The 144,179-nt window shown below is 35.2% G+C and overlaps 1 protein-coding gene, 1 long non-coding RNA gene and 1 other non-coding gene across 4 annotated transcripts; 2 read left to right on the forward strand and 1 right to left on the reverse strand.

The window, feature by feature from the left end:
- Positions 1–266: 266 nt before the first annotated feature.
- USP47 (ubiquitin specific peptidase 47) lies at positions 267–113,690 on the reverse strand. Of its 2 annotated transcripts, XM_032489013.1 has the most exons (29): positions 113,464–113,690; positions 72,210–72,269; positions 64,557–64,760; positions 61,217–61,330; positions 59,663–59,801; positions 54,957–55,053; positions 50,690–50,835; positions 50,065–50,144; positions 47,859–48,008; positions 31,355–31,450; positions 31,120–31,272; positions 28,861–29,028; positions 26,889–27,020; positions 26,372–26,448; positions 25,743–25,798; positions 23,437–23,549; positions 22,639–22,743; positions 20,018–20,225; positions 18,104–18,219; positions 15,992–16,111; positions 13,416–14,193; positions 8,642–8,817; positions 8,209–8,289; positions 6,647–6,762; positions 6,172–6,290; positions 4,173–4,303; positions 2,842–2,889; positions 2,621–2,751; positions 267–1,796 (listed from the first exon to the last, which is right to left on the reverse strand). In XM_032489013.1, the coding sequence occupies exons 1-29, from the start codon at positions 113,500–113,502 to the stop codon at positions 1,622–1,624; spliced, it is 4,128 nt and encodes a 1,375-aa protein (XP_032344904.1). In that variant the 5' UTR covers positions 113,503–113,690; the 3' UTR covers positions 267–1,621. The 2 variants fall into 2 exon arrangements, with proteins under 2 accessions (XP_032344904.1, XP_032344905.1); XM_032489014.1 differs by lacking the exon at positions 72,210–72,269 and having other exon boundaries at positions 113,464–113,688.
- LOC116666441 lies at positions 8,266–22,335 on the forward strand. The gene is made up of 3 exons (XR_004323291.1): positions 8,266–8,276; positions 12,703–12,706; positions 22,242–22,335. It is a non-coding gene; the product is annotated as an uncharacterized LOC116666441 (long non-coding RNA).
- Positions 107,011–107,082, forward strand: TRNAG-ACC. The gene has a single exon. It is a non-coding gene; the product is annotated as a tRNA-Gly (tRNA).
- Positions 113,691–144,179: the final 30,489 nt, after the last annotated feature.

Here is a 144,179-nt window from a genome sequence, read left to right on the forward strand (position 1 = left end):
AGACTTTTAAGATACTATGAAATCTCAGTCATTACATTCACACTGCAGCCACATTTGCTAATGATATTTTCTAATTCTTTCTTAAAAGGAAAAATGGGTCAAAACTTGATTTTGAAATACTGACAGGATCCTCCAATGGTTAAGTATTAACATCTTTTCATCTCTCTTATGAGAATTTTACTGTAAACATAATCATAGAAATGAGATATTCAACACATGTTGCAAAATGTTGTATTAAAGAAAACAGATCTCTTCTGAACCCAGGCTCTTCATCCACAAAAGTTTAATGACTAAAATAACACAACAGAATGAACAAATGTTTTATTGGCATGTTCATTGTTGTAAACAGCATCTGGCATGAAAAAGTTTTACCAAAACCTTTTTATTTTTATAAATTAGATGGTATTTTCAAAATTTACGTAGAATTGTGTTCATTGAATAGGTGTATTTAGCAAAGCAAAAACTTGCCGATCCTAACAGACTCTGCAATGAGATCATGTTGACTGCGTTAGCCTGTGCCATGAACTGACATACTAGCAAGTTTATTCAACACGATGTTAAGACGCTTCCCCAAAGTTAAACTACATGTAACTACATATCAACTCCAAAAATTAAGGTGAGACTTATAAGGGTTCTAGAAGATTCAAACTTGAAGTAAATCTTCAAAAATAAATGTACAAAAGGAAAAAACTCAAAGCCGCTGAAAAGAAAAACCTCATTAACAAGGGCAAATCCAATCGTGTGGGACTCAGCACTGAGGAACCTCACTGAGGATTACATTTACACGGACTGCTATACTTTTCAGTGTACACAGATGTACGTCATGAATGATCTGTGAAAGGAATATCCATGGGAAATAGCTGGACTGCAATTATGATAACTCAATAGGATCAATTTTATTTACATGCTGAACGAACGAGTAAAACGTATTCTCTACATCCATAACTTACGTACAGTTATAATTACAATACTGCAGCAATTTGAGCTGCCACCTGCTAGGAGCAGTCTAGGGAAACGTTTTGATGTTCCAGAATCATGTTTTTAATACTCCGCGAAAAATGAAACTAAATAAAAACACAACTTCACAATTCTTTACTGGGTTACAGCTGGTTCTAAGAATTTCTTTCTTCAGCTCCTGTTTTTGCTGCTTTCCAAGAGTCAACACACGTTGCATTTACTTTTGAATTGTCAATGAGGTAATGTGTGTATCAGTGAAATAAACAGAAAATTCATTCATTTATGGCCTTTGCACAGCTTTTATTATTAAGCTATGAGCATCCTGTTTGAGGCTGGTTTTACTAGCGGCTATGTGCACATCTGTCCGCAAGAAAAGTTTACTCATTCCCCTTCCCCCTTTTCTAGTAGCAGGTTTTGCTTTTTGTTTTTATTTCTTTGCACATCCCTTTTCACTTTACAGTACATTTGACTATAGTGCACAACATGATTCCAAGTCAAAACAGTGGCCCATTGGGCACTGAGCTTCTGATTGGTGAAGGGCAGTCCAATCAGTGCTGGTGTCACTGGGTTACCCCTAACCACGTCCGGCCGTAATGGCACTACACAGTAGCAGTGACCCATTTAAAACCAAAAATCCCCCAGCGAAAATGCTACACTAGCAGAGTCAGTCTTGAGTCAGATCTTTATTTGGTGCTCCATCCAGATATATTTTTAGTGCTTTCTCTTTCCGAGGTGAGTATGTTACACGATGACCCGTCTTCTGGAGTCGACTGCTTTCTTTTTTCATCAGTTCATTTCTTTGCTCATCTGTCAACTCCATTAATTCTTCTGTTTTATCCCTACATTTAAAATATTAATACATATTAGACCAGTCTAGTCATCTGCCTCCTTTAATTTATGCTTAAATGCCGTAATGCTTCTCAGTGAGAAAATGAAATCTAATTGTCACCACTGAAGTTAAATAACCTCATCTATTTCTAATGTGCTTGTTGTATTAACATAGTACACACTTCTAAAAATGGCACAGAATAATTTCCATGTTACTATTAGTATAATAACGGCTATCATTAATGAACATCTATTTTTAGCAGGTACTATACCAGTTTTTTTAAAATGCAATAGCCTAACTCTCATAAAATCCTGCGAAGTTGACATCATTGTCATTTTACAGATGAGGACCTAGGTAAATAACAAAGCTAAATCTGAACCCATATTTGTCAGGCTCCAATGACTATCCTTTTTCCTCTGTATCTGTAATGTCCAGTACGGTAGCCACTAGGCACACTTGCCTACTGAATGCCTGAGACATGTCTGATCCAAATTGAGATGGGCTGCAACTGTAATATACACACAATATTTCTAACTTACAAGAAAAAGAATGTAAAATATCTTAACAATGATTTTTATATTGATTACATGTTGTAATGATATTTTAGATGTACTAGGTTAGAGATATTTTATTAAAATTACCTTCACCTTTTTATTTTTTAAAATGTGGCTCCTAGAAATTTCAAAATGTAACATGTGGCTCTCACTATATTTCTACTACACATATGGGCTGCTGTATATCATAACAATAATAAAGCTATTTATGAAAAAAAGAAATATAGGAACAACAAAAATGCTACATCACTAGGAATAACCAAAACACTGTGAATGTTACCTATAAAATATGACTGCACCATCATCACAGATATAAAGGGGCCAGACATTCAGGGTAGAAACTTTAGGATTCCAGTCCAAATCCTGATGAATATCAAGGACAGAAATATCGCAGGGAAAAGTTCCTCTACCCTAAGGAGAAATGAATGAATGAATAAATCATACCATTAGCCGTGTTTACTGAGCCCTAGCACCCAGACGCAAACGTTCTCAGGGCCTTACCTTGGCAAATTCAATATCTTCCAAAGGAATTCCACTGATTTCACAAAGCTGTAAAAGGAAACAATCTACATGAGTTCATTAAAAAAATAAATTTGCTTAGACAAGTTATTTTCCTTTTGCCATATAAACACAAAAACAGCTTTATTTTTTCAAAGAAATAATATGTTTGATATAAAATGTTTTTAAAAAGCAGGAAGGGAACACTCTCTTCTGTCCACCTGCAAATGCTATGTCTCAGAGATATCAATTTAGTATATTCCTTCCAGACCTTTTCCCTATGCATATATAAACTATATGAATTGAAATCATATATTCAAAACTACTGAATTCTTAGATGTGGAACTGCACATCTGAAATGCTGATAAACAAAGCCAAACTACCCCTGAAAATATTATATCAATTTAACCACTTATCAAAGGTGCATGATATTGCCTGTTCTACCCAAACCTTGATGACTCTAGGTATTTTCTGATTTTCTAAATTTTTACCAATTTAAGAGTTTAAAAATGCTATTGTTTTAACTTGTATTTCTTCTTCTATTAACGGCCTATTCATGTTCTTTATTTTAAAATTAGACTGTCTAGCTTATTAATTTGTAGCTCCTTTTAAATTATGGACATCATGTTTCACATATTTTCAAATAATTTTTCCTTCTTTTTTTAGTTTGGTTCATAGGTTGCTTAAAAAAATTTTTTTTTCTGGCTGTGCACTAGTTTAAACTTTTATGTTGTCCATCTTTTTTGTTTTTGGCTTTTGGTATTATAAATATCCTTCCCTCTCTGGGATTATAAAAATATTTTCAATATTTCTAAAAGCCTAAAACATTTATCATTTTATTGTATTTTTAGATATAAATTTAATACATTTAGAATTTATTTTTGTGTTTGGTGTGAAATATGCAAATAGATTTTTTTGCCAAAATGCCAATTGTCCTAGTACCACTTATAAATAATTCACCTTTTCCCCAGAGATCCTCAGAATTCCCACATTTAAAATGCAAAAAAGACCTTCATCTGGATTCCCTACTCAATTCTACCTCATTTGTTTTTTAAAATACATACAGCAATTTACTCTAGTAAGTCTAACTAATCCTAACTACTTAGGACAAAGTTGATGCAAGTCACAGAAAGTGAGGGTCCACTTCTGGATGGCCAGAAGCCAGTGTCATTTTTCAAAGCATCAGCAGCAGAAGCAATAGTGCGGCACAAGGTATGACAGAGACAAAGAGAGAGAGGTTGCTGCTTCAGTGTTTGGCAATCGCTGCCTAGAGTATCTCTTACGCAACATGGCGAAAAACTTGTATTAGTTCATTTTGTTTAAAATGAGCTTACCTTCTCTCGCAACTCATCAACACTACTGCTTTCCAACACAATCTCCTGGAAGGGATCCAGCTTCATCTGTGAAGGCCTCCACCGTCTGGACAAAACTGCAAGTTGTGACATGGATTTCATCTTCTCCACCCCTGAGAATACGCAAGATTAGGCTGTCATTCTATTTACTCCACAAGTTCATAATTTGCCTCTTCTTGTACTGCCTGACTAAACAAAAAGATTTACTTTAAGCATTATTCTTATCACTCCCTTCTGATTCCTGTGTGAAAATCATTATCAAATCATCTTCACTTTATCTCCTTTATTTCACTCAAGCTATCATTAATTCTTCTCTTTTCATTTACTCCCAAATTTACTGATTATTCAAAACCCAGCTTAACTGTCACCTTTCTCTTTAATGTACACAGGAGCCAACCGTACTGATTTGGTCCTCAGTACCTATCATTTTGGAATTACAGGTTTGCAGCTCTGGTTCTCCCACTGACTGTGCACCTGGGGGGCAATCGCTGGTCTATATTCATTTCTGGAGCACCAGGGATCAGCAATGTCTGGCAAGTTACAGGTCCATAAATGTTTCTTGGATTTAATCCAATGACTTACTTCTTATTCAAGTATTTTGATGCTAAAATATATACTGAAATGATACTGATGCAGGCACCAACCAACAAGTGACATGTTCTGGCTAATCCATCTCTGCTAATATACTCAATCCTTCCTAATAAGGGTGACTCCTTCATCTCTCACTGGCCTACCCAGAACAGTGATTATTCTCTAAGGCCCCAGGCGTCAGAGAAGGAATTACAATCTGGAGCACTTGCCTACAAATCATCTAGACGGTGTCCTGTTTGTTCCTTGTCTCCCCAGTTAACGTGTCAATTAATCAGAATTTCAAACACTGAAAATTTAAAGCAAATTAGACCTGAAATAGCCTGAAATAAGTGAGGTATTAGTATTATTGAGCCCTCTGAAAACTATCATCATCTTACATAAAAACATCCAGAACTTAAGATATTTTAATTTTTATAGAAAAAGGAAAATAAAAATCTTTCTAAGCAACAGCACTATGACACAAAAGAATATAGAACCAGTTGTTTCCCTTGATATCTCCCCCAAAGCCAACTTCTCCCCTAACTCCTCCAAAAAACATTACATCAAATGTGCCACTGTTGATAAAAACCAGGAGGTGTGACAAACACAACTGCTCTTCTAGGTCACTGTTACACTGGTACGGGTTGAGTGGTGTCCCCCTGCAAAAGAGCTGTTGAAGTCCTGACCCCTAGTACCTCAGAAGGTGGCCTTATTTGGAAATAGGGTTGTTACAGTGGTATTCAAGTTAAAATGAAGTCATTAAGGTGGGTACTAATCCAACATGACTAGTGTCCTTATATCATAATACGGGAAATTGGGACACAGATAGGAAAACCCACAGGGAGAACAGCATGTGAAGATGAAGGCAGAGATCAGGAGGATGCATCTACAAGTCGACGAACACCGGAGCCTGACGACAAACCGCCAGGAGCCAGGAGAGAGGCATGGGACAGGTTCTCTGTCTCAACCCACAGAAGGAACCAACCCTGACAGCACTCTGATCTCAGACTTCTACACTCTGAAACTGTGAGACAGTAAATTTCTGTTGTTTAAGCCACTCAGTTTGTAGTACTTTGTGGCAGCCTAGAAAACTAATATAATTATTGTTATAAAAATCTCTGAAATTATTTATAGCACAAAACAAAGTAAGTCATAATGAAAAAAGAGACTAATAAACATGGCTAAGAAACTTTTACTTTCTTTAAGAAGTACTAAAAACACAACTTTGAAATTGCAACTTCCCTGTAAGAAGGAATTCATATTCTCAAAATTATAGAAAAGAAGAAATATTTAAAAGGCAAATGGGATCCAGAGGAAAGAAAGAAGAAACTCATTATTTGATAAAAACTACAGGCTTCTATTATTCTGAGAATTTCTAACTGATATTTCCCCACAAAAATATAGATAATACCATCAAGAACTTCAAGGAAAACCTCCCAGTTGCTGGAAATATTAATATCTTCTTCATAAATATGATAATCCAAGAAGACAGTGCCAGGATTCTTCCATGTTTTTTTCCTTAGACGAAACCTACAAATGTGATAAGACATTTTAAACTACTAACTTTGAAATTCTTCACTTAAAAAAAATGACATTAATCTGGCATCAAGGAAAAATTAACTACATTCAAATATAAAAGTCAAGTGGTTACTCATCAAAATTTTGGGAAAATATAATGAAATGCTCTTAAGACATCAAATCTGGTATCCTGCAGAGGAAGTCCAAATTCTAATACTTCTGCTTAGTTCTATTATATTAATCTACAGTACTATTTTTGAATAGTACAGGAATTTTTAATTCTTCTCATTTTAGAAAATTACACCAGTTCATACCAACTGACCATACAGTCTTTCTTCAAAGTGCTGATGACACTAGTTTTACTTTACCTGTCAATACTGAGCTCTAAACCACACTGCTCCCTGAGCTGAGGAATTAACTCCTCTTTTGATTGCCGTACAGTCATTCCTTTAGCAAACACAGCATCTAGCAGGAACTTGCATGGCTAAGAATATAAACAAAAATAATTAGAGCTTGAATCACACATTCAAATAAGGATTAACAAGATGTTTTATTTATACTCTATAGAGTGACAATTATTGCACTAGGTTTAAGAGTCTATCTCCCTAGGTTTAAATCTTGGCTCCACTACTTACTAACCCTGCTACCTTGAGCAAGTCTACTTACAACATTTCTGTGCCTCAGTTTTCTCATCTGTAAACTGGGGACAGTGTCTTCCTAACAGAAATTTTGTGAAGGTTAAAAGAGATAATATATTCCTATTTCCCTTCTTTTAATACAATGATCATAATTTTGAAGTAAAAAGAATGACCCTTATGGACTAAAGTGAAGGAAATGCATACTAATTCTCCAAATACATTCACTAATTATCTCAAAAGAGACATGGTGTCCACCAACTCCAAACTCAGAGGATTTAAGTCAAAACGAGTGTAACAGATTACATAAGAGATATGATTAAAGCCTAATAAAATATTGGTTAAGCAAATAAAGGCCTTCTCTGAAAACTGCAAACTTTATCTCCTCATTTGCTATTTGTTTTTCATGTGTCTAGGTCCTGAATAAGATGTTATAAATATCTTAAAAATAGTCTTTACCTTATTCTTGGGTATTTGCTACAACCCTATATATCACAGGAACTAAGATATTTTATTACTCTCCAAAATGCACAGCCTGTTTAGATCCTTAATCTACCATTTATAAGTTATATGACCTTGGGCAAGTTACTTCTCTGTGCCTCAGTTTCTTAATCTATAAAGTGGGAATAACAGTACTTATATGACAGGGTTAACTGATGAGGATTAAAGGAGTTACTACTTGCAAGCACTTAGAGCACAAAGAAACACTAATGGGGGAGGGTATAGCTCAGTGGTAGATTGTGTGCCAACCATGTATGAGGTCCTGGGTTCAACCCCCAGTACCTCCATTAAAAATAAATAAATAAATAAGCCTAATTACCTTCCTCCTCAAAAAAAAAAAAGATGAAAAAAGGAACACATGATAAATACTCGTTAAATACTAAAAATGGCTCTGTGAACAAAAAAATACCATATACTCTACAGGTCAACTCCTATCCTTCTATAGCATATATGATCGTTCCCAGAAAACAAGCACAAACAAATCCCCTTGTAAAAGCAGGAAAAGGCTGTCACTCCAGCATCTGTAGCAATACTTTAGACCAGCAAGATGACAAAATGGCCTGAGGGTCACATTCATCTGGTGCCTGTTTTTGTAAATGAGACTTTTAGTGGCAGGAGTGAGTACGTGCAACAGAGATAGTATGGCTTGCACAACTAAAACATTTCCTTAAAAAAGCCTGCCAACCCCTGCTTTAGAGAGAGAAAGACAAGTGACTAGTAATAAAATCTGTGCACTGTATGGTTTTAACAACTACCCAAAGTGACCTTACAGTTCTCTTCAGTACATTGCTTACCTCTTGTTCATTGACTAGAAGCTGGTACACTTTAACTCTGTATTCTCCTTTTTTAAGCGCTCTTCCCAGTCTAATGGTAATCTATAAATTAAAAACACTTTTTTTAGATGTCCCAACAGAATAAACTACCCATTCTCACCCCAATTGTTTAGTTTTTCCCTCACATTCTCTATAATTATGGGCTCTTTGAGAAGGGGTGTATCTTTTACCTCTGATTCCCCAGCACCTAGAACATAACTGACACAGCTAACTTTTAACAGATGTTTCCTAGGTAAGTGGAGAAAACAGTAACAGAAAAGCTAATAACCACTAACCATCACAATTCAATTTACCCTTTTAGGGTGTCTATTTCACCTTACTTGAAGTAGTGCAAGATGTTCTCAAATTTATGATTTAAAGCAGATTCTAATTATTCAGAATTATTTTAATCAACCTTATTGTCATCTGAAAATGACGAAAGTGTCTCATTCAGCCGGACGCTCTCAAACTCTTGATTGCTGGCGTACACGCGAAAGACCTTGAAGTGAGAGGACAAAACTCCAACAAAGGGCTCTAAATGTTGTTTGAAAGCAGCCAGAGTAATTCTTTTATCAACATGCACCATCAACCCTAAGCACAAAAACAAAACGAACAGAAACAAAAATGTAAAAGAAACCTCCTGGACTGTAGCTAAAACAGATCATGTACTTTTTATTATTCTGTAAGCTGGAAAAGGGTACCCCTTTTTAGTTATATGAGTTTTAGCTAATATACTACATTGAATGGACAAAAAACACGAATGCTGAATATATGCTAGCTTTAAATGTTCTGAGATATTCAAGTGCTTATCTGCTTATTTATTTTGGCTGCTGAATTCAAAACCAAACTTCTAGGAATTCTTTTCAAATACATACCTTTCTAGTTCTATACAGCAACCAGTGTGGGCTCTGGTTACCTGCCTCTTCTTCCTCACTAGCTATGAGACACAGAGCAAGCCACCAGCCCTGTACCTCCATTTCTTCATTTGAAAAATGGAGATAACAGCACCTACCTCATGGCATCTCACTGAATTCAATGAGGTAATATGTTTAACATGCTTTAGAATAGTGCCATGTAATATATGTAGTAACTGCCTCAAAAACTGTTAGTAAATCCAGTTCTGGGATTTCTACTAGACAAAAATGTCAAGACTAGCATATGAAGACGTCTGTTTTATCATGTGGTTGGACTGTAACAGGAATAGTATCTAAATGGATCAGAAACTCCCACCTCTTCCAGGCTTCAATTTACACTCTCTTGGCATTTTAATCAGACTTTCTTCAAGGAGCTTTATTTTTCCCTAATGCTTACTATTTTAATCTTTTGTCCTTTATTATATAAGCCACTAATGAGGTTAATTCTGGAATATTTCTGTTTACTCTGGTCTTCATCTTCTAGTAAAGAGCAAAAACCTCACTCTCTCTCTCTCTCATAATAAGGCAGTGCAGAATACAAGAGATGCCATGCTGCCTCAGGCCCACGGTCTCTATGCAGCTCTAAGGCTCCCTCGAGGGCAGACTGGTTTTCTGTGAAATTTATATCAAAGGTCCAGGATGAAACCCTAAAACACTCCTAGCTTACATTCTCAGGTTATCTCAATTCTTAGGTAGATCAATTTTTCTAAATTGATTTTTCAAATAAGGCCCATTTACTGTTTTTCTGGTTATAAAATACACGTTCACTATAGAAAATGTGACAAGTATGCATTAGCAGAAAACATAAATGGTGATAGACTTTATTTACCATATATACCATTTGAGGCATTTCTTTTGTTTAAAACGTTCATTTCTAAGCTTTAATGTATGCCTCTAAATGTTAACAATCTAGCTCTTGGTAAACAAGCCTCTATTTATGCAATCCAGTGAGGTACTAAATTTCTTGAAAGAATGGCGTAATGAGGAAATTACTTGGTTAGAAATGAGAAGCCTATGTCTGGATTTCAGTTTTGCCACTTGAGTCTGATAAATGGCTGTCAGTCAGTCAGTCATCCAACCTCTCTGAGCCCTAGTTTTCTCATGGGATCATTACACCAGTCTCATTGATTACTGTTATGACATATGCAGTAAATTCTAAAGTATTGTCAAATATAAGCGATCACTGCCATTTTAGTTTCTCTCATAACTTCTAGTAGTGATGTAGCATAGGAAGACATAAATGTTTACTGGTTACTGATATAATCCAATATGGTGATTAGGACCCAGTGGTTCTGGAGTCAGGTGGCCTGGCCTGAATGAAGTCCTGGTACCTCCTCACATGTTAGATTTGTGACTTTGACTTCTTAACATCTCTGTACTTCAATTATATCTATTCTAAAATGACGATAACAGTGTTTATACCTCAGTATGTTTTTGGGTCAATATATGTAAAATGCTTAGCAGAGTACTGGCAAAGTGTTAGCTGAATTGATGAGCTGTAATTATTTTGTAGTTTTAGAGAATACCATCATAGAATTTTTCCTATCTACCGCTTCAAACTGAAGAGTTCAGTCTCTTCACAGTGCAACCTCAAAATAGCCTCAAAGGCTTTTCTTTTTTTTTTCCTTTCTTTTATGTATTTCTTGAAAGAGGTGGTAACCAAAATTGTACAAAGAAAGTACAAATACAGTACCATTTTTATTACCATGGCCTTCCTCTTTATACCCCAGTGCCTACAGACTACAACAAGGTCACACTGGGACAGCATTTTCAGAGAAAGGTCTATAATTAACTCCCTGAAACAATTCCTGGAATATAATGAATTGCTTAAAGACCACCATTTAAAGTGTTGTTTGGTTACTACCTAAATGAGTTGCCTGCACTGTACAGATTGTACCACTCTTCAGATATCAAAGTCTTTGTTTACCTGTGATACTTTGCCACTTCAGCACTATGAAGAACCTGTATTATTACTTATCATCCATGTTTCCCAGGCACCTATCTCAGATTCCTGTGGAACTGTGATGAAGCAGTTTTAGTAGAGACTCCTGAAACTGGTGGCTGCTGGCTATCATCCCCACCCCGTACCCGTAAGCCAGTTTTATAAACATGAAAAGGTATTTTCAGGGTTTTCACCTTTTATTTTCAAACAAACCTTCTCTATGTCTTTTAAAAGCCCAATAAATTGTAGTAAATGATTTCTCTGCATCTCATGTTTACTACTTCAATGGAATGCTAGTAAAGTAGCCCACGATGAATTTCCAAAAAGGTTAAAATAGCCAGCAATTTCCTTTGTAAAGATTTCACTGGCCATTCTAAGATGGAAATGAGACCCTTCAGACTATAATTCTAAGTATTTCCACTGAACCCTTCTTAAGGTTGAGACTATCATGTAGTCAAGTTTTCAGCACATCATTTTAAACAAACCCCTTAAAATAAATTTCTAACCTTTTCCTAAAGAGAAGCTATCTTTAATTTCTCCAATGCCAATGTCCTTGAAGGGTTAAGTATGGTAAGAAAGCACAGTAGCTACTAGCTATCTTTCCATTACTCTCATGTGAGGAAAGTAAGTTAACAGTGGTAGCAGCTATAGCAGGGTGAAGAATGAGTACTAAGCTTACAATCAGAATTCCTGAATCTGATCCCAGCAGTGTGACCTATTAACTGTGTGACCTCAGGAAAATTATTTAACCTGTTTGAGCCAGTTTCTTCATCAGTGAAAAATGTCTAACAATATCAATTTTACACAACTGTTGAGAACTAAAATGAGATAACGTAAGTTAATGAGTTATAAGAAAAAACTCCATAGCAATTTAAAGCATTACTATAAGAGACTTTCTCTATCTCCATTTTAGCCCACCAATCCACATTTTCCCACTTCAGTTTCTGCAAGATGTAGGTATGGATGTCAAATAATTACATTGTTATTTGGACCTAATTAATTAAAAACACAGATTTATGTATTTTTACAACTGATTTCATAATTTCTACCACTTCTTTTTAAAAGACCCAATTTTGAGACTCCAGGCATCACAGCATTTAACTCTTACAGTGGCTGTATATGCACCTTCTCCCCATGGGACGCAGCGTAAGGCTGTACTCAGCCGTCTCCACATCTAACAAACACACAGGCCTGGCGAATACTATGGAGTCAGGAAATAATAATTGTGTGGGTGGGTAAATGGACTCATCTGAAGAGTGGGACCCTCTTCCAGAAGTAATGGAGGCAAGTGCACTCAATCAGAAGCCTCAATTTGTAGGAATGGTTATACAACTTACTAGCTATGTATGTATTTTGGGGCAAGTCATTCATTCTTTATGAGTTTCAGTTTTCTTATCGATCGAATGAGGATATCAATGTTTGCTTTCTTAATTTCAGAGAAGCTTCAAGTGAGAACAAAAAAAGTGAAAACTAAAATATAAAAATATTAAGGGGTAATATTAATATTTGTCTTGTTAAAGACTAATGCAAAGTATTTAGGTTTTCAGCTATTTCCCTTCTGTACTTGAAGATTTTGTATCTTCAACCTGGTTGTCCTGCTAACTCTCTGGCTGGTTCTAGTCTGGTATTTTATGAATTCTTTTATTTTAAATTTCACACAATGTTGGTAAGTTTTTCTTGTTGCTTGTCCCAAATGCCCAAACTGAGAGATCTCTCATCTTTCTGAGATAATATAATTTGGAATTTCTAGTTCATCTCTTGTCTAGAGCTTCCTTCAAAGAAACTTGGGGGGAAGAAAAGACCCTTTCCTTTCTCTGACATTCCCAGTTAGTTACAGACTTTTTAGGGGGTGTAGGAAGGGCACTATTTACATTAGGTGATGGAAGAAAGGAGGGGATGCAAAAATAAAAATTTTTCTGGGCACTGAATATAAAATTTTACAAAGTGTCTGGCCTTTTTTTTTTTTTGCTATATTAGTTAATTTTTAAACTATTTCTCTCTCTCTCTCTCTTTTTTTACTTAGTACTGTTATAATCCTTTCCTTTAAAAAAATTCTTAATTCTTTTCTTTCTTTTTTTAAAAAAAAATTATCTCACCAGAGTTCTGACATCATTATTGTCATAGGTCTAATGCATAGGTCTAAGAACACCACTCACAACAGCATCAAAAAGGAAAGCAGAGGTGACACAGAATAATCTTGTAATTCAGGAAGTTACAAGTAGTCTTAGAACAAAGTACCTAACTTTTAGCTGATTTTCTTAACTAAAAATGTAAATAAACTGATAAAAAAATTGAGGATGTTTCAAGGGGCCTTTTTCTTTTCGAGTACATACATTTGTGTCCTTCCCCAGAACCTTCATCTGCAGCATAGGGTTCTGCTTTGAAATACATGTACTGCAGTTCTCCCCTACTCTTGCCACTCTCATCATATTCACTATCAGTTCCGGAGTCTTCTTCAGCTGTATCCCAAGTCTCCTTTTTCCCTTCATTTGCTTTAGTTCTTCTGCTACTTGTGATGCTGTGAGAGTCAAGTCCATTAGCCAAAGGGATCTGAGCATTATCTGCATTGCACAAAGTGTCACTACTATGACTGGAGCTAAGAATATCACTGTCCACTGAACTTGTACTCCTGTCATTATTCACATCTGAGTCTGATCGTTCCTCAGACTGAAAATTTTCAGGATCAGAAGTATGAATATGCTGCTCAAGTTCTCTATTATCCACCGATGCTGAAGAGTCCCTCTCGTTGAGAGGTGATTCAATGTTCTCAAAGTCACTTGTTTCAGTACTTTTGCTGCTGTCCCCATTATCTCCCTCCTGCTGCTGCTGTAGCGACAAGCTTTTGAGTTTTTCAGTGCTTTCTTCTAGAATAGCTTCCACAGACTTAAGGCTCCCTGCAGGTCCTTTGACTCTTTCACAGTCATCATCCACATTACCAGAATCACCCCCAGCTTTCTGGTATGCTGTCCTTTTGGAATAAGATCCTGGGGATTGTTCAGGTAACAAAACAAATAATCTGATTGTATTTGCATGCCGATCCAGGAGTTTCCATAAATGAGAGTCTGTAAAGGCCATCTGGTAATCCAAAGTCTCAGAACTTTCAACAAACACCTAAAGAGTAAGTCAAAGAATTTTATTACATCATTAATTTTGGTGACATTCTCATTCATCACAAGATTAATATCACATCAATATAAGATAGTGCACAATAAGTTATGAAATCTGAAATGATAGTGTTTCTAAGGGACACATGCATTGCTTTTGGAGACTAAATAAAATAAACATTATGTTTATGTCTTTGCAATTAGCCATAAAAAAAATTGTGCTGAGACAGATCACACACACACAGACACACACGTACACAGATATTCAGTTTGTTGGAATACGTATAAAAACATGTTGGGAATGCAACACCAAAATCCAGATTAAATAAAAAATCTAATGGACAAATAACTTGATTCTATAGGAAATAAACTGTAAGGAAACAAAAAACACGTAGGGGAATCTTTAGATTAAAACAAACTAGAGATATTATGAACTTTATTTGGATCCTGACTTGAACAAACAAATCTTATTGGAAAAAAATTTTTTTAAAAACAAATCTTATTGAAAAAAAATTTTTAAGATAATCAGGGAAATTTGAACATTGACTAGACACTGTTTGACATTAAGGCATTTCTGTTAATTTTTAAAGGTGTAATAATGTAACTGTGGTTATGTTTTTAAAAAGAGTTCTCATCTTTTAGAAATATACATTCAGAGTTTTTTATAGATGAAATGATATGATGCTGGGAATGTTTTCCAAAAAATCTGGAGGAAGTAGTTGGTTAAATATACATGAAACAAGACTTGATAATTATACAAGTTGGGTGATAAGTACATAAGGCTTCATTACAACATTCTCTGTACTTCTTTATGTTTGAAATTTCCTCTTAATAGTTTTTTTTTTTTAATGAAATGCATATACATAAATCTGGCTATTAGGAGTAGCATTTTGAATTTTGCATGAAAAGATTACATACATGTTGTAAATCAGGACTATCAGTTAACCATTTAAAAAAAAAGTTCCCTCCCACTCCTTACCCTAAAATAGGGTAGATTCGAGATTTTAATGTTACAAATATCACACACAAGTATTAGAAGAAACTAGAAGTAAATAAAAATTACACATTAGAATTAATAAAACAATACCAAAAAAGGTTAAATGAGATAAAAGACCAGACTGCACTAAGATGAATGAGACTGGAAATAGTGATAAATAAAAGATGGTAAACAAGGAAAATTTTGGATGCAATTTATTCAGAATGAACCCATGGCATTAGGAACAAAAACACAGGAAAATAATAAATGACAAAACACATAATGAAACCAAGAGATGAAACAAAAAGATCAACATGAACTTTCTCTTTTCTTACATAGATAAAAGAGTAGGCAAAGGAGATAATGTTGGGTGAATCCAAGATAATTTTCTCTATACTAGGCATGCTTCAGACTTTCACCACGAATACTGCTTTATGGGAGAAGCTCAAGAATGAACAAAATCCAGAGGACATAATCATTGTGACCAGAACTAGTCAAAAAGGCTCCACCAAAGAGGCAGGACGGATCTGGGGCTTGAAAAAAAAAAAAATGCAGGGAGAGGGAGAACAATACTGCAGGTGAGGGCAGCACATAAACAAGGCAAAGAGGAGAATCAGCAAGACCGATTCAGAGGACAGAAAGCAGCTCGATTTGACCTGACTACAAAGGAAGGTACTGGGAGGATGTGAGGATTTAAAAAGTAAATTTCAGACTGGTGAATATTATTCAGGTGGTGAATAGTTCTAGAGGCCAGGCTTATAATATTAAATTTAATTTCATTTACTATTTGTAGCATAGAAAACTAGTAATGAAAAAATAAAAAACATACCTTGTTACTTCTAAAAAAACCTTCAGCTTTCAGGGTTTTATTGGGCACAGTGAGAAGACGCAAATCATTGTAGCAGCGTTCCAGCACAATTCTCATTGTTTCAGCAGGTAAATGGATGGCCTACAATTAAAGTAATCTGATTAAAAAGTACTCTTTCAAGAATAATTCTGCTTGACTTGGAAATATGGGAAAATAAGACACTGCTGAGTTCTTAAAAACAGCAGAAAGAAAATTAAGAGAAAAATAATCTTAGTAGAGGTTAACAAATTTTTAAAGAATCTATGGGAAAACTTATTAGTCCCATCCATTAATTATGCTGTACATCAGGAGAACAGAGTATCACTTACAAATGTATGCTCTGAAACTATTCTTTTACTAAATCAATTTTCTTCTGTGTACAATGAGATTAAATTAATAGGTAAACTTTAAACTTATTCTAGCATTTAATGTCCTTAATTTTGGTGTCATTTTAGAAATTTCTCATGAAATGAGCAGGTAAAAACAATTTAAATTTTACAAAATATGATTTGTTTTGCCATAATAACTAGTCCTTAGGAAACCTAGGAATACTTTAAACACTACAGTTCTTGGCATCCTGTTTTCTGACTGTCTTTATTCTCTACAGACATATTCTGCCCGCCCTACCCAAAATAATCAGCTTCTTTTTTCTTTCTTTCTTTCTTTTTTTTTAATTGAGTTATAGTCATTTTACGATGTTGTGTCAATTTCCAGTGCAGAGCACAATTTTTCAGTTATAATGATCAGCTTCTTCAGGTGATGAAATGCATGTGGTTTCTTGGGTTTTTTTTTTGTATTCAACCTCAGTGCTCATATTCTAGATTAAGCTGTAATACAAAGTGATTACACTAATGTAGTCTTTGAGTGATTTAATCATAAACGATGCCTTCACAATATTACTTGTTTCCTCCAATTATTACTTTGGCAAAAGTGTTAGAAGTCACTGCTTTTTTTAAACATAATAATTAAAAATCAACTTCTACATAATAGTTCATAATTTTTTTTCACAGAAAGAGCATTTATTTGTTTTACTCATGTTCACAACAACCCTGTTAAGATAGGCATTAAAAAACCCCAGATGAAGTAAAAGACAAGACTACCATAAAATGAATGACTGGAAATTACTGGAAACTGGACTCAACTTCTTGACCTGCGATCACTGAACAATTTCTACCACAAGGGATCTTAATGTGAGGTTTAAGAACCCTGGAAAATTTTGCCTATGTTCCATAGAGTACAGGAGCCCTGAAAGGATAATAACCATTTCTCTGGAGTGGATTAGTTTTTTTGTCCAAGGAAATCTGAATGTTTTCATCATATTTTTCCAGCTCAAAAATTCTGAATGAGCCTATGCTCTTTACCACCAACTCACACAATATGGTCAACATTTAATGCATCACCCTCCCTGTCAAATCTGCTCCCCAACCTTATTCTTCTATTCACATAGAATATCACTACCTTTCTGGTCACTCCAGTGCGAAACTCCTCAGGTCCTCTGTGTTCTGGCCGTGCTCCAGTGTTCACCAATCACAAGTGCCGCCAATTCTATTTATACATTCATTCCTGCAATCTCCACTTCTCTTAATTCTGGTTATATGCCTTCACCTGCATTATTTCAACAGCCTCCTCATCTATGTTTTTGACTCCTCCCTCAGTCCACTGGGAACACAGTCTAGTGCTGCCAGAATGACCACCCTATAGCAGAGCTCTCATCCTACCACTGCTGTACTTAGAAAAACAACCTACTTCTTATTGCCTACATTAAACAGAGTCCAAACTTTTGTGTGTACATTTTAAAACCCTCCATGAGATAGAGTGAAGCTGTATTTCCAGGTACGTAAACAATGATTCAGCCAAACACACACGTCACTGCTACATGTACTAGCTTCACACTTTCTTACCTCCACACTTAGGTCAGCGTGTTTCTTCCATTTGAGGCATCCTTCTCTCCTAACCGCAGCTGTCTCCGAGCTATAAATATTGGCTCCTTGAGGTAAATATTGGCCAATTCCTGTATTTTACTCATAACTATCACACAGTGCTTTGTACACAGTAGGCACTCAATAATATTCACTGACAAGTTTGAAAACTTACCTTTGAAATAAGCTGTTTGAACTCTGTAACTGTTTGATTTAAGTAAGCGCGAACAGTGATAGGAGCAGCTACAGATTCTGCCTTTAGATCAACAATGTGAACTTTCACCATCACTTCTGTCACATTTGAAAAACATAAAAACACAATTGGAGGTTATTAAAAAAATGTCTTTCATAATGTATCATGCATATTAAAACTTCTCTTTCACAGTCTATCACATTACAAACATAAAGAAGCAAAAATGAAGCTAATAAAGCTCTCTTAGATCTCTTTAAAAAACGACAAAAGGCAAAATGTGATTCTTAAATATACACGCTTTGTTTCCTTATAAAACATAACAAACACCGCTGTCAAATTTATCAAACATAAAAATACATATCCGAAGTTCCAAAATACAAACTAAAGCTACAACAGTAAATAAACATAAATAACTAGAGAATGCAAGACAAGTACTACAGGGGACACAGCAGCCCTACTTGCTTTTGACAAACTTCACTGGACAATTCAAGACTTTGTTCATAATCAAAGACCTCCTCTCCTCAAAATAATATTCTCTATATCCTATGGAAAATTCGACAAAAGAGCTTTTGGTTTACATGTTTGTTTTCTGATTTAATTCTTCATGTTACAATTTAATGCCATCTTCTCTCCTGTTTTCAGGAGATCATGCATAATTAAACTTTCAGTCACCAGAAAAATAAATGATCTTCAAAAACCACATTCAGTAGATAGTTGTTCTCTAGCTTAACTGTTCTAATCTCTTATGTGTGTAGTATACATCAATCCTCTGTTTTTTCCCCTATGTTACTAATCTAGTCTTGATTATTAATGAATAAAGGAGATTACTTCGTAAGTTTTACAGTTCACAGTAACAGAGTTCTCTTTTTAAAAAGTGGCTTTATTGCTGACTCATGTTATACTTTCATCATAATTTTTGCAATCTAATTCAAAAATAATCTGCAAGAAAATCCTCCAAAGAGACTCTTTACAGATAGAGCAGCATCTGACTGAAGGAACCCTTGAAAGAATACCACACTTACTCTCCTTTGGAAAGAGGAACCCTCATTAAAAAAAGGAGGTGTATAGGATCCACAGAGGAACAGAATTTGAAAGGGTAGAAGTGTTTTGTAAATTCAATTTTGAGGAATAAAAGTGGAGAACTTAAATCTGGACTCTGATTAATAACCAATGTAAGGGAGCTAGGTTCAAGACAACAACAGCTAAAATTCTGTAAAGTTATTCAAACATTTTAAGTTTCCCCATTTGCTATAGTTTACATATAGTGATTACGATAAAACTTCAGACATAAGAAAGACCAACTAACTGTCTTTAGGGACTACTTTGGGCAAAGCTAGGGGCATAGTATTTGGCTTTCTATAAAGTCTCAAACAAAGAAAAACCCAAGATACTGAGGAATGTGGTAGGTTCAATGAAAATAGAAAAAGCTGAAGTCCCTAGGATCTATAGAAATGGAAAGGATGGAGAAAAATTTTAAATGTTGGCAGTGATGGGGTTATGAAATTGTGTCTTCAACGAGACGCTGAAGAAGACTCTACTTCTGAGACTTGATGGGAATATACTTTTTGGACCAGAGTCTTTATAAAAAGAGAGAAGCAGGCGCAGAGGAAGAGGGAGGGAGGGAAGGAGGATGATTCAGTATTAGAGAAGAGAAATCCCACTGAAGCCTGTAAGCTAGAAGTCTTGTTGCCTGCTTCTTAAATTGTGTGTGTAGGTTTTTTTTTTAAAGTAATCTAGAACTTAATTCCAAGTTTGTTGCTAACTATATCCCAACCTATCAAAATTATTCTACATTTTAAGAACAGGTTAAAAAAATTTAAATTAATTTCTATAAACAACAGACTTTCTTAAGAAAATAAAGTCCATTACAACCCAAAATACCATAAAATTTCTTACCTCCAGGTTTATAAGATTGGAAAACCTGGTCAGGTCTTCTTGTTTCCAACAGCAGGTCAAACATGTATGTTGACTTGACGCCACCTAGCAAAAGTCCCATTGGAGTATCTTCTTCTCCTTCATATGATCGTTCAAGATAATCATGAAACTCATCATATTTAACAAGGCGACAGCAATCCATGGGTATTACCTCTTCTAAATCCATCATCTAAAAGAATATGATACCCGAGAAAAAAGAAACAAACATATAACATTTTAGTCTGATGTGTAACTGTACTATCTAACAAACAATAAAATCCATATATTTATGATTTGCATCAAAGCTCAAAGACACAACTTAAGTGGTATTTTGAAATACCCATACTTCATTATCCCTCAGATTATACACCCTATGCACAGCATGTTTTAAAGACATTTTTGGTTTTTAAAAAAGTTAACATTCTAAACTTTGGATGTACTCAAATTAATGCATTATAAGCTATTGCTCCATCACCGCTAAGCTGGAAACGTAAGGGGAAAACAGCCAACTAGACATGTATCTTTTGTTATCTTAATCCAATTTGGAGAAAAACTGGTAATTCATGTATCTAGTAACTATCTTCCTAAGCACAGGAGGACAGCATACCTTGTAGAGCCACCACAAAGGCCAAAGCTTCTATGTGTCCCAAATGCTAACCCACTCCTCTCTGAACCGTCCCCTTCAATCTTAGCCTCCAGAATACCAACAGCTCAGGGTACACAAATTTCTATCAAACATTTTCCCTCTTAGTCATGTCACTGGTACATGGCATACCCTGGACACAACATCCCTCAAGTGGGAACTGAACCTCCTAGAAATCATAGTCAGACTGCTTAGAAGTATTCAATACTCATCTAAGGTTTGTGATTATGAGTTTAAAGAAAAAAGTATAAGCCTTGGTATGTCCCTGTTGACCTCTACTCATCCCCCACTCTTGTCCCCAGAAATGGAGCTGTATTTTTGTTACATAAGATTGACTTTCTTCTCTCTTCTATTTGACTCTTTACATTTGTGAACTTACACTTCCTATTTTTAAGGCAATATTTTTTTCTTCCTACATTAAAAACTGATGGAAAATACTGCCATCACTGATTGACCTTACTGTGTAAAACTGTTTAGTTAAGACATTGTCTCCATTTTTGTCTTACTTGGTTTCACTATTGCTTTGGAAAGATGATGCTTGCAGCCCACTATTATGTTTAAAGGGTTTTTACTTTAATCAGGTGAACCCAGAGCCATTCATCCATTTTATTGTTTGTTCATTCATTTACTCATTCATATACCCATCCAATTTTGACTCTTTCTTCACCAGGCAAAAGTGGTAGAAAGGCAATTGTGAGCAAAATCGGAATACTCTTTACTCTTGTAAGTGCTTACAGTTTAGCGATGGACAGTAACGTTAATTAAAGTCACAAAATTAAACGTAAGTTTTCAATACTGATAAAGTGTTATGAAAGACCAGGTACATAATACAAGTTCTCAAACTCTGTAGTCTAAAAACCACTTAAGATACTTGCTTAAAATTCATAATCCCATGTGCCAACACATAAATTCAGATTAATTTGTGGGAATTCGTTTTTTAATAGGAATGTGATTCTGGTGCAAGTTGTGCTGGCTCACACTTTGGGAAACAATGCTGGCTATCTTGGGTATTATTTTTACTTCTTTCATTGGTTCTATACATAATTACAAATGAAATAATGTAGTATATAATTTTTTCTTTAGGTAATTCCTGTTCAATTTCAGACAAATGATGCTAATGTTTACATGGAAAAGGCAAAAAGTTTTAATTTCTCAAGTATAATAGATGACATTTAGAATAATCTGGTTAAGGAATGTTTCCTTTTCTATTTACCTTTCAAAACCCACTTATAAAATTGCATTATTCTTAGGATAAAATGCAAACTTCTATTCTTACAAAGCCCCTAATTTCATTTTATGCTACTCTTTTCTCATTCAGGATGATCTAAACACAATGCCCCCCTTTCAGTCTCTTCATCATGCCCTTCCTCATCTCAGGTTTTACATATGCTGTTATGTCTATTTAAACTATTCTTCCTCAACTTTTTGCACACCTGTCTCCTTCTCATGGTTAAAGTCTCAAAATAAATAATCTTAATACACCACTGATTTACTTTATAGCATCTAAACAATAAGATGCTTGCAAGTTGTGACGTTTAAATATTGTCTGCTTTTCTCCCCCAGTGGATTGTAAGCTTCACAAAGGCTTGTTCACTCTGGTATCTCTAACACCTCATGTTGGTTGTCTTGTTCACTCTAGCATCTCTAATGCCTCACATAGTAGACACTCAATAAATAGCTGCTAAATAAATGTAAAGAATAAATATTTTTGTTTCTAATTCTGAGTTCTAGAAAGCTTAACTGGCTTTCAGAGTGAGAAAGTTCTCAAAAGAAATGGAGTACATTTCAAAGAAGAGGTATAAACTACACTCTTTAAAGAGATACGTGACTTAAGTGGGCTATCAGAGCTACTGCCAAGTGCTTATATTACTATTGACTATAATAAAAACTTTGGAAACTATGTTAATACTGCTATGTAAGATTATCAATAATTAAATGCCAACAATGCAATTAAACATACCTTATAAGCCATTTCTACTGCTTCCTTTAAGGTCTTATCCTTATGAACTTCCAATTTATTTTCCATCATTACTTGTTTCACAGGATGCAAACAGAATAATTTTATCTAGAAAATGTAAATGTAAAATATCATCATCAACTCAATAGGTCATGAGTCAAAGCTTAATTCTTTTATAGACAATATTTTTTCCTAATAGTCAAAATAATTATAATTTTCAAAAAACGTAATTGGAATCATTCTCTCTCATGTCTATTCTTCTCACTTAATAATCAATTCTATGTCTCATGGTATAAAAAATACAAAATCATTAATTTTAACAATTGCATGTTTCTTGATAAGCATGTATCACAATTTATGTAATCATTCGCCTACTGATATACATTCAAGTTGTTTCCAATTTTTCTCTAGTTGTGCGTGGAGAATGTACTTGTGGTCCAAATTTTTACATCTGTAATTATCTTATTAGGTAATATTTTCTTAAGAGAATTATATAAAAGACTGCTTAAGACTCTTGATAAATTCTACTCAAATTTCTATGCAGAAAGCTTTATCAATTTTTGTAGCAGAATGTGACAATGTTCATCTCACTGTCACCTCACCAGCACTTAGTATCACCACATTAGTTTTTTATGCATGAAATAAAATCACCTTACCTCAGTAGTATAGCTGGTTACGCTGTTTAGTGATCATGACAGCGTAACTGTCTACAGCATCAACCCAATGAGTTAGTTATGAGAATTGCAGTTAAGCAAAGTTCAATAGCACTTTTTAATTAAAAGTAAAATTATGAAATCAAACCTTGCACGTATTACGCTCAATTTCTCGTTGCCTCTTTTCTTGTTCTTCCAATTCTCTCTCTCTCTGCACCAAGTTTTTAATATGTTCTGGATATTCATCTACTTCTAGAAATTCTATTAATAGTAAAAACAGGGTAAGACAGTACCACTGAGATTGAGCTTCTTTAATTTTGCTCTACCATATTCCCACAGTATATACTTCTACTATAGCTGTTATCAAAATACATCTCAATTACATCACTCTCTCAGCTTGGAACAGGAGCTTCTTCCAGACAAGAGTGAAGAGGTAGTTGATAATGACACATGGTTAGGTCTCAAAAAAGCCATATATTTGTCTGTATAGCTCTTGGCTCCAGACAACTGTAGTATGGAAATTAGTAAGATGTTTAGAATGAAAAAGTCTCCCTTACACTTGAAAATAAAGGCACTTCTGATTTCAAATAGTGCTATCACCATCAAATTGTGTGACCTTTGGCAAGTTTTTCTCCAGACCTTGGTTTCTTCAGTTTATTAACAGCACCTACCACATAGAATTACCACCTGGGATATAATGAAATGTAATAATACGTGTTGATGCTGCTACTACTACAAATGCTATTTATTTGTTTATTATTATTATTCACTAATACGATTTTTCCTTTGTTCTCAAAGCAGTCTTTTAGCTGTCTTCTAATCAAAGAACTTCAGATGTAACTCAAAGTACTAAAAGTGACAATATGAGATTATGACACTGTTTAATAAAGCCAATGATCGTTAGGCGTTAAATGGTGAGAACAACTTATATTAAAAAAAAATCATGCCTCTGTGAAAGTTAAAAATTCACTATTTTTTGAAATGAGCTCTAATTTTAAAAACATTCCATATCATACATACAGTATCATACATACAGTGCCCCCTGGTGCTTGATCACAAAACTAGAGTGATGGTGGGGTGGGCAGAGGATAAAGGAATGCTGTTATTGCACTACTGGAAATATCTGAAATGCTGGGTGTCACAGAGTACATATAAACTACAGTCCTGGCTCTGCCTCCAGGTAGCTCTGACCTTGGACAAGTTACTCTTTAGGGTATAGTTTCTTTATCTGTAAAGTAAGAATGATTACTTCTACTCTGAAACCTCTGTTCGGAAATGACTTGTTATAATTTCTTTTTTCTTCCCTAAAACTATACGGTAAATAATTAAATAGCCCCTATATGACAGACCTTGGATTATATCACTGGTGAAAAGATAAATAAGTTCTAACCCTTGCACCAACTGAATTCACAATCTGATGAGGGTTTACAAAAATGTAAGCAAAAACATTAGACTGCTTAAAATAGATTTTACTCATAGTATGGCAGTTTGTAAACAAAGAAAATATGTTGAAATCAAAGATAATGATTATATTAATTATGAAAAGAATATGAGCATCACCTGTGTATATATCTGCATGTATACACACACATATCCCTATTTGCAAATGCTGCTTTTGTCAGAATCAGAGTCAGCAAGGAAACACAAGAACTGCGGTTTTTCTTTTTAAGAACTGCAATTTTTTAAAGTAATAATTACAGAAAAAAAGGGGCAAGTCCACATGGATGGATGGAAATACATATTTACATAAAGGATTATTTTTAGGATTCTTAATAAAATTAAAATCTAATAAAGGATGCATACTCAACTCATAAAACTTTATTCCTTTTTAAGCAAATAAGCAAGGATATTTAACTCTAGTTCTTAAGAACATTTCTAGAGCAGCAAGCTGGAAGTGTACTTTATCTACAGTTCTCATTCAAAGCCTTTAGATATTAAAATAACCAAAAAGCTTATAATAGAAAAAAAGCAATTTAATAACTAAATTTGAATTTTTATTATGTACTAGACACGGTGCTAAATGCTTACAATTTTATCTCATTTAATTTTTTATAACAATCCTATAAAAAACTATAATTATTCCCATTTTACATATGCAGACAGTAAGATTTAGAAAAGTTAAATAACTTTCTCTGGGACATGCAGCTAGTGAGCTATGACTGCTACACAGATCTGGGGGTTATCATCACTGCACCAAACTACATATAATACAATCTTACTGCAAATATAGATCCAATTTATATAATGCAGAGTATATTAAAAAACAGTTCAACTCTTTTCCAAGTGTTTTTACCAGTTGGTATTATCTCATAATAGTCTTTATAATAAATTCTTCTAGGCATAAAAAAATTTAATTATCCTATCATTTAAAAGTACCTATCTTGTTTTGTAAAACTTGCAAAAAAAATTAGTTGATAATACAGAGTAAAATCAAGTAACCATATGTAAACATACTTGCATTTCTTGCTGGATCCTTCAGTCTGTATATCAGCATATATGCATTTGTGGAGCTAGTAGAAATAAAAAAGATTAATGGGGATAAAAAGCAGATTGTAAATATTCCACTTTCCTAGCATTAAATATTTTTTTAGATAGTAGCTTTTTGTTGTTTCAAACAATTAGAAAATCATGTAACTGTTCTTGGACAGGTTCAAATTGAAAACATTCTAGGAAAAAAAGGAGACTCTATTCTGCTTTTACTGACATATTAATGAGAAAATTCCCTATCTTCTCTTGGTAACAACATAGTAAAATCTTCAAAACACCTGTGTCCTAGAAGGACTACTACAGTTAAGCCAAGAGTTAGCAAATTTTCTCAAGAAAGGGCCGGACAGTAAAAGCGTTGGGCTTTGTGGGCTGGATGGTCTGTGCCGTCACAGCGGGAAGATCAGCACACATACTTCAGCAGATGAGTATGGTGGTGCTCCAATATAATTTCCTTTCCAAAAGCTGGGGGCAGGCTGAATTTGGCCCATAGGTTATAATTTGCTGACCCCTTGGTGAAATCTTTTTAATGGCAAAAAATGTTAAAAAGCTGTAATTAATTCTAATTTATAAACACTAAAAATTAGGAAGTTATTTACCTCGCAAAAGCACTGGAGTAATATCCTCTGCTTCCTGAAGATCCACCGTGTGTTTTCTTAATGTCCTCTTGTGTTATCTGAAAAGTTGTTACATTACTTGCTTTTTTGGGTAAAGTCTATAACACCATTACCTTTATGTCAATATGAAACCCAAGTTTCAACCTCAGAGTTGAACGGACCACATAGATAGCAAGTCACAAATGAGATCATAATCAGTGCTGCTAACGGCTGATCTGCTCCAGTGAGTGCTCTTTAATAGGAAGCCCACCAGGGCAAGAAGAAAACCGGGGGTCTACCTCTGCAAACATTCAGCGAGCCCAAAACAAAACAAAACAAAGAAATAACAACAATAAACAAAAGAAATTTACTGACAGCAAAAACAAAAGACGTGGCATGTGTCTTAAAATGCTTCACTGGACAGACTGAGTCTCCCATTTTTAATAAACCCTGCTGTTGATAAGAAACATACTCCTGTCTTTCAGAATAATAATCTTAAAAAAAAAAAAACCCTCCTTACCCTGCTGACATGTTGATCATTGAAGCTGTACCACTGCTCATCACTGAATGACTTTATACAAGCATAATAATGACCACCAGCAGCACTCCCTGAATGAACCATAACGGAGAAGAGCTCATAGATCAAGGAACTCTAAGGAAAAAAAATTAAAGTAACTCAGAGCAGAGGAAAAAGCACAAAGCCCTTATTTGTATATTTCATATTTTCTTCTAAAACTTAGTGAAGGAACATGTTAATTGTCCTATGTATTTACTGTAGGTCAACTTTCTCTAAGATGATTAAAATAGTAATTCACCACATAATTTTATACACCACAAGTTTCATTCAGTGTATTCCTTCCCATTTTAATTAGGCTTTAACCTCTAGAACTATGCATATCTGAAATATAAATTTATATATTTATATAAAAAATAATAGACTGAAATTTTAGAAGCAGGTGCTAAACATGAGACTGTTCTGATATGCACATCAAAACCAATCAATCCCAAATAACATTTTAAAAAATTCAAATAAGACTCTACTTTCTTTATAAATGAGCTGAGGTATATAATGATTCAAATATCTTCTAATATATTTATATAATATCTGTGATTTAGTGATCTATCGATTTGGTATCTCTCAGGTATGCAGAGCTGGTTCAACATCAGAAAATCAACATATGTAACCAAGGCTAAAGAAGAAAAATTACATGATCAATTGAACCAGAAAAAACATCTGACAAAATCCAACCTCATTCATGATAAAGATTCTCAACAAACTAGGAAGAGAGGAACCTTCTAAACTTGATATAGAACATCTATAAAAAAAACCTAGAGCCAACATCATACTTAATCATGAGAGACTGTACACTTTCCTCCTAAGATTGCAAATAAGGCAAGAATGTCCCCTCTCACTACTCCTTATTCAACATTGTATAGGAAGTCCTATCCAGTGGAATAAGAAAAAAAAAAAAAAAGACAGACAATTGTCTCTGTAGAAAAATAGGCAGAGGGTTGGATTTGGTTTCTGAGCCACAGTTTGCCAATCTTTGCTTGAAAGCAATGTTCCTTATACTAAGTTATAAGGTATCCACTACATTATTCATCATGTAGCAATTCATATTCATCTATCTGCCCTGAAAAAAACCAGATAATTTTAAAAGGTAAAGGATACTAGAGATGGTGGTAAGAATAATGGTCTTGGTCTAAAAAACAGATTTATGCAAGTGAAACTCCATTCTTGAATATTGCCTAAAAAATCTATATTTAATATGACTGTGTAAGACTTGAGCTAGAGATCAGTCTTCACGCTGGTGATTTATCCACACCAAGACATGCTCAAGACATTTGATCTCTAATTCTCCCCTCAGTAAAGCAAATTATACAAATGTGAAAGAAATGGTTTGATAAGATCTTAAAAATCACTGAAATAGCAACAAAAAATATTCTTTCATAGATATTATCCACTCTTGCAGTTTTCAAATTATAATCCATGGAACTGTATCGTTTTTTGAAGTCTCTTATAAGGGGGCTGTCATGGGGAAGGGGATGGACACTGAGGGGACCCCTAGCTAAATTTAGATGAGCTCTATTATTAACTGTTTCATAAAGGGTACCATAGCTAGAATTTTTAAAATTAACAGATCTAGTTTAATGCTTTCATTTTACTACATGAGAAAACCCTGATATAAGATTTAGAGGCCTGCTGCAACTTTCAAGGCAGAAATGATTTCCTGACTACTAGGCACACTTTCCACACCACCACCCAGTTTGCTTCATAGTTTACAGATCAGCCTCTCAGAAATTAATGCTCCCAGCTTTAAGTGTTTTTACCTAAAGTTTAATTATGACCACATATATGTCTAAGAATAACAGCAGTTAAACTTCTTTTAAAGAGAACTTTATTGGTTACAATAGCTATAGAATTATATATCAGCTCAGAGATTACTTTATTTATTCTCTTTCAACTGAAAACCACAAACTATAAAAAGTACCTTTTCAAGTCCAGGTTTTGAAGTCTTTTCAGTTCCACTATTGCTTTCAAGGCAGATCCCTTCATCAACACCATCATCATTGGAGAAGTCATTGCTCATCTGATCACTGTGACAACTGCCTTCATTTTCTGCTCCACTGTCAGTGCAACTTTCAGTCTGAGGAGATTTCTTAATAAAACAAAATTATCTTACAATTATAAGCTAATTAAAGGGAAAATATAAAACTTTTAATCTATATGCTGCTTTTTCACATAATTTAAGATGCTATTGTTAATTAAAATGCTTACTTTAAACAAATTTATTTTCTCTTAAAAAGTGAGACCTTAAATAAAATTAAACAAAAAGTGTATTTTAAAAGCGTATCTACTAATATCCTTAAAGTTCTAACATAACAAATTAGTTACTCAGAATTCTATTAAACTCTATTAATGTTTACAGTTGCAAAGTCACAATATAAAATTACCATTTCTTTCATCAAAATTCATAAAAGCAGAGAACTTAAGCTCCAAAATGAGCTTCTGTGTTCTCAAATTCCAAAAGAATATCATCTTTTCTTTTTTTCTGATTAAAAACATCATCTCATTTCCTGAAGAAAAAGTTCAATTCAGTTAATCACTATGCTAGGTTTTACAGACAATTGGAAAGAAAAACAAGACACTGTATCTATCCCCAAGAATTTTATATTCCAGTTACAGCAGGTGAAAATGTAACAACAGTAAATCATACTTTCCTATGCTTTTATAATTTTTAAATCTCTTTCATGCAAATTGAATTTGAAGAATTCTACTTCCTAGAAATCCTCACTCTTTCCCCTTTTTTAAAAAATGTTTTAAATATGTACCTAAAGTTTTTTTATTTAAATAGTTTGAAAATTCTTCTCTAAGATGTAGGCACTTGATATGTTTAAGGCATCGCATAGAAGTTCCTGAATTAACCAAGCAGTATGTAATAAGTACCAATTTTTTGCCAAGAACTTTGTTGTAAGTACTGTATCTAAATATACAGTCTTCATCCCTCAAGAAAGTTTGAATCAAGGAAAAATGCAGCTGGAAACCAACTTGAGAACTGTACACGAAGTCCAAAGAGATCATTCCTGTAATTCCTTTTAACTAAGCGAGAACATTTTCTCTTCTCTTCTCCCATAAAAATGGACCTAGAGCTTTCTAAAAGTTCCTTTCCAACTTTATATCTGTTTTCTTTCCTTGGGAAATCCTTTTCTTTGTAAGAAATACATTAGAGATATACAGAAGGCCAATTTGACACTGATCTCTGAGTAGGAATCTCCTTTGAAAGTCTGATATACTTGGGGTAGATTTCCTAGTGTTTGAGATATTTCAGATTAAGTCTTTCAAAATGTTACCTGGTCACAGGTATCATTCAATAAACATTTACTTTATCTATGGTACTCACTTATAAAAGCTATGAAAAGTAATTACCATCCTTACTTTACAGACAAGGAAATTGAGGTTCAGAAAACATTTGCATCTTAGTACTTAAGAGGATAAATAAAACTTGAGAATGTTTAAAATTATTTTTGCGCTTCTAGGAAAAGGCATTTTTAACTATAGTGATGAATTCCAATCAGAAAAAATGCTTCAAGGCAGTTTGAGAATAAGAAAGATATATCACTCTGTAACAACTATGTTAAGTGATTGTAAATACTTCCAATAATTAAGTCAGAAGAGTTTCCAAAAGAATAGAGTGGGACACCATGAATCCTTTACTGGATAAGGATAGAGGAACCAACGTATTTGGGGAGGTCCATGAGTGGAAGAAATTAATGAGCATTATCTGTGTCCTTCAAAGTCCCATTCTCAAACTATATTTAAATACTTTAAAAGTTTTTATGGAAAAAGTTTTAATTTAAAAAACTAATTAAAAAAGAAACACGGAAAAATACCTTTATTATCTAGTTTTCCAATCTAGCCAGTTTAAGAGCTGGTAAATCTTAAGTGAGAATAACCCAGAAACTTTAATGCTTGAAAACGACACTAAGACAAACACAAAAAATTAAGGCTATCCTACCTCAGTTTGTTTGCTCATTCAGTGTATTTGTTCTGTGTTTATTATGTACCAGAAACACAAGTGCGTATCTTTAGATTGGTTTGTTTCAGTAACTAAGAATGTTGTAAAACATAAGATTATCCCACAAATTAAAGAAATAATTCCAGAGTTTGAGATCCTTTTTGTCTTTCAAAGAATATTTTAAGTTACTCTGATCAAAGAAAAATATTTGAAGTATAATTTACAAATATTTACCTCATCTTCAACATCAATAAATGTACTCATATCTAGCTCCTCAGGAAATGTCATCCGGTCATTCAGTTTAATCCTGTGCATGGTTGTATAATCAAAATCAAACCTTTTCAATTGTAAGGTCAGCAGATAAGGGAAATGCAAAAACCGAAGACCCTAAGAAAAATGAGGGGGGGAACCTATTAAATATTGAATATTATCTCTGATAATTAAGTATTAATTTTTACATGGCATCTACCTTTCGTGCATCACATTTCTTCTTACAACGTTCACAAAAATACTGATTTGGGCCATCCAGGATCTCTGGCTGAATAAATGCATGCAATGCTTCCTCCTAGTCAGAAAAAAAAAAAAATTATTCTATAATTATTTAAAAGTAGCATGTTAATGACAAAACCCTGAATATAGAAACATTGCAGTTACCAAAATACTTTTAAGTAAAATGGATAGAAAATTGGGGACTCAAAATGCAAAACTGGAAAAAAAAAAAAGAATCAACAGCAAAATAATGTTATCAATATAAAATCTGAGCAAAAAATTACTTTATTCCATTCTGTATGAGCTCTGCTTTTCCTAGTATTGCATAAGACACTTAGTCATTTCTACCTTATTATCACAGACTTTATTTACCCTGTAGTTTTGGGCTAAATAATCTAACAGAAATCCTTAGTCTTTAGATTAAAAAAGTAATTCCTCATGTCTTAGAAAAGCAGTTGCATGTATCAAGTTATCCTTCTTGTAAAAGGAGACAATTTTAAACCGTACAGTAACACAGTACTCTGAAGAATTCATACCATCTGTACTTATAAAAAATCTAATAATCATCCTTAATCACTACATTTAGGGTCAGTCAGTAATCCATTGTACTAATTTTAAAGATTGAAAACCACTGCGTAACCTTCTCTGCCTGTCAGATACTGTTCCATTTGAAAATGTATTATGAGAACTCCTGGACTGTTCACCTCATGGAACCATGTAGTTCTATTTTCTCCACACAGTCTTTTAAGACAGAAGCAAGAAACTAGTATGAATATTGTTGAAGAATTGGTGGGCATAAAATTAATTTTTACTTTAATTTTTCACCACAGATTTTTTTTGCAATTAAAAAATACTTAACACAACGTATGAGACTGGACTGCACAATCTTAAATTTCATTTGATGTCATCACTTTTCTTTACACACAGTCTAAGCAGAACTACTGACAGTATTTATTACATATAAAAAATCGAATCATTAAGACAAACAAAATATCCTCAAAAAAATTTTTAAAAATAAGAAAAAATTGCTCCTCAAAAGATAAAGGAGCTTGATCTGGCAAAATAGACTTAGTTATAAAATAGCTAGCAAGGTATATAAAAACTACTAACCACATATTGCTTGGTATAGCTCATTTTAGAATAAGATAAAAAAATATGAAAAAAATATACAAAATGCTTCTAACTTCATCCATCTCCTGATTTGTCCTCAGAACACAAGGAAGTACCAATGGGGTGGGGGTGGGGGTCAAATATCTGTTTTTTTCCCCCACATAACCAAGCACTTTACAGGACACCATAGGAAAGAACAAATTTTTTCCCCTTTAAAGCATATTTTAAGCATGAAAAAGGCAAATCCTGTAAAGACACGAGAAAAAAAGCTTTAAGAGAAATCGTATCTATAGTTTAACATAGACTGATACCAAATCAGTCAAGCTTTCCAAATGGAAATTGAACTGGTAAAACACCCAGCATCTTAAAAAAGGGGGGGTGGAGGGAAGGTAAGGGGGGACAGTGAGAAAATTAAGTAACTCAAATTCTACTTTACTAAACTAAGCTATGTCTTGATCTCCAGCTTATAGTTATGGCCAGAGCTTTTTTTTTTTTAACTTAAAACTTGGAAAACAGTTTAAAGAACAGAAAATTTTCTTAAACTCTTTACTCAGACTCACCAACTTTTAACATTTTGCTACCTTTATTTATTTTCCCACCCACACGCACATTATGTGTTTTTCTGAACTACTTGAGAATAGGTTCACAGATGCTTTTTCCTCTTAATACTTTAATGTGACTTTTTAAGAAAAAGGACATTCTTACATAAACAGAAGAATTATTAAGCTCTGGAAAATTTAATATTGGTAAAGTACTTTTGCCAGTCCATATTCCAGTTCTGTCAATTACCCTAATAATTTCCTTTATAGTGTTTCTCCCCATCCAGTACAGAATCGAACACAGGATTACAGATTACATCTGGCTGGCTGTCTCTTTCAGATTCATTTTTTTGGAAACAGTTCCAAAGCCTTTCTTTCATGACATTTATCATTTTTGAAGAGGCTGGTTATTTTACAAAATGCTCTGTAATTTGGGTTTGTCTGATGTTCCTCACGGTTACATACATTCCTTACTAGACTACTACCTAAGTAATGATGTGTTGTTCTAAGGGCACCACAGTCAAAGGGCATGGTATCCCTAACATCTTTACTGGCGGTACTAACTTCAATCACCTGGTCAAGGTGTTGTCCAGGTTTTCTACTATATGGTTATCTGTCCCTCTTAGAGCCAGTAAGCAATTTGTAAGGAGACACTTGGAGACTATAAAAAGTACTGAGCGTTAACATACTTTCTCTAGTTTAGTATCCACTATTGGATTCTTGCTTAAACCAAATTTTAATATGTTTATGAGCCAATTTGAAAATCTTTTACTTTTAATAGGCAATTTAAGCCCACCTATATTTAATATGACTGGTTTTATTTCATCTCAGATACTACTGTATATTTTAATTACTCTATTAAGTAATATTTACCATTCTTTTTTCTACATGGGGTGTTTTCTTTGCTTATTTTTCACATTTTCTTTTGGTATTTAGGAAGGCTAGTAATCTTGTTCTAGTGCATTTATATGTATTTTGTAAGTGCCCTTTACCCATCCCCCTGCTTTCCTTATTCAAGCTTTTAGCATCTGGATTTTAAATATCCTTGGTCTCTCACCTATTTAACAGTCTATAATCTCATTCTACTTTCCCTTCTCACCCTCTTCTCCTTTTTTAAGAGTGGGATTTCTTGTACTCTGTCTAACATATAACATTTCATACTTCTACCCATGTCCCCATCCTTGTTGTTTTATATAGTCCTTAATTTTACAGTTAAATATATTGAATGGCTCACAGTCCTTTTGCTGAAGCTTCCCCAGTGATCTCTTGGTTGGATGGAGCTCATCTTCTAATAAACTTAAGAAGGGCTTATGGATACAATACTCAATGAATTCTTTAATATTTAAAAACTGACTTTCTATTGCCATAGTAATTAAAGAAAAATTTGGCTGGATATCAAATCCTTGGCCTGTACTTTGTTTTCTTGAGTTTCTTTAAATTGCTATTCTCTTGCCATGATTTGCATGTTGCTCTTCAAAAAAAAAAAAGGTATGATGCCAGCCCAATTTATCCTTCAAGTTTAACAGCTTACAAAAATATGTCTCAGAGTTGATCATTCCAGGTCCATATTTCCAGGTACACTGTTGAGTCCTTCAAAAGACAGATTTAAATTTCCCCTATTTCCAGAAAGTTTTCCTGGATTATAGTTTACAAGTTTTGTTCTACTGTGTTTTTATTCCTCACAGACTCCAATTTTGTTGGACTTCCTTTGCTAGTCTTCCCTTTCAATCACTTTCTCTGAGATTCTAATTTTTACTTCTTTATCTCATTTTCACTCTATGTTCTCCCTTAGATTTTCATTTCATTCTATTTTCTCGTGAGCATTTTATAATTTACTATTCATTTCTAACGAAGTTTGCCCCTTTCTTCAATTTCTGTCCCAAGTTTGATCAGCTTGCATTGTATTTTCTTATTTTTAAAAAAAATCCATTTCTCTCCTTAAATTTATGGATACGAAGTTTTGTTTTGTTTTGTTTTGTTTTTTGAGAACACTTAATTTAGTCTAGAGTACTGTGTTACAGTATCTTACTTTGTGGTTATTTTTCTGAGGTTTTCTTTTTTGTGGTTGTAGGTATATAGATTTTCACCAGCTGAAATGATTTAATACATATTTTCTTGTTTTCTTCCAATAGTAGTGCCCTGGAAGTTTGACTTTTCCCCCTAGTGGATAGCATTCTTTAGTTCATGAGTATTTTCTGTCAACTTAGTGAAGTGTAGTTTCTTGAATGGGTAATGGGAAAAAAAAGACTTTGGTGACTTCCTTCATTTTGCAGGACACTTTACTTTTCTCTTCTCATTTTCTCCTCACTGCTGTGACTCGGAGACATCATCTTTCTTTATCTCCTTTTCCAGAAGCAAAAGTCCTCCAACGTTGCCACTTCTAATTCTGCTCACTCTAAAACTCCTTCCCTGTAGCTGCTGCTATAAACTGCCAAGTCCCAGGCTGTGTTCACTGTTTTGACACATTCTCTTTTTGAGGATGATTTTGTCTTCATTTTGCTTAAGTCTTTCAATCCCCTCTCCTCTACTTCATAGTCTCTAAAGTGTCCCACTCCATACTCTTCACATATACAGACTAGCAGTAGCAGTGGAAGCTCTGTTGGAACTTGATTATTTTGCTACTTTTGGGTAATTCAAAGTTTATGGTATTCTGTCTTTCAGCAACGCAGAAGCTACGGGTTAGTTGCGTTTAATTTCTGTTCCTTTTAGTCTATGGTTCTGGGAGAATATGTGGAGATACACAGATTCAGGTAGTCATCATTACCCTTTAGACTCAGAAGTCAGTTAAAGCTATACAAATAATTTTCTTTAGCTTTCTATTCATTTTTCAAAAAGTTACCACAATAACTATAAATAAAATTAGTCAGTTACAAAAGTTAGCTTCAATTCATCCATTCATTCAACAAATAAATTATGTAAATGATGGGCTAATGTGGTTATATACATTTATCTCCACTTAATGTGATGTACAAGATAATTAAAAGTCATGCCAAACCATATTTTACATATTAAAAAATGTTATGTATTACATAAATGGAACAAATTATTATAAACATTGTGCTATTATTAATACACACACACAAAAACTGTACTGCTTACCATGAGCTGTCCTCTTGAATATGTTACATTATTCTTTTATCATATTTCCAAACTAATTTTGAGTTGACTGTGATTGTTTTTCATCATTCCAGAGTGAAGATAATAGTTTTATTTTCTAGAGCTTATACCTCATTTATTATACAAAATGTCATTTTGCACAGTTTTTGAGACTCTGTAATTTTCAGAGTTCAAAAGAGAACATAGAGGACTTAACATCCTTAGTTCTCTGAATAAAAAACTACGGAAAATCTAGGTACAGTCCAATCAAAAGACAGAAACAAGGAATGGTATTGTCTATAAATTCTATCTTGCTCTCTTTTTGTTTTTTTTTTACTCAACCTATATATAAAAATTTTCTCCATCATTCAATGTCAGTTTTATTTTGAATAAAGAAATGTATGCTAAAATATGACACTTTATTTTTCAGACTAAACCATAAAAGATAAATTAGAACCATCACAGATAACTATTTCTAGTGGATTTGATGTTTTAGCCATTCTGTGCTATTGATATATAGTAACATGTCTTCCTTACAGATATATTCAGTTGTCTTTCCCAGAATATATACTTTGTTTTGTTTTTAACTAGGAAAAGGACTCTACTTTTACCTAAACCATCTACTTTTAATTGCTATTTTTGAAATAACTAAAGATCCATATATAATTGTAAGAAATACAGAGCCCTTGTGTATTTTGCCAATTGGTAACATTTTACAAAACTATGGTATAATATGACAACAAGGACACTGACATTGATAAAAAACCAAGACATTTACCTAAACAAAACAAAACAAAGCTTTAGAACTAATAATTGGTTTAGATGGTAACAGGTTATAACATAAACAAATAAAAATCAATTGTATTTCAAATCATTCCAATTTTCTCAGTTTCAGTGTACTCATTTATCTGTACATATGCATGTAATAAGTTCTATTACCTGCAAAGGCTCATGTATCCACCACCACAGTCAACAGACTGAACAGTTTCTACACCACAAGGATCCCTCATGTTGTTCTTTTATAGTAACCACTTATCCGTCCTTCCCTACCCTCACCAAATCTATAAGCTCTGGCAATGATTAATCTGTTCCCCAGTTCTAAAATTTTGTTGTTATCAAAAATGTTAATATAAATGGAGTCATATGTAACCTTTTGAGACTGTTTTTTGTCACTCAGCACAACTCCCTGCAATTTCATTCTGGTTTCTTTGTGTATCAGTAGTTTGTTCCTTTTTATTGCATTCTATGGTTTGTATGTACTACAGTTTGTTAAACCATTCACTTGCTGAGGGACATCTAAGCTGATTCCAGTTTGCAGATATTAAAAATAAAGACACCGTGAACATTTGTATACAGGTATAAGTTTTCATTTCTCTGGGATAAATAACCAAGAGTACAACTGCTGGAGGTAATGGTAATTTTTTGTTTTGTTTTACAAGAAACTGCCTCTAACTTTTCACATTCCCACTAAAACATGTGAGTGATCCAGTTTCTTCACATTGTTGCCAGCTTTTTGCACTGCCATTATTTTTTATTTTAGCCATTCTGTTGGTAGAGTGTTATCTTCATTATTGGTTTGAAATTTGCATTTCCCTAGTGATGCTGAACATCTTTTCCTGTATTTATTTAACATCTGCATGTCATCTTCAATGAAATGTTGTGTATGTCTTTTGTCAATTGTCTAAATGGACTGTTTAGATGTTTTGAGACATCTTTGTTACATAGTCCAGATAGTAGTCCTTTGTCAGATTTGTGGTTTCCTAGGTATGTTTACCCAGTCTGTAGCTTTTCTTTTTATCTTCTTCATATGGGCTTTCAAAGAGCAACTGTTTTTTAAATTTTGATGAGATACAACTTATCAATTTGTCCCTTTGTAGATTGTACTTTTTGGTATCAAATCTAAGAACTCAGTGTTCAACCCTAGATCTAGAGGATTCCTTCCTATGTTTTCTTTCTAAAAGTTCAAATCTTTATTTTATGTTTAATGTTTTGAGATACATTTTGAGTTAATTTTTTTACAAGCTATGAGGTTTAAATAGAGGTTCATTTTTGTGTAAATGATGTCCAATTGTTTTAACATCATTTGTTGAAAAGACTATCCTTCCTCCGTTGAATTGCACTGTGCCTTTCTAAAAAGTTACCTGGGCATATTTGTGTAGATCTATTTCTGAATTTTCCATTCTGTTCCATTGAGCTATTTGTCTATTCCTCCAATACCATACAGCCTTGATTACCATCGCTAAAAGTCTCGAAATCAAGTAGACTCATTTCTTCTACTTTATTCTTCTTTTTCCAAAATTATTTTAGCTATTCAATTTTTTATGAGTTTTGAAAATCTTGTCATATAATTTGAGGTAGAACTCACATCTTTACAATGTGAATCTTCCAGTCCATGAGCAGTTTGTCTCTCCATTTATTTAAATATTTTTTCAGAATTTATAGTTTCCATCATATAGATCTAATCCATATTTAGTTAGATTTACACCTAAGGGTTTTTTTTCCTGCAACTATAAACTGTACTGTACTTTAAATTTCACTTTCTATATGTTTTTTGCTAGTATTTTGAAATACATTTGATTTTTATTTGTTTATGTTATAACCTGTACCCATCTAAACTCATTTATTAGTTCTAAAGCTTTGTTTTGTTTTGTTTAGTTTAGGTAAATGTCTTGTTTTTTTCTATACAAAAAGTCATATAATCTAAAAAAGTTGGCTGGGGAACAATTTTATTTCTTCCTTTTAACTGGTATGCCTTTCCCCCACCTTCTTGCCTTATTGTATTGGCTGCGACTTCTAATACTGTGCTGAATAAGAGTGGGAGCAGACATCCTTGCCTAGATAACCCTGATGTTCCAGGGGGAAAACATTCAGTCTTTCGCCATGAAGTATGATGTTAGCTGTAGGTTTCTGAATATGTTACCAGGTTGAGAAAATTACCCTCTTACTTTCAGAGAGTTTTTATCATGAGCAGATACTGAACTTTGTCAAGTGCTTTTTCTGAGTCAACTGATGTGATCACGTGAATTTTCTTCTTTTCTCTGTTACTATGGTAGATTACACTCATTGATCTTTTTGTTTTTGTCTTCTTTCTCCTGTTTCATTCATTGATTAAAAAAATTTTTTCCTCTTCCTAATATTCATTTTTTTTTAAATATTGACCATACTTGAATACCTGGCATGAACTCTACTTGGTCATGGTATAGAATTTTTTTTTTTTTTTTGGTGGGGGTGGTAATTAGGTTTATTTCTTTCTTTTTACAGTGGAGATACTAGGGATTGAACCCAGGACCTTGTGCATGCTAAGCATGAGCTCTACCACTTGAGCTATGCCCTCCCCCTTAAAATTCTTTTACATATTGCTTAATTTTACTTGCTAATATTTTGATAAGGATTTTCCTATCTACATGCTTTAAGGATACTTGCTTGGTTATAGTTTTTTGTTTAACTGTCTTTGGCTAAGTATCAAGATAAGCCTAGTTTCATAAAATACACTTGGAAGGGTTCCCTCCTTTTTATATTTTGGAAAAAGTTGTGTAGAATTGGGGTTGATTGTTCTAAAATGTTTAGTACAAGTCTCCAGTGAAACCATCCCAACTTATACATTTTCTTTTTAAGAGATTTTAAATTATGAATATCTTAACAGTTAAAGGGCTATTCAAATTATCTAAATCATATTAGGTGAGTTATAGTTTACGCTTTTCAAGGCATTGGTTCATTTCATCTAAGTTATTAAACTTATGTGTGCAGAGTTGTTCACTGTAGTCCCCTATCCTTTTGATATCTACAAGGTTTGCAGTGGTAATAATTTCATTCTTAATACTAGAAAATTCTGTCATCTTTTTTTTTCCTTTTGTCAGTCTTGCTACAGGTTTGTCAATTGGGTTGATTTTTTCAAATAATTAGCTCTTACTGATTTTCTGTTTTCAATTTCACTGATTTCTGCTCTTTATTATGTCTGTCCTGCTGCCTTTGGGTTTCTTTTGCTCTTTTTCCAAGTTAGGTGGAAGCTTAAGATTATTAATTCAAAATATTTCCTCTTTTTTCTAATGTAAGAATTTTTACCAAAGGCTAGCATTTAATGTTGTAAACTTCCCTCTCAGTAGTATTGCTTCAGTTGTGTCTCTAAATTTGTGATATGTTATATTTTCATTTTCATTCATTTCAAAGTATTTTTTAAAAATTTCCCTTGAGACCTCCTCTTTGACTTACGGATTATTTAGAAGTGTGTTGTTTATTTTTCAAATGTTTGGTGATTTTCTAGTTATCTTTCTGTTACTGATTTCCAATTTGATTCCAGTGTAGCTGAAAAAGATATTCTCCATGATTTTAATTATTTTAAATTTGTTGAGGGTAGTATGACCCAGGACATGGTCTATCCAAGTCCATGGGCAGTTGGAAAGAATCTGTACTCTGCTTTTGTTGAATGGACCATTTAATAAATGTTGATGGCATTGTTGAGTTCTATATCTTTGCTAATTTTCTGTCTAGAGATTCTACCTATCAATTATTGAGTGAAGCACACTGAAATCTCCAACTATAATTGTAGATTTGTCAATTTCTTCTTTCAATTTGGACAATTTTTGCTTCATATATTTTGCAGCTCTGTTATTTGGTACATTCACGTTTAAGATTGTTGTCTTCCTGATGAACCAACCCTTTTATCATTAGATAATACCCTTCTCTGTCTCTAGTAATCTTCTTTGCCTTAAAGTCTACTTTACGGGGGAAGAAAACAGTTCAGAGATAGAAAGTGAGCATACTCAGGATGCATGAAGTCCTGAGTTCAATCCCCAGTACCTCCATTAAAAAAAGGGAGGGAGGACCTTAAAAAAAAAGCCTACTTTACCTGATATTAATATAGCCATTCCTCATTTCTCTTGATTAATATTTACATAATATATCATTTTCAGTCCTTTTACTTTGAAACTGCCTACACCAATATATTGAAGGAAATTTTCTGTACAAAGCATACTGTTGGGTCATTTTTTTTAAGCTAATATGTTGACTTCTGCCTTTTACTTACTATAATCAGAACACTTACATGGAACTAAGCCTGCTATTTAAATTTTTCTGTTTGTTTTCTTTTTTCTGTCTTCCTGTGAATAGCTTGAACATTAAAAAATTTTTATTTTGATTTATCTTTTTGAGTTTATCTCTTTTTCAGTGGTTGCACTAGATATTACATTACATACACAAAATTTATCAGTCTGTTTGGTCTCACCCTTTTACAAGCTGAAGTATAGAAACCTTACCTTGGGGGGGGGAGGGTAGGTAGAGTTCAGTGATAGAGTACATGCTTAGTGTGCATGAGGTCCTGGGTTCAACCCCCAGTACCTCCATTAAAACATAAATAGACCTAATTACCGTCCTCCTCCAAAAAAAGGTAGGAAAAAAATTAAAAAAAAAACTTACCTCTGTATCTGTTTACCTTCTCTCATTTATAAAATAATTGTCTTACACAGTTTCTCTACATATATTTAGAACCACATCAGACAGTTCTGGTTCAACTATCAAACATAATTTCAAAAACTCAGGAGAAGGAAAGCCTACTGAATTGATTCAGATTTTTGCTTACCATGTTCTTTCTTCACTTCTAATGTTTCAAGATGCTTTCCTTTTATCATTTCCTTTCTGTTCAGAGAGGGCTTTTTAGCTATTTTTTTAAGGTAGGTCTGCTCGCGACAAATTCTCTTAGTGTTTTCTCATCCAAGAATGTCTTGATTTCCCCTTCATTCCTGAATAATATTTCTCCTGGGTATATGACTCTAGTTGACAGCTGTTTTCTTTCAATACTTGAAAAATGTGCCACTTATGGCCTGCATAGTTCCTAATAACAAATCTGTCATGAAAAATCAGTGTTTTTCCCTTGTAAGAAAAAGTGCCTTTTTGCACTCATTACTTTCAAGATATTTTGTCTTTGGTTTTCAGAAGTTTAACTATAATTGAATTTGATGTAAAGTTCTTTTGGCTTATCTTATCAGTGGTTTGCTCAGCTTCTTGGACCTGCAAGTTCATGCATTTTTGGCAAATTTGGAAAGTCATCAGCCATTATTTCTTTGAGTATTTTTCTAGCCCTGCCTTCTAAGACTCCAATGACACAAATGTTAGACCTTTTGTTATAGTCTCATAGGTCCCCAGTCTATTTTCTCTCTGCTATTTAGATTGGACAACTTTTATTGTTCTATCTTCAAGTTCACTAATTCTTTACATTTATTTGTCTTTTCCATTCTGCTGTTGAGACTATCCATTGACTTAATTTTTGTTCTTGCATTTCTCAGTTCTAAATTCCCATTCCATTTTTCTTTATATCTGCTATTTCTTCCCCAAGACTTTGTATTTTCTCATTTGTTTCAAGTGGGTTTAAGATCTCTCACTGAAGTATTCCTATGATACCTGCTTTAAAATATTTGTCAGATAATTCTAACATCTGTCATTTTGGTGTTTCTATCGATTCCCTTTCTTCATTCAAAATGAGATTTTCCTGATTCTTAACATAATGAATGATTTGTTTACACTGAAACCTGGACATTTTGAATACTGTGATATTCTAGACCCTATTTAAATCTTCTGATTTAGCTGGCTTCTTGACACTGCTCGATGTGAGGAAAGGCCCCTGCCTCATTACTGCCAAGTGGGAGCAGAAGTCCAGGTTTTTCACCCGGCCTCTTTTGATACTCGAGGTGAGCAGGGGCTCCTCATTACTGCTGGGCAAAGGTAGGGACTCTGGCTGCTCAGGAGGCCTCCTAGGCAGTGAGAGGCAGGAGTATCTCATTACTGTCCCCCCTGTGGCCTCCAGTGACACCACAGGTGGGAGAGGGATAGCCTCCTTACTCTGGGAGGTGGTTGAAAGTCCTGATTCTCACCCAGGCTTCTTCTAACATTATTCCAGTGGGGAAGGAAAGGAAAATCTCCTTACTGTCAGATAGGAGTGTAAGGCCAGTCTCCCCACATGGTCTTTAATGACAGTGAACAAGGGGAAAGGGAGAATGGCAGTGGGGGGGTTCAGTACTGCCCAGCAGGGAAGAGACTTTTGGCTCCCTACTCAGTATTCTCTGAAACCACCATAGCAGGGAGTTGGAAAGCCTTGTTATACCTTCATGAGGTTGGAAGTCTAGGCTCCCTCCTCAGCCATGGCTGGCATGGATTAGGGTCGGGGCCATAGTGTTTCTGCATTGTTTGGTAAAGCACAAAGTGGTTATTGGCCAAGAGTTCTGCCTTGCTAGGCTATCCCTTTCCTGGCCTTTTGGCTAGAGAGAGCAGGCTTTATTAGTCTGTGCCTGTTGCTATTTCCAGCCTGCCAGCTTCTTCAACTCCAAGTTTGGGATATATTAGGCAAAAAGAAAACCCAGGGAACTCACCCCATGTCATTCCTTGAGTCCTGAGGTCCCTAGTCTTTATGCCTTTTCTCCACCTTTCAGAGTCTTCTTATGTTTATTTTATATATAATGTTCAAGATTTCAGTTGTTTTAGCGGGAAGAATAGGGCAATGTACATCTACTCCATCATCCTGAAAGCAGAAGTCCCCACTTTTTAAACTGGTTCCTACTATGTTCAACCACACAAATTCCTGGAAAAATGAGGGTAGAGTCTGTGGAAGAGATTTTTCTTTATGTGATGCTTATATATTTGGAGAAATCTGGACTACTCCACCATCCAAATGAGTTATAAACCTAAGCCAGTCATATAAGAATCTCCAAATTACCCGTTAAATCAGGGTAGGACTTATGATACACACTTGTGTATACTAAACACTTGAAACACTTATGATTTCATAAATACTTATGAATTAACAATTTTTCATTCAAAACTTTAAAACAATCATTAAATTGTGTTTCTTAGGGAACAAAAGTCTTTTACATAATGTGATCTTTTCAAAGACACTATAGGGAACTATATAGGTAAATCCAATCTCAGACTTTTGAACATATTTTGTCATAATAAACAGATATTTAAATGTACTTACCCCAAAAGAAAATAAAACTACCCTAGTAGAAATGGCCTAGCGTAGTGACTGTCACAGACTAAGCAACTCAATAAATATGAGAAAAGATACCTTTAAAAATAGTATTTAAAATATACTGTTAAGTAAAAATGCTTTTCCCTAGTTAATGCCAAACATATGAGGCTATATAATTATTTTGTTTAGTTTATGAAATACGCTTTCATAATTAACCAGAAAAAATGTTTCTAATTTTTATATATCATTAGAATGTATTTAGGACTATCTTCTTATAATAATACATTCTCAAACATGCTTGGCAATAAGCAGATTCAAGGTTTCTTTGATTATGAAATTCAGAGAGATTGGTTTTATGTAGACAGCTCTAATTAGTGAAAATAAACAGTTCTAATTACTAATAAATCACTGAGAATTAAGTTTTTAAAAAGACTAATACAAGTAATTTTTCAGTTGATACTAATTTTTCAGGATTAATAACAAAATATGTAAAACAACTGGGAATTATAACATATATTTTAGTATTCTCACTCCCCCTCAACATCCCGAAGACATAAATGTTAAGGTAACAAAGCAGAGATTTCCTTAAATCACCATAATCTAATGCAGAGCTTCACAAAATAAGTTCCTCAAGAATCTTAGTGGCCCTTGAAATACTAACAGATGTCCCATAGAGAAAAAGAACACATTGGTTAAACAGAGTTAAACAAATTTCTCTACTATAGGAACACTCAGGGCATTTAAAATTATATATACACTGTGAACTTCCCAAAGAGAATTACAGTTACACAGTTTCTCAAATGTACTTAATCAGAAGTCTTCTCCCAAACATCTATTAAAAGCCACTGGAGACTAGTGTTGAACAGAACTCAATCTGAGAGACAGAACGGCAGAAGAATCCCTTTCACGACTTGGCCAGGTAAAATGAAGACCAAAAATTTAATACATATTCCAGTTGTAATAACTAAGAAATGATTCCATAAAGAAAATATTAGGATGAAAAGCTTTTTTAAAAAACTGTAGACAATTCTAGCACTTATTTAAAGAAGTCTATTAATCATGCTGTAAAATAACTATCAAAACTGATTACAGATAAAATAAAAAATTAACTAACTGCTAATTCCATTCTTATTTACTCTGAAATACTATTCTCAAGTTAATGTATTTAAACATAAAGATAACTCCAGAAACTGGACATTTCAGATTAAGTTTCGGGGGGAGGATATAGCTCAAGTGGTAGAGTGCAGTCTCAGCACGCACAATGTGCTGGGTTCAATCCCCAGTATCTCCTCTGAAAATAAATAAATAAATAAACCTAATTACCTCTTTCTCACCCCACCCCCCAAAAAACTTTCATTTTTAACAGAACTTCAAACTTAGTTACCTGAAATTAAACACAATTGTTAACCTCACTGTACACACATAACTATCATATTGTGGCTCACTGGACAGAATATATAATAAACAGAACATATAACCATCACTGTTGTACATGTATGTAAGTATATGTGTGTATATATGTGTGCATGTATTCATGTACATTTTTGTGTGTATGTATATACAGCCAATAAAACAAACATACCAGAGTCCACTAATAAAAGTAAAAAAAAAATTTTAAGAGTTCAATTCAAATTAAGGCCAAATATTATCATCTGAATGAGATTTTATAATGCTTCTTTTAACTAGATTTTTACAATCCACATTTACACCAAATTCTTTTTAAAACACATACACTAACAAAATACACAATGGCAAGCAGTGATATAACACTAAATTTAGATGCTGTATGATGATTTTTACAGTTTAAGAAGTGTAGGTTATAGGTTTGAATTCAGAAAATAAAGGGAAATCACTTACCTCTAACTAAAGTTCTCTGAAGGTAGTATCCTCCTTAGAACCCCTATCTTGGGTAGTTTCTCCTGCTGTAATTTCCCTCATGAGATTCCAGAAAAGTCTAGGAAGTTTTAGGTTCCCTTCTGCAAGTCCTAGTAGCGCATGTGTGTTATAAAACTGCTCACATACTGCTTCATAGTTGTATCTTCCAATTCTCATTGAATAATCACCACCACCACCACCACCACCACTGTCCATGTATCAATGTAAGATATTACCTTTGGAGAATTCCATTCAGAAATGTTATTTTTTTTACTTCTCCAAAAGTATCCTCCAAATCACTCCACTGCTGTCTCTATAATGTACTTAAAAGAGCGGTGACAATTCAGCAGGTGAATAAATAATGACGTAAAGATTCAGCTATGCAATTATGGTTGCTGACTACTCAGATTCCAACATAACACAAATAAAACTAGCTTCCTCAACATTCAATAAATATGTAAAAAAACTAAACTGAACATACTCATGAAATATCTTACAAAAAAATACTTTCATAAACACAGAAGAAAAATAGTGTACATCAGTTGGGATTACTAAATATTTCCTGAGTATACTATGTTAAAGAAATGCCAATATTTAAAAATGAGTTAGAAGAAAAGCCACTGAAAGACAAGCGTTAATAATTTTTCAGTGTGTCACTGCTACCTTAAACTGCCAAAATAAAATAAAAGTAAAAGCAGAACAAAAATGAAAAATAAAACTAGCCATTCAAACCAAGGCCAATCTCATATACACAGAATGGCAGTTTATAAAGGGTACTATTAAGCATTTAACACAAATTTTCAGATCTATTCAGGAAGCTGACTGAAAATAGTGGAGCAAAGGAGATCTGATCTTCCACTACCCAGGAAAGATCTTTTACTTCGGGTTCCCACTGAGGGATTCCATAACTTCTTGCTGATTTTTTCTTGACAGTCATATAAAAAGTAGGAGAAAAAAACCAAAGGGCATCAATTGTCCTAGAGGCCAGAGTACTAAACCAAATACTTGTAGCACTATTTTAGAAGCTAAAGTATGGACTAGCCTTAAGAACACTGATTTTTTAGCTACAAGCCACCATCAGCTTGATTGCAGCATAAATAAGATCCAAAATAACACCATAATGCAATTCTACTTTTTAGATGCCTCAGTTAGCTTTGAAAGTTTCCCTGGCTCATAATAGGTTCAAATAGATGTCTCCGAATATTCCAATTTTAAATATCAACTACTTCCACGACTCTCCTTTTGTATAAGCAATTAAACACACATATATAAAGACAAAAATGCAATAATAAAATTATCAAAAAGTAGTTTAAAATAGGTAAGAGGAGGAATGAGAAAATCTTAATCTCTCAATTAGACACTCAGTATATATAAATAACTAAGCTAATTATATATAGTTCTGAGTCTTTAAATTATCTGTGCTTATATAATGCCTGGTGATTTTAAATTAAATTTTAGAATAGGGATGGGCATTTAAAAATTGTGGCCTCTGTCATAAAAACCAGAGGTACTTTTCCAATTTTAAGTGCATGGAACAAAATAATACCCCTCAAACAAAAAAGTACTTTCCAAAGCAAAAAAAAAAAAGTCACAAAGGTAGCATTTATAAAATAGATTATTTAGAGGTTTAAAAAGAAAGATGAAGTGAAATAATAATCTAGTCTCCTTAAGAAAGAATAAAATACTGAGCCATGAGGCAGTACATTTGCATTCACTTTCTCTCTTATACATGCACTATCAGGACTCACTGAAGGGTCAAAGTCTTCTAGATCTTGCTACTTTAAATGCAGGAATGACAACCCAAGAAGGTGTATCTAGGATGATACTTACCTTAGGACAGATTATACCACTGTGCTATTATGTATTCTGTGCATGGATACATAAGCAGTCAGCTGAAAGGTACACACCACACTAGCAAATGCTTGGCTGGACCCATAAGGTCGGATGACCAATGGAATATCAAGGTATGTGTCGATTCTCCAGCCCTCATAACCACATTCCAGACATCTCACGTAGTCCTTCAGCTTGCCTTGATACAGTTCATTTATAAGATCAGCCTAAAAATAAAAACATTTACATTTTTAATGGGGTTCCTTAAAAATAATTTACCAATATTTCACGCCTTTAGAATGAGTTTCAGAAGGATACTGATTCTCACTGTTGAAGTTTTAGAAAGTTTTAATTTATGATTTATCTAAAATTCTACAGAAAAAAACCAAGGCTTAACAAAAACCAATAAATTAAGAATGTATAAAAATTAACTATTTCAATTCTCATGTCACTAAAAATCTCACTATTAAAATGTTTTGTTGAAATCAGTTATCAATTTTTTTTTTTTTACTAATACACCTCATACTGTTTTTTCATTAGGATGAGAATACATCATTTTAGGCATGTTGATAATCACATAGCTAAATAACTTGCTATTTTTATAGTTTCACATATACTTATCACCACTTTCATAATAATATACTCTGATTTCTAAAATCATATCTTCTATCTCAAGGTGCAAATGAAACTTTTTAACTCTGTTATACACATAAAACAATTTTAAGGAAAAATATACTTTAATTTTTTTTAATGTACAGAAATTGAAAAAATAATCTTAAACGCCACCTCCCTCAAAATATCCTCACCTAAAAGAATGCATCTCTCATCTACTTCTCAAACTTAGCCAACTGGGGGGCTCTTCTGCCCAAAGGAGGCAGGTAACTTCCCTAAGTAAGAATCTTCCATGTGAATGTCTTGCCTCAAGATTCTTGTACCAAAACTTGGAAACTCAGAAGGAATGCCCCAGCTGATCTTAACAGAAGTGTTGACCCACAGAAGGATGTAATGAGGAGGAAGGACACCTTCACACCTATGAAGAAGAAACAGTCCCTAATACCATCTACATAAAGAAACTAAAATACAATCCCATAGATTATGCAAAGAAACTAGATCACTAAATGAACTTAATTTTTTTTTCAATATTTAAGGGAAGATGAGAGGAAAAGCATATTACAATTTACCTTTTTCATAAATTTACATATCTTCAAATATCTAGGACTTATAAATCTTCAAATTAGGATCCACCATCACTGTCTACACTAATACTGTATACTTAATGAAACCTTCTTTATTCACTTGCCCAATTATATCTGATTATGTCTTCTGTGTCTGGGAGGGCCTGTCTAAGTCATTCAATCCAATATTTTTCAAAACATTTTTAATAGCAACTCACAGGAAGGAAACAACTTACACATTTTACCCAGTACATATAACTGTAACCAAAGTTGCATAAAACAAAACTTACCCTTAATTATGTAATGCTCTCTTATATTTTTCTATTTTATTCCATTTTTTTTAAGTGCTGGTGTAGATTCACTAAACTGATTTCATAACCCATTAACAGACCACAATCTCATTTGAAAAACTTTAGTCCAAGCCATCATAATAGTTCCAATCAGACAGTAGATCTTCCAGGATACCTTCCAGATTCTTCCCTGTTTTTATCCCTAATGACCTTCTATCACTACACGTAGCATAAATTCTCCTCTGTACCGAGTCTTGAGTCCCATCCAGTTCAGTCTTATCCCTCATCCCAGTGACATATCTAATGTTCTCCCCACTTCTAACTTGTTCCTCCTTCCAATGGATAAGAATAGGGTCAGATTAACAAGATTCTAAAAGTCAAAAGCATATGACCTCAGTGGTTAAAAAGAAGGTAATACTAGATGAATATACTTTATAATGTATATTTTATACTTTATAATGTGCTAGATAAGACATCTAATCTATTTAGTAAATATCTGAAAATACTGTTCAAAAATCATCCCCAAAACCATACACACACACATACATGAATTACACAGTTTTCAGCTAAAAAGAGACCATCTAGAGCCCAACTTCCTTATTTTAAAGATGAGAAAACTGAGGTCTAGGGTGGTTTAATGAGGATGTTTATGACTCAGTTAATGGCCAAGTGAGAAATTGAGTACTGTAAGTTCCCAGATTCAGTACTTTAACAACTGGACTAATGCCCAAGCTTTATAACATTCCAAGAGAATAAAGTCACTTTAAGGTAATGAATAATTTATTAGAAAACACTCCCCTCAACTTGAGATAAATTACCTGTTCTGTTTGTTTCCATTTCTGTTCCAAAGCATCAAACATGACTCTGCAGAGTTCTTGTACATCATGCTGTTGCCATGCTATTTTAAGATAAAATTTCATTTTAAAAAGCCATAAATTTAGTGTAAGAAAACACTAATTTGTTGTTTAAAAGCAAATTGTCACAAACAGGGAAAAGCCTACACAAAATAATGTTAAACTTAAAAAGAACATAAAATATACACTACAGTCATGAAAAGGCAATTACAAGGGGAAAAAACCAACAGAGCCTAGCATTTTATAAATAGCATATGCTTTATGGTGCTACAGTATTTGCTGTTTTTGTTATTTTTCACTGTAGAGTTAAGAAATGTGTTAACCAAAACCTAAGACAACACACTTTTAAAATTTGAGTTTAAGTACATAGAGCATAATCAAACTTACTTTATAAGAAAATTTTAATTGATCAAAAATTTAAGCCTTAGAGCTTTTAAAAAATAAGTTATTTTTAAATGCCAGCAAAAAACAATAAAAAGGTTTAAGCTAAAGTTAATTAAGATGTTAATAAGCATTATTTGTTTATAGTATGGTCTCCCAGAATTTTTTTGACTATTAGAAATACTTATCATTATAAGATAATTAGTACCCTCACTACTATCCCATCCAAAGCTCCTTGTAACATCTGTGGTTTCAATTGCTCTCTTTTTGCTCGTTTGTAACAAAACAAAAAGCCTTTGAAGCTGATATGGGATACTTGTCACTGGATCTTCTTCAGATTCTTCAAATTCCCACCTATTGAAATGAAATGTTTGAAAGTTATTTATAAAATATCTTTATTCTTTAAAGCATAATTAATATTACCATCATAACAAATGTGAGATCTCAACTCGGGGGCTTTACAGAGTTTGGATATTAACTGAAGCTATTAATATCTAATGAAACATTAGTCCTTCTCTAATTCATAAATTCAGAAAAAATTTAGACTTTCACAAGAGAAGGCATAAGAAGGCAACATGAATAAAAGGCAAAGGTAGTTTAAATGTAACTGTTGAACTTGAATCTGGTCAGGATTCTTGTCCTAATTATTAACTCACAAAAAATACAGAGAACAGAATATTAAATGACACTATGGCATTCAACCATCAAAACCCAAACTGTGGAAAACTACATGACAAATGCCATTAGTTTCCAATATATGTATTTTCAAGGAATAAACTGCAAGGAGGGAAAAAAGATGTAAGGGGATTAAAATAGATTAAATAGGTTAAGAGTCTTATTAATCAATTTCAATGCACAGATCTTGTTTGGATCCCAATTTGAACAGACTGTTTTAAAAAAAATTACGAGGCACTCAGGAAAATCTTAGCACCAACCTGAGATATAATTTACAGATGATATGATGGGTGCGTGCTTCCAAATAATCAGAGTGGAGGATTTTAGACAAAAAAAGATTGATCATGAGTTGATATCCAAAACTGGGTGATGGGTACAGAAGGATTCATTATACTATTTCACTATTTTTTAATATATTTGAAATCTTCCATAATAAGTTTTTGAAAGAGAAGTAAATTAAATAATCTAGATGAGATTTTTACCCTCACAAACTAATGATAAACATCAGTCCAGCCCTAACTACAGGGACTATCTCAATAGCAAGAAAATTGCTAAAGAACTTAGATATCATGGGAAAACGTCAGATTGGGAGACTAGAGTTGGAATGTACCCACAAAGGTCCTTAAAACAATTTTATATTCAATAAAATAAAATTCCAAAGACAAAATAAGATAACAGCAATGATTTTCTTAAATTGGCAATCAGATTATTATTAGTTTCCGCTTCCTCACTGGAAGCTTTTTAATTTTCAAAAGGAGTCTGGAGTATTAATTTTCCTCTGCTGCAGTTTACAAACACACTAAAAGGCTTTTCCTCCCTTATTTCAGTATGGCCCTTTGTCAAAGCGTTCAATGCTTTCCTTATTTTAGGGCTTAGAAGTCACAGCTCTGTGATCCTGCCCCTCTTACACTAGAGCTCCCTTCTGCCTTGCAGACGTCAATAGAATATATTTCACTTCTTCTTCTCAAAGGTTCCCTGCAAATACCTGTATTCGTTATGTGGCATCTGCTTTAACTCTCCACTCTTCTAAAGTCAATCCCTAGGTCTCTTTAATTCTTATTTTCCTCAAAAGGAGGGACATATAATTGATATTAAAGATCTAAACTTCTCCCAGTAGCTATAAAGGAACAGTGAAGTCAAAATAAAGAATGCTTAAATTTCTTGCAAGGGAAATTCACTAGCAGGGAGGAACTACTGTAATATAGTACCTTAAGAAGTTTTAAATCTTGCTGGTTCTTTCTGTTATTCTAGTCACCTAAGTTAGAAACTTTGATGCCATATTTGATCCTTCCCTTCCCTTTACTCCTAAATAAAATTAATTAGTCACTAAGTCCTATCAGTTTTCTACCTGAAATGTAACCATGGCCACCATCTTCATTTTAACCACCAACTATCCATGCCTGCTTTAATAACAGATTCTTCCAAGGACCCCTATCTTTCAAATCAATCCTGCACACTGTGCTATATAAACCTCTCTAAAACAATATATATAACACATCGCTTCCATGCTTACACATCTAAAGTGGTATTATATAACAAGTGAAGAAAATAAACAAATAGAATCCTATCCTTTTATGCTAGCTGTACCCTGTCTGTAAGTCCAGTAAGGTCTAGCCTTTTAAAGGAGCCATCCCTTCCTTAGTTCTACATTATGAAACATCATCAGGCTCTCAGGCTTTGTTTCACCACTTGCAATAAGCTTCATTCTCTTTTCAATGCACGCGCGCACACACACCCACACCACACACACACACACACAAAACATCTTCTTTAATCTTACGTCTCACCCTCCACTCACTGGGCTCCAGTCACAACAGATTTTTTTTGTTCCTCAAAGGCTTTTGCACTGCGCTGTTCTTCCTCAGATCTTCACAGGACTGGCTCCTATCAAGTCTATCCACATGGTATTTCCTCAGAGAAGCCCTCCCTGACTACTCACTCTGCCTCTTGACAGTTACTCTTTCCATACATGACTGCGAAGTGAGCTCATTTCTATAGGCTGACCTATGGAAGGTCTAAGGAGGGGCACTTTGTCTTACCACTGTAACCTCTGTGCCTAAAAGATGCTTGGCACACAATAACTATGCAACATATGTTTCTGAATCAGTAGTTTTGGCTATGCTCTTACGCTTCTCTGCAGTGGTATATATTTACAGACCACTTGCAGGGTGGAACTCATGGCTAATCAAGATCCTGGGACCCCCCACTCCTAAGCAATACTTGCTGAAGCAGGCACATTGCTGTCGACTACTGAGCTTGTTCTAGTTTTGAGGGCAGGCTCTAGATTTCATCTGTAACCTCATCTTCCAGTACTCTGATAAAAACTCTAGTTACGTAGATTTCCTGGAGGCCCCTGCAACATACTATACTTACTGGCAGCAACTACAACCCAAGTAGAATAGGGTAATGAATTCTGGCAACTACTGAGTTGCTACTTCTAGTAGTGTGGACTCCGGCAAACAAACCTCTCTGTCTTCTGTTATTCCCTTTGTAAAATGTAGATAACAGTATGTAATTCATATACTTACCATGAGAATTAAATGAGTCAATACGTAAAGTGTTCAGAACAGTACCTGATACAAACTGATAATAACTAACACTTAGGTAGCACTTACTGTACTGTTTTGCTCTTCAAAGTCCCTCCTGTCTACAATGCCCCCCTTTTCTTCTCACCCTAGCCAAACCATACCTAGCTTCCTGACCTATCTCAAGCTCTACTTTCTCTGCTAAGCTAATTCTCCAAGTTTCATTAATCTCCCTCTTCTCTAAACTCTCATGGGTATTTAGGCATTGTTAAATGTTATTTAAACTATTTTATACATACACATATTGCAACTGTAAATAGATCTGTAAATTACTTTAGAACAAAGACCTTATTTCTAGCTTCATCTGTATCTATCAAGTGCTTAGCATATAATCACTACTGAGTAACAAATACTTGTTGAATGAAAAACATGTCAACTTTTAAAAGTAAATTCAGATGAGCTTACATACGAATATAATGGTAATATAATGTCATTTGAACATTACAACCAATAATATTAAAAGTTCCAAAAATATTTTAAATATATTTTACAGTAATTTCACAGATGTTACTCAAAAGAACACAAAAAGAGAAAAAATCAGTTTACTTATACTTGAAAATGTCTTAAAAAATAAAAATTATGTATATTGTAAAAAAAATATACACAAAGCAAGAGCATATTAAAATAGGACACTCATAAAAGTGAATGTCAGACTTTAGGGTTTATTTAAATATGAACTTCCTCCACAGAGCATTTTAAAGTACCTTATACATACCTACAGTCTTTAAAAAAGACAAACATGCACACATACACACACATTATATAGAACAGTTGCATTATATTTTAATTAAAAACAAAATTTGCAAGATTAAAAAGACAACTCTTTCTTAAACTGAGAGATGGAGGGAAAGGAGAATATGATTTACGTATTCAGGCTATCTCCAAAAGCAGATAACATATTTCTTCATAAAGGCATTAAAGATAAAAGTGAGGGAAGCTTAATTAAATACAATAATTTATCTTAAATGTAAATTTTTTGCAATTTTATCCTTTTGCTGTCTATGCACTTCAGATTCTCCCTCCCACAAATTTTTCACATGCCAGTCTCTCAAAAGATCTTTTTCTTATATACTATTCAAGCAGGTATGTTTTATGAAGTGAGAAACGCCCCAAACTTAACAAATACGTACAAGAAGATAAATAGATTTAATACGTTAAAAACTATATTTTCATTCTTAAATCAATGCTATTTAAATAATTTTTTTGAATACTCACTTATATAATGCATTCCTAAATTCAGGAGTCATAAAAAGTGTTTGCAAAAGGCTATTCAAATAGCAAGTCATTGCCTGGTTTACTAATCCCACATATCCTTAAAAACAAAAAAACACACACAAGTATACGTAAATAAGGATTTACATTAAAAACTAACAAGAAAACTTAGTAAGAATTTAATACACAGTGAAAATTGAGAGGTTAAGGTTACAGTTGGAAATTATTTCAATTTTTTCAACAGCACTTAAAAAAGCCCTTTTGCTAATATGTGCACTATGTAAACTTTATTTCTCAGAAAAAGTCAGGATCTATAGACATCTTGTTGTATGTCCAGATATGCACATGGATATTACACAGCATTTAATAAAAATTTAAGAGGAACATGTTTAATGTACTATATTTTTTGAAAAAAAAGTTACGCATTAAGACAGAAAAGTATAAACATATTCACTTTAAATATCTTACATCCCAACATATGAAGACAGTACTGAACCAGGTATCCCTGCCATGAGGCCAACAAACCAATTTCCAACAAGAATTAATAACATATGAGATAAATTCATTGCATGCAAACTCAGAGTGACTTTCTCTATTTTAATACAACCATGAAGTATGAAATCCCACAGATCAGCATGCTATGCAAGAAGTGACTGTTATAGTAAGGAGAGAATGCAGAGATGGGAGTAGAGGATAACAGAGGGAGAGGGAGAGCAAAAGGAGAGGGTTATATGCATTTAAAATTCAAGTGAACAATTTAAGTACTAGCTTTATATACCTAATTGGTAATGGCTACCACTGTTGAGAACATTTTTAAAACTTCTCCTTCAGGTAGAGGTAGACTTCAGGCCCAATTTATGAAAAAAAGTCAGCCTCATCATTTTATTATACCTCATCATTTGAGCAAAATCTGGTAAACATATTGCGTAATAATTAAACTTATTTACTGCCACTTAATATTGAATGACTTGGCTGTCTCAAAAAAACTTAAATCTTTTCTCAATACATGCTGAAGGCGTTCACTGAAGCTTTTCAAAATACTTTTCCAATTTCCCAATTATCAAAAATATCTTGAGACATGGTAAACTCTGTGGATAATCTATATTGCCAAAGAAGGTGATGAAAGGACCAACAAATGCACAATGAACCTTGGTCAACTGTGGAGAAGAATAGATCCACACCACCTGCACTTGTACAATTCTAAAAAGGTATCAAGCAGCTATCCTAGCTTACACTCTGGACTAAGGTTCAAGCTTTGATGTCTAATGCCTTTCATCTTTAAGAACACTGTGTGTATCTGTTTATATACTTACATTGTTATACAATTATAAACTACTCCAATTCCTAACCAGCCCCGCCACCTGAGTTGTTGCCACAGCACTCTGTCTTTAGTCCTTATCAGCCTTTATCTCACTGTTCTGTAGCTGTCTATCTACTTGTATATCTTCCCCATCAGACTGTGAGGGGGGTTTCTCTCTCTATCCTTCTACTTAGCACAGCAGCAAGTGCACATGTAGGGTAAGTGCAAATGACTGACAAGTAACACAAATCTGGAAGATATCTGGACTATTAATAATGAAAAGCATTACTTCATTCTTAGGTCATGTGAACAGACTCCCACAAACAGCACTCCAGCAAAGAGACCAGGTTGTTCCGCATCTTCTTCTCAGCTGAGGCTAAGGCTGCCTGGGATTTCCCTTCTCCATCTCTCCTTCCCTCAATTCCTCAACAGTCAGGGACAACCACTCTACCTGCAGCCTTAAAAGGTAAATGAATACTGCTGTTGTCCTTCATGTACCTTAAGACCAATCCAATCATTTATTTGTTACTTTGTTTTCCTTCCCTCAGCTTAAAAAAGGATGGTATAATAGCAATTGATTTCTGTCATCACTCTTTATTTCACCACTAGCAATAAAAACCACATAGAAACCTACAGTATTTTCTACTTGATTTAGCACCATATTTAAACAGTATGAACAGTGTCTCAAGTAAATGTACTACTGTTTTCCAAAAGTATAAAGATTTTAGAGAGACCAATAAGATAAAATGCTAGAGAACTAATAGAAATCTTTTATCCTTATGCATTGTCTAAATCAACAAATTGCAAATGGTAACTATTATCAAGTGGATTCTCTATCTAAAATAGTTATGGGTCAATATGGTAAGCATAGGCCAGTAAGGGAGAAGAACATAAGAACGTAAGAACATATGCCATTCTGTAGAGGGCAGATGCAGAAAGAAATCCTGAAGGAGGAGACACTCCTCCTGAATGAAGGAGAGCTCAAGTAGGCCAAATGAAGAATCAAACTGGACAACTCCTAAAGTAGATAAAATAAGAATAAAAGAATTGTTAAAGAAACTGGCCAAGGAAAGATATCTTGGATTTAAATGATGAAACACCTCAGTCACATGGTTTCTAATCACCTGGGAGTCCACATCAACCTTCAATCCACTCCTTATTTCTTAAAATCTACACCCCATCCCTAACCATCTCCTAACAGTGGCTGGCTACCAGAAGGAGTTGGTAGGTAAGAGAGACAGGAAAGAATATGTTATATCCTCAAACTCACTGCATTATGAAGAAGTGTGTTTCTAGAGCCCTGTTTTGAAATCATGGGAGCATTTTCCAACAAAAACATTTTGCACAAGATTTATAATAATTTCTTAAGGAAAATGCAAGCTCTATAGTCACTAACAAAATAATTTTGGAAACACAACTCTTTTTGATGTGTATAGATTATTTTAATTTAGAAAGGCAGTACCCCAGAACATTGGAGGAAAATGTACAGGTAGGGAACAGGAGTAGAGTAGAGGTATGTGAATAGCTGGGAATGAGGACTATGCTTACATGGCAATGTATATCAAAGTCCTCTAAAAATATTTTTAATAAGTTTCAACTTAGTGATCCAACTTCTAGGAACTTATCCTAAGGAAATAATCACAGATGAAAATAAAAACTTGTGTATAATAATGTTCATAACAACAGTAATAATTATAGTTTAAATATCTAAATCATACAATGAAACACTTTCAGCCATTCAGAACCCGTATTAAAATACTATTTAATAACAATGAAAAATGCTCCTCATATATTATTATGCAAAAAATATAGACTAAAAATCTGCTCATAACATGATTTCTTCATTTTCTTAAAAGCATTCAGATGAAGGAAAGATAAGACAAAAATAAGCAAAATCATTAGTTTCTATTCATAGTACTGTCAGTGACTTCCAGTTTCTTCATTTTATAGTATGATGATGAATGTGTACTACATTCCTATAATCAGAGAATATTTTTTAAAAGTATGCTTTAGTCTCTAGGAATTACAGGCATTAGAGAGCTATACAGTACACAGCGCAAAGTAGGAGTTCGGCAAATACTTCCTGTGTAAGGACTGAACTGGTTGTCAGAATACTCAGCAAAAATTTCAAGAATCCTGATTTGTTAAATCTGGAACTTTCTCAAAGTATTCCAACTATCTTACCAAATGCAATTTATACAGCCTGTTCCCGAGTAGCCAAATTAGTATTCTGGGGAGCAATGCCTTGGAACCTACATTTTTAACAAGTATCCTGAAATGATTTTTAAAGAAATAAAAATTAGAGAATCACTACTTTATCCAGCGTTAAGAAGCAGCTTTATATATCTTCTAGTATCTGAAATAGAAGATAATTTTACATTATTTTATTCTTGGTAGTTTGCTGCAAAAAGATGTATTGATATAAATGATCCTAAATATCAAACATGACCAACCTTTTCTATTTCCAGAATAAATACACCATTAAGAGTGCACAAATGACTAGCTATGAGGGAATTATTCTAGATTTCAATCATAAAATACAATAAGTGGAAGATTACAGATCACATTAAAAAAAATCTGCAATATAATTCTATAGTTTTCTTTTTATACTAGATATTTGTATGTACTATTTACAATCATCTCTGTTTTGAAGTTCTAAGAGTAAACATTCTGAAGCCATACCTAGCATGAAACACCATTAACTAGCTGTACAAAGGCTTCTCTGAGCCCTAGTATCCATTTCTTTTAATGTGAATACTACCTAGCAAAAATGTTTGTTTTAAGATGAAATAATATGTAAAAGTATCCAGATTATATTTTTTGGCAATCAACAAATCATATATAAAAAATATAAAATTGCATAAAACAATTTCACTAGCTCAATAAACAGAAAAAAATTTCAGAAATATAGACGTAATCATATTCAGAACAAAGCTAACAGAAATTTTAAATTACACGCTTAATTTCAAACATGTGATTATATTAAACCAGAAGGTAACACAGTAGGCCTAACAAAATAAGCCTGGCCCATCTGTTCCAAGTGGAAGTATCTCCTGTAGTCTATTCTAATCCTTGTGGAGATAACATTCCTTTCAGAGGAAGTCAACTTCAAAAACTTAAGATTAAATTCAAAATAGAAAATTATCAAAGAGAAAAGTCTTCTTTCAAAATCCATTATTTAGTATTTTTTACTTTATTACTAAATAGTGGCAGTAACAATACAGTAAAAATAACAGTGGGTTGAGGGAAAAGGAACCACGTTCTCGTTCTAACTTTGCTTCTGCTAACTAGTGATCTTGCTCTGAGTCTCAGTTTTCTAAACCATAAAATGAGAACTCTAAGATTACTCTGGGTCTAATGCTCAATGATTTTATGAAAATATAACAACAACAATAATAACAAATCTTACCAGTTTCTGATTTATTCAAAATAGATGAATAGGAGTAGCTTTGGCTGACATAATCACTGGTAGAGCCCACAGAACCTTCTCTTGGAAGTGGACCTATAAATTTGTCATGCACATTGTCATCCCCAGCACTGGAATCCTCCTAAAATGCAGCATAACCAATATTTACTGAATGGTAAATGATGCTGAAACAATGAAAAAAGACATACTAATTGCTGAGGAAAAAAAAGATGAGGCATTACTGGTACCACCAAGACATTCAAAGTACATATCGTCATTATTTCCTGGAGGAAGGTTGAAAGATGCCCAATATAAAACACTTTGGAGAGGTGCTTATGCTTCCTTCCAAAGTTCTTACTTTCTCAATTTCTTTCAATTCTTTTTCAAATTTTGTTTACATGAGAGAAGGAGATATTTGGTACTAATAAATCAAAATACAACTGTGAACTCCTTGATGACAGAGTCTGTCATTCATTTTTATATCATCCTTGCTAAGAAGGACTGGAAGGCAGGGGATACTCAGTAAGTGCTGAATGGAATGGATAGTTTCCTACTGATATTATAATAATAAGAAACTTCCTATTAATGAGAAAGATGTCAAAAGGAGTAAGGGATATAAAATCAGCATAAGCAACTAAGCCAGAGCTGAAGAGTAATTACTATGCATTTTAAAGCATAAATTCCCAAATTAATAGCTAATCTAGTTTAATATCACCCAGACTAGTCAAAAATCTTCTCATGATGTGATTAAAAATAAATGATGAGATTAAGGAAGGTCAGAACATATTCTGGTATTGCTTCGGTATGGATGCCCTGTGTTTAATCACTGTCTACTGTCCAGAGAGGCATTCTAATACACAACAGAATTCTAAATGACAGCATCAAATAGAAGAACTTTTCCTGAGGAAAGTTTCTGAAAAGTCCATAAACTCTGTGAGCCTTAGTTTCCTCAGTCTGTAAAGTAGCTAGGTAAATCAGACCAAGTTTTTTCAGAGAATGCCTCAAATTGGGAGTTACTGGATTTGATGATCATTAAGGCCACTGAACCAGGACGGAAAGCCTATTGAAATACCAATTGTAGCAAACACTGAAAAAACAGAAATAAAGCATATAATTTAGAAACTAGTCATTCCAAAAAGTTTGGTGGGAGGGTGGGGAGTGGGAGCAAAAATGGCAGGGTAGGTAATTCTGAGGGGGTCTGTTTCCCTACAGAAATACAAAAAAACCTGGGCAAAACTGCCAAAGATTTACAGAAACCAAGTAAATGTTTAACCAAAGGCCACTGAAACACAGTAGGAGATCTTATCCTAGACCCACCCCCATCCCTGTTGTAGTGTGAGTCCCAGGATGGCAAAAGACTATATATACACAAACAACAGTGCTATGGATGCCCAGTATAATCATGTTAACATACATACTTAAACCAACAGAAAACAGAAAAATAATTTATTATACATAAATTACAAAACATCTCTCTCCTCCTTCCTTTGGAAAATTGCTTCCCAATAGGTGACAGTGCAGAAAAATTATGAATATAAGACTTTCTAAATAGTTTACCAGCAGTATTTGAGGCTGTTCACCATCTTTATCTGTCAAATGCAGAAAGTTCTTCTTTCCTGGCTCAAAATTAGCATCAAGAAGAGACCTGTCACTGGTATGATCCAGTGGAGCCTATAGGCATAAAATAAAATGTCTCAGATTATAAGCAACATTAATTGTAATAATAAAATACAAATAATATATAAATAGATACATATCTACCAATGTAAATAGATTCATATCTACAATTACTAGGTTCAAACAGTATTTTTTAAAATGAAGTCTGGAAAATTCTGTTAATCTAGGCTTGGAATTAACTCATCTATTCATGAACTGTATGGCTAAACCCAGTGACAGGGCATATACTGACAGGTATTTCAGATGTTCATATTTCCCAACATCTAAAAAACTGAAGGAACATTAAATACTACACAAATAAATAATTATAAACATTTGTATTTCGATGTTCTTTAAAATGTAGGCAGTATAGAATTCAATGGGTTTTCATGAAAAGTAATTAAAGATTATTTTATATAACTAAAATTGTAAAACACATGTTTTGATATAGGAGTATAATGAGAATTCCCACATAGGAAACACACTAAGCAACCCGACACAAATAATACACAATATAACAAAATGGGCACCTTCAGAAAGACCCCTGAAGGAAAAGCCTGTCCTAAATACTGACACCTATTTCAAGTCCACTGCTAAGATCTAGAGAATCCCGGTAGGGATAGAAGTGGTAACTCCTTTGAAAATTAACTATCTAGCATATTTAGTCTTTACCTCTTTTATCTGGTAGACAACTTAAACCCTGGCTGTCACTCTAACACACTCTAGTTAGTGGATGAGAAAGTTCTTTATCCCCCAAGCCCTACTCACTCAACCCTCCCAGTCCACTGTTGAGAAAAACCGAGGGATGGGATGAACGCCCTACTCTTCTGTTTTAAAACCATTTTGCTCATTAAGAAATGTTTTTAATGTTTCAAAGACAAGAGGAATGTCTCCTTAGAAGGACTTATTTTATGGAAATGCATTTAGTTCTTAGAAAATTAACATTATATAAAAGCACAGGTATTAAGGACAAAAAAAAATTAACTGTAAGAGATTCTGCCACTTGTTATTTGTGTGACTTTGGGCAAGTTACTTCACTTCCTCACAACTCAGTTTCCTCACCATGTGGCTGTGATAGCACTTACCTTACAAGGTGGTTAAAAGGATTAAATGAGGTTATATTTGTAGAGAGCCTAGTATTAGAACAATACTAGGCACACAGTGAGTACAAAATAAGTGTTAAGTAATAAAATAAACTTACAAAATCTCACCTAACTTTGGCTCACATCTAGATATCCATAAGAAAAATAGGACACAGAGAACCAGAAGCTAAGAGAAGCCACTTGAAAGGAAGAAAGGTATCTTTGGGTCCCTTACATTCTTTGGGCAGGAACCAGATCTCTCAGGATCTCTTAGGCATAAAAGATCAGATGATATAGCTAGAATACATAGAGGTTTTACCTCAGTAAATGTGTCTGTATGTATGATATGGTAGGTAGATAAATGAATTAGGTTTTTAGAGAAGCACACATGCAGGTCAAAAAGTATACTTGTAGAAATGTCCAGGGGCCAAATAAAAACACAGAAATTAAGTACTTAAGAACAGTCATGGCTGAACAAAGAAAAATAGTTATTCCTGGCATACTGCTATTTGAAACTACTGCAGATGTTCATTTCAAAAACATTTTTTGAATGCCTAGGGACAATATCTATGGAGGATATAAAACTAATACTACAAGGTCCCAGCCATCAAAATACTTACCTTCTATCAAGTGAAAAGACACAAATAAATAGCAACTATAGTATACAGAGACTATGATGATTGGCATAGCAGAAGAAAAAGTGCAATAGGAGGAAAAAGAGAAAGGTTACTCTTAAAGTGGCATGAGGAAACACCAAGTAAGGCTTCTTAAAAGTAAAAGAAATAGGACTTAGGCAGACATACATGACCGTACAGAACTATCCTTTAAACTGAAAAAGTGGCAACAATATAAGCTACATGGTAATGTAAAAGAGAGTATTCAAAGTTTCAGATTAAATATTGGGTCTCTTTGTATAACTTGTTGGGTCATCAATTTTACTAATAAGTTTCAGAGGCGGGAAGTTGGCTAATTTAAAACACTAGTTCTGTATTTTAAAAAACCCACAAATACATTATGGAATAGAAGGCAAAATATCATACTCTTAAAAGCAAACCAAGCAACACAAACACCTTTGATTCTTCTATAGAGCGAATTAATACCATGCCCTCCAAATATCATAGGGATACACATTCAATTTTGTTTGCCATTACTTTCCTGCAAAACTTAAGAGCAGCAATGGTATAGGACAGGAAGAGGTAACATAAGCAAAAACATGGAAATAGAGAAGTATGAAGTTCTGTGTTAAGAAAATAAATTACTCCAATATCTCCAAGTTAAGATTACAAAGACTTAAAGGACCAATTGTCTTGAATGCTAATCTATGGAATATGATTTTTAATCAGTGGGCAATGATCAGTCATTAAAGGTTTCTAAACCGGAAGGGGACAAGAGTACTATGATTTAAGATGACTAAAAACAATTCTAACAACCGTATACTTGTGATTTAGGACTGAAAGACAGGAAAAAGAAAAGACTACTTAGAGTACTATTATAATGGTAGAGATGAGCTCTAACTCAACAGTCTCCTTTGCCACTCTCCCATGCAAAATTGACCAATGCCTCCTTTTTGCACTCACAGCAAACATAAATAATACAGTATTTGTTAGTGTAATTATTTTTAGATATACCTGCCTCTACAACTTTACTGTGAGATCTCTGAAGCAGAACTCATGGTATCACCAACTTTCCTGATCAGGGTTTTACTACTCTATCTGGTACATAATCTCTATTAATACTGGGGTGTAAATCCTATATTCCTTTTTCTATAAACATTTTTTCTTCTTTTCTAAAAGTTAGATTATAAAATACATATGATTTTATATCCTGCCTTTTTCATTTAAATGTTTAAGATGAACATCATTCCATTCAGCAAATGTTGGAAAATTTTCTGTTGATGACAGTCATCCTACATAAATTAAAAAAAACTAATGAAATGACACTGTGCAAACTTTAAGATAATCAAATATTGAATCCAGAATGAAGGCAGAGAAAGGGATGATGAGGGTTCCACTTACTGAGTTGCACACAGGCTCTTAATATTTATTATAGTTTTGCTTATATTAAAAAGGATTCCAGGATTTAATATACTCATTAATAACAACAATGACTATAATATTATTAGCAACTTAAGAGAAGATTCTTTCAGTCTAGAGTTTTACCATATCAGCAGTATTGATTCCATTTCCCCACACCAAATCAAAGGTTCCATTTATGTAGCCCACTTTGTTGGCCACATCTTCAAAGAGCTTTCTGAGCGGAGTAGAAGCTGGTAAATTTAAAGTGATCCGTTCATTCACTGTCTTTGAATTAGTAGTATCTTGGATTATACATAAGACTCTAGGTTCTTCAGCAGCATTTTCTATCTGAAATTAAAAAAAAAACAACCAAATATTATTTATCTTTAAAGGAAAACAAACTATATATGTTTTCTATTAAATGCAAAAAACCTACAAAATATTATTTTCTCCGTGCTAATATTACTGCTTTATGTCTGAAATACATGCTACTGAATGTGTCAAACATATAAAGCACCATACATGCTTATTTGGAAAAACTGGAACATATTTAAGAATCAACCATCGTTCTTGTGGATACCTGCTTTCACCTTATAAGGCTGTAAACCAACAGTCACCAAGCCCATGAAGACAGTATACTTGAGCAATTTTCAGTTGAATGTAACAAAATCTGATCCTTAAAAATGTGTCACTACTAAGCTAGCACAGTCACATCAAGTATTTCTGGATTTTCTGATGAAACAGAAAGGGAACTATGCAGAAACGCAATGAGGACTGTCAAAGACTGCAAAATCCATACTAAAGGACATGCGCGATCAGGTGTCCTGACCTTTTACACTGTCGTATCCATAGACAAAATACCCAAAAGCCCCATTTATCAGTGTGTTAGAAGTTGACAAGCTTATCCAAACAGATTGGCCAGCAGAGTAAGGAAAAGCAAGGAAAACAACTTTTCAATTACCCATATATAGGGTCACAAATTCTCTTTTATTCTTTTTTCATCTAGTACATGAATTAGACAAAAAGTTTTTTAAAGGAGACTTTCTCAGAGAAGCTATCCCTTTCCTTGAGCTGTTAAAGGACACTTCCTTTTTCCTATCTTCTTCCATAAGGGTAGCAGGCTACATCAGACAATTCAGTGAAAGAAGTTCTTCCTCTCCTTCTCCTGTAATGCCCAACTCAATGAATGGTACCATCATCTACCAGCTGTTGAAACCAGAGAGCTGAGCAACTTCTTCATCTCCTCCTGCTTCTTCACTTCACATAATCACCAAATTCTATCATTTCTACCTTCTGGATACCTCTTAAACTATCTTCTTTCTCTTTATTCCTGCCTGTAGCAATCAGAATCTTACACTACAATTATGGCAAAACTTTTTCCAATCTTATCTTCCTTCAATTCAGAATAGTATTTCAATATGCAAACCTGATTATGAAAAAGTCAAGGGCAGCAGTGATTTATTTGAGGGACCTCTCACCAGCTCCGTAACAGGCTTTGCAGAAACATGAACTGTACAAACTGGAGCTGTATACAAGTATGTATTTCTCCTTCTCTCTTTTTTTTAAGACACAATATTATCAACCTTAACCTTTTGTTGCTTCTATATTATCCATTTTCGAATAAGAATTGTTATTACATTATCATTGACTAGTACTGAAAACAGGACAGCCACAGGTTTTGTTTGTTTGTTTGTATGGTGGGGTTAATATAATCTGTTTCTGCCATGTACAATTTTGGGTTTGTAAGAGATTATTTAAAGTTACTCCAATTAGTTTAGAACAGAAATAAGTGGCTACAAAAGAACAGCGTTTAAAAAAGATTGGCTAGAACTATGTTTCAGACAAATCAAGATATTTAATTACCAATAACCTAGTTAAAAACAAAAAATAAATTTTTTATAAAAATAAAAAGCATAACAAAAAAAAGCAAAAAAGTCTTTATCTATAAACTTAAAGCATTGTATTAACACTTATAATAGATGGTTTTAAACATTTTAATCTCAAACTGAGAAACATAAAGTGGACTTTTTTGAAACTGTTTACAGTGAAAGAATGAGCAATTCAAAATAAATTTCAATTACAAAAGATACACTTTCATAGTTTCAACAGTGTACTTCCAGAGGTAAAAGTTTTCCAGGTGAAAAACACTGCAGAGGCCAGATTTTAAAGCTTCAGATACACTGGAGGCAATGGTCCAAGGAACAGGACCCTGCCTAAGAATTCAGAAATCAGAAGTGCTGACACAGCAGTACACATTAAGAATGGTGATATATATAAGGGAATCACTATGCTGTACACCAGAAATTAACACAACATTGCAAATTGACTATGCTTCAACTGAAAAAAAAAAATGGTGATGTGGCAACACCATATGGTCAGACATCAGCAGTTCCTGGTTCTTCCCCTAAATCTGTGAGTACAAGGTACAGGCATCCTAGCCTCCTCTCCTTCCACCCAAAGTTGTAGGCAAAATTATCCCCAATGGAATATCATCTGAAGACTAAATGTACTAACAAAACTTAATCTCACATATGCCTTTTTAATGACAACAGTCTTCTTTTCTATGCATTGCACGTAAGTAATTTTGCTCTCCCTTTTTTAAATAGGAAAAGTACAAAGGAAAAAGTGGAAACCACCTGTAATTCATAATACACAGATAACTAGTAACATTTTGGTGTATATTCTTCCACCTATTTTTCCTATGTATACACACACAAATAAATATACAGACACTTTTCAAACACAAATATTTGGTTAGAATATACATGCTATTTTGTAACTTCTCTACTTATAAATATACCATGTAATCTTCCCTTGTCAAACTTCTTCTAACTCATAATTTTAAGTTTAATAGTGTTTTATTACATGGATTAATAAGAATTTAGGTGGGGAGGGTATAGTTCAAGTGGCAGAGTGCATGCTTAGCATGCATGAGGTCCTGGGTTCAATTCCCAGTACCTTCTCTAAAAATAAATAATTAAAAAAATTTATTCTATCAATTTTATTTTACTGACCTTTAGGCTAGACTTCATTTTTTTGGAAATGAAATTATGATTGATTAATTTACATAAAACTACTTTATACATTAATGAATAATTTTTCAAACTGCTAAAAAAACAAAGTCTGAAGCTGTGATCATTGGGATTCGTGGGATGTGGTTTGCTCCTCTATCACTTGCTTCACAATTTCTGCCAGTTTTAGTCGATCTACTTTATCTGTGAATCCACGACCATTCTGGCTAAAGCTTTGCAGAGTATCTCTTTGGAGTCTGCATTCTCGGTTATACTTCCTAGCCTCCTGCACTACTTCACTCAGCTTCTCGTCTTCATTCTCTCCAACCTGGGGGAGAATACACTGAGCAATCGCATCTCAGAGCTTTTTCTTAGCTCCATTCTCGTGGTAGGCTAGACTTCAGAAGTAACTGTGTGATGAATACCTGTTAAAACTTTGTACACTTTTCTGTTTCCTTAAGATTCCCATAGAAGAATTTCTGAGGCCAATCACATATTACTCTTGAATTCAACTCTAGGATAATTTAAATAAAAACAAAAAGCTTTGATCTTCTTTAAAGCTCTAAGGTAGTCATTTGTAAATCCTATTACTTTACACTCAACTGTGTGGCCCACTTTTTAGTCCTAATTTAATCTATGTGGCTATCATCCATGAACTACATCCACTTTAAAAATATTTTTTATTTTCTTAAAATTTTTATATTTAATATTAACTATATTTTAATATTCTGCATGCACCTCTTTACATATAATCAAGTGCAGCCAAACTAAAAATTATGTTCAAATTGATCACAACTTCTACGTAACCCTGAGAAATAAACGTGTTACAAGAAACAGTTAATTTTTAACACAAATTTGCAACATTAATTGATTTTTTAACACAACTTTACAGCATCAAATGAAAGTCACTTCTACAGTAGCATCAAGGTAATCTCTGCATTTTTAAAAATCTTAATTTCTTGTAATAACATATAATGGAAAAGAATCTGAAAAGAAAAAATATATACGTATGGGTATGTGTAACTGAATCACTTTGCTGTACACCTGAAACTAACATTGTAAATCAACCATGCTTCAATAAAAAATTTAAGAAAACAACAACAAGCAGTCTTAAGACTCCACTCCATCCTGTGCTTCTTACCACCTTTCTTAAATTCATTCAAGAGACTGCCTTCAGGACAAACAAAAACAGATTTTGTTTTTTGCATTTTTTAAGTCGTGCTAAAAATTCATGCTTTCAACAGATATTTAGAAATGGCCAAAAGTGATTTCAAAATATTTTATGTACCATTTTGGGTCACAATTGATACAAAATGTAAGCACTAAAGAATTTCTTTTGCATGTCTTAGAGTTTTGTTCTGAAGGAAAAATTAAGAGTTCCAAAATCATTCTAGATACTTTAAAACACACTCTAATCTTACAGTAAATTATTTTAAGTAGAAAATTCAGTGTGTACATATATATATATATACACACACATATATAGCTTATGAAATATTTTATTTAAAATAGCTATATTTATGCTATTCTTCATACATATTTTAAACTAAGACTATATGTTAAACATTTTTATCATGGTAAAATATGTATAGAATATACAAAGATATATATTTGTATTAGTTGCATAACATTATAACACTACAAGATGATTTGCCTTCATTTTAAGTTTTAGGACAAGGTATGTGGTTAAAGGAATAGACATTTACATGAGGTCACAAATAAAGTACTGCGATTCAGCTCTCATCTTCTTTCTATAAATAAAAGAACAAGAATGTAAAAAAATTTGGGGTGAGGAGGTAACTAGGTTTATTTACTAATTTTTTTTAATCAAGGCACTGGGGAGTGAACTCAGTGGTAGAGTGCATGCTTAGCACTCTACCACTGAGCTATACTAGCCCTCCCCCTAAGTTTTTGTTATCACTATTGTCAACACTAATTATATAGAGGCAAAATCTCTTTCTTTCCCCTGCCTTTGGGAACTAATAAGAAAAAAAAAATTGTTTTCAATTCTAAGATTTCATCAATAAGGTGTTTTATTATGCTTTTCAATAATTTTATTATGCTTTTCAAGAGAAAAATAACTCTACAATGTTATATTAAACATATAGGTTTATAAAATGTTTAAATGTAAAACAGTATTTCTTAGAATTGGGAGAATAGACTAACCTTCCTTCTTAATTTCCTGCAGTTCTACCCTGACTGATCTTACTTATGCCCAAAGTGAAAAACATCATCTTGAGGCGAATTAAAGATGGCTAAAAATTCTTTACCACTTTTTGTTTTTCCTCTTCCCATGAACCTGGGCTGGCCTTGTGACCAGCTAGGACCAACAGAATGTGACAGAAGTGAAATTGTATGATTTAAAGCAGGAAACTTTTGCTTTTTCACCTCTTGGAATGTTCCCTCTTATAAGCCAGCCATGCAAAAGAAATCCATTTACCCTGGGACCAACATGCTGTGTTAAAACTCTAACAACCCACACAGAGAGAAAGTGGCCACTTAGTGGAGCACTGGAGTGCCTGGTAAGTGAGAAAAGCCTTCTTGGACATTCCATCCAAAGCCAGTCCCAGACAAATGCAGCCAAGTAATAATCCCAGATGATGCATGTGGAGCAGAAAAACTGACTGGCTGCGCCTTTGTCCAAATCCTATCCAACAGAAATGTGAGCAAATAAACTGGTCATTTTAAGCCACTAAGTTTTGGGGTAGGCTGTTCCATAGCAATACACAACAAAAACATATCTAAATATATTTAAGCACAGGCAAGTGCTAGTTGGGAAGAATGGAGTAATGACAGTATTAGTAGTGGGAGGTGAGTGTCCGTTTAGATACTACACCCAACATTAAGGTAAGGCATCTGAACATACATCATAATTTAGGGAAGGGAGCACAATTTTTGAGTCAAAAAAAGTTCTATGATGTATTGGAGAAAACCGGTAAGATAAAACAACTGCAAAGTTATAGAAAAGCCTAAAGGACGTCCCACTTGGGAAAACATTTAATTTATCTTAGGTGAGCTATTAGAGAGGCACAAAGTTCTCTACACAGAAAAACCTACCCAATTACAAAAAAGGTATAAAGTATAAAATTAAAACTACTTATTATATGGACAATTCGCAGCAATATTACACTTGTGAGAATAAGGGAAAGTCAACAGTAATTATTTTAACACTATATGCTAAGAGATTGGCCTGTTAGTGCTCACTGCAGAAACAAAGCTAGATTTGCTAGTAAAATTTGAAAAAAAGGAATCACTCAAAAAATAAAACAAACAAAAATGACAGTCTTATTTACAAAAGGTAAACATATTGGGATTAAAACACTGAAAACATTATTTTCTCTTTCAAAGACAGGCTCAGTGCTAGGAACATCTAGAAGTGGTAGACACAGATGGTTCTTCTGTCTAAGGAATCTCAGAACCTATTAAAGGCCAGTGTGTCTCTTAAGTCATCTTGTCTCCTTTTCTTGGCATTCCAAACAGTTCTAAGTTCAAATCTGAGTTCTCTGAAGTTAACATCATAATTTTTGTTTCACACAAAATATACTTCCTAGGTGTTTTGTATTAAAAAACACAAAACAAGGTGTATAATTGATATGTATATTTAGAATGGCATTAGCATGTAGAAAATGATTTAATATCAAAGTCCAAAGTTATCAAGATTAAGATTTTTCTTAAAAAATTAATATGAAGGATTTTAAAGCATTACAAAGGGACTTCTTCACCTCTAAATTTAATAGTCAACCCATTTTCTCTCAAGACTTTCTTCCTTTCAATGGTATTACAAATAATAATGTTATGGCTGCAAACTTACACACACACAAAGTCCATTTTATCTACTTTTTGGTACAGGAACTGTTATGAGCTAAAAAATTAGGCCTTAGAACATTACCCTTCTGGTATTCACAGTTCATGGTTAATATACTGCTATAGATTAAAAAAGAGGATTGAAGCATTATGCTGTACACCAGAAATTGACACCACGTTCTAAATTGACTATACTTCAATAAACACATATATACAAAAAAAAATTTTTAAGAGGATTGATGGTATAAATATTTTTGCTGATTGAAATTTATTAAATTTATCAGCCTCATTCAGATGGTGCATTTTTACCTTAACAAGCGACAATTTCTGGGATAGTATTGGGGGTCCTAACTTACATAAAAAAAAAAAAAAAAAAGATTATTTTAAAGATCCTCCGTCTACTCCACTCCAACCTCCCCAGCAAACTATAATGTTACATAATTTTTTTCCTAAGTGGTCTCTTGCCAAGGATCACGCGGAGAGGACTAAAAGAGATTAAATAAAGAACCTTGAACTTGGAGGTAAAGAGACCCAAGGAAAATAAGCAAGGTTAAATGGGATGCTACATCACAGGAATGTTTAGGCCTGTAGTGCATACAGGCTGCCAGGAAGGTAACAGTTTTATTTCATTCTTTAAATAAGATTTCTGGGTTTTGACTCTAAATTATTAAATGACTTAATCCTAGCACTATTAATATTTCAGAAAATAAATGTATCAGTAAAAAATAGATAACCACCATTCCCGAAAGTCAAAACAAAGAGTTTCCATAGTTTTTAACAAGTTTTCCACCTCATTCACTTGTTAACAACAATGGACATATATATTCACTTAAGGTGACTTCCTCATTATTAAAATCAGGTAGAAATAAAACAGCCAACAAGCATAAAACTTAAGACATGCCTTGTTATTAAATAAAAATACTAACATGCTGTTACTTGCTCTGCTGATTATCACACTAAAGCAATTACATCAGCAGTCTACCTGTAAAAATTTCTTCTTCATTTCATCAAAGATATTTTGTCTGCATCTCCAAAACACATCCTATGGTATATAAGAACAAAATTAATTACAAATTATTTCTTTAAAATAAAGGTAAGAGTGAAATGAGAACAACTAATCTAAAGACATTTTTGCAACAAAATATATAAGAATTAAAGTATTACTACCTGAGAACTGCTCAAGAATTGTGTGTAAATCAAATATTCTAAGTCACTTATTTTCCCAGTTTTATTGAGATATAATTAACATGTAACACTGTAATAGTTTAAGATACAAAACTTAATGATTTGATATATGTATATTTGCAAAATAACAACTTAGTGTGGTAATTAATTAACATCCATCAACTCAGTTACAAATTTTTTTCCTTGTGATGAAAACTTTTAAGTTCTATTCTCTTAGCAACTTTCAAATATACAGTATTGTTAATTATAGTCATCAAACTGTATCTTACACTCAGAATTTACCTTATAACTGGAAGTTATTACCTTTTTAACCACCTTTACCTATTTCCCTAATCCCCATCCCCTTCCTCTGGCAACCACCCATCTGTTCTCTGTTGCTATGAGTTCAGTTTTTTTAGATTCCACATATAAGTAAGATCATAAAGTATTTGTCTTTCTGTTTCCAAGTCACAAACTATTTTGAGACCATTAAAGGAACTCTGCGAGGAAACCAAAAGATCCCTGATTTTGCTAGTTTATAAATTTGGATTTTTCATATGATAAATATTCTTAAAGCTGCTTAACATTGCTTCCTGCAATGTTTTAATATAAATATCTTCCGTATTGCAAGATAAGCCTACTTTAGCAACTAAGGAATACAGAAATATATAAAAGGAAATAAGGATAATCCATAATCAAGAGATAATCTCCTGAAAAATCTTGGTTTTATATTCCACACTTTTTCTATACAAATTTTGTTTTCCTTCACATTCTTTAATTAATAAAAAGAGAGGCCAATATATTGTTTTAAAAGGTGCTTTTTAATATTCATAGTAGCTTGGATACCATTCTACATCAATAAAAAAGTTATTTGCTTTTATAATAAAAATATATTTCTATTATAATAGTACCACATAGTTTTTTGACAAGCAACTCTAAAATAACCCCTAGAGCAATTATTAACAATTTGATATACACCCTATCAGATCCTTCTACATTCTATGCAAATATAGATCCTATGCATAGATTATTAACCAAAAACGATCATTCTGTACACCATTATTTGAATTCTGCTCCTTTTCCTTCAATACTCACTCACCTTTCTGGGCCTAAACATTCAGTTTAAACACTAAAGTGTTCTACTATATAGGCAAACTATAATTTATTTAACTAATCTGCCTAACTAATCTGCTATTAATGGGCATTTAGACATCTTCAAATTTTCACTACAACTTTTTTTATTTGTACAATTTTTTTCCCCTGAAGATAATTTCACAAAGAAAGAAACACTAGATCAAAGGTTATGTACCCATTTTTAGGATTTTTTGATACATGATGCAGAAAAGTTCAGTATCTTTTCCACAAATAAGAATTAAACTACAACTATTTTTCAAATACTGTTTTAGGTGCTGAGAAAACAGCAGTGAACAAAAGCCCCTGCCCTGAAGGAGCTGACAGTATATAGATGGAACTCAACCAAAAACAAATCTAAACTATAAGGTATCCACCAGCCTCAGAGTCTTTGTTTTTCTGTACACTGTACCTGGGGTGTTCTTCCTCTATAGACATTCTTACCTACTTTTTTCAAGTATCATTGTGGTGGCTTTAAAATAGGTCCACAAAATTTTTGACACGCCTCCCAGGAAGAACAGAAGTCTAATTCCAGTCCCTTTCAATATGGGACGGTCTTAGTGACTTCCTGTGATACACAGCACGACTTTCAAGGCTGGGCTAGAAAAGTTAACACAGCTTCTGCCTTGCTCTCTCTCAGATGCTCACCCTTGGAACCTGACAACTATGCCTTGTAGGAGCCAAGCAGCCACATGGAAAAGTCATGTGTAGATGTTCCAGCCACAGCTCAAATGAGATCTCAGCTGGCAATCAGCACCAGCCAGCATTCCTATCAGGAAGTATTCAAATTATTTCAGCCCCTAGCCTTTCAGATGTTCCAGCTGATGCCTAGCAGAGCAGAAATAAGCTGTCCCGGTCCAGCTTTGCCCAAATTGCACATCCGTGAACAAAAGTCATTAAGTTTGGGGGCAGACTGTTATAAAGCAAAAGATAATCTGAAAATAATCAATTTCTCAAACTGGTCCTCCTCTCACCATTCTATTTAAAATTGCAGTTCTCTTCATATCCCTTCCTTGCTTCAGGTTTCTGCATAGTACTTAGAGCCACCTGATGTATTTGTTTATATTCTACTTGTTTACTGTTAAATCCAAAAAATTTCCATTTTGGACTTAATTAAGTTAATTTGAATTTGTGATGTGATTAGCCCATCAGAGTTTTCTTTTGTTCAAAGTGCTTATAGACATAATGAGCTAAATGTCATGCATATTTGTGAAGAAGCATCCTGGAATGAGAGGCACTCCTTGATCTTTATGAAAGAAAGTTACTGTTTTGCCTTACTGCTTAATTTAATGTAGTAAAATAAAGCAGACAAAGTTTGAAAAAAACCAACAAACTAAAACTTCCATTATGAGACAAGATGAAATGGCAGACTGGATTACCCTGCCCACCTTAAACAACTATATATGAAATATATGAAACAATGGTTCCCAAATATTATTAAACAACAGGTAACACAGGACAGTGATCAGAAACAAACAAGGTAAGCTACCTTCCAGGCTGCAGTGCAGGAAGAGAGAATCCAGGTAGAGATCAGCAATCTCCCTGAGTTGAAGAGATGAGGTTGGAAGTTCAAGTGGGTCAATTTGGCCAGAATTTACAGAGCAAAATAATGAACACAAGAAAGCTGTGCAAATAGCAAGCTCGAGACCTGTAGTGGTCCTCCTTGAGTATTGAGCTGAGTATTCATCAGCATATGCACGTGAAGAAACCACCTGAGGCAGGGGAAAGAACCATAGGAAAGAATCCCTGGAGTTCACTTCAATTCCCACCAGCCAGAATGAAGAAAAATCTCATAATACACAGGTGTCAGATAAGAGTACTCAGAAAAGTACTGTCTCAGTAGTGGGACCAAATTAGGCCTAGTCTAAAGGCTACTCTGGCTCAATCTTACAAAGCCTTCTAAAAGCAAGCCTCCAAAGGATCAAGATGTTTACAAGTAAATTAGCTTTATCAGAGAACAAAGATCAAGAATATTTATGGAAATAAAAAATACCCAGCACCCCTCAATGTAAAATTCAGTGTTTGACATCCATAGGCATACACAAAAGTAGGAAATGATGACCCATAATGAGAAGAAAAAAATCAATGAAAACCAACCCAGAATGACACATGACAGAACTGGTAGGCAAGAATATAAAAGGTTTTAATTATATTCTATATTTCAAGAAGGTAGAGGAAAGTGAGTAAAGGAAAAACATGGAGGATATAAAAAAGATCCAACTCAAATTTCTAGAGATGAAAAGTACAGTATCTGAGATGAAATATACAATGGGTGGGATTAACAGATTAGGTACCACTGAACAAAAGATTAATGCACTTGAAGACACAGCAAGGTAAACTATCAAAAATGAGATATAGAGGAAAAGTTTACACACACGTAAAAGCAAAGTAAGTGGAACATCTTTTTTTATCAGAAACCAAGGAGGCCAGAAGGAAGTTGCACAGTATTTTTCTGGTGTTCAAAGGAAATAACTGTTAACGCAGAATACTATAAACCAAAAAAAAAAAAAAAAAAGTCCTTCAAGAATTATTACTGAATGCAAATTCATGTGCCCAAGACACAGTGAGGCCAAACAAACGGAAATGCTGGAGTCTAGAGCAGAGAAAGGTTTATTGCAGGGCCAAGCAAGAAGAATGGGTGCTTCGTGCTCTAAATCCCTGAATTCCCCATGGGGAGAAGTTTTTACAGGGAAAATTCAGGGTGAGGGCTACAGTGTGGCTTTCTTCTGATTGGTTGGTGGTGAGGTAACAGGGAATGCTCTTGTGCTTAGCCAGAAGTTACCATCCTCCACCTGGGTAGGGGCCTTAATTCGTATAGAAGAACTCGGAAGTACTAATATGTATATTCCTTGATGAGGAACCTGCCCCATGGCTGCGCTATTGTTTCTTGACTGCTCCTTCTCTCTTTCTGCGTTACCTCCCTTCCCTGACTAGGAACTGCTTGAATCTGCCCTTCGAAACTCAGGGAAGGTCAAGGAGGCTGAATGAAGCCTATTTCCTATAAAGAAGAAAAGGGGGGAACACGGAAAGGATGTGTACCAGGGAGGGCCCAATGGGTTCTTCTGTTTCAGAATAACAAAGAAATTGCTTTCATAACCAAGCAGAATTCAAGACCTGCTTGGATAAAGGAAAGCTAAAAGAATTTGGCTCCAGTAGAACTACCCTAAAGGAATGGCTAAAGGAAGTTCTTTAAATAAAAAGGAAAGAAAGAGGAAAAATGAAAGATTACCCTAAAATTAACTAAAACAATTAGACTTTCAGTTGATTTCTCAACAGCAAAAATGGAATCCAGAAGACTGAAGCATACCTTTAACGATCTAAAAAATAATAAACACTATTAGTCCAGAATGTTACACACAGCAAAAATGTCTTTCAGGAATGCAAAAACAGATTTTTATGACCAGTAGATCCTCATTAAAGAAACTCTAAAAAAGATATTTTCCTTCTTCTTCTGTACCAGTTTTTATGCTTAGGTACTCTTTTCCTGTCTAAGAATCTTTTCTAAGGGCGAAAATCCCTTAACATCTGTCCATAACCACATGAGAGAATTTAAGTGAGAAACACTCACTTGAGAAAGGTCAATTCCTGTAAAAGGTTTGTATCCTCATCATCACAAAAGGCTACAAAAGCTTGAGACATATGCTCTTAGAACTTCACTGAAAGTTCATGAAGGAAGAGAGGATATTTCCTCTTCTGTCTTCCTGCTTATATTACAGAAAGTTGTATTTTGCAGTAACCTCTCAAAAAAAAGTACATGTGCAGAAAGAAAAGTGGTCCTAGAGGAAAAGTGATGAATTCTGATTTACCCATCTAGCCTGATGACACCGAGGTATATCTGATTTCTTCTAAACAAGTACCACCGTAGTGTCATAATCATGTGGTGCCATAATCATGCCCACCATGAAGAAAACTTTCTGGAAAAACCTCCAACAGATCTATGCATACGCAATGGGTAAACAATGAGTTCATACACTGTCAGCTAATCATAAACATGGAGAGGTTTTGCTTATCTAATACGGAATAGAGACTGTTCATGAATTCTAGCTTTAAAAAACCATATTCCCTCTCCTGAGCCTTGTGTCACATCCTCTGTACTGAACCTAGTTCCCTCCTTGATAGTAACATTTTGACTCAGTGTTTAAACCCAGATCCCAAAGTATTTATTTTGTCTTGAACAAAGGAGTGAGATACAAAAAGAAATGAATACCTACAAAAGTTAACTCAAAATGGATTAAAGACCTAAATTTAAAGGCTAAAATTTTAAAACTATTAGAAGAAAACATAGAAGAAAAGCTTCATGAAACTGGATTTGGCAATAATTTCTTGGATATCATACCAAAAGTAGAGACAATAACAACAATAACAAAATAGATAAATTGGACTTCATTAAAATTCAAATGTTTGTGTATCAAAGGACAACAGAGCAAAAAGGCAATCTATGGAAGGGGAGAAAATACATGCAAATCATGTATCTGTTAAATGATTAATATCCAGAATATATAAAGAATTCTAACAACTCTCCCAGAAATAAACCCACAGACCTATATCAATTAATTTTCAACAAAGGAGGCAAGAACATACGATGGAGGAAGAGACAGTCTCTTCAGCAAGTGGTGCTGGGAAAACTGGACAGCCGCATGTAAATCAATGAAGTTAGAACACTTCCTCATTCCATACACAAAAATAAACTCAAAATGGCTTAAAAACTTAAATATAAGACAAGACATGATAAATCTCCTGGAAGAAAACATAGGCAAAACATTCTCTGACATAAATCTTATCAATGTTCTCCTAGGGCAGTCTACCCAGGCAACAGAAATAAGAGCAAAAATAAACAAATAGGACCTAACTAAACTTATAAGCTTTGCATAGCAAAAGAAACCATAAGCAAAACAAAATGACAACCTACAGAAGGGGAGAAAAATATTTGCAAATGATGTGACTGACAAAGGCTTAATTTTCAGAATATATAAATAGCTCATATAACAATAACAACAACAAAAAACCCAATCCAAAAATGGGCAGAAGATCTAAATAAGCAATTCTCCAATGAAGACATACAAATGGCCAATAGGCACATGAAAAAATGCTCAATATCACTAAAAATTATCAGAGAAATGCAAATCAAATAATGAGATATCACCTCACATCAGTCAGAATGGCCATCATTCAAAAGTCCATGAATGATAAATCCTGGAGAGAGTGTGGAGAAAAGGGAATCCTCCTATACTGCTGGTGGGAATGTAGTTTGGTACAGCCATTATGGAAAACAGTATGCAGATACCTCAAAAACCTAAGAATAGACCTACCATGTGATCCAGCAATCCCACTTCTGGGTATATATCTGGAGACAACTCTAATTCGAAAAGATACATGCACACCAATGTTCACAGCAGCACTATTTACAGTAGTCAAGACACATGGAAGCAACCTACATGTCCATCAACAGATGATTAGATAAAGAAGTTGTGGTATATTCATACAATGGAATACTATTCAGCCATAAAAAGAGTAAATTATGTATGTTATCACAATTAAAAAAAAAGTGAATAGTAAAGAATTATAAATATGTGGGTAAACTATAAACAGCAATGTCTTCTATGCTTAAAAATGAAAAGACAGAATTAGGATGCTCCTGGGGTCTCCTTCTGCTCCAACCTTTAAGGCTGCTTGCTAGGATGTCGGTGCCCCAAAACCCTAGACAGACTCGCATGATAGACAGGACAGTGTGACGCCTCTCATTCAGCAGAAAGTAGATACAGAAGAAGAGACCTTCACCCCTGTTTCAAAGATTTGTCATTGCCAATCTGTTAGGGGGAAATGTGGGGCCAACTGACATCCTTCAAAGTACCTTCAAAGTCCAATGACCCTCATTCCTGGGCTCTCGGATGTCTGCCATGTCTGCCGGTGATTCCTCAACAGATAAAGTACATTCTTTACTGGGTGTGTTTGCCCTAACAAACTAATAGCCCTGGGTAATGCCTAATCCCACAATAGCTCAGGATGGCTTGCTTCAGCCCACCTCATTAGAGTCATCACAGGGCACTAAACTTCTTACCTCAACTATAACCCATCAGAGACTTGTGCACAAACCAATCAGGTACCTTTTGACTCTGTCTTATAAAAGACCCCAACAACTGGCTTACAGGCAACTCTCTGTGTGGCCCACTATTGTCTATGGCAGTGTAACCTAATAAACTCCTTTACTATTCGCCTCAAAAAAGAAAAAAAAAGAAAAGAATTATATAACAACTATACCATATAAGTGAGAGTGTTACTGGAATTAAAGTATTCTAATATCCTTACAGTATTCAAGAGGAAATTAAAGATAACTAAAAGTTTTACACTGTGGTAAGTGTACATATTAAATTATTTTAAATACACTTACACTAAAAGAATATACACAGTATATAACTTCCACACCAACAGAACAATTAAAGTGGAATGAAAAAATAATAATTTAAATCTAAAGAAGCCAAGAAAGAAAAGAAAAGAAAAAGAAGCAAAAATAATAGAATAGGTTAAATCATGTCCCCAAAGATATCAGGTCCTAATCCCAAGAATTTATAAATTTTACCTTCTATGGCAAAGACTGCAGATATGATTAAGCTAAGGATCTTGAGATGATAGATTACCCTAGATGTGACAGTTTTAAATGTCAAATAAAATAGCTTTGAAATAGACAAAGCAAAAACTGATAGCACAATGAAAAAAAAAAAATCCAACATCTTAGTTTGAGATTTTAATATACATCTGTTGTTGTTGACAGATTTAACAGACCAAAAAAACCAAAAAATCAACAAAGACACAGAAAAACACACATCAAAATTAACAAGACTGATCTAACTGATATATGAAAAACTATACTTAACAGCTGCAAATATACATTCTTTTAAAGCACACATAGAATATTTATAAAAACTGACTTGATATTAGGTTTTATTATAAGCCAAGCTTCAACAAATTTCAAAAGACTAGCATCATATAGAACACTTCCACCATAATGCAAATGAATTAAATATCAGTAACAAAAATATAAGTAGGAAAATCATATATAATTACAAAATTAAGAAACACTAATTCATGGGTCAAAGAAGAAAACAGAAGATATTAAGAATCAAATGATAATAAAAATGTATCAAACTTGTACAGCATACTGGGTGGGGAGGGGAAGCGGGCTTTTCTGCAAAATAGGTGAGTCTTTGTGGGACTAGGCAGAGGTGAGATAATGAAGAGTGAAAAGCCAGAAGAACTACAAAACCTAGAGCTGAAAAAATAGTTCTCTGCTACTAATGGTGTTTGGGGCTGTGGCTGGTCCCCAGAGAGCTGAAAACAAAACCAAAATCTGTTATCATGTAACTGAAGCACCAAAGGAGAAGAAATAAAAAGGTAAAAGCAGAAATTGATGAAATATAAAATAAAAATACTATAAAGAAAATTATCATTGCCAAAAGCTGCTTCTATTAAACAACAAAACCTAATTAATAATAAACCACTGGTAAGATTAATCCCCAAAAAAGAGAAAACACAAAAAATATTAAAGAAAACAGGATGTAACTATTAGATACAACAAAGTAAAACATAAAAGAATGTCACAAGCAAATTTATGTCAACATATTTGAAAACATAATGGAATGGATAAACTTCCAGAAAAATAATACTTGTCAAACAAACTCAAAGGAAAACAAAAGAAAACCATGATAGTCCTAAAGTTATTAAATTGAGTCAGTAGGTAAAAATCCTCCAATAACAACAGAAAAATTTCAGGTCTGGATGATTTTACTAAAGATTTTCCAAATATTCAAAGATAATACAATTTTTAGAGAAAATTTTCTCAGTTATAGAAAATGAAGAACACTCTAAATCATATTATGAGGCTAGCATGTGATATTAAACTCTAAAAAGATACCATAAGAAAGGAAAATTATAAACCAGTATCACTCACGAAAACAACTGTAAAAACTGTGAAACAAAGTACTAGGAAACTGAGTCTAGCAATGTATTAAAGCGTAATAACATCACAACCAGGTTCATTTAACATTGGAAATGTCAATTTATATAATGCCACATATTAACAGATTAAAACAGAAAATCATGACAATACATATAATACAGAAAATGTATCTGAGGTGGGGAGGGTATAGCTTAGTAGTGAAGTGCATGCCTAGCATGCACGAGGTCCTGGGTTCAATCCCCAGCACATCCATTAAAAATAAATAAACTTAATTACCTCCCTCCTTCCAAAAAACCAAAACCAAACAAAAACAAAACAAAACAAAAAAGAAAATACATCTGAAAGTAAACATCTTTTCATGATAATGTATAACAAAATATGAAGAATATTTCCTTAACTTGATAAAGTGCAACTATAAAAACTTACAGCAAATATATTTAATAATGAAATACTGAAAGCTTTCACTTTAGGAACAAAACAAGGGTGAACACCAGTCACTACTTCAAGTCAACACTGCACCAGAGGAACAGTGCAATAAGCAAGAAAAAGAAAACAACCTAAATGGATTAAAAGTGCAGTCATCATACAAAGATGTCATGACTGTCTACCTAGAAAATCCAAAAGATCTTACAAATAAATTATTACCATTAACAATAGCTTATCAAGGTTTCTATGTATTAAAAACCCAATAAACCAACAACAGATTAAAAACACAATAAAAATACTTACAATAGCATCTTAGAATATAAAGTACTCATGAATACATCAAACCAAAAGCTTGCAAGCCTTTTACGGAAAAACTATAACATCTCTTTTTAAGAAATTTAAAAAGGTCTGAATAAATGGTAAGATAATGAAAGACGCAAAATGTTCATAAACTGGAAGACTATTTTGTAAAGAAGTCAACTCTCCTAAATTAATCTATAGATCCAATATAATTCCAATAAAAATTCCAACTCTGTGTATGTGTGTGTGCACGTGCATGTGTGTTCTGGGAGTGGAGGGGGGACTAAAGGGATGATTCTCAAATCTGTATGAATATACAAAGCTACAAGAATAGCCAAGACACTCCTGAGCAACAAAAAGTCTGAGGCATTTGTACCAGATATCAGTAAGTAATAAGAAGCTATAGATAGGAATTAAGATAGTGTGGTACTGGTGCAGCAAATTATCCCCAAAGCAGAACCAGACATACATATAGAAACTTTGATTAGAGTAAAGATAAACTTTTCAGTAAATGGTCTTGGGATAAGGAGATACACATAGAGAAAAACACACACAAACATTTAGTGCATATCTCATAACCATACATTAAAAAACAAACAGTTCCAGGTGAATTAAAGACCTAAAGATGAAAGCCAAAACTGTTAAGTCCTTTAAAAGGTAATTATTATCTTTAAAATTTTAGAACATGAAAAAAAATCTTAAGTATATAAAAAGCACAAAAATGAAAAGGAAAACAGTGATTAAGATCAGATCAAAGTAAAGACTTCTTGATTTTACAAAATTAAAAGGGTGAAAAAATAAGAAACAAATTGGGAAAGGACATTTACATCAATTGTAACAAAGACCTGGTATCCCCAGAATAAAAGGTAAGTTCCATAAGTCAGAAACAAAAAGAGAACCCAATAGAAAAATGGACAAAGATATTAGCCATTTTCTCCTATTCTCCATGTATAAGAGATTCTTAGAAAAGAATGATTAGCTCACAAAGAAAATTTTTAAATGTACATTATTATTAGTAAGCAAAAAGATATACTTCAAACCAAGAACTCTCACTCACTGTTAGTGGAAATGTAAACTGATACAACCTTTTAGGAAAAGTTTGATATTACCTATAAATCTGAAAATATGTTTATTCCACAATCCACCAATCTCACCACTAAGAAAATCTAACCATTTATCTACCTATCTGTCAAACCAACCATCCATCCATCCATCCATCCGTCCACCATCTCCTAGAGAAACTCTCACCCCAGGTAACAAGAGACATGTACAGAAATATTTATAGTACCATTGTTCAAAATAGCACAAAACTGTAAACATCCCAAATGAGCTTCCATGGATAAATAAACCATAATATATTCACAGAGAACAAGTTTATATAACAGTGAAAAAGAATGAACTACTGTTATGTACCATCAACATGGATGTATCTCAAAACCAAAAGTGAAAGAGTTAAGTCACAGCAAAATACATGCCACAGACCAACACCCACAAAATGATTCTACTTGCATAAAGTTCAAAAATACAAAAAACCAACCATTTTATTCTTTATAAACATGGTTTATTGTGGTGAAAAAAAAAACGTAATCTATTATCAAAAATTAAGAATGTGGGGGTTGGTATAGCTCAGTGGTATAGCACATGCTTAGCATGCATGAGGTCCTGGGTTCAATCCCCACTACCTCTCTTAAAAAATAAGTAAAATTTAAAAAGGTTAATCTTAAAGGGAAAAAAAAAAAGATTCAAGAGGAAAAAATTAAGGATGGGGGCAGAGGCAGGGATACAATTGAAGAAGGATTTATTAAGGATTTCTGTTCTACAGGTAATGTTTTATATCCTGGAAAAGATGAGCAAGTAATTATTTTATTTTGATTTAAACTATACATATTCATTCACTGTTTTGTATGCATCCTACACATCACAGTAAAATGCAATCAAAATGGGAAAAAAGCACAGATGACTAAGCATCAAAATTAATTCACTAAGACTAATGCACATCTTATTTTTGATAGTATTAGATTGATATATCAACAAATATGAAAACCACAAAGTATCGTGATATTAGAAAAGTGCATTTAATAAAATCAGCTATAACACTGATATACATAAAATGACAAAATGTGCCTACAGAATTACAACTCTTAAAATTATGCCAAAAGATTACCTATCTTTGGCCTATTTTAAGTGTTTAGACAGTTATGAAAAACAGAAAAAAAAGATGATCAAATTTAAAGAAGAATCTAAGGAGCAGTTAGTGCAATAAACTATCAATTTCAAAACTATCTCAATAGACAGAACCAAAACAAAGATTTAAAATACGAATAAAGCCCATTTTGGTCCAAAAAATAAACTGGATATTCACAATAACCCACCAATTTTACCTTTGAGAGTTCATCCAAAGATAAAGTCAATGAAGTTGCAAACATGAATGTAAAAGGATTTTTTGCAGAACACTACGGGTAAAAGAAATATACTGAAAGTTGTCTAATTAGAAAAAGAAGGCAATAATTTATAAGAAAAATATGGTAAATACCTGCAGTGGAATACCACACAGCCTTTAATCCTATATGACATTTACTGACAAGGGAAAATATCCCATATATATTGCTAAGAAATAATGCTAGCCTTAAAACAAGAAACATAATAACACTTTTTAAAAAATCTGTATTGGAAAGGAAAAGGAGGAGAAATGTACGAAATAAAAGAATTACATCAAAGTATTAACAGTATTGTCTTTGAGGGATAGAATTAGAGGTGATTTTTTTTTCCTTATGCCTTTCTAGGACTTCTAAGTGTTTGGCACCACACTGACATTTTTTAAAATTTTTAATTTAATTAATTTAATTAATTAATTTAGTTAATTAATTAATTTTAAAATTGGGGCACTGGAGATTGAACCCAGGACCTTATACATGCTAAGCAGGCACTTTATCACTGAGCTATACCCTCCCCTCTATCATACATTTATGTTTGTTTTTACAATTTAAATGTAAATAATAAGAAAGAATCTTTGCAAATTTAGGTAACTCCCATATAAAGTAAAAATGTTTTAAGTGTTAGTCTACTCCTACACTCTCAATCAAGAGATCAAACAACCAAGAAATATTCAATAAGATACAGTAAGAAAATGAAAGTAATTTGCCTAGGGCAGTGCATCAAAACTGGGGAGACTTCAAGGACTACACTCCTAGCATGCACAGCAAATAGCATGACGAGTCTACAGAAAACAAACAACAAAACTAGCAAGATCAAAATCCGGTAACATTAATAGACGTTAACATACAGACACTGGGCAGTTTGAGAGTAGTACCTAAGAAAATAGTTGAAGGAACTAAGGATATCTAAAATAGAGAAGGCTTATGATAATAAACTTCAACTTCTAGGATTCCTCTACTTCATATAACACATATTTGGAAAAACAGAAGGCAGAAAAAAGGCTAGGAGACTCTTAAAAGGAAATTAAAAAGAAGATATTCATTTAGATAGTAGTTAAAAAGAATTAATGTCATTTGCAGCATTAGAGCTACACACAGTATCTTTAAAATATCTAATACTTTCATTTCTGGGACAAGAGGGAGTGTATGAGGGGGACAGGGCGGGGGGTGAGAAGGGACAGACTGGGATTTCAAAATGTAGACTAGATAAACAAGATTGTACTGTGTAGCACAGGGAAATATATACAGGATCTTGTGGTGGCTCACAGCGAGAGAATGTGACAATGAATGTATGTATGTTCGTGTATAACTGAAAAATTGTGCCCTACACTGGAATTTGACATGTTGTAAAATGACTATAACTCAATAAAAAAATGTTAAAAAAAAAAAAAAAAGGAGGGAGTGTATGGACTTCTCCCTATTCCTCCGGCTAAATATAACTGAAAACATTATGTATAAAACAAAGGTAAGAAGACATTGGAAGGTGGAGAGGAAGCAGACTGACTAGGGATCTCAGGATCCAAGGAACAAAACATGGTGGTTAACTATCCAGATTTCTTTTTACCTAATATATCCTAGTCTAACTTTAAAAAAAGTCCAAGAGGCTGATTTTTGGTAAAGATGGCAGAGTAACAGGATAACAAGCTCGCCTCTCCTCAGGACTACAACAAAAACACAACTGACTGATAAACAGCCACCAAAAAACAAAACAAACAAACAAAAACAAAAACAAAAAAAACCCTGGAACCTAGCCAAAAAAAAAAAAGATCTTCGTTGACTGGAAACATAAAGAGGGAACCACAGCAAGAAAGTAGGAGAGGCGTGCAGGTGATATAACTGGGCCCCATAACCCCGGGTGGACAACCCACAAGCTGTAGAACAATTAAGTTACAGAAGCCCTCCCACAGGAGAGTTCTGAGCCTCATGTCAGGCTCCCCAGCCTGTGGTTCCAGCATTGGGAGGAGGAGACCCCAGAACATCTGGTTTTGAAGGCCACGGGGACTTAACTCCAGAAGCCCCATGGGACTGAGGGAAACGGAGACTTCTACCTCTTGGGAGGCAGACACAGAATCTCATGCACAGGGGATCCAAGGGCAGAGGCAGTGACTTCATAGGAACCTGGGCCAGACCTGCCTGCTCATTTTGGAAGTCTCCTGGGGAGGTAGGGGACATCTATGGCTCATCCAAGGGACATAAAAGCTGGTGGCAGACATTCGGGGAGTGTTCATCTGCAGGAGCTTTCCTGGAAGATGACATCTTGCCTGGGTTATTAGCATTAAGACCTAGCCCCACCCAACACCCTGTAGGCTAAAGTGCTGGGAAGCCTCAGGGCAAACAACATACTGTGTGGGAATGCAGCCCCACCCATTAACAGACTTTCTGAGCCCAGTGCCACCTCTAGACACTCCCCAAGGCCACCAGAGGGCCAGGACCAAGCTCCACGCAGCAGTGAGCAGGCACTGACCCCTCTGCCAGGAAACCTGCACAAGCCTCACCCACAAGGGGACAGATACCAGAAGTAAGAAAACAACAATCCCAAAGCCTGTGGAAGGAATCTGCAAACTCAGGCCAGACTCTACCCTGGAACCAGCTGGAGCTGGCCCTTGGGTGACAAGAGAGGAGTGCACTGCGAGGACGCATAGGACGTCTCCTACAGAGGGCCACTTATCCAAGGTTTAGAAACATAACTACCCTACATAAAAAGTACAAATAGAAATTTAGACAATATGAGGCGGCAGAGGAATATACCCCAGGCAAAGGCACAATATAAAATCCCAGAAGAAGAAATAAGTGATGAGGAGATAGGCCATCTATCCAAGAAAGAGTTTAGAGTTATGACTGTGACGATGTTCAGAGAACTTGGGAGGAGAACAGATGCAGAGTGAAGTTTTTAGCAAAGAGTTAGAAAATAAAAGAAATATTCAAACAAAATTGAGTAATACAATTACTGAAATGAATACACTAGAAGGAACCAAGAATAGACTAAACGAGGTAGAAGAACAAATCAGTGAGCTAGAAGACAGATTAGTGGAAATCACTACCACAGAACAGAAAAAAGAAAAAAGAATAAAAAGAAATAAGGATAGTTTAAGAGAACTCTGGGACAACATGAAACACACTAATATTCACATTATAGGGGTCCTAGAAAGAGAAGAGAGAGAGAAAGGACCTGAGAAAATAGTTTAAGAGATAATAGCTGACAACTTCCCTAACTTGGGAAAGGAAATGCTCATTCAAGTCCAAGGAGAACAGAGAGTTCTACAAAGAGGAACATACCAAGGCACATAGTAATCAAATTGACCAAAATTAAGGATAAGGAGAAAATATTAAAATCAGCAAGAGAAAAGCAACAAATAACATACAAGGGAACTCCCATAAGGTTATCAGCTGATTTTTCAGGATAAACTCTACAGGCCAGAAGGGAGAGGCACAATATGTTTGAAGTGATGAAAGGAGAAAACTTAACAACCAAGAATACTCTATCCAGCAAGGCTCTCATTCAGACATGATGGAGAAATCAAAAGCTTCACACATAAACAAAAGCTAAAAGAATTCAGCACCACCAAACCAGCTTTACAACAAATCTTAAAGGAACTTCTCTAGGTAAAAAAAGAAAGGCCACAACTGGAAACAAGAAAAGTAATCGTGAGGGGAGAAGGGTACAAATGCAGAGTATCTAAAATGCATTTGAAATTAAGAGATCAGCAACTTAAAACAATCATGTATATATACAGACTTCTATACAAAAACCTCATGGTAACCACAAACAAATGCAACTTTATAGTCATCAAACCACAAGACAAGACAACAAAAAGAAGAAGGAGAAAAAAAGACCTACAAAACCAAATCCAAAACAATTAACAAAATTGCAGCAAGAAAATACATAACAATTAGTTTAAATGTAAATGGATTAAATGCTCCAACCAAAAGATATAGACTGGCTGAATGAATACAAAAACAAGACCTATATATATATGTATATATGCTATCTACAGAGATCCACTTCAGAACTAGAGACATATACAGGCTGAAAATGAGGAGACGGAAAAAGATATTTCAAACAGAAACCAAAAGAAAGCTGGAGTAGCAATATTTATATCAGACAAAATAGATTTTAAAATAAAGATTTAAAAGAGACAAAGAAGGACACTATATAATGTTCAAAGGATCAATCCAAGAAGAAAATATAACAATTGTAAATATATATGCACCCAACATAGGAGCACCTCAATATATAAGGCAACTGTTAACAGACATAAAAGGAGAAATTGACAATAACACAGTAATAGTGCGGGACCTTAACGCCCCACTTATATCAATGGATAGATCATCAAGATAGAAAATCAACAAGGAAATACGGGCCCTAAATTACACATTAGACCAGATGGACTTAACTGATAGTCACAGAGCATTTCATCGGAAAGCAGCAGGATACATTTTTCTCAAGTGCACACGAACATTCTCCAGAATTGATCACATGGTGGCCCACAAAGCAAGCCTTGGTAAATTTAAGAAAACTGAAATCATACCAAGCTTCCTTTCTGACCACAACAATGCTATGAGGTTAGAAATCAACTACAAGAAAAAAAACTGCTAACACGTGGAGGCTAAACAATATGCTACTAAACAACCAATGGATCACTGAAGAAATCAAAGAGGAAATCAAAAAATACTTTGAGATAAATGAAAATGAAAACACAACAATCCAAAACATCTGGGATGCAGCAAAAGTAATTCTAAGAGGGAAGTTTATAGTGATACAGGCTTACCTCAGGAAACAAGAAAAGTCTCAAATAAACAACCTAACCTTACACCTAAAACAACTAGATAAAGAAGAACAAACAAAACCCAAAGTTAGTAGAAAGAAAGAAATCATAAAGATTAGAGCAGAAATAAATGAAATAGAGACTAAAAAAAAATAGAAAAGATAAACGAAACTAAAAGCTGGCTCTTTGAAAAAATAAACGAAAGTGATAAACCTTTATAGCCAGACTCATCAAGAAAAAAATGGGAGGGGACCCAAATGAACAAAATCAGAAATGAAAAAGGAGAAGTTACAACTGACACCACAGAAACACAAGGGATCATAAGAGGCTACTATGAGCAACTATACACCAATAAAAAGGACAACCTAGAAGAAATAGACAACTTGTTAGAAGGGTACAATTTGCCAAGCCTGAATCAGGAAGAAATAGAAAATGCAAATACACCAATTACCAGTATTGAAATCAAATCAGTAATTAAAAAACTCCCAACAAACAGAAGTCCAGGACCAGATGGCATCACAGGAAAATTCTACCAAACATTTAGAGAAGAGTTAACACCTATGTTTCTGAAACTATTCCAAAAGGAAGGAACACTTCTGAACTCATTCCATGATACCACCATTACCCTGATACCAAAACCAGACAATAATACCACCAAAAAAAGAAAATTACAGGCCAATATCACTTGTGAATATAGATGCAAAAATCCTCAACAAAATAACTAGCAAATCGACTCCAGCAATGCATTAAAGTGATCATACACCATGATCACGTGGGATTCATGCCTGGAATGCAAGAACTTGTCAATGTCTGCAAATCAATCAATGTGGTACCACACATTAACAAACTGAAGAATAAAAACTATACGATCATCTCCACAGATGAAGTTTTTGATAAAATTCAACATCCATTTATGATAAAACTCTCCAGAAAGTGGGCATAGGCAGAACATACTTCAACATAACAAAGGCCATATATGACAAACCCAGAGCTAACATCATACTCAATGGTGAAAAGCTGACAGCATTTCCTCTAAGATCAGGAACAAGACAAAGATGTCCACTCTCATCACTTTTACTCAACATAGCTTTGGAAGTCCTAGTCACAGCAATCAGAAAAAACAAACAAAAAAACAAATAAAAGGAATCCAAACTGGAAAAGAAAAAAACTGTCACTGTTCGCAGATGATATGATACCATACACAGAAAATCCTAAAGAGGCTACCAGAAAACTACTAGTGCTCATAAATGAGCTTGGTAAAGTTGCAGGATACAAAATTAATATACAGAAAGCAGTTGCATTTCTATACACCAACAACAAAATAGTAGAAAAAAAAATTAAGGAAACAATCTCATTTACCACTGCATCATAAAGAATAAAATACCTAGGAATAAACCTACCTAATGAGGCAAAGGACCTGAATTCTGAAAACTATAAGTCACTGATGAAAGAAACTGAAGATGACATAAACAGATGGAAAGATATACTGTGTTCATGGATTGGAAGAATCAATATTCTTAAAATGCCCATACTACCCAACGCAATATACAGATTCAATGCAATCCCTATCAAATTACCAATGGCACTTTTCACAGTAGAACAAAAAAATTTTAAATTTGTATAGAAACACAAAAGACCCAAATACCCAAAATAATCTTGAGAAAGAATAGAGCTGGGGGAATCATGCTTCCTGACTTCAGACTATACTACAAAGCTTCAGTAATCAAAGCAGTATGGTACTGGCACAAAAACAGATGGATCAATGGAATAGGATAGAAAATTCAGAAATAAACCATGCACCTATGGTCAATTAAGCTATGATAAAGGAGGCAAGAATACACAATGGAGAAAAGACAGTCTCTTCAATAAGTGGTGCTGGGAAAACTGGACAGCTACATGTAAAAGAATAAAATTAGAACAGTCTCTAACACCATATACAAAACTAAACCCAAAATGAATTAAAGACCTAAATGTAAGACCAGCTACTATAAAACTCCTAGAGGAAAACATTGGCAGAACACTCTTTGACATTAATCGCAGCAATATTCTTTTTTGGATTTGTTTCCTAGAGTAATGGAAATAAAAGCAAAAATAAACAAATAGGATCTAATTAAACTTATAAGCTTCTGTTCAGCTAAGGATACCATCAATAAAATGAAAAGCCGACCTACAGAATGGGATAAAATATTTGCAAATGATGCTAATGACAAGGGACTAATTTCCAAAATATACAAACAGCTCATAAAGCTTAATATTAAAATAAAAAGCAACCCAATCAAAAAATGGGCAGAAGACCTAAACAGACATCTCTCCAAAGAAGACATTCAGATGGCTAACAAGCACAGGAAAAGATGTTCAACATTGCTAATTGTTAGAGAAATGCAAATCAAAACTACAATGAGATATCACCTCACACCAGTCAGAATGGCCATCATTAAAAAGTCCACAAACAATAAATGCTGGAAAGGGTGTGGAGAAAAGAGAACCCTCCTACGCTGTTAGTGGGAATGTAAATTGGTGTGGCCACTATGGAGGACAGTATAGAGGTTCTTTAAAAAACTAAAAATAAACTTTCTATATGATCTAGCAATTCCACTCATGGGCATATATCCAGACAAAAATACAATTCAAAAAGACACATGCACCCCAAAGTTTGCAGCAGCACTATTTACAATTGTCAAGACATGGAAACAACTTAAATGTTCATCAACAGATGACTAGAAAAGGAAGTTGTGGTATATATATACAATGGAATACTACTCAGCCATAAAAAACAAAACAATGCCATTTGCAGCAACATGGATAGAACTGGAGATTGTTGTTCTAAGTGAAATAAACCAGAAAGAAAAAAAACATACAATATCACTTATATGTGGAATCTTAAAAAAAAAAAAAAAAAAGACACAAATGAACTTATCTACAAAACAGAAACAGACTCACAGACATAGAGAACAGACTTACTGTTACCAGTGAGTAAAGGGGGTGTGAAGGGATAAATTGAGAGCTTGAAATTTGCACTTTTTGGGAAGTGATGGAAATGTTAGGTATCTTGATTGTGGTGGTGGTTTCATAGGTATATACATCTATCAAAATGCATCAAATTGTACATTGGACATATGCGTAGTTTACTGTACAGAAATTATACCACAATAAAGTTGTTTTAAAATAAATAAAGCCCAAGAAAAGACTGCCTTTCTCTATCTAAAGGATCAGGAAAGGAGCAGCTTGACAAAACAGGAAATTTTTAGACAGTAACCACACCTCTCCAGCCAAACACCACAGAAAAAAACTGTTGCCCTACCTCTACTCCCATCACTGAAGTCCAAGACAGAAGCCTAGATTTCCACCCTTGCCTGGCTGTAACAAGGCACTCTCCCCCTCCTCCCCACCCCCAGGATGGTGTCAAAGAAGGGGACTTTGATCACAGCCCAGTGGTAGGAGCATTTCCTCACTTCTGTTTCAGTGGAGGCCACATGGGGAGGAATAACAAAGTGCTCCTCCCACTCCCAGCCAGGTAGTGTCCATAGAAGCTTAAAAGGAGCCTGAACTTCACCCCAACTGGGCAATAACAAAGTATCCCTCCTACCCTAGACTGTAAATAAAGGTGGGTTGAGGAACCTGGATTCCCATCCCCACCTTAAAGTAATGAGAGAGTGCCCCCTTTTCCCTACTGGTGTGGTATGAGAGGAATTCTGTTAAAACAGAAGATTTAAATAAGACCCAGAGTCTCAAAACATAATACCCAAAATGTCTAGAATATAATGAAAAACCACTTGTCAATAACTAAGAACCAGGAAAATCTTAACTTGAATGAGAAAAGACAATCAACAAATGCCAACACCAAGATGACATTAATACTGGAATTATTTTAAAGTAGCCATTATAAAAATGTTCAACAAGCAATTATGAACACACATGAAACAAATGAAAAAACAGAAAGCATCAGCAAAGAAACAGTAGATTAAAACACAATAACCAAACTGAATACTCGCTAGGTGGCCTCAATAGCAGAAAGACGATGACAGGGCAAAAAATCAGTGAACCTGAAGATAAGAATAACAGAAATCTTTACCTGACCAATAAAGAAAAAAAAACAGACTTGAGAAAAAAAGATTAGTCTCAAGCATCTGTAGGACTATAACAAAAGATCTAAAGTTTGTATCACACAAGACCTAAAAGGAAAGAAAAAAGAAAGTGGGCCTGAAAAAGTACTCAAATAAATAATGGCTGAAAATATCCCAAATTTGCAGAAGACATAAAACTGTAGTTTATGTTTTCAAGAAGCCGAGTGAATACCAAATAGGACAGACCCAAAGAAATCCACGCATCATTATCAAACTCCTCGAACACTAAAAGAAGACGATTTTGAAAGTAGTGATAAAGAAACAACATCTATAAGGGCAAAACAATTCAAATGTAGCGTATTCTCATCAGAAATTACAGAGGCAGAAGTAAGTGGCACGATATTTCCCAAGCATTGAAGAAGAACTGTCCACTCAGAATTCTATATTCAGCAAAAATATCCTTCAGGAATGAAAGGGAAATCAAGATATTTTCAGATGAAGGAAAACTAAGATATCTGTCCCTAACAGATCTACCCTAAAAGAATGGCTAAAGAAAATTCTCTAAACAGAAACTTGGTAGTTTTTCTTATTAGAAAACTATTTAAAAATTATAGTGCTTCTTATTAGAACACTAAGAAACTACTTTGTATTAAAAATGAAATATGAATTTTATATTGTATGATAATGCATAAATACTATTTGATGTAAGTAATTAGACTATTACATGATTACACACATGTAAAACTCTGCACTACAAAATAATTTAGAGTTGATTCAATGTAGTTTTTGGATTGTTTCCATAAAAGCTAGAAATCATGAAATCTCAGTCAAGTCTATAACCTCTTGTTGTTATAGCACTCTACGCTGCAAAATCAAGTTCAACTTTCATCATTTCAGTTCACAAGTTTTCCAAAAATGTGACCCTCTATGAGTGTTTAAACTGCCTACTGATTCGGGAATTTCACTTCTGCCTACCTAACAAAAAGAACTGAAAGCAGGGACTCAAATAGATTCTTGCACACCTATGTTCATAGCAGCATTATTAACTATAGCTAAAAAGTGGAAGCAACCCAAGTGTCCATCGATGGATGAATGGAAACAAACGTAACACACACACACATGCACATGTGCACACACACAGGAATAATACTAAGCCTTTTAAAAAGGTAATTCTGACACATACTACAAAACGGATAAATCTTGAGGAAATTATGCTAAGTAAAATAACCCTGTCATAACAGGACAAATACTGTATGTTTCCACTTACCTAGAGTAGTCAAATTCATAGACACAGAAAGTAGAATGGTAGTTATCAGACTGGGAAGGGGGAGAGGGTAGGAGGATGGAGAGTTATTGTTAATGCATACAGTTTTGCAAGATGAAAAGATTTCTGTGGATGGATGATGATGAGTAAACTCAATGTAAATGTACTTACTACCCTTGAACTGTGTGATGAAAAATAGTTGATGATAAAATTTATGTTATATATATTTTACTATAATTTTTTAAAATACTGTTTTTAAAGAGAATTTGATCAAATTTTATGGAAGCAACAAAATTGCAAATTGGGTCTCCAACTGTTCTGCATTACAAATGCACAATATGCATAAAAATATATTATGGGTATATGTAAATATATGTATAAGCGCATGAAACAAATTTCTATTTTTTCTTATAAAACAAAAAATTTTAAATCTACTTATTTATTAAGGGCTTTCAAATGATTTGAGTATATAAATGCATGTGTGTAGAGAGAGATAGACATAGAAATAAAAACATTTCACATTTATATATGTGTGCATATGTTTTCTACCTTCTTCCACTGAGAGGAACTAGAAGTAATAATATCCCATAGCAATAAACATATCTAGTGCCCAGATCTTGGTTTCTGAATACCATTCTACACAAAAAGGATCCATAGGTCTTTGTAGAAATGATCGATCGTAGGGTTAAGGCTGGGAAAGTACAGAAGGGTTTGGAATGTTCTGCACCACCAGAAAGTAAGGACATGTTCCAACAATGATGCGATATGTCAAGAGGACACAGGAATAGCTGAATAGGCTCTCACTGGCCATATGTGGAATAACTAAAATATCGAAATAATTTAATTTAAAAATTAATATTAAAAAGATTACTACATAGAATGGAAAGTAATCATATGATTAAGAATGTATATACAGGTAGTCTGGAAATTTTAATAGCAAACATGTCCTATTTCCTGAATATTGTTAAAATACTGATGACAGGCAGTAAGGATTTAGAGAATGGCTATAACTGGCCTAATACATCTTAGGGAAACTTCAGAAAAATTTGTTTTCAGTATTTAAAATTCACTTTGTTCACTTAAAAGCTGAAGTGCTAGCTATGGAAGTTAACTGCCAGGAAGCTGTGTTCCTAAATCAAATATCAAAACTTTGATCATATTTTTAAAAAATCTGATAGTGAACTTTCTATTCGGCATATTTTAATTATTCAATTTAGAAAGAGATGAGTATGTAAATAAAAGAGAATTAAGGGCACAGGCATTATCATCAAATTTTATGAATCAAGTTAAAAAAATTGTTAGCACTTATTTGGTTTTTAAATTTTTGAGAATTAAGTCATTTACTCTTTCCATATTTGTGATTTCATGTTTTAAATGTTTCCATTTCAATGCAGAGGAAGACTGAAGTTCAAAGTATATCACTTAAATAGATCATATTTCCCATTCCCATTTCTGTTAAGCACTCCTAAAAAATCAAGCCTTTATAATAAAACATCTCCAATCATTACAATCAGAAAGTGATACAAACTATATTTTACTAACAAAATTCAAGACTTTCCAAGTATCCACTTTAAGTCTATCCCCACTAGTATCCTCTATAACTTCCCCTAAATGATCCAGTCTTCTTAAACACAGCTTTTCATAATATTTAGTTTTAAGATCAAATCTCTAAAAAAAATTCTTTCACATATTTAGGATTTGTATCAGTTTTCTAAAAAACAGAATTTAGCTCATCTTAATATACTCAAAACAAATATGCCCAAGGAACTGAGAGATCAGTCAGAAGTACATAAATACTTCAGAGAAAGCATAAGGATACAATACGAACATGAATAAGGACCATAACAACTATCAAGGAAGAAACATAAGCAGATTCGTATGTGTGATTCTGCTTAGCTAAGAAATAAAAATGGCTACTTTATAATCTTTACTACTGAAAACAAACCAGAGAAGTAGCAAGTCTAAGTCCTTTAAGGAATTCTCTAAACAAAATATACTCATTCAGGGAAATAATTTCATTATATATTATACTTTTGGAAGCATAGTGTGCTTTTAAAAGTTCTAAGGAAATTTTTAAAAACTGATTTTGAAACTCTGAAAAGTTTCCAAACTGATTTTAAATTTTGAAATCTTTTTTTTACTGCAAGGACTTTTACTATTTAAAGGAAGTTTGATAATAATCACTCCCTACTTTAACCTGCTTTCTTCATATATATTGAATTTCTTCAAATTCAAATCTTCTTATAGAAACTTTCTATAAGATGACTTTGCACCTGTTCTAAAAGCTTAGCTCACTGCATAAAAAATTGTAAGTACATTCTACTTCACTATTTTAATTTAATACAAATTATGTGATAAACTAATTTACAATGTTAACAGGTACTTATTTAATATATTATGGTACAGATTTTCTGAATGTAAACTAATATGGAATATGTTATAAAATCAACTGCCTGTCAATATATAACATTTATTTGTTTTTAAAATTTTGTAAAAATATATATTTTCATATCTTTCTTTCTTATGGGTGAGTTGTATTCCATTACATATATATGCTGCATCTTCTTTATCCATTCATCTATTGATGTGCACTTAAGATGCTTCCGTATCTCGGCAATTATAAATAATGTTGCTGTTAATAGCGAGGTGTATGTATCTTTTTGAATTAATTCATATTTTATAGTTGGCTTTATTCCTCTGATAACTATGTAAATTTAAAAAGCTAAAGCTCTAAGTGTTCTTAGAAACAATGAACAGTACCTATATGTGTATTTTTAAAAAATATGTGCAGTATATTGTGTATATGTATTTATATGCAATATACTGTATGTGTGCAGTCAAATTGCAACAATTCTACCTAATAAAACTGAAAAATGAAAAAAAAATTTTCATACCTGCCTTTGTGCTCTAGTATTAGGATGCCCCTCAGATTCCTGCGTTCCATTTTCTTCTAAAATACCCATAAAACAAGCTCCCAGAACCCCCATAATATTATAATTAGAAAACTAAATATATAAAACTCTTGGAAACTACGTAACATTTTTTCTTATAACAAATTACATCAAGTACTAATTCGATTAGTAGAAAAGTAACAATGTAAAGTTTCACCGCTTTAAGTGAGTAGTTTATGATCTATTCAACTATGATCAACATATTTGACAGTTAAGAACCAATCAAATCTCATCACACATGACACAGAATTATAATACATATTTAAAGATGGATGGACCTTTGGACATCAGATCAAGCTCCTTATGTTACAGATGAATAAGAAGACATTCAGAAACCTGAAGTGACTTGCCAAGGTCTCATATGAACACAGATCTCCTAAGAAATACAGACTTTCTGATGACTTAATAATGTTGACATACTTGTATCATTAAAATTATAATGATATTTTTCCTCTCACTTCTATCCTAACCCTACTCCCACTTTTGCTATACTCCTTTTAATAGTTGTTCTACTCCTGGTAATAAGTAACCCACTAATGTTTAGGTATCTAAACTTAGAAACTAAAACTACTCTCAGGAAGTATAATATGCCCTTTTCTATTCCTGTTATCTTTATTTTTGATTGCAGCTAAGCTTTCTTCTGTGAGTAGGCTGTTGTTCACAAGCAGTGACTCAGCTTGTGATACAACTGACTTATTTTCAAGTCTTGAATGTTCTACTGCATTATTACTAAATCAAAGAAGCTTGTTTATACGATCTGTTACTATGCTTTTTATTTAGAAGCATGGATAATAATTTTAATGTAAGAATGTTATATTTTATAGTATTCTGAATATGAAATTATACAACTACAAAAAATGTTAAAGTTATTTAAGACTAAAGATAAGTTTTTTCTGTATAGCAGAGGGAATTATATTCAGTACCTTGTAACTACCTTTAATGAAAAAGAATATAAAAACAAATATATGTATGTATATGCATGACTGGGACATTGTGCTGTATGCCAGAAATCGACACATTGTAGCTGACTGTATTTCAATTTAAAAAAAAAAAAAAGGCTATTTATTTCCTATTGGAGTGTCTACAGTGCAAAGAGCAATGCATTGCAGAGGCAAAAGATCTAGGCCAGAACCTCAGGTCAAAGTGGCTACTTTTCTTTCAGCTGTGTAATCCTATGCAAGTCACTAATCTTTAACTCTCAGGGTCCACAGAGTTTTTCTGAAGATCAAAAGAGAGGATATCTTAAAAATGCTCTATGAATTATAATAATAACAATAACATACAAGGAGTATTATCATAGAACTATCAGTTACTCTCCTTATAATAGACTTAAGAAATATGTAATTCTCAACCATAATTAAGTTTAAAATATAATTTATATTACTTAAGATTTCAAAAGATGATCTTTTTTGGGTAATAGAAAGTTCATCAAACAGAAAAAATCTGCAAAGATCCTTTGTGTTTTGATTGTATGGCTTATTATAAAGTTTAAAAACCTCATACTAAAAAAGTACCTACTAAATACTGGGGAAAAAAGACCTACTACTAAGAAATTTATGTAGATTTATAATTCATAGACAAATCTTATACCTTGTCTGGTCCAACACCCTTATTTCACAGGTGAGAGAAGTAACAAAAGAAAAGCCAAGACAGGTTAAGCAACTAATAAGGCAAAAGCAAACCAATGAGTTTTCTGATTCCCAAGCCATTATCCTTTTCACAAGACAGCTATTAATACAAACCCCTTTCTCAAGGAGCTCATCAAAATTATACCCACTACCCTTTAACACAATTATCAGTTTTCTCTATGTAAATAATAAGAAAATAGGTACTCTTTTTACTTCTCTATCAGTACAAGCAAAACTTGAAACATATAATAGTAAAATCAAATATGATTTTTAAAATCAGGCTCAATAAAAAAACTCAAGCACATGAAAAGATGCTCTATATAATTAGTCATTAAAAATGCAAATTAAAACCACAAAGAGATACCAATACACACTTACCATAATGGTCCAAACACTAAACTGAAAAATACTGACATTGCCAAGTACCAAAAGGAGGCAGAACACCTAGAATGCTTATACACCGCTGAATGGAATGCAAAATGGTACAGCCATTTCAGAATAGAGTTGGGCAGTTTTTTAATGAAGTTAAACATTCACTTACCATAAGAAAACATAAGTGTACCAAAAAAGAGGAAAAAAGTCGTACAAAAGTATTTGTGAGAGATTATTCAGAACCACCAAAAACTCAAAACAACCCAAATGTCCATCACCTGGTAAATGGATAAACAAACCGTGGCATTTGGCAATAAAAAGGAAGCCTACTGATACATGCGATAACATAGATAAACCTCATGGCTTTATGCTGGGTGAAAGAAGTCAGACTCAAAATGCTACATACTATATGAATTCCAGTTATACAAGGAAAAGACAAAACACGAGGGCAGAAAACAGACCAGTGATTGCAGGGCCTGGAGGCTGCTTACAAGGGGCATGAGAAAAATTTAAGGTGATAGAGATACTCTGTATCTTGATTGTGGTGGTGGTTATACAAATGTGTAAGTTTGTCAAAATTCATAAAACTGTGTGCCTTAAAGGGGCAAATTTTACTGTATATAAAGTATACTTCAGTAAATGTCTTTTTCAAAGAAGTCTCATTCTAGCTCTTCTACTCCCTGGTACATTAAGTAAGTTATGAAGATTTTATGGCCTTTGTTTTCCTCACCTATAAATGAAGGAGCTGTAATACCTAGCTACTGCACCCCTTCCAGTGTTAAATCATATTACTGCATTGCAGGAATATTTTCTGCATCATGTCTATTTTTCTTAGATTTTTAAAAATTATATTTGTGTTATGTTAATAGCAAATAATGTAATAGTAAATAAATACTTCAAGACATGAATATAAAATGTCAAAATTAAAGCAATAATATTTCTTAGATGTCTTTTAATAAGAAACTTCATTGTTAGCTATCTAATTTTTCACCAATTTCCTTTCATTACCACAAAGTACTATAAATAAAGTAATGAGTTATACAACTTGGTTTAAACTTAAAATTAAGGGCAATAAAATTAAAATACCTAAACACATTAAAGGGTAGACATTTTATATCTATAAACTGAAAGAAATGTATATTAATTCATAATTTATTTATGCTTACTAAAGTAATACATATCTTTTACAAGATAAGTCATAAAAAAATTCTACTTTCCAATGTAACCTGGAACTGTGCATTGTAATCAAGAGCTCCCCTTGGTTAAATATTAAAGTCAATTTTATTTGGAGCACTGGGGAAATCCTTGGGAAGATTTCATTAATCCCCTAATTAAAAACATTCCTCGTGGTGTTTTCAGTTGCTGCCACTACTGCGGCAGCCATCACCAGACTCATCACTCTTTAGCATTAGTACCTCTTCTAGCCTGCTAAGTTGCTGAAAAGGAGGTTAAACAGGGAGTTCTCTACACTACTGTTGCTACCAAGCCAATGCCTGTAAACAGTCAGTGGTAAAGCACTCAGTAAAGCAACCAGCTACAAGTCACTCTCAAAAATGTGCCTTACACTGCAAAGGTGAAGAAACCACATCATCACAAGCCTTGTATCGTGTGTCTGTGAAAATCAGAAGTATATTGAACTTCCTTCTCACTTGCAAACTTCCCTTCTAGCGTCAAGTGTGAGAAACTGCCCAGGACTTCAAACCAGATCTACACTACCAACGTGCAGCTGCTGGCAATTTTCTGGAGGCAAATGAGGCCTATCTAGTTAGCCTACTTGAAGACATCTACTTGTGTGTTATCCATCAAACACATAACAATTATTCCAAAGGACATCCTGCCAGCATGACTCATATGTGGAAAAGGGAGTTAAGATGCACTATGATGGGAAACATTTCATTCTTTAAAAAACAACCAAAAAAAGTACCTAATTATTTGATTTAAAACAACAACAACAACAAAAACAAAAAACCCCAGGCAGGTGAGAGAATAAGGTATTATAGCAAATTCCCCCTTGCCCTGTTTTCACTTGTGTGTAAATACTAATGTGGTGACATAAAACAGTCATGCAAGTAAACAATGTTTCAGTGAACAAGTTTTGGCAATTAAACTTTATAACAACTATAAGCTAATCTGTGAGTTCTTCTGTGGAAAAAAATACTTCCCTGTCCCCTAATGGCCACACAATATAAATCTAAACTCCTTTTAGGTATACAAAGCCTTCAGAAGTTTAAGACACAAGCTGCCAGAACTACCTTCCCTCACTCAACCCCAGGCACCCCATGCACCCACACCAAACTTTTCACCACTTTCTCAAATGCATTACAGACTTTTGTGTTTTAAATGCTCTCTCTCCTAACTAAAAGCTCTCACCTCCTTTTTTACCTGGCAATTGAGTCATCTTTTGTGACCTAATTCAAGTACTACATCTCACAAAATCCCCTAGATAAAACTGGCAGCTCCTTCCTCTATAGTCTCACTTTACTTCCACAATATATACCTGTCTCATTACATGTCTGTCTGTCCGAGACTACACTAGCATCTAGAACTAGGTCAGATTCCTTATTCATCTTTGATTCTCTGGTTCTTGGCAGCTACTAACTCAATGCTTAACTTAATAAATTCTACACTATCAGGAGCTGTGGAAATCTACACTAAGAAAAATTAAAGTATATTTATGATGAAATAAGAATAGGTAATATCTTTTGAAACAAGAAAGAATGTTCACAGTCAAACTTCAATGCTTTGGTTATACTAGAAAACCTCACTTAAGTGATAAACAAGGTTCATGGTTTTCTTAAAGCTAAACTAAAAGTATAAACCAGTGTATACAGAAAGATTTAAATTCCAAATCTTTCTTCTAAATTATGTCACTTACAGCCTTTAATTTTTCTCTACTGGAAAGCCACTATATTTATGCCAATATTTGAAAGACTCTGTAAGTATTATAGCAGTCAATTACACAGCATCAAACCTAAAGCACAATCAATAACTGACAAAAACAGACATTTTAATTGGTTTTTCTATCCATATCATATCCATATCCATAACTCTGGTTATATTCCAAAGTTTTAGAAAATCAGAATTATCAAATATATAAAGTTCTCTCAGAAACTATTCTTAATATGGATCCTGCTTTAAAATAACATTTCACACAATCTTATAAACAAGTAACTTGTTGATCTAGTAAGTTTTTTTGACAAATATACAAAGCCAATTTTTCTCAGGATCTCATTAGACTCAAAAATTTATTTTTAATAATTGTATTTTGTTACATGTTTCAATTCTCAAAAAGCAGTAAGAACAGGTCTTACTTGATGATATAAAAGAAACTGTCAAATCTAACAATCATTTAGGATTTATGCTGACAGGACATAAGAAGATCTGTAACTTCAAACAACTAAACATATTTAATGACTAAAATATGACTTCATTTTTTATTTAATTAATAAATGTTTATTGGACAACAATAATATGCAGCACATTGTGCTGACCCCTAGGGAAAATACAGGATGAAGGTGATAACAGTAATGACGGTAGTAACATTTATTATGATAGGCAACATTTACAAAGTTTATTAAGTGTATTAAGTCATTTAATGTTCTCAACAACTCTAGGAAGTAGTTACTAGTATCCTCATTTAACTTAGCTACTGAGAGGTTAAGTAACTTGCCCAAGGTCACAAAGCTGGTAATAGGCACTCTGACTGTTGTGTCCCGACTTTGAAGAGCTCCTAATTAAATAAAGGTATTAACTTACAATAAAGGAATATAATTTTTCAAATGCCAAAAGGTACAGTGTTACGGGATTTCAAGGTTAAAAAGCTGCACTTAGTAAGAAGGGCTAGATTTTGCTGACTAGATAGGATTTTAAGAACTTGTTTTAAAAAAAAAAACTCAAAATTCAAGACGTATATATCAGTAATATTTAGAAAAACAGTAATGTCTCAGCCATGGGTTGCAGCATCAGTTTTATGTCAATGACAGTGTTCATATCCATGGCTACTTTAGGTATGCTTGGTTCAGTTTAGTTCCACTAAACAAAAGGCTAGGGCAATTATTACTGCTCCCAGACCTAGAGACAAAGTAAACAGAAGTATACTGTAGGGAAGAGAGGAGACATCTGTTTACTTACACTACACCTATATCCATCCCTTCTTTCATTACACCAATAGAAAACCAGGCTCAGAAGAAATACACATTCTTGAACAATCTTGGTATGAGAAAAATGACATTGTTTTTGCCAATCATTTGTCATCACTGCCAATCACAATCATTTTCCCAAAGACTTTTTAAAATGGAGAATGTCAGTACAAAAATTAGACTTTAAGCAGCAATATCTAGACAGCACACTTAAAAATCACAGTAATAAAACTCATAAAAGAATATGCCTCTGCATATCATGACATTTATCATGTTGCCTGAACTGAAGAAGGTCCTTAATACTAATGAATAAGTTTTTCAAGCAGATGTCTTCTGGAACCTTAATTTACAATAGGTACTTAAATACATATTTAACTCTATGCTTTTCACAACCCCCTATTTTTAATACAATCTTTTCTTTCAACTTGGGCTATGATGGTGATGGTACGCTAATACTCTGTAAATGTACTAAGCCTCTTCTATTTTGGCAAAAAAATTACAATATCTGGCTGTAAGCCGCAAAACATTTACGCGACTAATCCAAAAAACTGGAAAATAAAAAAGAGGCAAGAATCCTAAAAAAGTACTTAAGAAGGTATTTAAATATTAGTTTTCATGTAAAATCAAAGTTCACCCACTTAAAACTTCCTAGAAACCAGATGTTAAAAAAAGATTTCATATCACTGACTCAGGGCAAGGGCACAGAAGTAACATGTGAAAGCATATAGCACACCAGGGAACAGCAAATAATGCAGTCGAATGTGGCTAAAACAAAATCGGCTTGGAGCAGAAGACAACAGAAACATTAAGAATTTCTGGTTAAAGAGGACAGACTGAATACAAGCATTTAGCTCTAAAGCTTCTCAAAATACCTCTGAAACAGGAGGAAAGAAATTTTTTAAAGAGCATAAATCTATAGGAAACCAGAAACAATTTTAGAATCTGGAAACAGAACAAGAGGTAATAACAATTACACCTGAGAAGGTTGAAACCTACATTAGCCTAGATTAAAAAAAACAAGACACCTGGTTTATATTATTTACATTTACACCAAAAGACCCCTAAACTTTTTGGAGAAGTGGATGATTGCAAGGTTGGGGCAAGGCAAATACAAAATGTGTTGAAGCATTATGTGGTGCCACAAAGAAAGGAAGTGCTCAAAAAGCAAGAGTGAGCCCAGACACTAACCAGAAAGAGCTCCCCCTGGCCAAAATTGGAACAGTTTGAGCGACAAAAAAAATAACAAAAGTATTGGGTTATAATCCAAAGAATAAAATAAATAACCATAAGTCTATAATGACATAAATAAATAAGAAAATAAATGAGGGAGAAGGGAAAATTCTTCCTCACAAAAGAATTTCAATTAATAAATGTAGAAATAATGAGGGAAATAGAGAATCACTCTTCAAATGCAACAGTAACAAGAACTATAGATGGATTCTAAAATTAGTCGGCAGAAGTTCAAGCAGAAATAGGATATCCACAGAGTATCAAAGTACAAAAATTAGTAATTATTAAAGAGGAATATGGTAACTTTACAGTGGAGAAACCTAGCAGAACTCCCTGAACTAAGTGATCAAAGGCTAGCAGCACCAGCAGTACACACCAGCATCATGTCCTCCCACCCCCTCCAAGGGATACACTGAGAAGGACAAATCACGTCTGTGATATCCTTCTCTTTAATTCATAACTTCAGTTAATCATGAGAAAATATCAGACAAACCCAAATTGAGGAACACTATACAAAATAACCAGCCAATACTGTTCAAAAGTATCAAGGTCATGAAAGAAAAGTCTGAGAAACTGTCACAGATAAACACAAACTAAGAAAACATGACAAGCAAAATACAATGTGGAATCCTGAATTAATCCCTGGGTTAAAAAAGAACAAGAACATTAGTGGAAAAACTAGTCAAATATGAAAAAATTCTATAGTATAATTAATAGTATTGTACCAAGGTTAATTTCTTCCTTTTGATAGGCATTCCATGGTTAAATAAGACGTTAATATAAGAAGCTTGGTGAAGAGTATATGGGAACTCTCTATTCTTTTTGCAAGTCTTCTATAAAAAAAATTTAAAGTAAAAAGAAAATAAAAAACCTAAAAGGCTCAGGAACTAGTAGTTTCAGATACTCTGGGAGCAGGAATGGATCCAAACTAGAATAAGAAATTGAAGTCTGCTTAAGAAGCAATTAGAATCCTCCGATCCTCTCTCTTCTACTCTTTGATCCTTCCTGGCAAAAGATTAAACAGTCTAAGGAGAGCATAAAACAGAGTATTTCTGGAATACAGGATACCAGGTTTAACTGAATCTGAGAGTTGCTATACTGAAAACTGGGGAATTAAATAAAAGTATATCATGTACTTTATGATGAAACCCACATTCCTTTTTCCTACTCAGCTCCCAAGCTTGTTCTCTCCAAGCAAAAGATTGGAACTCTTTTCTGGGAAATCAATCCGGCACAAGAGATTCTAGAAGAAAATTATTCAGACGTAACAACATACATGGGAGCCCATAATAACCCACTGGCAGAGCTTCCACTCAGCTTTTTAAGGCCCCTCTTTTAAATAAGCTGACTTCCAAGGCTCACCAGACTTATAAGAAAAGCATCTAATATGAAAGACAAAGTCCAACGCAAACAAACAGAAAAAGGAAATTTGGAGGAAAGAAAGAATATGCAGAGATGAAAACTACCAATAATTTCCTAAGACAGTTAAGACACTGCATCCGTAAAACAAAAATAGGATATTATTTAATAAAACTTTAGGAAAAAAAAAAGAGTACTTGTTAATTACAAACCTGATAGCAGAAATAATGCATCAGAAGAACTGGAAAATAAAGCTGAGAAAACTCTCCCAGAAAGCAGGAGAAAAAGAAATGGAAAATAGATACAAACACAGAAGAAAGTTAGAGAAACCAGTCACTAGGCCTAATGCTTAATACCTCAACAACAGGAATTCGAAAGAGAGAACAGAGAAAACGAAAGGGAAAAAAGCAAGGAAATTATTTAAGAAAATTTCCCTGGACTGATTAAATAAATTCCAGACTGAATAAGACTACCCCGAACCCAGTAGAAACGGATATAAACAGACCTTCTTTTCACATATTACAGGAATTTCAGAACTCTAGGGAAAAAGATTCTCCAAGCTTCCACAGAGGAAAAATAATATTCAAAATAGTGGAGGGAGGGTATATAGCTCAGTGGTAGAGTGCATGTTTACCATGCACGAGGTCCTGGGTTCAATTCCCAGTACCTCCACTAAAAATAGTAATTAAAAATAAATAAATGAAAATAAACCTAATTACCTACCCCCCACCAGAATAAAAAATAGTGGAAAAGAACTTTCTAGGTATCTGATGTCTCAACAGCAATACTGAAAAAAAAGGTGACAATGGAGCAATGTTTTCAAAATTCTGAGAGAAAAGTATTTCTAACCGAGAAGTCTCTGTCCTGCCAATTGATAAAGCAAGAGGGTAGGAACAACATTTTCAGACATGTGAAGTCTCGAAAAAATTATATCCCATCCATAAAAGCTACTTAAGTGGTCCTCCAAAATGAGAAAGCAAAGAAAGATGAAGACATCAGATACAGAACCAGGAGCTCTAATACTAGAAAGAGCGGAGGGAAATACTAAAATGATTGTAAAGGCAAATTTAAGACAACAGTTGCAATTCAAGGAAATTCATCAAAAAGTTGACAGGTTTGAACATAATAAGGAAGAGATTTATACACTTGAGGGTCTGAATTAAATCGGGGTTTCTCAACAACGGAACTATTGACATTCTGGGCCACACAATTCTTTGTTGTGGGAGGCTGTCCTGTGCAGTGTAGGATAATGTGTGGCAGCACAGCTGGCTTATGCTCACTAGGTATCAGTAACACACTCCTGCCCTCCCTAACCTACCAATCATCACCAATATCCTCTGGGTTGCCCCGAGCTGAGAACCACTTGGCTATATTAATGGTAAGTACAAAGAAAACAAAGCAAAAGCAAATTTTTAGAAAATATTATCTAATAGAAAACAAAACGCTATACAGGAAGGGAAAACAATCACAGTAAACTACATGGTTCAACTATGAAGAGTTTATAGTCACATTGATACAAATTTTGAAAATCAATGTATCCAAATAACTTGCAATGTGACTATTGGAACAACTGAGCAGAATTGAGAGGTGTGTCTGTGTGTTTGAGAACAGTGGTAAATTGAATCTTCACTGTGGGAAATCAGTAGAGAATCCCTTAACCTGAAAGATCAAGAAGGAAAACCATAAGCATACTATTTTGAGATGCAGAGATAAATATCAAAAGAATAAATTGAAAGAGGTTGCCTCTGGAGAGCCGGAAATGAAGAGGAGGAAGAATCTGCAGAGGACTCCTGTTTTGTAAATAGTCCTGCAGAGCTCTTCAACTCTTAAACATGTGCATATATAACTTTGACAAAAAATAATTTTTAAAGATCAATTGAGGCTATATTATGAAGGACTCTCCTACTGGTTAAGGACACACTCATTTAGAATCAAAAAGCTATACAACTTTGAGCCAGTTACTTACTCTTTAAGCCTTACTTTCTTCACCCACAAAATAGATAATGAAAGATAATAACTGCCTTAAAGGGCTGTTACAGACATTAAATGAGATAAGTGTATAAGTTGTTTAGCACAGTGTCTGGCACATAGTGTTTATAAATAGTTCCTAGCATTCAATTTGCCATCAGAGTGTATCAATTATACACTTAACACAAGTAGTCATAATCTCAGGTGTTTTAGAAAGCAATGGCAGTTGTGGGGAGGGTAGCTAGGGGAAAAAAAGAGCTAGATGCACAGAGACCGTTTAGAAGGGCTACATTTGAATGAGACAATAGAGGTACAGAGAGAAAGGTAATAGTACAAGAGACATTTTCCAAGTGATGATCTAACTATACATGAGAAAAAGGGGGAAAAAAGTTCCATGTCAAGCAAATAAATAGCCGGTGATGACACTAACTGAACAAGAGAACACAGAGAAAGATGTTGGGAGGAGGACATGAGAATTGAGAGGGGAAAGAAGAGAAATGAAGTTGATATTACACATTTAATTTGTGGGTCCTAGAGTACAACGAAGTAGAGATATCCAGTAAGCAGGTGGAAATTTGATACTAGAAGAGACGTCACAGCTGAAGGATATAAATGTGTAAATTACAATCAAAGGTTAAAGCCATACAAATTAAAAGAATATTTCAGTTGACAATACTACCAAAAAAAAATATACAACAAGGATGAAAAACAAGATGTTTTATGTTTTGGGGGCTCTCAGTATCAATGGCCCTTATATAGTTATAAGGTCATTGTGAAGTTCAAATGAGTTAATCACACAAAGGATATACAACAGTACTTGACATATAATAAATGCTCAATAAATTTTGGTTATTACTATCATCACTAGTTCTAGATGAAAGTAGTGCTTATTGCATGGAAAACAAAAGCAGAAAAAAATCCACTGAGATAGGGAACAACATATTCTTTCTTTTTCTTTCATTTTTCCATCCTCTCTACATTTATATACTTCTTGACCGCCACTTTAAGTACTGTAGTGAAAGTATTACCTTAAAAGCATTAGTAATATGTATACTATCCTTAATTATACAATAAGATACTAAAGGGAAGAATGAATTTTTCTATTTCTTCTAAATATTCCCTATATGGCAGAGAACAATAATACAGTCAGTATTCAACAAATATTAATGTCACAAATCTGTAAAAGGAAAATAGAATAAAAACAACAAAGCAATAAATAAAATTGGGATAATATTAAAAGCAAGAGATCTCAAATATCAATATACAACAATTTAAAGACATGTAGAGTGAAAAAATGAGGTGAAAAGCTTTGTTGTTAACCACAAAGAACAGATCACACTCTCTTTGCTCTTCTCTGGGTACAATTTAGGAGGAATACTAAAAACACTGGATTATGTCTAAAAAAGAGCAACCGAGAAACAGTTAAAGAACTAAGGATGCTTACTTACACTGTACAACAGAGAAGGTTGGCCCTTCTGCTCCCCTCCCCTCAACTTCAACAATGAAAAAAAGGTATCCTGTGGAAAATGGTTTAAGATTTCTCTGTTGTCCAGAGGCTTCTATCAAAAGATGGCAGCTATAGAGATCTAAACGTCTTTCCACTCAAAAACTTAAAATAACAGATCTCTTCTAAGACAAAGATGTTATCAGAGATTACTCATGAAGGTATTCAAGCAAAGGCTGGAAAACAGCTTGCCAAGGATGCTGTGGAAAATATTCAAGCAGGGATAATTGGTTAGAATTCTAAGTTTCCTTGAAACCCTGTAATCACACCAACGAATATTACTGAATATCTGCTTCAGTAAGGACACTGTCCTAGACATATAATACATACTAAAAAGAGAGAGAGAGAAATACACAAAGATCTCTGCTGTCAAGAAATCCATAATGAATAATAATAAAATACAGTTTGAGACAATAATAGATATCACAAAGCACTATGTATTAATTGCCAAATGAATACTATTCATATATAAGTCTTTTAAGAAGGCGAAATCCTCAAGGTTAAAATGGTCAGAAAAAGCTTTTTAGAATAAATGATGAGGGACTTATGGAAAAATGTGCATAAAGGTTCTGAACTGATGAACAAGAGGAGGAAAGAGGAGACAGCACAAATAGAAGTGAAAAGCAAGTCAGAGAGAAACCTGTTTGGCTGCATTAAAAAGGAGGAAGAAGAGATAAGCTGGAAGGGTGGACTGTGAGAATCAAACTGTTCTAGGCCTTGAACACCAAGCTAAGAAGTTTCAAATTTATCCTGCATACAGCATCTTTATCAACTACTCAGCTCTGCTGTAGCCACAGACAATAGTAAATTAATGGGCATGGCTGCATTCCAATAAAACTTTATTTATCAATACCGACATTCACATTTCACATATTTCCATGTGTCACAAATTATTATTTTGATCTTTTCCCAACAACTGTGAAAACATAAAACTCATTCTTGACTTATGGGCCATACAAAACAAGCTGTGGGCTGAATTTGGCCCAGGGACTGTAGTTTGCCAAGCCTTGTATTACACTAAGCTGTCTTCTTCAGCAATTTTCTAAGGTACATTTGTCCTTGAACTTCAGGAACAAGAACAATATATTATTCACTCAACTTCACATACTTAACCAAGATCTAAATCTACTAGGGGTCAGATGTTCCCTGAAGGAAAAAAACAAAAAACAAAAAAAAACCTCCAAACTGTTGATAATAAGCCATTAGAACAGAAGCAAGATTTTTTAATTCCGTAATTTATTTTCACATAGTACATGTATTTAGTTACAAACTATTCTTACAGAGTCTCTAGGTTACATGGAGGGATCTGAAAATAGAGTATAATTAAGATGATGTGAGTTCTAGTCCTAACTTTGTCATTTACTCATTATGTGACCCTGAACAAGTCACTTTCAATCCTCTGGCCCTAATTTCCTCATCTGTAAAAGTGAAGGGGTATAAATCACTAGATGATCACTATGAGCTCTCGGCGTTAGTACCATATGATTCTACTCCTACTTAAAAAGGCCAGGAGTTGACAAACAACAGGCAAAAGTGATAATTAAGGACACAGAAAAGAGAAAGACATTGACTAAATGAGGGGGCAGAAAGGACAAACAGGTGGGGGAAAAGGCCTCAAAGTACACAGTATTATTAAAATCAAGGATTTTTTTTTAAGTATCAAATGAAAATGAAAATTCAAGGAAGAGAAGCAAGCAAGAATTCAAGAAGAGGAGGATAGCCATCAAAAAAGTAATGAGCTAGTTAGCTAGCTAAAAAAGGCAAGGATTTCAAGTGACAGACTTGAGATTTTAGAGTACTGTACATGCTTCCAGGTATCATGAAAGGAGCCAGGGAAAAAAATAAGACTGAAGATGAGTCTAGGGAATAGAAAATAAAGGAATATGGTCCAGAAAAAGGAGAAAAAAAGTCAAGATGAGCTTGAAGCCTCAGGTGAGGGAGTTAGTCTTAAAGGAGAGGCATTTAACCTTTAAAATCCAAAAGGTAAAAGCAACATTGCAGTATTGGTTTTTACACAATAGATACATTCTTGTGAAGGTGTAAACTCATATTATAGTCTATAAGTCACATTGTTAAGGAAATAAATCTAATGTTGGGTTTTCTTAAAACAAAGTTCCACCTATATTTTCTAAAGGTCAAAAAATTAAGAAAGGACTGACTTTGTTTTCCATAGGAATGAAAATCAACACTACGTAGCTCTAAAAGAAAATGTATGTTTACATGTCTCTTACAGCACCTATCACTTCCACCCTTGCGTGAGAGTTACTTATGCAGAAAAAGTACCTAGCCTCTAATTGGAGTTAGATGAATACTAGTGTTATCTTTCCTAGTAGCTCTGAAAGCTCCAAAAGCAAGAATTCTGATTAATTCATCTGTTTATTTTATTCGCTTTGCAGAGCTGGTGATGCTTGATGAATAAATACAGACCCATGATAACTGAGTCTTTAAAAAAAACTGTCCTTGCAAAACAATCATCTGATAAAGTTGGGAAAATATTCCTATCGTGTTATACAACTCCAGTATCACTTTTGCAGTGTCAGAGTTTGCTCAAGCCACAACAAATTGCTACAAAGTAACCAAAAAAAGCAAAAAAAAAAAAAATTAAGAGTTTTTAATGAACATCACTCATAAACATCAAGATCCAACATAGCTAATTTCAACCGACACCTGCCTCTATTTAAGGTATATGAGAAATAAAAATCCAAAGCATTCGCCTGATGATCAACCAGTTAAAAATACACGTTTGGATACGCTGAAGATATTTATAAAGCTAACAGAGATACTATTAATATATTGAAATTCACTGGCTAGTGCTGGATTCTACCATTAATCTTCTACTACTATTCAAGAGAAGCCAAGAAGTCAAGGTTTCTCATATCACTTGCTTTTAAGAATTTAAGGAGTCACTGAAACTGGCATACACAACCCAACTACAAAAAGTAGTTCAGCTCTCCATGTGGTAATGCTTCCCTATCTCTTACCTTTACGTGAAAGTCACATTCACTACTTTTCAGCGATCTTCGGTAGGCCCCACTGAGGCAGGCCCATAGTACTACCAAGTAAGTAACAGTTCAAAAAAGTCGTAACAGTTAACTGCCCTCCCACAGAGCTCAAGTTGGGTGTAGATTTCACAAGCCCTGAAAGCTATACACTGCCACTGTCAAAACCAGAAGCAGCACCGTCACCCTGTCGTGCCCATCAGCAACTGTTTCAGATTTTTTTCTCTGAAATTGCCTATCTTGGCTCGACATGTTAAATAAGTACTTAAAAGGCCACTTTCTCCCCCGAAAGCAGGACCTGATTCCTTCCAGTCCGCGCCTTTATTTCTCCAGCCCCGCAAACCCGAGGGGAGAGGTCTCCGCTGCCCTGGCCCCCGCAGGTCCAGTCGAGTCTCCCAACTGCTCGCCGCACCCACCATGTACCCCCTCCCCACCACCACCACCACCACCACCACACACCTCCACCTTCCCCTACAGGCGGCCCGGCACAGGAGCTGGGCCCGCAGCCTGACCCTCGCCCCGGCCTGCGCTGCGTGGAGCGGCCACAGGCCTCGGGCCTAGCCTCCTCCGCCAGCCCCTCACCTCCTTCGGGACCAGTTGGTTCTCCTCGCCGGGCACCATCGCTCAGACTCCGGCCGCTCCTCTCCGCCCTGCGGGGGAGGGGGAGGGTGGCGGCGGCTCTCTAGCTCAGGAGAGAACGGCAGCGGCAGTCATCCTCTCCAGTGCTTGCGCTCGGGCTACCACGGAGGCCTCAGCCTGGGCCTCAGACACCAGCGCGCAGACACCGATCCAAAGCTCCGCCGCCGCCGCTGCTGCCGCCGCCGTCGCCTTCGTCGTCGGCCCCTCCCCCCAGCCCGCTGCAATCAATGGAAAAATGGCGGCGGTCGCTCTCGCGAGAATTCGGGCCGTCGGGCTCCGAGCCGGGCGCTTGGCGCCCAAGGTGCCGAGACAGCTGCCGCTCGCGTCTAATTATCTCAGCTCTTACTCAGCCTCTGGATGTGTAAGATTTGTTGAGAGGCCAAGTAAACGCTGATCGTCAAGGGATCTGGACCGTCCATCTCGGGTCTCCCTCCGCCGGCAGGGAAAGGACCAGGCCTTAGGGTGCTCCATGCCTTGCGGGGCTCTTCCCACCGGGAAGAGACGCGAGCCTAAGGCCGCCCCTCTGACCCTACCACCAGCACTGCTCTCCCTTCCCGTTAGAAAAGCGCCTGCACTCATCCCTTCTTCACAGAGCCGCAGCCTCTGCCTGGAAGAGAAAGCACCTCAGGCTCCTTCCCGGCCTCCGCCATCAGACACGGTCCCGGCTAGAAAGGACTGCGTTTTCCGGTCTTCCCACCCTCCTGACGGCCCCGGCTCGAGGGACCTCAAGGCCCGTCTCCTGCTAGGGGAAGGCGACAGCCCTGGGCTCAGGGAAGTGGTGTCACACCCCTCCCCCCCATCAGAGCAGCACTCTTCTGAGCTCCTTTGGGGAACTTCCTTCTCCGACAGGTTTAAGTCTGGGGCTGAGATAGCTTCAGAGAGTAGGGCTGCAGCTTGGACCTAGGATCCTGTTTTTAAATATTTTTAGACTACTTTAATCTCCTCTGGCAATAAGCATTGTTCTCTGTCTTATACGAAACAAATTTTGCAATAGTTATCTTTCCAAATCCTACTCCTTCTTCAAACCTTCCTTTACGAAAACTCAGTGGGATATCCTTCATGAAGACTTCCGTGGTACAGCGATTTTAGAGCATGCAGAGATAATATAATCCTGCCATGTTCCTAACACCCACAGCATTAACTACCTATACCTGTGCTCTCCCAACTTTTTTTGATTGCACTGCCCTTTTACCAAAAAAAAAAAAGGTCTGTATACTTATGTAAGTTATATACACGTTCTGTTGCGTATGACATAAACATTTTTAAAACATAAAAAAGATAAACATTTAAAGTAACTGTTAGTTATTTTCTATATTATCTTTTAAAAATCCTTGTTATCATCACTAAAAATATTTAGTGAAAGCAATATGATTGACTATTTTTCAGTGATTTAAAAAAATCTGTAATACTTTGCGAAACAGTTATTAAAATGTGTGATTCAACATTCAGGTTATTTCTGTACTTTGTTTTAACGGCTGTCATAAGTTTAAAAAGATAACTCACCAAGATACGTAGATCCTAATGGAAGAAGTACATCTTTGGCTGCTATTACTAAATGCAAGAATCCGTTTTTATCACTTCCATCCCCCAACCATGGAAAGTTTTTGTTGAAATTCAACTAGTAACTTTCTATCTTCCCTGATGTCATCCAGAAGATGTTGCATTTTTATATTTTTTCCAAACTCTTTGAAATGCGTTTCTTGGAAGATTTTTTTTTAATGAGTTGGAAAATTCTGTCCTCAAGTTTTAGTATACATGCATAATTTCTTTTTAGAGTACTGATCTTGCTTTTATTTAAAATGTTGATATTTTTGTTTATCATAGATTTTTGCATTGGTTTTGACTTTTTAAGATATTGCATTAAGATATTATTTATCTTGACTACTGAGTCTGGGACATCCCCTTAAATTTTGTGCCTGAGGTGAATGTCTCACTTGCCTCACTGTAATCCCAGCCTTGGATAGCACACATATGTCATCTTGCAACAAAATCACATAATGGAAGTATTTCCAAATCTCTGATTTCAAAATGTCATGCCCACTGCTTAACAAGATGGCTTCCATAGAGCTCATGCTAGAAGCAGACATGTCATCTCCACTATCATCTTTTTTGCTTATGCTTGCATTATTATCTCCAACTCATGTTTTCCTTCCAGAAATCTTTTTTAGCTACTTCCACTTTAGTGGGGGTTAATTTAATGAAATAATAATTCAATTGGTAAATTTACTTAACCCAGCACACATAAGCTGAAAGAAATCACAATATATTAAAACAAAAGAAAATGAAGAAACCTCCAAATATTTCTCCATATCACCTAAACTGCACTATTCACTCATTAACAGTGAGATACCAGGGTTGATCTATATAGTATATGGAAGACTTAATTTTTTTGTGTGTTTTTAGATAAAAACAAGTATTTTTTAAAGTTTCAGTATTTTCTTCCCATGACCCCCCTTGTTGCACACTTTTCTTTTTAGAGGCCATTGGTGTGACTGTACTAGAGACTGTATTAGGTTGGTAGGTATACAATAAATATTTGTGGAATAAGTATATGAATGCATGAATTGATTAATAAATAAATGAATGAGTAGAAATATATGGCTACTCTTTCTAGTAAATTAAGTTACAGATGTTACATATACATGTGTTTATTTATTTTATATATGAATTTTATGTCTCCAGCCCTAACTTTTCCCATGGGCTCCAAACTCATAAATCCAATCTACCTTTCTGATGACTCAAAACTTCCCAAATTTAATTTGACCTAAACAGAATATTCGCTTTCCAAGTGTCCCCTACCTACCTCCTGCAACATATACTCTGTCAGTTCTCCCCACCTGAGTATATTACACTGCCATCAGTTCAGTTTATCAAGACAAAAACTTGAGAATCTTCATCTTATGCTCATTTCATTACTAAGTGCTGTTGCTTCCTCCTCTGAAATATATCCCAGTCCAACCACTTCTCTTTATGTCTACTGCTGCTCGTCTCACTCCAATCACTATCTTTTCTTGCCTGGATTACTGCAGTTGTCTCCTAACTCCTGGTTCCTGGTTTCTACTCTTATTCCCCAGCAATTTATATTCCACAGAGCATCCAGAGTGATCTTTTAAAAATATATCAGATTATGTTCTTCTCTTATTTAAAACCTGTCGATCTAAATTAGTTTCTTTAATGCATCCTCTGTGCCTGGAACCACATAGTAGGTGCTTCATAAATATTTGTTGAATTAATGACATTTTCCATGTGTGATTCATGTTAAAAAAAAAGAAGTCCCAAAAAGGATTGTTTGTTTTCCTTATAACTTTTTTGGATTATTTTTCTTTTTCCTTTCACTTTAAAATGTTCATAATAGAGTCCCAGTCAAAACATGACAAAAATATCAGAAAAACCCAGATTGGGGGACACTCTACAGGATATCTGGCCACTATTCTTTAGTTAAGCTTGAGATAAACAATGAAACACTGAGAAACTGTCACAGACAAGAGGAGACCATGGAAATATGACAACTAAATGCATTGTGGTACCCTGGATGGGATCCTGGAACAGAGAGAGAACATTAACACAAGAACTGGTGAAATTCAAATAAAACCTGTAGTTTGGTTACTAATGTTCCAAAGTCAATTTCTTAGTTTTGATAAAGGTACAACGGTAACATAAGATGTTAACCATGGGGGAAGCTGGGAAGGGTACATGTGTACTCTCTGTCTGTCTTAGCAACTTTTCTGCAAATCTAAAATTATTCTAAAATAAAAAGTGTATTTTAAAATGTTCATGGTAATACCTAAGGTATTTCTTTCCTCTTTTATATTTCAAGACCTTTTGTGAAACATTTCTATGTTTTAAATGACTTTTAAACAGCCATATAGTCAAAGTCATATGATACAATTTAAGAGCTAGTGATATGTAAATCAACTACACTTCAATAAAAAATAAAATTTAAAAACGAAAAAAAAATGAGTTAGTGATAATGTTTATCACTGTAACTGGAACTATTAGTAATAATGTTAAATGCATTTTGTAAATGTTGAGTAGAGGTTTTCACCATGACTATGTTTTAATGAGGTTAAAAGAAGATCTTTAGTGATGTGGCTTTGGAGCCAGACTGACCTGTTCTGAGATCCAAGCTCTGCCACTCTCTCCACATGAGACCTCTCTGAACCTCTTCTTTCTCAACTAGAAGATGGGAGTAATAAAGTATGACTTTGGCATTTACCAATTTAACATTCGCAGCTTTGGCCAGAAAGTTTTATGATATGTAGCATTCTATAATTGAGCTAAAGACGAAATCTGAATTTTATACTTTAGCTGGAGTATAGGGGACTGTACAGCTGAATGACTGAAATAATTGGTTACCTGAATTTGAATCCTACCCGTGTTATTATCAACTGTTTGGCCTTCCTGGATAGATCTCTTAAATTCACAAGCTTTAGTTTTCTTATCTGTAAAATAAGGATGATAATAGCTCTATCTTACATTATATTATTTGTATTAAATAATAAAGAAAATAATAATAATCACAAAACTAAAACAGCTAAGATCGGTTGAATATATATCATATATATCTCCAACGCTTTTCTAGGCGCTTTATACATATTTCATTCAATTATCTCAACAACTTTATGCATAACCATTACTATTACCCCCCCTTTTACAAGTGAGGAAATTGACATAAAGCCTTGAAGCACACAACACACTGCCTGGCATACACTAAATCAATATATGCCGGCTACAGTTTTCCCAGGACTAGTCTGAGCTCCATGAGGGACTGTGCATCCCTAACAATGCCTGGCACACAGTAGGTGCTTTTAAATATTTGTTGGATAAATGAGTTAATAAACTAGTATTTTAGCTACTGAATAAATCTTCTTGATCACCCAGCAACTGTACTTTGACATAGTTTCATCGTTGCCTACTCTTCTCCACCCGTGTAGTATGTCCATGAACATGCTTAATATTTTCTTTTGTTTTGCAAATGGCTCTGAAAAGAAATCCAACCATTAGCAATGAGATTGAAGTAACTAATAAAGAGATAGGCTCTCTGGCTAAGTTGGAGTGTGGAATGTAATATTAGTCAATGGCTTATAGTTGTGATGGAAATGACAACACCAATAAAGAAACAGGAAAAAACAATTTGGGAAACTGTTTCAGTAAGTGCTTCCACCACTGGGAGGAAAAAAAGTAATCAACTGAGTAGGAAATGTAGTAAACACTGAAAAGATGACTAAATTTTGGTGTGAAGATAAGAACAGGAAACATGATACTCAAAAAAATGTAACCCAGGAAAAACCTAGGAAGATACACAAATATTTTTATGAAGCAATAGAGTGAAGATGTTAGTGGAGCTCTCAACCTACTTTGACCTCAGAGAAATATTAGTTCAAGGGCCTGAAGTAGCATTCTCCATTAATATAAACTGAAAAAGAATCATTGCCACGGAAGTGCTTCCCTCTTTCTAAGCTAAAGAAATCCATAAAACAAACGGTTTATAGCTCAGTGTGTTCAACAGCATAAAAAGGCTCACGTTAACAGGAAACATGGGGTTGGGGAGGGAAATAGCTCAGTGGAAGAGTGCATGCTTAGCATGTACAAGGTCCTGGGTTCTGCATATGCTCAAAGTTCAAGGTCCAAGAATAAGGAGGAATCTAATAATATAAAGTTGGAGCCATGGCATTAATCTTTTGAAGTGGTTCCGTACGATCTTTGCAACAGAGTAGTATTTATAAATTTCAGTGTTTGACTAGATCTCAGTATTCCTTGAGAATCTCGGGGCTCGTCGTAATAATTACTTTATAGGATTGTGAGGATTGGAAATAATGTACACCAAAGTGAATATTTTCTAATAATTTTGTCATGGAACAAAAACAAAACTCAGAGGTGCAAAAGAAAAGATGGTAATAAAAATTGTTTAACTTGCACATAGCAAAATACTAATATAAAATCAAAAGACAAAATATCAGCTTGAAGAATACTTGCAACAAATATGACAAACGGCTAATTTCCTTAATATAAAAGAGCTCTTTTAAATCAATAAGGAGAAGATGAACAACCCAACAGAAGAATGCTTAAAGAAGATAAATTGGCACTTCATAAAAAATGAAGTACAAATTGACAATAAACTTTTGAAAAAATGCTCTACTTTACTCATTATTAAAGAATTGCAAGTGTAAAAAAACTTCTATCATTACTCTCAGATTAGCAAGACTTATGGGGAAATAAGAACTCATTTCAATTTTTGCAGAGGCACAGGATGTAGCTCGGCGGTCCTGGGTTCAATCCCCAGTACCTCCTCTAAATAAATAAATAAGTAAAAACCTAGTTATCTCCCCTCCAAAAACAATACAAACAAAAACCTTGTGGCATATGAATTAAAGTAAACTTCTTCAAAGGCAATATGGCATTATATATATACCAAAATTATACACAAAATGTATACATCCCAGCAATTCTATTTCTAAGATTATCTTTCAGCACAAATGAAAAAAGGTATATACAGAATGATGTTCATTACAGTATTGTTTATAATAACTCAAAACTAGAAATATTATGAAAATTTGCCAATAGGATTATGTAAATTATGGTGTACTCAAACCACACGTAGTATGTAATACTACATAGTTGTTAAAATAGAGATGAAAATCTTAAAACTGATATGGACTAAATGCAGCATGGTGTGCTGGCTTGGATTCTGAATAGAAAAAGACATTAGTAAAAAAACTAGGGAAATCTGAGTAAAGTCCAGAGTTTAGTTAATATTAATGTACCATATTAATTTCTTATTTTTGCCAAATATTATATAATATTCTCATATTACATACTTCATAGTTTAATATTATATATTTCACATAAGCTCATATTATAACTTCCTATAAATCCAAAGTTATTCCAAAATGAAAAGTTTTTTTTTAAAGTGGTATAGAAAGAAAATCAAGATATAATAAATGAAAAAAAAGCAAGTTGCAATATGTCATGTACAGCATTTGTGTACTAAAAGATGGGGGTCATCCATAAATGATAAATGCTTGAGAGGCTATGGAGAAAAGGGAACCCTCCTACACTGCTGATGGGAATGTAGTTTGGTGCAGCCATTAGGGAAAACAGTACGGAGATTCCTCAAAAGACTAAAAATAGACTTACCATATGATCCAGCAATCCTATTCCTGGGCATATATCCAGAGGGAACCTTAATTCAAAATGATACATGCACCCCAGTGTTCATAGCAGCACTATTTACAATAACCAAGACATGGAAACAACCTAAATGTCCATCGAAGATGACTGGTTAGAGAAGATGTGGTATATTTGTACAATGGAATACTACTCAGCCATAAAAAGAATAAAATAATGCCATTTGCAGCAACATGGATGGACCTGGAGGAGGTTATTATAAGTGAAATAAGCCAGAAAGAAAAGGAAAAATACCATATGATATCACTTATATGTGGAATCTAAAAAAAAAAAAAAGACAAACAAATTTATTTGCAAAACAGAAACAGACTCACAGACATAGAAACCAAATTTACGGTTACCAGTCATGGAAGGGGGTGGGAAGGGGTAAATTGGGAGTTCAATATTTGCAGATACTAAATACTATATATAAAATAGATAAACAAGTTTATACTGTATAGCACAGGGAACTATATTCAGTATCTTGCAGTAAGTTACAGTGAAAAAGAATATAAAAATGAATATATGTATGTTCCTATATGACCGAAGCATTGTGCTGTACACCAGAAATTGACACAACATTGTAAACTGACTGTACTTCAATAAAAATATTATTTTAAAAAGATGGAGTTCATATATATAGAAAGAGGCTGTCAATAGCAATGTCAAGGTTAGCTGGGATCTTCCATTTTTCATTTTCACATTAAATCATGCTATGTTCTTTTAATTTTTTTATGGGGTGAGAGGCATGTGTGTCATAATTTTAAAACAACTGATTAAAAAATAAGGTATGGAAATTGACTAACATGGTGACTGAAACATTGTAGATGCGCAATACTTGGAAACTTTTATGGTCTTTTATTGTCTGCTTTGGTTCTTAAGTTCTTTATTATAACTCTAATAACAATAGCAAATGGTTATTAAGTATTTACCGTGGTTTCCAGGCTTTATGTTAAATATTTTACACATAGTGTCTCATTACTCCCCACAACATTCTGAGTTGATACAATTATTATTTTGCAACAGGGAAACAATAGAGGAGTAAAGTAACTTGCCAAGGTCCACAAGGCTAATAAATGGTAGAGCTAGGATTCCAACCCAAGAAGTCTAACTCTAAATTAGTCTTTCATCATAGGTAAAACCTTGTTTGCTTCTATAGATAGTATAGAAAACATTTTAATATATAGAAATATTTCTATATAATACTTTTCAAAGTTGTTGGTTAAATAATAAGTATAGTTTATCTTCAGTGGACGAAAGCAATGACTAATCACTTTTAATTTTTAACTAAGATGGTGATTCAAAGTCTCTGGGACTTTCTTTTAAAATTTCAGCAAATGATGTTTACTGCTTGACCTTACACATTTTAAATGTAACAACTGGTCTTTCAGTTATTTGATGATTTTCACTAGACTAACGGATCTCACTTTTTAAAGATTTAGTTATTTAATCCTTATTGTTGCTCTTTCCTGGAAGATTATCAATCCCTTTCTACAAATCCTAAAAGTAAACCTTTTCTTTAAAAAGATAAATAGCAGTTGTTATTCCTTTCCTCCTTTCCCTCCTCTTCCCTCTTTTTACAGAGCAGGCAGTTTTTCATTGAAACTTGTCTATCAAGACCTTTCACAGACCAGTACAAATGAGTAAAGGAATATTTTCTCATTGGTTTCCCTGAGTCCGCTAGTAGGGAAAATTGAAATTGACACTTGGATGCTAGTTGTTCATAGAGTTTTCTACATGCACAGATAATTATGCCATTTTTTTAACTTAAAAAAATTCAGAAACTTCAACTATTATCTCATTTACTTATCTACAGGCAGAAGTGTAAAATTTTAACCCCAATCATCATCACAGTTCTTGTCAATAATCAACATTTATTGGGTTCCTGAAGCATAAATGGCACTGCTGTTTCTGACAAATCATAAATTCTTAACCAGACTCAATGTCTTATTTGATTTAACTACAAAAACTTCAAAATTTATCGTGTGTGAGTACTACAATCATACACGCTCTTTGGAAGATAAAGTATAATAAATAAACCTTAGAAAGTAGATCATAAAGTAGATTTTAAAAATGTAATGAAAAGAACAGAAAATAAGCAAGGATCATTTATCATAATAAATTAATCGCCACTAAATATCCCTAAAGTATTTGATACTGTGATAGATGCTTAAGAGAGCATATAGTCAGTGTGGTGACTGATTTCCTGCATAATTGAATAAAGAAGATTAAAAATGATGGAGCATGTAAGAGTTTTATGTCTGAAAATGTACTCTGAAATTCAATTCAACAGATATTTATTGAGAGTCTTCTGACAAGGCATCTTGCCAGGAGCTGTGCCAGAGAAATGAACAAGAGTGTTCTCTGAGTTTGGGGAGCTCGCTCTGGGGCTCACCATTTGGTGAGAAGTGCTTGGGGCCAGACTTCAGCCTCCATGCACCCTTAGTCGGGCATCTGTGTGTGCATTGAACAACTTGCACAATTTCATGTGGCAACCCCATCCATAATTAAAACAAATATGTTTAAAAGATATAATAGATATATGTGTAGAGTCCTGAGTGTGTAGGGAAATAGCTTCTGTCAGGTCAATAGCTTCAGATTGGTAGGATGCATGACAGTGACAAAAAAGCCCCTCTTGTCTGTGGTTGGCTCAGACTGCGTCGCATGTCTAATGCAACAGGCAAATATGGAACTGAGTGCTGAGAACCCAACAGAGACCCCAGGGAGAAGAGATCCCTGGAAGGCAAAAGCAACAGGGAGCTGAACAGGGTCACAAACATCACAGAAGATCCTAAGTGCCATGCTAAGAAGTTAGGCACTTTGAGGTTGCAGGTAGAGACACAGAAATAAATTTTGTTCTTTAACTTTTCCTTATGAAATATTTGATGGTAGTTTGGGAAATTCCAACATTGTTTAAGTCTAGAGGTAATAGTGGAAATTTTTATCTTAAAACTATTTTGTGTATGCAGTCTCATTACCTAGAAAGTAACCACAGTAAACAATTTGGAGTGTGAGCTTCTGGACCCTCACGGCAAGTTGTTTAGCTGTTTGTCCATCTCAAGGGCAGTGGTCTCCAATTTTTTTTGACCAGGTGCTTATTTAATAAAGCACTAATATGTGTTGATACTTGTTTATTTATTTATTTACTTACATCCTAATATTATTGGCTAATATTCCCAAGACCTAAATAATTTAAGGCAAATTTGATCACTAAGGATAGTGAATGCAAATCTGTATTTCAAATACCTTTGACGATCACACTGGTCAGACTTTTAGATTCCTAAGATGTCTGTCTGAGGTGTCCTATGAAGAAGAGGAAGAGCAGCATTTGTTCGGGCCATCTTCTTGTTTCCTGGTGCTTCCGAGTATTACATTAAAGTTAAGAGCACAGACTAGAGGCAGACTGCCTGGGGTGACTTGAGGCTCTGCCACTGACTAGCAATTTACTTAAACTCTCCATGACCTGGTATTTTGTTTTTCAAATTTAAAATAGGAGTAAAAAGAGTCCATTCCTCCCAGGGTTTTGGTGAGGGTTAAATGAAATAATGAAGCATTTACGGCAGTGCCTGGTGTGCAGTAAATGCCATTAGCAGGCATTGTATTCCAGCTGCCGTTTTTTAAGGAATCTTTTGAAGCCACTTTTCTATTTTGTGAGGGCAAGTTAGTTAAAAACCAGATAACATAATCTGTAAATGTACCTCACTGAACCCTCAGTGACCCCCTCTTTGCTGTGGAAACTCCTCTTACCCTTCCCTTCTAGTGACCTGGGCACAGCACATGCCCAGAGCCATCAGACACGCGCGGCAAGTGGAAGTGCTGTTGTCACCTACACGTGACATGTCAGTAAATCTTAATTTTTCTCATTTCTTAGATAAAAAGTAAATGTGTGTGTGTGTGTGTGTAGCGCGCATTCTAATATTTTCTTCTTACACCTCAGGGGGTTTTCTGGGGGTTTTCTAGTGTATTCCCTGGGATGTGCAGCGCCTGCCATAGAGAGCTGACAGCTGTGGCAGCAGGACCTGAGCAAGGCTGAGCCTTGGGATGGCGTGAAAGGCCAGGCAGAGCGGAGGGAACCTGGCCAGAGCCTCAGAGTCAGATTTGAGCAGGTGGTGCAATTCTGCTCTGAAGGCCTTTCCTGAGCAAGTCTGCAAGGCCGTGGAGTTTCAGCCCAGGAGTTTTGGCCCCAGGGTACTCCCACCGCTCAGAGCCCGTTGAGGGCCTGCTGGGGCCTAGCACTGTGTTGCCGCCTGAAGGTAAGCGGTCACTTCTGCAAGTTTACAGTCTGATTGAGATGACCAACACCAATGTAGAATTTCAATAGGAAAGATTTAGGTCTCTTCATGTGTGAATCCATGTATAAGTTATGTATAAATCGCATAGCACAAAATGCTATAACTTACAGAAGAAGAAACTACTCAGCCCCACTGGTGTCTTCAGAGAAAAGGCTTCCGGGAAGAAGGAACTTTCCTTCATTAATGTTAAGAAACAAAAACAAACAAACAAAACTTCTTTGAACAGTTTATTAAAGATGCTGTCGCGAATGACCCAGGATTTGGATAAAGCCACTACAGACACTAGAATCTAAATTCCACGAGGATGTTTGTTTTTGTTCACTGCTGTGTGCCTGATGCTACGATAATACTGGCACGTAGTGGGTTCTCATTTGTCAAATGAATTAATGAATGATTAAAGAAACGTGAAATGTTAGGTAGGAGGCCTCATGCTCTCTCTTTGAATCATAGAATGAGTACTATGGGGATACCAGACATATACTTGTCCAAATCCCACAGCTGAAAAACCAAGGCCCGGAGAGGCCAAGTAATTTACCCAAGGCATTCCAGGACCAGGTCTAGAACTGGAGTTAGAACTCCTATTTCCTAACCCCTAGCCCAGTAATTTCTTCATGATCCAATGGCACGTCCCCAGAAAGTACCAGATGGCCACAACTCATCTTTCACTATTCAGACCTTCTCAAGAGCCAGGAAATTCTAATTCCAGAAGGCTGAAGGAAATGAAGACAGCTAGAGATTTTTCTCTCCAGCTGCTCTGTCTGTGTCTGGCTTCCCAGGAAACTAATGGTTTCAATTGTTGTAAGTCCCTCTTCTCACAGGAATGAAAAAGAAAGAGTAAATTTAAATTATGTAATAGAAGCTACTTCTCTGACTATATCCATTATTTCCCAGGCAAACCATCTGGGTTGAGTAGTCCATTCTGTGTAGCCTAGAGTTCTATAAGAATATGGCCTGAACATCTCATAGCTCCTAATTTTCTTAAGGGCACGTTTTGAATACACATATATTTATAGATAGAAAATGAATATGCATTCATATCATAGATGAAGATATATGAAATGAATGTGTAATCTATAAATGATTACATTTTATATAAAATAAAATTTATGTGTATAAAATCTGACCTTGCCAGAGAACCCTTTAGTCTCTGCATAAATGTTACCATCTTAAAGTAAACTCTGCCACCCTTTCTAAATAAGGATGCCCCTGAAACTTATTAAGATCTTTCCCTTTTTAAACTTGAAACTTACACTTAGATATCTATTACTTTGAGTTTTTAGGCCTTAGTTGTCAGTTCTACATCCTAAATATAACTCAAAACTGCCCAGTTTTCTCCATCTCCACCGCCACAAGCTAGGCCAACCCACTAACATCTCTGTTAGAACGAGTGAAGTAGTTTCTTGATTCTACTGCCTCCTTGAAATACCTTTCCCACCTAGCTGTTAGAATAATCTTTTGAAAAAAGAATCATGTCTCTTTTTTTGCTTGCAATCTTCAATTTTTCCTGCAGCCCAGAAGACAGAGACAGGAGTCTTTAGCATGGCCAGCAGGCCCCTCATGATCTGGTCTCTGCTTGCTCACCAACTTCCTCTTGGGCATTCTGTTCATAGATCTTTGCATTTCAACCACAATCTCTCAGTTCCTGAAAGGAGTTAGCTTTTCCCTTCCCCAGGACCTTTGCATATGCTATTTCAACTTCCTGGAATGCTCTCTACTACTGTGTTTTCCCCCACCCCATATGCTTCTCTTGCCCAGTTATTTTCTGCTTACTCCTCGGAGTTTAGCTCCATCAGGATACCCTCAAGGAAGACTTTCTGCCTCTTTGGATGAAGTCAGGTGCCATGTCATGTTCTTTCATATATTCTCCCATTTTCTTCTCTTTTGGCACTTAATATGATTGTAATTAAGTAATCATATTATTAGCTGTTTTGTGTTTATTGATCCCAATACATATAAGTTCTGTAAGAGCTATTTTACACTTTGCTGTCACAATACTGGCAGGAGTAAATGCCTGTTGAATGGATAAATCAGAGTAATTTTTAAAATCAAAAATGCATATTATAAAAGGGCAAATTCAGTAACAAAAGTGAGTTCATATTTTTTAAGTGAACATACTACAAATAGATACTGAAAAACAGAACTAGACACTGCCCTCAATTAAAACACATGCATACAGACACATACACTCATACACATATACTGCTCTCAAAAAAAAAAAGAAAAGAGGATGAAGAGAAAACATTTGCAGCTCCAATGAGAGAAATCTTTCTAGGAAGGAAGCAGAAAATATCTTAGATCAGATGAGTGAGTAGTTGAGGGCCTGGTCACCAACCAGTTGAGGGAGACACAGCCTCATCTTAGCCTGGTACACTGGGGCTCCCCTCCTCTGGAGGGTCCTCCATGCTGCCTCTGGCGGAAGAAGAGAGACTGTGAGCTTGGCTGACACTGAAGGGGCAGAAAGGCAGATAAGCCTCTCTGGGACATTCCAGGTTGCTGGGATCAGGGAAGCCCAAGGTTCTCTCCAGATGGGTGGAGAAGCTGAGCCTCCATCAAAGGCCTTGGATTCTGCCCCAGGGCAGCACTGTGCTGTGGAGGAGGTAGGCAAGGGCATTAGGCAAAAGCAACGTGTAGGGTCTCTGGTGGCTGTCAGTGGCCAGGGGTTGAGCAAGGGGAGATTATGAACACCCCTCCTTCAGCTATCACTGTATGTAAGCTATCACTATACATTCATTGATTGTCTACGGGATATTAGGGGTTTTACAGTAGAAAAGTATACAGATAATTATTTTTTAGGTATTTACATTTAAGGAAAATACCAATTGTCTATCTTTTTATGGTACTTGATGTCATTTTTTTAAACCTATGATAGAAGTGGGGTCATCTGGCTTGGTAGATTTGTAACTTAACTTCTGTTTAACATTGAATACTCATCCTGGTTGTGCTAAGATCTGCACAACTACGCAAAAGAAAAGATTGATTACAGTGAAGATTCTTGACCAGAGACAAATATTCATAGGAATATAGTACAGGGCTTGAGAATTTACTGTTTGCAGATTAAAAGTTAAAAGACATGCACAGCAGCTGATTCACAACATAGCATCCAGTGTTCCCCTCTGTGGACCATCTTATGCATTTCTGCCAGTGGGCAGTGGAGCTGGTGGGAGGTGAGAGCCCTCTTTAGTGGCTCAATGCAAGAAAGGAGAGGAGGGAAAGAGGACAAGTTCTTGGGGAAACCACAAGACGCCCTCTGGGGACTTGCAAAATGATTGGGGAGAACCTGGGTAGGGCTGTACTTTGGAGAGAATGGTTACAGGAAATGGGGGATGGCTCGATCAAGAAATATATTGCTCTGAATCGTGTATGTTTTTGTTTGTTTTGTTTATTTTTATTTTTCATATTTTACTTTAAACTGACGTGACCCGAAAAAGACAAGCTAGCTAAATTTATACTCCCCATTGAGTCTGGATAGGCACGTAGGTGCTCTATGCATGTTTGTTGACTTGAAATGCTTAGAACAGTAGAAACAGTTTCTGTCTAGAATGTTGAAGAACACATTTTATGTACTATATCCTATTAATTGGACTACATATTGCACACTGGTGCTACCTGCTCCGCACTTAATCCTCATAGTTAACCACAGGTGAAAGTTTTTGAGTTCACTGTTTTACAGGTAGGATACTGAGGCTTAGAGAGATTGTTGTTTGTCTAAGTCACATCCAGTAAATGGCTGAGCCAAGAGTCAAAGCGAGACATGCTCGATTCCACGGCCTCTGTTCCACTTTCCCATGCTGCTCTGCCTTTCTGCATTCCTGAGTAATCAGAACTAAGATAACTTTCCTGAGTGATAGTAATCAGATTTCCTGCAGAATTTTTACTTATACGTCTGTCTTCTCTGCTATTGTGTGAACTCCCAGGGTGGAGAGAGCTGTCTAATTCATTGTTTTGTCCCCACTTCTTAGCACAATGACTGGTACATAGTAATAGCATTCATTGAGTATTGGGTGTTAAATGTGCTTTATGTATATTAACATAATCCTTACAACTTTATAAGTGGGACACTATTATTATCTTCATTCTGTACATTAAGACATGAAGCCACAAAGGCTTAAGTAATTTGCCCAAGATATCGTAGAGGCTTTTAGTGCTCGTCTTCCTTGTTCTCTTATGTTTCTAAGCATGTGGGAGAGTCATTTTCCTACCCTCTTGCAGTTAGATGGCTTTGTGACTAGTAAGGGTTAACAAGTTGAGAAGAAAACTGCTGCCTATGGGTCACTTCTCTGCTAAAGTATTTAATTTCTGATATGAGACCCTCCAGTGCTCAAAAAGCTGAAGTGCATAGACAGCTAACAAGATGCTAGAATCTCCTTCACTCTGTATCTCTGAGTGATTATGTGGGTACAGGTCCTTCTGGCTCACAGTGGGCATGTAGTATGAGAATAAACCCTGATGATTTAAGTCACTGAGATTTTAGTTTTATTCCGTTACCATTTGCTGTAGACTGATACTGGTAGCCCTCCTACCCCAGTTTATATATTGAAACCTAATCCCCAGTGTGATGGTATTTGGAGGTGGGGGCCTTTAGAAGGTGATTAGGTCACGAGGGCAGAGCCCTCATGATAGGATTAGTGCCCTTATAAAAGAGACCCTTGTGAGCTCTGTCATCCCTTCTGACATGTGAGGCTGCAACAAGACAATTGCTATCTATGAACCAGTTAGTGGGCTCCCACCAGACACTGAATCTGCCAGTGCCTTGATCTTGACTTCCTAGTCTCCAGAACTGTGAGAGGCAAATATTTGTTGTTTATAAGCTACCCAGTCTATGGTATTTTTGTTATAGCAGCTAAAATGGACTCAAACATCAAAGCAAACCTAACTTATCTTGACTAATACATGGGATCAGAACTCTAGCAGGTGATGGGATGGGGATTTAAGCCCAGGCAGTCCTGGCTCTGAAGCCCATGTCATAAATCACTACCCTATAAATGATTAGTAAATGTTAATTGATGAAATGGCCTTTGTTATTCATTCACGCTTAGTGATCGGGATCCAGCTTTGGTGTGGGCTGGATGGTTTCCTGTTTCTAAGAATACCATCTCATTTTCATCTTGAAATGCTGGACAGTCTTGATATTTATAGTGAGATTAATATATCCAGTCACCAGCACATTCATCTTGACCTTGTCTTTTTAAAGTATTTAGCTAAATTAGAGCTTTGAGATCTCATTAAAATGGAAACATTTGGTTGTTTCCAATTAGTCATTTTTGACTGTGTATTTAAAATAACAGCACTACTGTCAATTGAATGAAACATCAGTCACAAGTGGAATCTTCATAACTAACAAAAGTAACAGTCAGTTTGGTAATAAAAGACAGTTTCACAGAAGATACCCAGAGGCACTTTCAAATTTATTTTTTAAATTGTAAATAATAAAAAAGAACATCTAGCAACATTTCAGAAAATAAAATGTAGGGCAAAAGTGACTCATGTTTCAAATACCTATCACTCTTCTCATTTTTACATTATCCTTATAGTTTTTCCTGTCATTGTAATCAGAGTATGTCTTTTTAATTTCTTTTTTACTTTGTATTATATCATAAGTATTTTTCAAAATTTCCTAAAACAAGAGTTCTTAGTTTTGTAGTCAAAGCACATAATTTAATTCATCAGTCTCTGATTTTTGAACATCTTTGTAGATGCCCTGCTTTTCTTTCTTAACTTGTTAAAAACAGACTGACATGAACATATTTACCATATAGTTTGCTAAAGAAAACCCATGACTACTGCATGGCATTGAGGAAGAGTCTAATTTATTTACCGATCAATTATTATTATTTTGCAGTTTATGGGATGGTAAAAATACCTAATTAGTTCCTGCTGCCTTCTACACTGACAAGTCATGAAAGGAGGTATAGTCCTAGGATCAGACCCAGCTTTCCTGACACCTGATTGCACTCTGTGTTCTCGCGTCTTAAGGGTGATAGCGTGGGGCCTATCAAAGTGCATATCAGTCAGCTTGGGCTGCCATAACGAACTACCTTAGACTGGGTGGTTCAAACAACAGAAATTTATTTTTTCATAGTTCTGAAGGCTGGAAGTATGAGATCAGGGTGCCAGCCTGACCGATTCTGGGGAGAGCTCTCTTCCTGGCATGCAGACAGCTGCTGTCTTGCTGTGTCCTACGTGGTGGAGAGAGAGGGAAATCTCTCTTTTCCTTTTCTTACAAGGCCACAGTCCTTTGGGATTCCCTACCCTTATAACATCATTTAACCTTAGTTACCTTTTTAGGACTCTACCCAGATACAGTTACACTGAGGGATTAAGGCTTCAGCATATTAACTTAGGGGGGACACAATTCAGTTCATAGCAAAGTGTCATTAATGAGACAGTCTAATGGTCTTAATGGTCAAGGAGAATGGGATGTGACTCATGTTAAACAGGTTTCTGAAATTTAACAGTTTGTTTTACTTCAGAAACTCACATTTTCTCCTTTCTGATGACAGTTACTGAGGTTATCAAGTTTCCCTCTGGGCCTTAGTACCAGGGAGTCCAGATCCCTGGCCCCATCCCAGTAACTAAAGTGGCCCCTATTTTTGGAATAGTTGCAGTCTGCCCTTTCTTTTCCTTGATTATTTCCCCCATTACTGTATTTGTCTCGTTTTGTTAGCCAGTTCATATTTCTTTTCCAGAAAGATATAAAGTAGAAATTAAAGAAATAGACAGTGATTCCAGTCACTAGCTTTTGACTTCCTTTTTCACATACCATCAGTTTATAGTGGTACTATTTGTATTTTTTCACAGGAACATATTGTACTTAATAACAGGGAAACAGTGACTGAACAATGTTTCCTTCCTACAGGAGCTTAATATGTTCCCCATATAATACATATTACACAGTGTCTGAGGATTTTATCTTTTCTAACATTAAAATAACCTTAGGACCGATTGCTTTATCAAAGTTAAGACATTCATATACTTTTGAGTAAGAAACCAAAATGAATGTAATCAATTAGCCAAAAGAGAGTGTTGAACTAAGTTAAGTTGTAAGGTCCTGAAAATACCAGATAGTAATGAAAATATCTCCGTATCCATGACTGCAGTGGTTAAAATTTAATGTAACATTAACGGTGAAGTATGGCTCTTCTAGCGGTCTCTGCTCCTGCTTTGTGAAAGCTAAGGTAGGATTTATGCTACCAACAGGAATCTGTATGCATGGAAATATGCAGCTTAGTTTTTAAATATCCCCAGCACATAAAAAGGCTGTTTGCTCTGTTTTATGTTTTCATGTATTTATTAGTTCATAATAATAACCATGACCTCCAGAGGCTGGACATTTTCTGGGAGCTAATGATCTGTCAGGGTTAGAGGCCTGAAGCTTCATGCTGAGACCATTAATCAGCCTGCCAGCCTTTAACTTTCAGGCAACACCCTCTTCCATCAGTCATTGTGACTCAGGTCCTGCAAGCCAGAGCATGAAGTTTGGAAAGCTTACACCCTTTGGCTGCCTTTGCCGAACACCACAGCACACTGCTGTCCTACCCATGTAAACCAGTGTCAGGAACTTCACACCACAGAGGACATATCTTCTATGACTGTCACTCTTCAAAGGCCTTGAGACTGTGTCTCAAGAGATCAGAATATGGGATGCATCCTCATTAACTCCCTTTTCAAACCATTGGTCAAGCAGTATTAAAAAGATTTTAAAATGTCTTTATGGAATTGAACTCTATTAAATAAATGTTTTAAATAATGTAAAAACTATGATGGATTTTGTGGACAGGAAAATCATGAAAGGGCCAAACATACCATTGTTTTTCTTACAACTATATTAAGATGAACTGAACTTTAGGGTGGGTTATCTGTTGATAGCACACCCAGCTCCTACATCTTTCTTTCTGGAAGGTCTCGGAACACTAAAGCTGAGAAAACCAGAGGACTTTTCCTCTTGAGTCTGCGCCCCCTAGTTCCAGCTCAACCCTCAGCAGCCTCTTTAGGGGGTTCATCCTTCAGGATCTTTCTATGGCCTGTTGATCACCTCTTCCCTCTGGTCACTACTGATGGTAGCACCAAGTACTAGTGTCTCCACTTGGCTTCAGGGCCATCTTTCTTTCTTAGATCTTGCACCTGTTTGACTACTCCTTTCCACCTTCCCTGTTTCCTCTCAGTCTAGTCATCCTTGGTGTTGTCCAGGGTTTGTCTTTCTTCTTCCCTCTTGATTTTTCTTTTTCTGGCAGTGTCTTGAGGTACACTTAACACACCACAAAAGGCACCCATTCTAAGTGTACAGTTTGATGACTTTGGGTAAATGTGCACAGTTGTGCACGCACCACCACAAAAAGTTTGGGAACAGTCCCATCATCGTCAAAAGCCCCTTCCTGCCTCATCTCTGACTCCAAAACCTCTTACCTGCTTTTCGTTGCTATTGTTTCGCCTTTCCTAGAATGTCATATAAATGGAATCATTGAGTCTGTTCTGTCTTGTGTCTGGCCTCTTTCACTTAGCATGATGTTTCTGAGATTCATCCATGTTATTCAATGTATCAGTAATTTGTTCCTTTTAATTGTTCAGTAGTATTTCATTGTATGCATATATCACTTTCTGTTCCATTCATAGGTCTTAAAACTTTTTACCCACTGCTGTTCCTCAGTCTCCCAATTTGTAAAGTGGGCACAATACTGGTAACTCAGAACGCAGTCTGGCACCTATGAGGTTCTCTATTAGCTCATATTATTATATTTAATTATCTACTCATGGGTGGTACAAAGGTTTTACCATAAGGGGCTGAAACCAAGAACTTTCAGTGCAGATTTTGACTTCCTGTTTGTCAGTACAGCACCAATGGTAGGGCTCTGTGCATCTGTCCCCTCGGCCTGGAGGCAGGAGGGGAGGCGCGGAAGTGCGGTGTATCTGGGGAGTGGGAAGCGGTGCTGGGAGAGGGGAGTACTGCAGGGTGGGAAGAAGGAAGACGGGTAGGAATGGGTGGAAGAGAGAACAGAGTGGCAAATAGGGGAATGGGGAGGAAGGGGCTCTGGGGTCTGGGGGCGGGGCCTGGAGAGTGTGCATGGTAGGGGGGATGTCTGCCCCCAGGTGCTTTGGCTCAGCCTCCTTCCCTTACCCAGGGAGCCCCGGGTGGAGTCAGAGCCCCAAGATCATTCTGGAGGCAGTGCTCTCCTTTCTTGTTGGAAAGGCGTGGCCGAGTAAGCGAGAGAGGGGTGTGGCACGGGTTGTCCGACCCAAGGCTGCTTCTCTGCCCACTGGTTCTAGGCCTATCAAGCCCAGGCCGCTGGATGGCTCTGATGAGCGGAAAAAACCAAGACAGCCAAGTTCTGTGTACAATTCCTCGCTCTCCGCCGGAGGAAGAAGTGGGAGACACGCGCTCTGTTACAGCTTTTTAGCAAGTAAGGGGACTATCTTCTATATGAAGTGCGGTTGGCATTTAGTTTTCAGGAAACTATTTATTAAAACACCGAGAGGAAGAGATAGAGTCACATCCACTCCCAGGCCACTTCCTCAAATACACAGAAAGTATTTAGATTTCAAAAACACCCTTCAGTGGAAGTGGTGCTAAGCCGGGTATCGAGGTAGTCCACACTCTTATCTCTAGGGTCCCTCTGTTACCTCAAATGAGTCATTAACATTCTGGGCTTCCCTTGTGTCATCTGTAGAAGGAATGATCTCCAAGACTTCTCAGTTTTGTAATTCTCTAAAGGCGGTCTGGTAGAGCTGAACCGCCTCAGTTCGTGCATGCTTAATCACATATGAAGGCTGCAAGCCTCCGTCCCTTCAGCAGCAAATGGTTACTATGGCAAAGAGAGTTCCAGGTGCTCGGGGTACTGTGGTGGTGAGACAAGCCCTGTGCTCAGGATCTCCCATTAGCGGAGACTGGAGAAGCAAGCCCACCTTTTCTTTCCTGACTTCAGGGTCAGGGAGAATGGATACCAGCTGTGTAGTATCCGGGGATCTGAGCAGAGGAAGGAGGAGGCTGTTTAGAGAAGCAGTGAGGGCTCTCAGACTGGGAAGAGGGGACAGTGTGCAAGAGCCAGCTGGTGTGGCGGGGGTGTCAATGGGAGCAGTGATGCAAGCATATGACTCACTTCTATGGGTCCAGGGAACAGACATTAACAACTGTTCTGGGGCCAAGTCAAGCACATCTTCCTGAGGGGGGGGGGGGTCCCTATCCCCAACCAGGTGTTCCAGCATGGATGACTAATACAAACCTACCTTATCAAAAAGCCCTGTGTGATTGTGATTTGCCTGAAGGGAAGGGGCCAAGGGGCAGGCCATAGTATGTGGACCCTTTCAGGGCTGTATCTTATTCATTTGTTTCTTCAGAAATCCCTAGCAGAGAGCCTTGCACATTGCTGTTTCTCATTTGCATTTTTATTTAAAAATTTAAAAAAAATCTTTTCTTTTTCATTTGTGTTTTTAAATTGAATTAAATTTTAAATTTAATAAAAAGTGTGGTGGACTCTTCCCCACCTGCCTCACAACCACCCCCTTCTTCAAAAAACAAAACAAAACAAAACACCCAAACCAAAAAACCAAATGAAACTCTGATAACAATAACAGAAACTTCCCTTGTTCATATGATCCTTGGTGCCTTTTAATATAGACAAAGGCTTTTATTCCATATTTAGGCCATTCCTGCAATATTGTGTTCCATTCTGGGCAACACTTTTGAAGAAGGACTTTATTGAGAACTGCAACACATCCAAGAGAGGATGAGCAAGATGATTAGAAGCCTATAAATCATGTCATATGAGGAGCACTTGGGCATATGTGAACTGTTGGGACATAGCACTCAGTGGGGAGGTGACAGCTGCCTTCAAACGAAGTGAAAGGCTGCCCGGAGGAGAAGAAGGACTTATTTTATATTTCTCAGGTGAGGAGAAACTGTAGTGGGCTAATTTGGGCTAGCATGTCTGAGAACCTTTGAATGATTAGAACAGTCCAGAAATGGAATGAGCTGCCCCAGGAATCCTTGATTTACAATCAAGAGAGGTGTTTACTCAGAGGCTGGAGTCTGTATGTGGGGATTATTACAGGAGAATGGGATTTATATTTACTTTTTTTCTGGAATCAGTTCTGTTTATGGAGAGGTGCCACAGGACTTAGTGAGTATGTGGGTTCATAGCCTGTTCCCTTTCTCCTTCCTACCAGGTCCTTCTTGTAAGCCACACTCTATTTACTTGTTTGCCAACCCTGATGAGTCAGAGGGGCAGGTTTAAAGAGGAGATGATAAGTAGTTTAAATTAACCTGTGGAATCTAGACTTGGGTTCTATTTTTATTGTGAGGTCAGTGGGGGTAGGTTTGGTTCACATACCCAGTGTGCTTCTCTCGCTTTGTCTTTTAGTTGGTTTAGTTGTCAACCTTATTTGATTTTGTTTAGATTGGAGCCCAGCTTCATAGTCTGGGGTTTATCTTCAATAATACAATGTGCTAAAGACAAAGTTATACCAGACATTTCCCCTTTCATTTTATATTATGGCTGCACCTGGCTCATTGCATAGCATCCTTTCTCATTTATTGGTATGGGATGTGGAAACATTTTGAAAGCAGAAACACATTATACAAGCGTAAATTACTATTATGGATAATACGCAGTTCTTAGGGGAAAGTTTATGTAGATACTTACTAGTACCTTTCCAGTAGAACATGGCTCTGTTGGTTTTATGATATGGTGTTAGATGCATACAGCTATTATTGTAAATTGGCACCTTTAAGTTTTGGTGACTTGGTATGTCTGTAGGTTTAAAAGGGGCTTTTATCCCAGATGCAGATGAAGTTTCATTGTTGATCTTCTGCTTTCTTAATCAAACATCACATACCACTTTGATACACTTTATCAAATGAAAGCATTCTCTTCTTTAAACTTCACTAAGTTGGCAAGTTGACAATAGAAGCTTTTTTTTTTCTCCCTGCACTTTGACGAGCACATTCTTAGGAAAGTAATCATTTCTATCTAAAGTACATGAAGTTCCTACCCATTCCAGGTGAATCATCTTAACAGTGTTGCTAGACATATCCAATACTGCTTACACTGCAATCAAATTATGTAATGTGCACTATGTGTAATATTACTAAAAGAATACTAGTGATTTACTTTGAGATATAGCTATCTTTAGTCTTACCACCAATTATGTATTTGCTCATTTGGTGCTTGTTTTTTTTCTTTTCAAGGACCTATATCTCCCCCTCACTAACAAACCTCTTTAAGGTATGACCATAGCTAATACTAGTGTAGGTCTGTCTGCATACAGTGACCATATAAATATTTATTATATGGATGAATGGAACTAACTGTTGTCTGCCTTATTTTAAGTATCATCAGTTGTAACCAGATGAACACCAGGTTCAAAAGCTGGTAATTATAAAGGAAAATTCAGAACAAGTCATCATTAAAGAAAAGATATAGCTAGAAAATTGAATAAGAAATGGAAGACTCCCATGAACCATCAGAATGTGCTTCAGCTGTGTAAGGAAAATGACGGCTTGATGTTATATTCAGAAAACCTGAATTTTAAAAAAAAAAAAAACTCTAACATCTTCCAATGCCTTGTCTTGTAAAAAGAGTAAAACTAAAAACAAACATTCTAAATATGACAAAAAGTTCTAGGCAATATCAAATCAACCAAAGATTATATTTATCAGAACCTTACCTTTTCTCTTTCATCTTCATTCTTGTCTGTTATTGACAAGAAAAGAAAGAAGAGGAAAACACATTTAAAAAGTCTTAGCCAAGACTCATTGTCAGACATAACTTGTAAAAGCTTTTGTAGAAACCTCATCTCTCCCCAGAAAAGTGAAATCAAGACAAGGCCAAAAGAGCTGTAAATGTTCGTATGTTTGTCTGTCCAGAGGAAGGCAGTAACCACCAGGTTGCCAGGATTTCTAGAGATAATTACAATAAAGATCTTAAAACTGCTTCATACTGTTTTGTTGATAGGATCTTAGTAGATTCCAAAAAGCAGAAAAAGACACACAAGGAAGCCATTGTGGGCCTTTTGTATTAGGAGTTGCCATCCCTGAAATACACAGCTGCCTTCATAGCACAGAGCTTCCTTTGTCATCCAGTCCATCTGTGCTGGAATTGAAAACATGTAGCTAGAAGATGAATTTTGGGAGGAGAACCTGAAAGATAAGAGGGCTTCTCAAACCCTGAAAAGATAGGCAGTAGTCTTGATCATAGTCAAGAGATTTTTTCTAACTCAAAAGATTAAAAAAAAAAATTGGACCTGTCCCCAGTAGTCCTTGTAATGGTTTGTCCTTAACAACTTCCAGACATGTCAGAGATGGACGTGAGGAAGGGAGTCACCATTTCATGATTCTACAGAAATTGGGCAGAGGTCTTTATATGGAGAAGCAGTTCGACAGTACAGCCACCTTGCTCAGAGCAACCTAAGATCCTCTAAGAGAATCAGAAGCCATGTGGGCATCCAAGAGAGGGCCAGTCAGACGGAAGGTTTCTTCAGTTCTTCAGCTAACTATGGTTCCTCCTTGCTCTTCAGAAAGAAAGAAAGTAGGTGAACAGCCTCTGGTTTGAGTTTGGCTGGAAGAAGCAGGTCTTGGCTAAAAAGGGCTGAGAGTGTTTTGTAGCTTGCTGGATGCTAGCAATGAAGTTCATATGATTCCTTAGAATGTTTTGGAGACAGTGAGCCTTACTGATGACAATAATGAAGACTCAGGTATAATGAATAAAGTCCTTAGTGATTATAGCCAGATAGGAAAATGTGTTTGCCACAAGTTGCAAACAACAGATGAGATAACATCTATTCAGACAAAATTGAATTCATTCTGTTTTCTTAAAAAGCAAGTATGATATTAATATTCCGAAAAAGCCTTTAATGAAAATAAAAATAGAGACAAAGAGAAATGTTTAAGTCCAGAAATTACCCAGGAATATCAACTAATCCAAAATGCAAAGCAGAGTTTTTCAGTTTTTATGTTTGTGTTATTTTGTACTAAGAAAATAAAAAATCTTAGCATGATACACATAGATGCACAAACATACATATGTAATTTTGAATCTTGCATGTTTTGTTGTTGCTGTAAGTTGAAGGAAATGGGCTAAAGAAATAGGGAAACAGCAATTTCTTGGGATGTTAACATTGAATTATCAGCATATCTAGATAAGACAATGTCAAATGAACTCCATTTTGACTAAGAATAGAAAGTAGTAATATTAGTTGTCTACCTTTCTAGAAAAAAAGTTTTTTTTTTTTTAAAAAGCATATTAATCCTCAGCATAACTGTCTATTTCTAGGAAACAATTAAGTGAATAGTAAACATTTATTTATTAATGGTTTACAATGAGGAATTTTTGGCAAATATAAAAATGACCATATTTTGTTTATTTTTTCCAAAAGTTTTGGTGTCCTGTAGACAGTCTATGTTTAGGTTTCCTTATCATGTGAGAAGTAGTTATTTAAACAAAACTTAGAGTTTGATCCTTAGCTGCTGAATTAAATACTGTGCTTATTCTAAAGCATTATGCAGTTTAGAAATATGGGCACCTTTAGACAAATAGATGGTTGCTTAAATTGTGATCACATCACATAGGCTTTTCTTGCTATTGTTTAGGCAGTAAAATTTATGTTACTCCAAATATTTTTTAAAGATTCAAAACTCACTGTTTGGGAATGTAGGGTCTTAAATATTATTTGTACATTGTTCATGCATTACAATGAATAATATTTTGTAGTTACCTTTGACAACTGTGAGAGTAGATATATCATGGTATATAGTCTAAACTGTTGTTGGAAAGTTATTATTTTTTAAAATATTGTTTTTATGTTTTCCATAATATGCAATATGTTTCTGTTTGCATTCATAAACACTAAGGCAGTTTTAGAGGTGTGCACAAATGTTCCTTGCCTGAAATCACTGGAAAACGGACTAAAGCATTTTCAATTTGTAGAACATACTCCTTGTCAGATGTTTTTGGTTCTTCATGCAATTGAGAAGCCACTCTCTGATTATGCTAAACGTTAATTTCCGAAAGTTTGGTAATGACGTTCGTTGTCACACCTCATTTGAAGTGAAGTTTGAGAAAGAAATAAAGTTATGGGTCTTTCCTTTTCCTCTACGGTCATTCCAAGGTAGAAATGCTTACTACCCCTGGACTTCCACTTGTCCATGTAGCCTTTGATTCCTTTGGTGTATATGGAAAGGGAAAGGCTGCAACCAGTGAAGCACATTTTAGGTGGAGGTCCTTTGTCGTGAGTGTACATGCCATAAACACTGAACAGTGGCACCAAGATGCTCTTTCTATGGTTGCAGGATTGATGGGGCCAATGTGTCAGCCAAAAGCAAGAGCAATGCTTCACCCTTTGAGGCCCTGCTTCCCTGGGTAGACAGTTAGGGCTTATCCCTTCTGTCTATTTTGCAGGCCTGGGCTTTGCTAAAGAGCATTTGAGGAGAAGGAGATCTTTTCCTACTGACAAAGCTGTATCATCCCCTACAAATTGCACCCTGGATTGGCATAGTCATGGAACCACAGTAGAAAAACACAGGGAAGGATGGGGTGAGAAAGGTGTGAAGCTCATTGGCATAAGAAGGTACCATTTATCTGAATAAAAGTCAGGCCTTCTCCTGGGGATTACTTTTTTTCGTTTTTTGAAGAAAAGCTGGTCTTTAGGAAGTGGTCTTTTTTATTCCTAAGGACAAAGGAAAGTTCCAGTGCAGAACAGTCTGCCGCTCCTGAGCTCCGTGTCAGAGTCAGTTTAGGAAGGTCAGATGATGCAGCACTTCATGGTCTAAGACTGTTTGGGGGAGGAGCTGAGGTGGGGAGAGTGGAGGGAGGATGTGGAAGTCACAAGAGAACCACCCCCTGCTCACTTCTCTGGCTGCCCAGAGAACCCCTCCTGCATGGGATGGCCCTCCTCTGTGCGGGGGAGATGGTGATGCCACGGGGGTCTGCACTTGTATGGCCAAGAGTGCCTCCTCGGATCTCACTTAATAGAAGTCATGCATGCACATGGTAAACACTCAAATGATATAAAAGATATGCAGGGAAAGTAACTCTTCCTCTCACTTTTTTTTTCTTCTTTTGTTTTAAGCAGAGAAAGATTTACTGCAGGGCCAAACAAGGAGAATGGGTGGCTCATGCTCAGAAACCTGAACTCCTGATGGTCTGGGGGGAGTTTTTATAGGCAAAATTTGGGTGAGGGCTGCAGGGTGTGTGACTTTCTTCTGACTCACTGGTGGGGAGGTAACAGGGTGTTGCTCCAGGAATCTCAGCCTGAAGTTGCCATCCTTCACCTGGGTGGGAGCCTTATTTCCTACAGAAGAACGTAAAGACACCATTATATACATTCCTTGAGGAGGAACCAGGACCCTGCCCCCAAGCTACACTGTTGTGCCTTGACTGTTCCTCCTTTGCTTCTGCATTCCCTCCCTTCCCTGACAAGCAACTGTTTGAACCTGCCCTTTGGAACTCAGGGAAGGTCAAGGAGGCTGAAGGAAGTCTATGTCCTACAAATAAGAAATGGGGAACATGGGAACGATTTGTACCACGGTGGACCCCACAGGGTCCTGCTGTTTCAGCCAGATCTGGTTAATTCAAACTGCCAGCTCTGATTCTTTCACCCCCTTTTCCTGTCCTGTCTAGAAACCTTGCCATGCACGTAACTCCCACCCCTGGGAGTCTCAAATCTGCAGAGACAAGATAAGCACTTGCTTCTCATCAGACCCTGGGACTTTTCCTGGCTGCACACCCAGGTGAATGGTCAGCTGGGATTGCCCAGCCTTCCCTTGTCTTGGGATCAGAAATCAAGACTTTAAAGTTTTTCTCCAATGTCTCCCATGGGCTTGCTAGACAATCAGACTTCAGGAACTTGCCAGAGCCTCCTGGAGGTGGCCTCCTGGCAGGGGAATACTTATAACAGCAGGGTAAATGGGTCCTGCTGAGTTCAAAGCACTTTGGCCCCAGGTTATCTTGTTATCATTGCAAAGGGCTTTCTGCCATCTACTTAGCATCTTGTAGACTTTGAGACTTGAAGAAGGATAGTGACATGTTGTGAACTTCCAGGGTGTGGTGGGAATGGTGAGAAAAGGGTTTTGGGGACAGTGAAACTGCTCTACAGGAACACAAAGCAGGATTGTTGTGTATAATGACAACCTTTGTATCGGAATGGGCTCCAAGTGAGGCAGGTCTGGTGATTTTAATCTCCTTTCAAGGTTTAGCTGCTCTGAGCTCTGTGAATTTCAAATAGTCTAATAGTCAGTTTGGCTAATACATTTATTTACTTAGAGACTTTCAAAATTAAACCAATGAAGACCTGCCAAACACCTACCATGTGCTAGATACCATGTTAAGTGCTGTGGGAAATTCTGAGATGACTCACCGTCCCTGCCCTCTAGGAATTCATAGTCTGGTAGGGGATATAAGATATATAGATCAATAACTGAAATAGAAGGTGGAAAGTGACAATGATTCAAGATAAATATAAATAAACTGTGAAGCAAATTCAGAGGAGGGAGAAATATGCAACAGCCAGTGAAAAAATCTGGAGTAAATTTTTAGATTAAGACATACTTGCACTATACTTAAAGGATTAGAGATGCAGAGGGCATGCCAGGTGGAACTGCGGCAGAAAAGCCTGAGTGTGTATAGAATTGCCAAAAGTTTGGTTTGGCACCCAAAGGAAATAGGAAAGATAGACCGTAGGGGTCCTTCCTCTTTAGGCAATGAGCATCGCAGCAGCAGTGCAGTCTGATGGGATGAATGTTTTAGGAGGAGCCAGAAGCAGAATGTAGGACAGGAGGAAGGAAAGGACAGAATGTGGAGGACATCGGGCAATTATTAGGTTTGTTCAGGCAGGTGGAACAGAAGGGAGTGGGCAACCTAGATAAGTGTTTTAGAGTAGAATTAACACAACTTTGCAACTGATTATGAAAGGAAGCAAGGGACAGGCATGAATGAGAAATACTATGAAGTTTCTAAGCCATGGGTGGCTGAGGAATTTGTGGGACCAATAGACAGCAAAGCATATTTGGAAGGAAATAGGAGGAGTTCAGGTTTGGACAAGAGGAGTTTGAGATGGAAATTCAGGCTTAGAGTGTGGAGGGAAATATGTCTGGAGATATAGATGACCGTCTGTGTTGAGGAAACAAAGCAGTAGAATTCCATAAGGTTTCAGAAGAAGGAGGAAGGTCTATTCTCCACGGAGGAAGAATGAGCGGAGGTGTGAATGTGGCTCTGGGCTCTGAGGTCAGACAGACCCGATTTGGAACCCTAACTCTGCCACATACTTTCTGTGTGACCTTGGGCAAGATACCTGATCTCTCTAAGCCTCAGTCTCCTACCTGTAAAATGAGGTAGAAAATAGTCTGTTTTTTGGCAGGAGATGTGAGGATTCAATAAAATGATAAATGTAAAATGTTTAGAATGTTGCCTGGCATATGCTCAGTAAAAGCTAGTTATTTCAAAATAAAGTATCACCACTAATAATGGAAGTGATTGTGGACAAAAACTTGGGGGCACTGACCTTCTTTGGGCATGGGGGAAGAGAAGTCAGAGAGGAAGACAGGAAGAAACAACAGAAGAGGATCAATAGACTGTAATTTTGCAGCATAAGGAGAGCGTTCCACAAGGACTTGGTGGCCATGGTTATCAGTTAAAATGAGAAGTTAAGTTAGATGAGTGTAGAGAAAACACCATTAAATTTGGAAGAGGAAGATATTAGTTTGCTAGGGTCTTTATAACAGTACCACAAACTAGGTGGCTTAAACAGCAGAAATGTACTATCTCACAGTTCCAGAGACTAGAAGTCCAAAATCAAGGTGTTGGGAGGGCTGGTTCCTTCTGAGAGAGTAAGAAAGGGTTGATTCCATGCCTCTCCTCTAGCCTTTGATGGTTTCCTGGAGATCTTGTCATTCCTTGGCTTGTAAACACAACACCCCAATTTCTGCTTTTGTCCTTATGGCGTTCTCCCTGTGACACCAGTCATATTGGGTCAGGGGGCCCACCCTCCTCCAGTATGATCTCATTTTAACTTGTTATATCTGCAACAACCCTATTTCCAAATAAGATCGTGCACTGAGGTACTGGGGGTTAGAACTGCAATATGTGAATTTGGTGGGAACACAGTTCCACTTGTGACAGGGAAGGTGGCCTTCGAAAGAACAGTTTCAGCAGAGACCAGATTATACACCAGACAAGAGAAGTCAGGAAGTGGAATTCTGCGGTGGAAGGGAAACAG

This window comes from Camelus ferus, chromosome 10, assembly GCF_009834535.1.
Source record: "Camelus ferus isolate YT-003-E chromosome 10, BCGSAC_Cfer_1.0, whole genome shotgun sequence".
Classification (NCBI taxonomy): domain Eukaryota; kingdom Metazoa; phylum Chordata; class Mammalia; order Artiodactyla; family Camelidae; genus Camelus; species Camelus ferus.

Coding starts and splice junctions, on each gene's coding strand:
- USP47 (XM_032489013.1), bottom strand. CDS start 113,502: ATGGTGCCCGGCGAGGAGAACCAACTGGTCCCGAAGGAG. Junction 29,029..31,119: donor TTATTGATGTTGAAGATGAG/GTAAATATTTGT, acceptor TGTTTTATTAAG/AAATCTCCTCAGACTGAAAG. Junction 6,291..6,646: donor TTAGAGCTCAGTATTGACAG/GTAAAGTAAAAC, acceptor TCACATTTGTAG/GTTTCGTCTAAGGAAAAAAA.